The sequence below is a fragment of the Ceratotherium simum genome, chromosome 8 (assembly GCF_057802395.1).
Source record: "Ceratotherium simum simum isolate JZ-2026a chromosome 8, ASM5780239v1, whole genome shotgun sequence".
NCBI classification, from domain to species: Eukaryota; Metazoa; Chordata; class Mammalia; order Perissodactyla; family Rhinocerotidae; genus Ceratotherium; species Ceratotherium simum.
The window spans coordinates 60,740,069-60,884,247 of record NC_141907.1 but is presented as its reverse complement, the minus strand read 5'-3'; the positions used below and the strand labels follow the sequence as shown (position 1 = coordinate 60,884,247).

The window sequence follows — 144,179 nt, the reverse complement described above, 5'->3', positions numbered from 1 at the left end:
TGCTTTCTTCTTGGATTTCGTGTCACCACGGTCCTGTTTTTCATCGCTCTCTCAGACCACCACTCTTCAGTGTCTTTTGCTCGCTCTCTCTTGACTCTGCCTCCAAATGTAGTTCTTAGGATTCAGCCCTGGGCTTTCCTTTTGGTTCACTTTACATTTATTTTGCTAGGAAATATTATCCTCTAACAAGGTTAGATAATAACCTTATAATAATTTATATTCCAATGATTTTAACTTGTTTTCTTTCTCTAGCTGGGATCTTTCTTATAACTTTAAATCCATATATACAACGGCCAACTTGATCGCCCCACCCAGGTATCTCATAGGTTTCTCAGACCCAACATGTTTGAAACTTGTTTGTCCCTGTTAATCGGCCCCCTTTGGTCTGTGCTGTCTTAATAAATGCTAACTCCATCCACCTGGTTGCATGTGCCAGAAATCCAGGCATCATTCTTTTTCTTTACTCTCTCTTTTAAAACAGTAATTTAAAGTTTATTCCAGCTATAATACAGGTTTCTCTGGCATGCTTCAGAGCCCATTACCAAGACATTCTGTTGTGCTTGTCTGTCTGATTTATGGATCTGTGTAATTTCTGGCACTAGGGCATCATCTGAGTTTGGACCAGATAGTGGTGATAAAATGGGTGGAATAACTTCAGAAACAGTAAAAGCAAGAGATTACTGTGATTCTAAGAAAAATATTTTCATTATTATTTAGTGTAGGGTGATAAATTAGAATCATCAGCATTTAAATTTTAAATATTATTTAAAATTTAATATTATGTTAATATTTGGATGATGAATTCTTGTTGTAAATGCAATTGTCAAAAAGAATATGCATTGATAAGGACTGTCATTAGGGCCTGTAACTGTGGCTTGGCAATCTGTCACAGGCCAAATGGTAAAGTTCCTCACTAGTGGTTTTAATGCCATGGTCTGTGCTGTTTTCTTTGGTTTTCTACTGTCTCGGCATGGATGTCTGGCCAAACTCCAGGGCAGTGGGGAGAGTATGTCCTTTTGTCTCATGCCATTTTTGCTGAATGCAAGTGCTACATGGATGGCAGGTTGGAGGGGAGGATGGGTTGAGCAGTGGAGCAGGGCTGAGGGCAGTGAAGGGGAAATGAAAACCTTTGTACACTGGGGGTCATCCTCATCATCTCCTTCTCTTGGCCCACTCTCCACATCCAGCCCATCCCTCGGCCTGGCAAAATAGAACTCGAACCCACCAGTCTTCTCCTCCCCACCAGCCACCATTATCTCTCCCTGGACCATTGTAATAACCATCTAGGGTGTCTTCCCTCTTTTATTCTTACCTTCCCTCTTTCATTCTCACCCACCCATCCATTCCTTACACTGCAGCCAAAGTGAGCATTTTACAAACATAAATCAAACTGTCTTTTCCCTTCTTAAAACTCTGATGGTTTCCCACTGAACTTATGATACAAAGAATCCAAAATTCTTAATGTGTCCTACAAAGCCCTACATACTCTGCCTCCCCAGACTCCTTTACCCGCACTGTCCCTTTCTTTCTTTACACTCCAGCCATGTTTTCATCAACACACTCAGGCTTTCCCACCTCCTGGGGGAGGGCACCCTCTTCTCTCTGCCAGGATGCTCTTTTCCTAGTCTCTGCAGAGCTAATTAACTCCTCCTTCTCCCCCAGGTCTAGGCTTAAATGTCACTTCCTCAGAGGGACGGTTCCTAAACGTATTGATCTAAATTGCCATCCTCTGTTATGTTCTCACAGAATACTTTTCCATATAAGACTTATCAAAATTTGTAATTTCTTATTTGTTATTGTAATAATGTCTCCTCTACCAGCCAGTGGCTCCATGGGGCAGGAGCAGTACCCACTTTGTTATCATTAGCACACATCTAGCATGTGGTGGGTTGGCAATAAATATTTGTTGAAATAAAGGTAATATAATTTTTATTATAAATTAAAATATATATTTTTTATGGACAATCTAACTTTTAGGGGGACTAAATTATTCTTTGAAGAAGAATTAAGTCCTCATATAGAAGACATTATTAGGCAGTACAACAGACAATGTATTCAATTAAGATTTATAAGAGAGATGAAAATATTCATTAAATTGATATTAAAAATTTAATATTGGCTGGTCTTTAATTCATGAAAAGAAATACTTGTGTGACTGGCACCTTGAACAGGCAGGACTCTTGGAATATACTCAAAAAGCGTATTTATTTTTTATTTCCCACTGTCTGTTTAAAATATATTCAATGGAGGAAGTGTTTCCCTGCCCTGGTTTACTTTTACATAATAACAATAAAAAATAATTGTACAGTTGTAACCATGGGCCCTCTTTGACTAGTCCAAACTGACACCATCTTATCAACAGAGTAAATAAGAGTGGTTTTTCAGGAACTGACAGTCGACCCCTTGTCCAATTCAGGCCAATTGAGACCACCCATCAATGAAGCCAGTGCCAAGGCCTGATGAGTGACCCTTTTGACGTCAAGGAGCTGAGAACTCTACCCTCAGATCATGTTAACGTGATTTGTGAACATGGGTCTTATGAAGAGGCATGAAGCTTGACCATGCTTGTGCAGATCATCAGTTACATCACTTCTCCTTACCTCCAGTCATCTATCTCCACACTTCAGACCACCCTGCCCCTCATCCCATAAATTTTGCCCCAAGCCCTGAACTGGGGAGACAGATCTGAGAGCTTTTGCCTCCTGTCTCCTTGAAGGTCAATCTTGAAATAAAGCCTTTTCTTTTCTCAAAAGCTGATGCCATAATAATTGGCCTTTTTAAAATGCATGTTGGGCAGAGAACCCCCACTAGTGCAGTAACACAATCACAACCTGAGTTTCAATTCGGAAATTAAGATATCCAGTCCCAAGTAATGACCCAAACGCTGAACTTGATTTAAAGTGAAAGTGTTTACACCCCTTTGGATGGTAGTTTTCTTCAGGCAGGAAGGCAGGGAAAGGGAGGTGGCTGCCTTCTTTCTTTTTGCCCAAGTTGGGCTTCTATCCCTCCTTTTTTATCTTGCTAATCATCGTTTTCTACCTTACCTGGATTGATGTGGCTGGGAAAGGGGTGATAGAGGGAGGGGAAATGAGAGGGACAGAGACGTTCTTCCCGGGTGGATATTATTGTCACATGGCTGTGCATTCTTTGTGCTTGGTAGGTGTTTAATATTCTCTCTCTCTCTCTTCCCCTTTGGAGGCCCCTTCTGAGAATTCTTGAATGCATGTCCTGTGAAGTGGGCAATGCATACATCTACATGGATGAGGGAGAGAGAGGAAGAGGAAGAGGGAGAGGGTGAGGGAGAGAAAGACAGAGAGAGAGAGAAAGAGAAAGTTATTTTGAGGAATTGGCTCATGATGTGATTGGGAGGTCTTGCAAATCTAAAATCTGGAGAACGGGCTTGTAGGATGGAAATTCAAGGAAGAGTTGATGCTGCAGTCTTGAGTCTAAAATCTGCAGGCTAGAAACTCAGGCAGCGTTTCTATGTTGCAGTCTTGAGGAGAAGTCCTTCTTCTTTGTGAAATCTCAGTCTTTGCTCTTAAGGCCTTCACCTGATTGGATAAGGCTCACTCATATTGTGGGAGTAATCTGCTTCTACTGACTTAAATGTTAATCACATCTAAAAAATGCCTTCACAGCAACATCTAGACTAGTGCCCAATAAAATAACTGGGCACCATAGACTAGCCAACTTGATACATACAATTAATCATAACAGACTATTTCTGGTAAGTTTCATGGTATCTACAGGACACTCTCTTGGGCAAGGTTTAAAAGGGCTTCAGCCTGGCTTTCTCTAAAGTGCCATATCAAATCTAAAAAAACCAGTCATATATCCTTTTCCCAACAAATTTTATTTTCTTTTTTTTTGCCATTTTAGTAGTTTGCTTTCTTTTTTCCCCAGCTTTATTAAGGCATAATTGACAGATAAAATTGTAAGATATTTAAAGTATGCATCATGATGATCTGATATCCATACACATTGTGAAAAGATTCTCCTGATTTAGTTAATTAGCACATCCATCACCTCACATATTTATCCCTCCTTTTTTTTTTGTTAGAATACTTAAGCTCCGCTTTCCCAGCAAATCTCAATTATGTAATATGGTATTATCAACTATAGTCAACATGTTATACATTGGATCCTAAGACCTTATCAATCTTATAGCTGAAAGTTTGCACCCTTTTACCAATCTCTCCCTATTTCACCCCCCCCCCAAGTCGGGCAACCACTTTTCTACTCTCTGTTTCCGTGAGTTTGACCTTTTTTTTAGATTTCACATACAAGCAATACCATGCTGTATTTGTCTTTCTCTGACTGGCTTATTTCACTTAGCATAATGCCCTCAAGTTCCATCCATGTTGTTGCAAATGGCAGGATTTCCTTCTTTCTTGTGGTTGAATAATATTTCATTATATATATATATATATATATACACACCACATCTCTTTATCCATTCATTCATTGACAGACACTTAGGACACTTAGGTTGTTTCTATATCTTGGCTACTGTGAATAATTCTGCAATGAACATGGGAGTGCAGATATCTCTTCAATACCCTGTTTTTATTTCCTTTGGATATATACCCAGAAGTGGAATTGCTGGATCATATGGTAGTTCTATTTTTAATTTTTTGAGGAACCTCCATACTATTTTTCATAGTGGCTGCACCAATTTGTGTTCTCACCAACAGGGCACAAGGGTTCCCTTTTCTCCACATCCTCACCAACACTTATCTCTTGTTTTTTTAATAGTCATTCTAACAAATGTGAGGTGATATCTCATTGTGGTGTTGATTTGCATTTCCCTGATGATTAGTGACATTGAGTACCTTTTCATGTACCTATTGACTATTTGTATATCTTTGGGAAAATGTCTATTCAGTTTCTCTGCCAATCTTTTTAATTGGATTGTTTGTTTTTTGCTATTGAGTTGTATGAGTTCTTTATATATTTTGGATTTTAACCCCTTATCAGATATGTAATTTGCAAGTATTTTCTCCCATTCCGTATGTTGCCTTTTCATTTCATTGATGGATTCCTTTACTGTGCAGAAGCTTTTGAGTTTGATGTAGTCCCACTTGTTTACTTTTGTTTTTATTGCTTCTGCTTTTTGTGTCAAATCCAAAAAATCATTTGAAAAGACCAATGTCAAGGAGCTGATTCCGTATTTTTTTTCTAGGAGTTTTATGGTTTCAGGTCTTAAATTTAAGTCTTTATTACATTTTGAGTTGATTTCTGTGTATGGTGTAAGATAGTGGTCCAGTTTCATTCTTTTGCATGTGGCTATCCAGTTTTCCCAGCATAATTTATTGAAGAGACTATCATTTCCTCACTGTATATTCTAGGGTCCTTTGTTGTAAATTAATTGACCATATATGCATGGGTTTATTTCTGGGCTGTTTTTTCCGTACCATTGATCTGTGTGTCTGTTTTTATTCCAATACCATACTGTTTGGTTACTATAGCTTTGTAATATAGTTTGAATCAGGAAGTGTGATGCCTCCACCTTTGTTCTTCTTTCTCAAGATTGCTTTGGCTACTGGGAGTCTTTTGTGGCTCCATATGAATTTTAGGATTGTTCTATTTCTGTGAAAAATGCCTTTGGAATTTTGATAGGGATTGCAATGAATCTGTAGATTGTTTTGGGTAGTATGGACATTTTAACAATGTTAATTCTTTCAATCAATGAGCATGGAATATCTTTCTATTTATTTGTGTCATCTTCAATTTCTTTCATCAATGTCTTATAGCTTTCAGAGTCCAGCTCTTTCACCTCCTTGGTTAAATTTATTCCTACGTATTTTATTCTTTTTGGTGCAATTGTAAATAGGATTGTTTTCTTAATTTCTCCTTCGAATAGTTCATTATTATTTACATATCTCCAAATCCAGTCAAAGTTTGAAGTCATCTGGATGGGGGTTATAGACTCTAAGCTAACTTGAAGATTAATAATAATATGAGCAAATCTAGGGGATGTAGGTTATGTGGCCTTCTCTTTTAAATTTTGGCACCATTGATACAGTGACTATAAATAGGACTTTTCCTATCAGTATAACAGATAAGGATCTAGTCTATCCAAGACCAATGTCCTCTGGTCATTAGGAAACTTCAGCAACTAAGAAGACAATGACCTTTCCTTCAATTATTTGGAATGGCACATTTGCTTCTTTTCTGGGTATGCTGGATATTCTCTTATTCCGTTTACTCCTTAAGGCTCACTCTTCTCCTCTCTCCCTGCTCCTCTGTGCCACAGGAGGTTGACATGTATCAATTGGATCAACCAGGCTCCCTTTCTTCCAGAAGTTCAGAGAGTACCAGAGGAGATAGAGGCAAAGTATTTATTTCCATGTCTCCCTCCCTGCCAGGCTTCAGGTTGGCAGTGGCTGACTTCCTACCAAGGCCACAGCTCCTGTTGGGTAACTGTCTTACAACTAGAGGTCTGACTGCATTCTGATAACCACTCCATCTCTTCAGACCTAGGTATGGTATTCAACCTCTTGTTGCTAGCCCTGTGGTTCTTCACCATTCTTATTGGTTCCACATTTTTGTCAACAATCCCTTAACTAAACTGTTCTCCATTACCCTGTTTGAATGTGCCATCTGTATCCTGCTAGCACCCTAATGGATTACATAATTGGTACCAGAAAGGGACCCAGAAATGAGCTTTTAAAATGGGTTTCTGGGATTGAGATTATGACTTAATTGGTGAATGTAAGAATAATCTTTTTTGTTGCTGGGGGAAAGGGGACATTGGTAATCCATGATATATGGTACCATCATGGGATTACTCAAAGTATCACCAGTAGTAGCATATGACGGAGTACAGATGGAGGGCAAGGTAATGGGAGACCAAGTTAGCCAATTCTCTCAACACCATTTATCGAATAACTCAATCTTTCTTTACTGATTGAAATAGTTTCCTACCATAAACTAAATTCTTTTATATACTGAGGTCTGTTCCTGGGCTATTTTGTTCCATTTATTTGAATACGTCTTACGTGATCACTTTATTTTGTTGACCATCTGTGTGAGTCAAGGACATAACACTGATTCATAATAATAATAGCCTCCACTTTTATGGTGCTTACACTGTACCAGGCACCGTGCTAAGTGCTTTATATATATTTACTCATTTCATCCTCACAACAACTCTATGAATAGAAGCTGTTATTATCTATGTTTTGCAGATGGAAAATGGGACACAAAGAAGTTACATAACTGGCACCAGTTCCCATAGCCAGAAAGCAGAGGATCTGAGATTTGAACTGAGGAAGGCTAGTTTTAGTCTGCACACCTAACCACTATGCTATACTACCTCCAACCATGAAGCAGTGAGAGCATTTCTGTTGGGGACTAAAAAGATACAGTCCAGGTGCACTGCTCCTGATGTTCTAAATTAATCAGATAGAACTTAGATAACCTAGAAAAATTGATAGTTACTACATCTCCTAGACCGTCTCTTTCGATTATCTGTTTCTCAAGCAACCTTCTAGTTACTGTCGGACTTTATCTGTATCAGACTATCAAATCAAGTCCAAAACATTTTATACCTGCCCATCTTTCCTGCTGTTCATATTATTGAGTTAGCCAAATAAATTCAATTTCTTTCTACTGCTGATTTCTCACAAATTGCGACTGGCATCTGTATATTCACGAAGGTTTTATTGCATTGCTAGATTCTAACTGTATTATTATAATAGATTACAGATTGTATTGGTGAATGCCATGATGAGACATGATAAACATAGTCTATTTTTTTTTTAAATTAAACATGGCTCCACTTTTTTTTGCTGGGAAAGATTCACCCTGAGCTAACATCTGTTGTCAAACTTCCCCTCTCTTTTCTTTTTTCCCTCCCCAAAGCCCCAGTACATAGTTGTATATTCTAGTTGTAAGTCCTCTAGTTCTTCTATGCGAGCCATGGCCACTGACAGAGGAGTGGTGTGGTTCTGCCCTCGGGAACTGAACCTGGGTCATTGAAGAGAGGCATGCCAAACTTTAACCACTAGGCCATCAAGGCTGGCTCAAACGTGGTCTATTTTGACTGGATAAAATTCTCTTCAATTTCCTGGTCTATAAAACAAGGATAAGAACAACTGACTCATAGTGTTGGGCATAGTGTTGAGGTGAATATTATAATAAGATCATGCATGTGAGAGCAATTAATAGTGCGTGGCATGTGGTAAGTATTCAAGTAATGTCTGTAGAATCTGAATCGTTACAGGCTATGGTTATTATATGGCTAAAACAAAGGGCGGAGGGGAGATGGGGAGTGATATATATATATTTATTGAGCATTTTCCATAATCCAGGCACTATGCTTGGTGGTTTTCATAAATATAGCTTGATACTGTGGAATTAGTATTTTTGTAAGATAACTTCCCTGTGTGGTAGTGTTAGTGCTGGCGAGTTGATTCTGACTCCTAAAGACCCTGTGTACAGCACAGCGGAGTCCTGCCCAGTCTTTTTGTGCCATCCTCTCACCTTCAGGTGCTGTATCATACAGTGCTCCACTGCTATTCATATGGGTTTCATGGCCAATGTTTCTGGAAGTGGGTGGCCAGGTCCTTATTCTTCATCTGTCTGGAACCTGTCCACCATGAGTCACCTTTCTGGTATCTGAAATACCGGTGGCATAGTTTTCAGCATCACAGCAACGTGCAGCCGCCACAGTATGACAACCGACAGATGGGTGGTGTGGTTCCCTGGCCAGGAAGGAACTCGGGCTCTGGCTGTGAAAGTATGGAATCTTATACCACCTTATACCACTAGACCACCAGGGCTGGCCTCCCTGTGTGGTATAAAGCCTAAAATTAAGGTCCAGTATTATATGTTGCCTGGACATCTGGTGAAATGGTGGAGGGTAGCCTTCGAATGTCTTAACCACAAGCTTCTCTCCCACTCTACTCCTGTGGGTAAGGTCCCCAAGCCAAACAACCCTCTTTATCATCAAATGGACCAGGTACAGTTACCACTTATCCCTGAGTAGCCGGTTTCAGTGCCCCGCCAGCCCACAGAATTTTTCAAGCGAGCCAATCGCATCCTCCCGTGGGAAACGGGGTACCTCACCCTCTTGATAATACAAAGCTTACCTCCCACAGGCCCTGGTTATTCATTCTGTTCCTGAGCACACCTGTGTGGCCTGTGGTGTCCTCCGTGCCTCTGGGCTGTGAGTCAATGTGACTGATAAACTGCTGTGAACTCATCTGTCTGGTGCTGGGTGTTGGGTGTTGGCCACCTGCACAGCCCTAGGGTCGGAATTCCTCTTTTGCCAACAGGGTGAATAGGAGGTGGTCAGATACCCTAGAGGACACTGAACTGAATGGGTCCCCACTGAGTGCCCTAGATCGTTGCTTGCATCAACCTAAATAAGGAGGTAAACTGAGGCAAGCTCAAATTACCAGCAGTTTGAATTTATTCAGGAATAACAGAGGAACTGCAGTTCGGGAAATGCATGCTGTAGCAAGCTACCAGGGAGTCCCTTGAGGGTTTGGCATGGGCTTTGTTTATTGGCACGGAATTCAAAGAAGGGCAAGTCTAGCCAGAGTCCAAGCAGTAAGTTCATTGGCTTGAGGATGGGGAGAGAGTCTAGGCAGATGTTCATTGATGAGACGATAAATCTTGGTCTTCTCTTGTAAATCAGGCATTTAATGGAAGTCAGTCTTTCACTTCTTAAGTTCCATTCTTCTGAGGGTGCATGTGTGAGATTCTGCATCTCATATCTCCAGTTCTATTTTAGATTGAAATCCTTTCACACTTCTCAAACTTTAACGTGGAAACCAGTTACCTGGAGATCTTCTTAAAATGTCCATTCTGACTTTGTAGGTCTGGAGTAGGTTTTGAGTGGGGCCTGAGATTTTGCATTTCTAGCAAGCTCCCAGGTGATGCAGCTGCTCCTCGGACCATACACTCAATAAGTAGGCCCTAAGGGACACAGAATCCAGGCCAGGAAGACCTGGAATAGTCACCGTGTCACTCATCAATGACCTTCCAATCATGCAGGAATCTGGCACATCCAGGAATGACTGATGGCACCTTCCAGGAACTGGGACATTCAGCCTGTGGAATTGGAAACTGACCAGGATCTGTTTAAGATGCTAAGATGGGACAATTCAATGGTGTCAGAAGGAAGAAAATGCTTAGAGGTCACATGACCAGGAGATCCACATGTACTTGCCAATCTCTGCCTTGCTCTAGCCAAGATCAAAGAATACTGTTACGTTAGAGAAGAAAATATCGGTCCCCATAAAGCTTATTGCTGGACTTCTTACCATTAAAGAACTTTGCTTATTTCTATTAGTTTTTTAGTAAGGTTCACTGGGAAAATGTCTGACTCAGGGGAAGCGGGAAAAGAGACACAGGATTTGCTGCAAAGTGCTCTAATAACAAGCAAGCCAGATACTTCCCATTGAGAAGGATGGGGGAAAAGGAGAGAAGCAGAAGGCTAGGATGAAATCAAGTGATGTTTTCTCCAGGAAGCCTGACCTCAGTGAAAATCCAAAAGCAGAGGCCCCCAAGGAGTTCTTCTGCTCCCAGGAGATGGTGCATATTAGATTGGCCTTATGCTTAGCAGGCAGGCCTTGATGCTAATGTCTCTTGACCTTCTCATGTGATTCTTGTCAGCCTGGCCCTCATTTGTTAAGCTTGCTTTAATTATGTGCATAATGGCTCATTATTTTTTATAAAGGAAGCAGCAAAGGAAACAATTATGCAAATGATGAGGTTTGTTGTTCACTGAGGGATTGTGGGCTAATTAGGCACTGGTGCAAAAACACCATTGCCAAACACAATGCCAAAAAGAATCCTGCTAATCTCTATCTCTGAGACCTCAGAGTACCAGTAAGATAAACTCAATGCCCAAGAACAAAGATAAAATGTCAGAAGATCTCACCTAAGGCCAGGGGCTTTGATCAGAACGACTATGTAATCTTCCTTGCTAAGGTTGAAGGCTTATCTAATTTGTCCAAGACCAAGCTTCTCCAAGCAGTGTCTCCTTTTTAGATTGGTCTTCAGTTGTCAAATGGAAAGGATTTGTGTTTGGACCTAGTATTCTTTCCTCTGGTCTCTTCTTTGGAATGTCTCATTCATTCATTCAACTGGTTTTAATTCCATCTAGTTAAAATCTTTACTTATTAGACCCTGTGTAATTTGGCTCTTTCTTGCCTTAACCAATGACACAGCTTCCTGACACAGTTTACTCATCACAGGTAGCCTTCTTTCAGCCTTAAATATTCCAAGCTACTTTAATCTTTGATCTTTTACCAACAATGTATTAATCCCCCTCCCACCATGTGACCCCTAATTCTGATTTATTAGATTAGATCAGGAATATATGTCATATGCTTTTTTTCCGTGCTACCCTGTATTTCTCTCTTGGGCATTTGTAATTTTTGAAATTAATTGTTCTTGTAAAATGACCTAAGCTAGCTTGGTTATTTATGAGCATTACATCTTTTCCAGAACTCACAACCAGCAGAGATATTACATTGAAGGCAAGCCTCAAAATGGATTCAGCACAGCAAATATCATCAAGCAGGCACAAAAACTATCACACAGACTGTTCTGTAAGCTCAATGAAATCCTAGTTCTCTGTCTTTTTATGCACCCAGACAAGCTCTTAATTAAAAGGTTCACTGGAGGCAAATGTGAAAATACTCTAACAGCAAGATTCAGCTAAATTTCTAATCAGTATCAAATACTGTTTAAATGGTAGGATATAGGACCAGAAGAAATACCAAGGCCTCGAGCATCATTTCAAAAGATATAAGACCATTAGGTTTGCTAGATTCTTGTATTTGTTTATGTAAGGGTGGTAGTGCCTATCCAATACTTTTAGTTATTCCATACAATTGGAAGATCATTTATTTCACCAAAGAAAAATTATTTCCAACATCCATTATACTAAGTAACATATTTTCTGCTGTTGATCAAATAATAAGGTAACTGTACCCTTATGGTAATTGTCTCTGGAGTGTGGATTTTGATTGGGGTCCTTCAAATGCTAACTAACCACCCCTGGAGTGTGTATTTCTGATTAGGGAGTTCAGATATTAACCAACCACACCTAGGATATAAATTAAAATGACCACCTATGTAACACACAGCCTGTCAAGTAATTTAAAGTAAATTGCAGACAATATAGCAATTGTTAAATTTGCAGGTTAATGTCTGGTTTACTTACTGGAATGTAAGCTCCACGGAGGGGGAGATGACTTATTCATATCATATACCCAGAGTCTGCACAGTTCCAGACCCAGAGCAGGTGGCCAAGAAATGTTGTTGGAATAAATGGAGATCATCTGCCAACCTCTCCTCCTTCCTTCCCAATTCTGCCTTTTTACTTCCATTTTCTTCTGTCACTCTCCTTTCTTTTTTTTTCTTTCTTTTACTTCCTTCCTTCCTTTCTCTCTCTCTCTCTTTTCTTTCTTTCTCTCTCTTGTCACCTTTCCCTGCTCCCTTTCTCTTCTTATTTATGTGGGAAACTCATGTGGCTTTTTCAGAATTCTGGCTGAATATTCTGCCATTGAAGAACTGGAGTGTTTGAAGATTTGCTGTATCTTGATTTAGTTGCCTTGAGGCTTTATACGTTCTTTGTTTCCTAATCTGTAAGAGGAGGAGGGCAGTAATGCCTACCTGAGAGGGTTGTTATGAGAATTTATGGAGTGTTCCTAGCATGCTTAATTACCACCCCCACCTGCTTCTAATTTAGCCCTAGCCCCTATTTCACTAATTATTTGATTTCTTTAATTTCATTAGCCAGGATGCCATTCATTTATTTCTCCTACTGCTCTTGAGAACATGAAACTGTAGCATCTTCTTTGCTGTGTGTGTGTGAGAGGGGTGGGGCAGGGGATGGCAGGCCAAGGAGAAATGCTTTGCTTCGCTCATCTTTCTCTTCTAGCTGGATCCTCTTAGACAAGCCAATTAATCCTCTTCAGCTTCTGTTTTCCTATCCGCAGGAGGAGGTTGTGATGCCATCCTCACATAGATGTCATGAGGATAAAATGAGATTAGTATATATGAAGACAGTTGGCCCAGATAGATGCTCAACCAATGTTAATGAAATTGAATGATCCTTTCTAACCAATTGTAACATCAAGGTTCAATGAGAAAGCTGACCTCTCTGAGCTATGGGTAAGGGATTTATTACAGGAATTAGACTCTATACAATTACGGGAGGCTGGGGAAGTGAAGCTCTGAAGGGTGAGTTGGAGGATCACAGAAGACACCAACCAGTCAATCTGAAAGCCAGGCCCATCCAGCTGCCTGAGTGAGACTGAAAGGGAAGCTGATGGAGAGGTCTATGAGGAGCTGTTGCCTGTCTAGGTCCACAGCCACACATCTGTTGACGAACCTGGGATCTCTGTTAAACAACAGGATGAGTAATCGGAAAGAAGAGTTTGACTATAAGTTGAGAAGAGTGACAAAAATGCAGAGCCCACTGGCACCTGCATCTGTCTGTCACCCACATCTAAGCTTGATGACCTTAGAGAAAAATGGCTGCTGCTTCATTTTGACCTTCCAAACTTCATACAAATTCCAATTTTGACCAACTTTAACTCTGTATAATATACAGGCATAAGAATTCTGGGAAATGTAGTGTCAGCTTTACCAAGTTGACCCGGAAAAACCACCATACCAATATTTTCCATTTTACAGCTAACTCCTTCTGGCTTTGATTTAAGTTACATTTTTTTTCAAGAAATGCCAAAGATTGTCCTTTAATTATGATTTTAACTTTGTGGAGTTATATAAAGTAATGTTCTAAAGGGGTCAGAACTTCTATTTTGTACTTGAAATGAGATGTCACATAAGAAAAGGGTTTTAATGTAATCATATATTAATTTTCTTACAGAGGGAGATTTTATTGATTATAATTTGGGTTTAAATTTCAAATATACACTATCAATTACAATATCCAGGGTCTTATAGTTTGTTCATTTGTTTTTTATTTATCTCCTCCCACTAGATTTTAAGTTTCGTTGTCTATCTTGCCAACTCTTCTTTGAGCCTCTTGGAACTCTGGCATGGAAATCCTGAACTCTTTCAAACCTGTGCTTCTATATCTCCAGTGGGCCCAGAACACTTGTAGGTAAAGACTAAAATAGTAGGTACCATCTCCGATTTGTTAAGGAGATATAAGTGTTAAGATTCTTGAGTTCATAAGGGTAGGTCCTTAAAGTTTCTTTTTTTGGTGAGGAAGATCAGCCCTGAGCTAACGTCTGTGCCCATCTTCCACCATTTTGTATATGGGATGCCACCACAGCATGGCTTGATGAGTGGTGTGTAGGTCTCCACCCAGGATCCGATCCTGCAAACCCCAGGCCACCAAAGCAGAGTGCACAAACTCAACCACTAAGCCACTGGGCTGGCCCCCCTAAAATTTCTTGACAAAATTTGTCTCCGTTACTTGAGGCTAATAGCACAACTGTGAGCCCACTTACTTCAGGAGCTCAGTGTAGTTCAAAGCATTAATCATCTTCCTTGTTAAGCAATGGGGACTGGCAAGATGAATAAGATGATGGCATTGTCTCAAGGGACTTGATAAGATAACTTTATGAGTGAGGTACTCTGGAGGAAAACACGGCCAGTTCTTGGGGAGGAGAGGGCAGAAATCGAGGAAAGCAAACTAGAAATGGTGCCTTCAGTTGCCGGCCATTGTAAGATTTCATTAAGCAAAATAAGTGGGCAGGGTGTTTATTCCCAGTAGAGGAAATTCAAGATCTGAACATTTAATTAACCTTTTAACATCCCTGGTTGAGTGAACTGAGAAGTTTCATTCTTATTTCAACAAATTGAAATCTGACAAGAATGGATATAGGAGAAGATAGAGAGCCAGCAAGATAGAATGAGTTTGTGATTGTAAAAGGTAAATTGTTAAGGAGATGAAGTTTATTTTTAGCATCTCCATTTATCCTCTGGGGCTCCTCTAACCCCCTTTGCACTCGGGACTCAGTGACCGTATGCTATCTATGGCCGCTCCCCCTACTTTAAAGCCATGCCTTGGCTCCCCGGGACTCTCATTCTTCTATTAAACCTTACATGTCTTCATCTTATTCTTTTGAGGCTCTGTTTATTAGACTACTTCTTTACCTAGACACTTACTGTCATCATTCAAATACCTTACATTTGCAGAGTTCCTTAAAGTTTGCTAAGTGCTTTTAAGTATATCACATCGTTTGATCAATCTATCAGAATGGATTACTATATTAATACATTAGCCCCTCTAGAAAACATATTGACATTTTGACTACTGGAAATAGTACCATACTCCCCCAAATACCTTAGTTTTGCAGTTTTTATACTTTGTAAAGTGTTTTCACATCTGTTATTGAAAAGGCTTGAAAGGAATGGAATTGGGCACTGGGGTAGACCGGAAGAGGATTTTTTTTTTTTTTTTTTTTTTTTGTGAGGAAGATCAACCCTGAGCTAATATCCACGCAAATCCTCCTCTTTTTGCTGAGGAAGACCAGCCCTGAGCTAACATCTATTGCCAATCCTCCTCCTTTTTTTTCCCCCTTTTTCTCCCCAAAGCCCCAGTAGATAGTTGTATTTCATAGTTGCACATCCTTCTAGCTGCTGTATGTGGGGCGCTGCCTCAGCATGGCCAGACAAATGGTGCGTCGGTGCGTGCCTGGGGTCCGAACCCTGTGCCACCAGTGGTGGAGTGCACGCACTTAACCACTATGCCATGGGGCCGGCCCCAAGAGGATATCTTAAAGTAGGGGTGCCTTTTGGGTCAGGGCCACTACATTGCACAACCCCAAAGGGCACCACTGACACTGTTCATCCTGGGAATGGCACCTCTGCAGCTGTGCAGGGTGCTACCTGTGAGCAGCTAGATGCAGCAGCTCTGTTTGTGGTCTTCAATTCATTCCCCTCGTTCCTCTGCCCGTGCCCAAGAAGATGGCTTATAGCTGCTAGCCAGTAATGAGTAGGAGGGGGCTGGGTAGAAGGAATCCTAACCCTACACTTCCCAGGATGGAATAACTAAAGCCCCCACGTTACTCCCTTCTTCCCCAAGCCCAGGGGCAGTCATAAAACTATATTGGCAGGGAAATTTTTCTTTCAATGCTCAGAGTAAATCTTCTCAGAGTTACAGTTAGAGCAAAGGCCAGAGATTATAAAACCATATAAAGCACAACAGGATTTTTTTCCTTTTGATATACCTCCTCTAGGCAGCTGTCGTTTACAGCTCAGTTACTATGCTCATGTTGCCAGGGACCTGCAGGCAGGCTACTGCGATTTTCAGTTCTGATGAATTCAGAAGGTACCCCAGTTTCAGTAATAGTTTGTTTGAGTCTGTGCACTGGCTGTGAGAGCCCCTTCTTATCAGTCTTTTACACCAAAGTGGTATTTTCAGGGTTCTTTCAGCTTCTTTCAGGGTTCTCTTTCAGCTTCTTGGTTCTTCTGCTATGAACTCACTCTCTCACTGTGACATTTGTGCTTCCGGGATCCAGGAGGTCTGAGTGGGGCCCCGAGACCACTTGTTGTCTCAGCAGTTTATCAAGACGTCCTCAGCAAGTGTGGCAATTTTACAGGAAAAATAATGAACATTTCGTCCACATATACTTCACATATTTTCAGTGTAAGATTAATTATAGACTTCAGAGAAATTCTGTTACATTCCTAACAAACCAAAATATTCTAAAAGCATTGCTTGTGTCAAAAGGCCCTGTGAGGCAGCTGTCCCTGCTAACATTCGGTTCATCTGCATCACTGTGTTTGTGTTGGGTGTGAATTTCAAAAAAAGTCACCATCACTTCTCCATACACAGACAGATTTTGCTCCAAACTACATAGAGACCAAAAATAAATGGCAGAAGCAATATTTCTTTAAACATTTAGGCATTTTCTCCTTCCCACACCTCTCTTTGCTCAGGTAGGGGATGTAGAGCCCTGTGACCTTTTCTTATTCTTGGTTGGAAGCATGGAGGCCCACAGAGAGAACGCGATACATTTGAGCAGCTATGAGGGCTTATAACAAATGAATGTACAAGTAGCTCCTCACAAGTACTTAAGTGCAAACTGTCTCTAAAGCTGCTTTATTTGAGGGTGGTTTTGAAAGTTTGAAGGGAGTAGGGTCTGTGGGTTGTAGGAGCCTAATCTGCAGTCCCAGTGGCCAAACCCTTGGCCAGAATGGAGAGTCCGTCCTCCTCAATCTGTCCACAACTATTTCCCTTGAACTGTACTCTCACAGTCAATTCCTGCCAAAACTTAACAAATAGTTTTTACTTAATATTACAGATTAAAGAACACGTAGATGTTGTCTCAGCCACCGATTTATGGTCATCATTTTGATCAATGGCACTCTTTGTCATCATCTGAAGTAGTTTACAGAGGTGAGCTTATATTACATCCATGTGCGTACCTTTGTGCTCTCTCACCAGTAACTTTTTACTTTATGGCTGTCACACTCTTTGTGCACCTCACACCTGAACTGGACACGAGGCCATTACAAACTCGATGCGTAGAAAATCTGGAAGTCGAGTATTTTCTCCCAACCCCTCTCTATTATTGCATTTTATTTGGTGTTATCGTTTATGTCCGTTATTTTTGATTTGGGCTGTTGCATGATATCTTGATTTTACCAAAATGATTGAAAGGCTTAAAAGGATTTATCAAAGTATAAATATAATGATAACAATAGTCACATCAATACTATAACTCAGAATTTATGAACAGAACTTCTCAATATAGAATGTGAATATAATTAACATATACTGTGAATTTCCATCTACTACAGAAAATCCATGGGAACAATGATTTTGCACAAGGAAAAAAAAGGTATTATTAGAAAGCATAACAATAAAATATCTGAAATTTGAGTGTTACTGGACTGACAGCTTAATTTTCCTTAATACTTGGTATATTATCCATTGAAAAACGTTGTCAAATAGAGCCATGAAGACATTGTAGCTTTTGCATCTTTTTCAAAGAAAGTATAATAATATATCCACTAGGAATAATTTCAGCTGCATTTAAGAAATTAACCCCAAAATAACAGTGGCTTGAACATAGAGAGATTAATTTCTCCTTCTCAAAGAAGCCTGGGGGCAGGCAGTCCAGGGTTGGAATAATGGGCCCATGGTGTCATCAGAGCCCCAGGCTCTTTTCTCTTTAGTCTATCATCTCAATGTGTGGCTTTTGTTCTCACAATTACTTCATGGTCAAAGATGGCTGCTGGAGTTCCAGACATCACAATCCTACTCCAGCCAGCAAGAAGAGGTAAGGATAGGCATACCCATTCCCTTTCAAGGAAACTTCCCAGAAGTCCTACAAAAACACATCTATGTATCTCACTGACCAGAACTTAGTCACCTGAGCATCCAAGCTGCAAGGGAGGTAGGCAGATAGCCCTCTGCCTGCACAGCATAGTGTCCATCTAAAATTTGAGGTTCTAACACGAGGAAGGAGAGAATGGACATTGTGTAGCAGTTTCTTCCACAAATAACCTCCAAAGTAAACTAATAGTTTTCCAAGAATAAGCACAAAATGATGCTTTCTAGTATAATACCAATAAATTTTGTTGCTAAAGGCAAAGATGAGACCAAAATGGAAGAAATTTAAAGTAGTACTACTTATGACAAAAATGAGTATTTATCACACAAATCACAAGAATCTTGTGAAATTAGCCACAAAGTTAATGATAAATATCATGTTTGAGGGTTATTGGTAAAATTCTTTTATGAAATGGTTCTGTTGTGTATTGCTCAATATCAATGGAATATAATGTGAAGGAGCAATTACTATCTCAAGTGCATAATAATAGTAAATATTTTGCTTTGCAGTTCTATAAAACCGCTGATTTCAGAGTTTTAAATAGCTCCTAACATTTGTCATATTATGTATGAGGGAAAATTGCTTGACAATTTTTTGTTCTATTTATTCCTGAAAACCCATGATCTAGGAGATTTTTGTTCATTTAATTAACAATAACTTTGTAAGTCATGATGTAGATAGGAAAACATACGTTGAGATTAGTTCTGAAGGAGGACCAGCCGTGTTTATAGCAAATAAAGAGATTCCATTGAAATCTGAAATCATTCACTGTTTTATTTACTTGGAATCGTTGGCAGTGACGTAGGCTACAAATTTTAATTTTAGAGGGAAGAGTGAAAGTTGTAAATACAAGTAGTGGCTACTTAGTGCATTATGTTCAATGTATTATGCAAAAAATTGGGCACTAAGTAAAACCTTACTGATGGTAGGTAGAATTCAGATACCTGTGGCATGTGGTGGTGGTGCAATTGTTAAATATTTTAGCAGTGGTGAACTGGAATGGGATGTAGCTGACACCTTGACTTTGGCCTTGTGAGACCTTAAGCAGACAATCCAGTTGAGTCTGTCTGGTCTTCTGACCTACAGAACCCTGAGGTGATGTATGGGTGTTTTTTGTTTTTTGTTTTGTGAGGAAGATTAGCCCTGAGCTAATATCTGTTGCCAATCCTCCTCTTTTTGCTGAGGCAGGTTGGCCCTGGGCTACCATCCGTGCCCATCTTCCTCTAATTTATATGTGGGATGCCGCCACAGCACGGCTTGATAAGCAGTGTGTAGGTCCACACCCTGGATCTGAACCTGTGAACCCCAGGCCGCCGAAGCAGAGCATGCGAACTTAACCACTACATCACCAGGCCAGACACTATGGGTGTTGTTTTAAGCTGTTGTTTGTGGTAATTTTTTATGGAACAACAGAAAATAAATACAAATTAATACAATGTGTTCTAGAGGGTGGCAGATAAACCCTAAGAAGATTCAGAGGCCTACAGCATCAATGCAATTTTTAGCTAATGGTCTGAGGCACGCTGGAACATTCTCTTCAAAGTTAGGGGCAGATTATTGCATCTTGTACTTCCCATCACCAGGAAGGAACACAATGCCTGATAGATGTCTTATATTTCTGGAGGCAGTATATTTATTGCACACTTGGGAATATTGTTTCAACTCACTTACAGGGTGACACATAAAATTGCCAGCTTTGTGTGGATCTCAGAACAGAAAAGGGATCTACAATAGGTCCAGGCTGATGGACACTTCCACGCTGGATTTGACTCCTATTCCAAATATCGGTTTGCCTTTTGTGCCTGCAGGGCCTCAGCCTGCACTGCTAACCAAGGAGGTAGAAAGAGTTTGATCCATAGGCATGGGATCCCACATAAAATTGCACTAGACCAAGACACCCATTGTATAGCAAAGGAGGTGAGCAGTGGGCACATGATCATGGTTCCACAGTCCTATCATATACCCTGCAGGCTGCTGGACTGACAGAGCACTGTCAGTTGAAGGTCCAGCTGAAGTGCCGTCTTGGAGAGGATGCCCTGGGTAGATGGACTGTTATCCTCTAAGATGTAGTATACACCTCAAATCATTAAATATTAGATGGTGCTGTGTTTTCAAGATGTAGAAGACATGGACCCAGGAAGCAAGAGGTGAAGTAGCCATGACCTTGCTTATCATCAGCCCAGTGGCTCCTTTCGGGAGTTTGTGCTTCCCTTCTCCATAACTCTGGATTCTGATATTTTATAGTCTTGATTCTTACAGGATGAATGGGACCACCAAGGAACACAGCAAGGTCCTGTTAATGTAATTAATAGGATTAAGCTCCTGCTCAGTTACTTCAAAGATCTTGTCCCAAGAGGCCAGCAGGCAAGGAAAGTAGTCACCATCCCAGCAGGAATAATTGACCTTGACCATCAGGCAGAGGTAGAGCTGCTGTTACACACTAGGGGCAGGGAAGAATATATTTGGCACTCAGGTGATCCACTTGCGTTGCTCTTGGTAATTGTTTGCTCAGTTTTGATGGTAAATGTGGCAGCAACGACCACCTGGAAATGTCATGGTGACCAACGGCCCATGGCCACTCTTATTCAGAGATAAAACATCTGTGTCACCTCAGCAGGCTAGCCATTTAGACCAGCAGAGGTGCTAGCTGAGGGTGAAGAGACTCTAGAATAGATGGTGGAAGACAAGCAGGATGAGCATCTGTTACTTCCTCAAGGTCAGGTGCGATGGCAGAGATGGTAGTTTTTCTCACTAACCTTCTTGTTGTAAGATTCCCCCAGGAAAAGAAACCAAACAGAATACTGGAGGAGCTTCTCCTAGAATTTATTACATGAAGCAAGTGGATCCAAGTGGAGCAAGGAGTTGTCTACAGAGGATGCAATGGTGTGCCACCCAGATAGATCCCCCTCCAGGTTGGTTCATTCATTCCCCCAGCTGGCGTGAGTGTTGGTGGCAGATAGCTGTCAGCTGAGTTCCATAGGCTGGAGAGAGCTGCCTTGCCCAATATTACGCAGAGGAGAGCCTGCAATTAACACCCCAATTTGAGACAACTCTGAAGGATCACCTCAGCCCCAGAGCTCACTGTAGGATTGACCAAGATCTTTGTTGCAATGTTATTGCGGTTCCAACTCACCCTCTGCCCAATCCTGCTTCTTCCTTCTCTCTCAGGTATTGACCTCCAAATCATTCCCCAATAAACCTCCTGCACACAGATCTCTATCTTGGAGTATGATTCTTGAGTTTCTGACCTGTGATGGAAGGTTCGTGCCAAATTATATCCTACTACAAATATATGACACAATAGTTTCATCACAGAATTTCTGATATTGGATACCTTGGTTTTTTAAATGTGAGGATTTATTTTTATTGTCTAAATTTATTATACAAAATGATGCACTAGTTTTATTTAGAATTTTAAAAATTACTAGCAAGGTCGCAAATATTCTTACACGTTCATTTGTAAAATGTTTGTAGGCGTGAATATTGTTGGACCTGGTCTTTATATGTCATCCAGACCATCGGCCATTTCTTTTTCACCTTTCCTACTTCTTTCACATGGTGCACAGAGAAGATTTTGAAGTATGCTGGTCTTGTTTACTATCAAATAAGACACTATTTTGTCCTCCAATCTCCCAAATTCCTAGAAGGGCCAATTAATGAAATTGGGCTGGAAAAATGCTAAATATAAACAGGGTTTTGATTAAAGGACTGTAAACATATTTCATGACTTCCCTTTGTTTGTTTAAGCTTTTCAAGCTTGTGACTTCAACTTTTCCAAGGCTGGGCTATTTTCTCTGGATGCCGGGCTACATATTTCAGGACAAAATGTGCAGACGTAGCACTCAGCATCCATGGCCCTGCATTGGGCTCTCCTTCAGACTAACAAAAACTTTAGCTTTTATCTGACTTCATTAGAAAAGATTAAACAAACTTAAGGATATTTGGAAGCCTTTTCAAAAGTCAGAAATACTTTAATAACCCTCCAAACTGCTACTGACATTTTAAAACTTGATTATGCAAAGAACTTCATCTCTGGGACATGGAATTACCTACTGCCAAAAATAACTCAGTTGAGACCTGGAATCTTTTTCTAGCTCTGAGAGAAGCCATGTTAGCAGGATTAGTTAACAGACCAGAATCCCCATTTTGAGCAAAGACAGCATATGTAATTAATGGAACATTTGGAAACAGACACCACCTGACTTAGGATGGCTTAATTTGAGAAGTTCAATCTTTATAGGCTTATCGTAAGTAGCACTTTCATCATAATGAACAAACTCAGTATTTATGAGTACTTAACAGCTGAAGCTGATGTGCTTTTAGAACAGACTTAAGTCAATGCAAATAATTAGTGCTAAGACAACATGCTGTGCTGATTTGAAAAGTGAAAAAAACTTAGGATGATATGAATTCATGATTGGCTAAAGAGCATGCTCCTGAACTAAGCTATCAATTCTTAGCTTATCAATAAGGCACTGATTGTCACTTTTTAAAACTCTTATTATGAACAGAGCCTGGGAAACCACTAAGAAAAGGTGGTAAGTGGAGTAAAGGATGGTTTAATCGTTCAGAAAGATAATTGACTGGCAAATTTCAGATTTCAGGGGAAGCTGGAAGGGCTGACGTAAAGACATGGAAGGCTTCTCCGGAGAAGTTAGCTGAAGTCTTCTAAGACAAAGGCTACTGTTCAAGACAGGTGTTTCATTTTTTGAAAAGGGAGCAGGAGATCACTGTAAGAGAAGTCACCTTTGAAATCCTCCTTTAGAATTGACCATTCATGCTCATTAACTCATTTTGGCCCAAGTGAACAAAATATTGAACATTTTCAAGGCCCTTAGAGCAATGAAAATGGCTGATTCTGATGACTAAGAAACCTACCAGGAAAAGAAGGCATTTTCAGTTCATGTTTCACTGGACTGACATTTTCAGGAACCAAACCATTAGCCTATGCCGGCCCCCACCCCCCCCAGATATTTTCAAATATAGATTTATATTATGTGTTTGGTTTTACATATTAAATATATGTTTGTCAACGTGTGTATCCAAAGCAAGGGGTTTTTCATGATTATTTGCATTTTAATTATGTGAAATGGATTTTCAGGAATAAAACTCCAATTCAAGAGTCAACTATGGAACTCTTTTGGCTGTCCTCCAGAAACTTTATTGTAAATCAGGTGTCAACAACCTGCATTTCTAATTCCAGTTTGTCATTTATTCTGAGGCACAGAGAAAGGAAAAGAAGAGGTGGGGGTTAATGGTTATTGAGTGCTATGAATAAAGGATCTTGTTTAGTTTTTATAAACACCATTGCCAAGTCGGTCTTATCATCTGTGTTGTTAAGATGAGGAATCTGATGCTCAGGGAGATTGAGTAATGGGCCCAGGGTCATTAAAGTTAGTAACTGGCAGAACTGAGACTTAACTGCAAGTTTATTTTCATATGCTGCTTTTGCCAATAATCTATCCTACAAGAAGATAAAGATATGGCATTAAATTATTAATTTAAAAGTAACCATTATGACATTTACTTCTTTTTATCCTAAAATGTGCCTTGCTCAGTGCTGGGCACACCATAGCATCTAACAGGGATAGGCAAAAAGATGGATAAGGCGTGAAATTTGGAACTGGAGCACCCAGGCTGCAGAGCCAACCCCTGGCTCAATTCCTGGATTCACCATTAACCAAATATGTACCCTCAGCCAAGTCAGTTTCCTCCTATTGTAAAATGGGGATAATAATACCTGTCTTTCTTTTTTTTTAGTGAGGAGGATTGGCCCTGAGCTAACATCTGTTGCCAGTCTTCCTCCATTTTGTATGTGGGATGCTGCCACAGCATGGCTTGATGAGTGGTGTGTAGGTCCACGCCTGGGATAAGGACTTGCAAACTCCTGGCCACCAAAGTGGAGCACACAAACTTAACCACTACGCCACCAGGCCAGCCCCAATAATACCCATCTTTTAGGGTGGATGTGAGGATTAAATGGGTTGATGCTAGTAAATCACTTAGAGTAGTGTCTGGTACATAATAAGTTCTCACTGAATATTAGTTTTTATTATGATTGATCAGACAGATTCTACCTCATTGTAGCTGTGTGAACTTGGGTAAGCCTCAGTTTCCTCATCTGTAAAATATGGAAAAATAATTTATCTTGCATGGCTATTTTATTCAGCAAGCATATACTTTTATAGTCTTTGCTCTATACTCTATGCTGTGCAGGTATTAATTCATTTAACTTTCACAGCAGCCTAATGAGGCAGGTACCATTCTGATCCCCATTTTACAGATGAAGAAACTGAGGAACTAGGAGGTTAAATATTTTTTTCAAGGTAATACAACTGGTAATTAGCTGAGTTGAGATTCAAACGCAGACACTCTAGCTCTGGAGTCTGAGTCTGTAGTGACTACTCCATGCTACAGACGCAGTGAAATAATATTTGTAAAGCATCTGTAAAACATAGCAGAAGCTTAGTAGATGTCAACTCCTCTCCCATCTTCTCAATAAATACCTTTTGAAATTCTCGTGGAATGGAAAGTGATATGAATTTATCAGCTGGCTTACATGCTTTCCTAAAATGTCCAAGTTTGTGTAATAGCAGCATCCCTGTGCTCTTTGGAGGTGCCCAGAAATATGTGAACATACCTCTCTCTGATTAGGCCCATCTTGGATCATCTTTTCTGTTGACACGTTGTAGTTCCAGGAAGCCAGACATCAGCATGCACTCCAGCATGTGCAGTGATACCCTGTAGAGTAGCTGTCAGGGATGACGGTTTGGAGCAGAACAGCTGGAGGGCAGGGCTGATATTTCTAATGACTGAGAACAAGCAATGGAGATAAGGCAGCCAGAGGGATGGTGTCTGACAGCAGTGTGTGCCCCCCCACTCTGCCGTTCAGGGTTCCTTGATGCGGATGCTGTAAGAATTCTAGGTGGGACAATTCTGTGTTGTGTGGGACTGTCCCGAGAAAATCAACCTGAATTATGTCATACATTGTAGGATTTGTAGCATCCTTGACTCCCAGACACTAAATGCCAGTAACTCCACCAGTCATAGCGACAACTAAAAATCAAAACCAAAATATGCTGCCACACATTGCTGCCTTGGGGTAAGAGGTGGTGTTATCACCTCTATTAAGAACCGCTCCCTGTCTGGTCTTTGGGGTTTATGTGGGTTTATGAGTGGAAGGCTTTGCTTTATACTGCCTTGCTGCTTAAAATCAGGGGGCAGCCGGGAATCCCTAGCATCAGCACCATCTTGGAGCTTATTACAAATGCAGAATCTTAGGCCCCATCCCCAACCTATGGATCAGAATCTGCATTTTAACACATCCCCAGTGATTTGCACATGTTACAATTTGAGAAACATTGTCTTACTAGATAGAACATGGGCTTTGGAGTAAGATTTCCAGGGTTGAAATCGAGACTGTGCCTCTTACTAGCTGGGTGACCATGGGAAGGTCACTTAACCTCTCTGATCCTCAGTTTCCTGGTCTCTAAACAGATCTTAATACCTTCCTTATGGTGTAAGCACTCAACAAATGTCATTTCCCTTCTCCCCTTCTCCTTTCCACTGGAGAACACAGTCAGGAAAACCAGTTAGTTGTTTGGTGATCATTAGGGAGTTATTATCACAGGAAATTGTGGCAAGATGAAGAGAGGATGATATATGTTCTCTCTCCTGTCTCTTCTGTCCTGTCTCCTCACTCTGCTGCATTCTTTCCACAGTTAGAGACACAATACTTATCAATTTCCAGCTGGGGCATCGCTGGGCCATGACAAACACTGGAAGAGAAGGGCTGATCTGGGTGTGACCAGGACCGGGAGAGGCCAGTTCCCTTGGTTCAAACAGGTCGGATTGGAAGAAAAAATTAAATTTCCAAGATAAAACCTGGTACTGATGGCAAAGGCTGGAACATAAGGGAAGAGCCCAGAGATCAAGTTCAGGTCCAGGAAGTTGATTCGGCAGACAGTGGGGGAATGAGGCTCCGAGAGACATCTGGGACTAAGGAAGATGGAAATAAACTTGTCAGGGCACTTTGAGATCCTTTCACTACACTCTCTTCTGTGCTCCCAGGGTACCCTGCACATTACTCTACCAAGGTACTCATTACTCTGTCCAGAATCACAGATTTGACTTCTTTAGTATTAGATTGAAAGCATTTTGACGATGAAGATTATCTTAGGGATTATGTCTTGTTTCACTTGTTTATACGTCTAGAATGTATAAATAGATACTGTTTGTTGAATGACGAAAGAGTGAATGAAAATTTTGCTTCCAGTGCTACAATTCCATCACAGCCCATTCCTTAGGGGAATCCATGGGCCTTTAACAGAACGAACAGTGAGGCACTCCCTGAACAAACACATCCCCATTGGCCTCCAATCCCACATGCCTCTGTCAGGTAGCAGCCTGGGTGTCCCACTGCCCCCTCTCTTCTTACAGCTAGTGTCCTGAGCCCAGAGAAGGAACTCAGGGGAAAGGAGAGAGAGTGGGCAGAATCTCTACCTACCAGGTCTCCTTAGCTCATGGTTTTGACTGTGGTTGGATTGAGAGCCTGTTACTTTGCAGAGAACCGGCTAACTCCGTTTCCAGGAGCTCAGGGAGGCTAGGAAAGAATGATGCTGCCTGTCTTTACTGAAGAGCCACCTGTAGGCTCCCTAGGATGACTCAGGAGGTCAGTGCCCAGGAAGCTAGCTCAGGGATTTACCTGAACTCTGATGGGAGCCCTGAAACTGGCCTACGGGAGACAGACACAAAATGCACCCTCTCCACTCTGGAGAAGAGGCCGTGCCCCCTCTAGCAGGGCTGCTTGGTGAGCTTGGCAGCTTTCCAGAAACAAATGTTCAGAAGGAGAGGGCGCAACCCCTCAAACAGCCCCTGGGCCTCAGGACCTGAGATCAGTCACCACCGAGGATTACTCATCCTGTAACAGTTAAATGTGTTTGATTTCATTGCAGATCAGCTCCAGAGCTTGTTATCGTGCTCAGCAAAACCGTCTGCAGCCCAGAGTCTCCTCATGGGAGGGGAGAGGGCGGGGGCTTGGTGGGTGTGGAGGGAGGAACGGCCTGTGGAACGTCAATGTTGAAAGCGAATAAATCAAAGGAAATCCTGCTCTTACTCTCTCCCCCTCTTCCTAGCAGGTCTTTTGTCAAATTCTGGCTTTCTGAAGAACGCATCGTTCTCCTCAGAAGACCCCAAGCAGAGATGGGCAGAGATGGGAGGCACTGGTGGGTAGATGAGGGTGTGGAGTGACCCACGGCTCTGTGTGCAGCACGCTAAGTGCGAGAATGGTTTTGAACCCCTTCTCTCTTCCCCTCCCCCCAACCTTTTTTATTTCTATTTGGTGGGGGTGGATGAGGTGGGCTGGAGGGACAGCGAGGAGAGAGGAAAGAGCAATGAAAGTAGGGAGTGTTCGCCACGTTCTTTACAACGTGAGCTGTTTTCTCTCTCTCTTTTTCTTTTGTCCATTTGTTTGCTCGTTTTAAATTTTTTAAATGGTAGAAACAGTATCCAGTTCAGTAGCTCCCTTTCTCTTTTCCGGTCCCCACTCACATTTTGATGGAAAGTTTGAGTCACGCTGCTCTGTAAAGAACACGGCCAGGTGAGATGTTGACTGAGGACAAAAAGAACATGCAAACGCCAGTGGGAGAAGAAAGTCACAGATGCCAATATGGTCACGTGACTAACTGCAGAAAGGAAGTCTTTGTAACTATGCATCTCGGCTTTGCTTTGATATATATATATATATAGGTATATGTATTAATCAGCTCTTTTTCTCTTCTTTCTCATCCCCCCTCTATCCAATATAAAGTGATAACCCTATAATTTGGCATTTAGGTCATAGGATATCAAAGGAAGATTGCATCTGAACTAGGAAAGGAGTGAATATTCCCAGAGATAAAGCGACAGATGGGACACTGTGTCTTTCTTTTTAGAAGGCAGGGGAGTGCATCCTCAGTCGTGTAAGGGACAGGTGCATCATGTCAGGAATAACATGACATTGTTACTGTCATTTCTCGGAAGTTCTAATCTGTGCTCATTTGTTTATTTTCAGCTCAGCATTGTTACCACCTTTTTCTAAGGTCCCCTTTGCAACACAGAGGAGAAGCCAGAAACCACGTTTCTTGCAGTTCCCTTTCCTGTATGGTTCTGGCTAGAGCTTGTCCACAAGAGGTTCTCAGGCGAGATATGGACAACGGAGAAAAGGCAAAGCCATTCTCCAGAAACCGTTGCTGTCAGGGGTGGAGGCAGCTATGGCTTCCCAGTGAGCTCATGAGGACCACCCGCCTCATGGCTGCAGCCCGAGATGGTGGCAGCTTCCCAGAGACCCAAGAATTTCAGAGGTTACCTACTAGCGGCTCCTCTAACCTCTCCTCTTCCCGTTCTTACAAAGTTTGTAAGACAGTAATTCCTATATACATATATCTCCCAGGAATATATGGAGAAGGGTTTTTTGCTTTCCCTGTTTGGGGAAACAAATGTCCTGGCACCTGGGCTGGGGGTAGGCATTTGTCTCTTACACCACCTGACAATACCTGGCTTCTGACTGACTCGAACTTTTCAACATGCTGCCCAGCAGTGTGTGTTGTGAATTCTGTTCAAGTGCCAAGGGGAGACATGGCTGGTGGGAGAACGAGACAGCGGTCTGGACTGTCTCACCACAGCTGCTGTGTGGATCTGGTGACAAGGGGAGGGTCAGCCAGGAGTGCTCTGCTGTTGAGTTGTGGTTGTCAGGTGGGTGACCTTGCCTGGAAATGCCAGAATCTAGATAGAGGCAGCTCAGAGCCTGACAGGCCGGGAGCCCAACAGTGGGCCCCTTTGGCCACTCCAGAAATCTTCCTTCAGGGAGGGACCTTGCTTCTGTGGTGGGCACCCAGCCTTGGCCCCGGGTTGTCCCACACTGAGTTCAGTCGTGGATGGGCCTGTGTGCCGGCTGGCTGAGGGCACACGTCAGGAACCTTTGGTGTAGAGTGAGGGCTCTGCGGAAGTGGTCAAGAGCGTGGACTCTGCAGGCCAACTGTTGGCATCCGAATGGTGCCTCACCACCTACTAGCTGCGTGACCTTGGGCAAATTTCTACACCTTTTTGGCCCTTAGTTTTCTCATCAGTACAATGAGGATATTAATAATATCTGCGTCATAGGCATGATAATCTTTATGTAAAGTGCTTATAACAGTATCTGGCTCATAGTAAGTGCCATGTGCGAGTAAGCTATCATTATTATTACAACACCAAGAAAAGGCAAGTTGGCACGATGATGGAGCTTTAGGGTAAGAGGGGGAGGGATTCTGAGGGCAGCGTCCCTAGTCCAGGCTGCTGTGGACTCACACTGGACTCCTGAGGAGAGCAGGGGCGCTGCAAGTGGAAACTGAGAGGAGGTCACTAAAATCCTTGGGGACAGAGGGCCCCTGTGTTGGTGCCCTAACAGAATTGGGGAGGCAGTCTCCCCCCTTGGCAGAGAACACAGCCCAGCAGGGCAGCAGGAGTCTGCAGAAAGGTGACAACCTGGCAGGGAGCATGTGCTCTGGAGCTGACTAGGCTTGCTCTGGGCTGCATGCCAGACACCCTCAAGACCGCCTAAAATAGCTAAGGGGGACTTTAGAAGGGTGGAAGGTCCCATTTTAGCAGGAGGTGTGAGAGTCTTAAGAGCTGGGTTATACTTACATTAGATACCCTTGGATGGAAAATAACCAAGGGCTCTGGTAACAGACGGACCTGGTTTGAATCCCACCTTTGACACTTTCTAGTGTAAATACTTGGAGAGCAGGAGCCATCTTATTCATTATGGAGTACACAGGATTCAGTACATGCATGAATGAATTTAATGTCCTGGAACCTCAGTTTTCCCATGCGTAAGATGGAGAGAGTGTAACGACCACTAAAGCTGATGCAAGGATTACATTAGACAATGCCCAGAGGCACCTCAAGTCCTTAATGAATATTACATTCCCTCTTTTTTACAGTAAATATTCAGTGTCTTGCTTAAAATAGAAACGCATTTGTTGACTCAAACTGATTAATGTTCCTTTAGTGAGGTAAATGTAGTCCATTCTACATCTGCCGAAGCCGAGATCCTTTACGAGAAGAGATCATCTCTCTTATAGGTTTTTCCCAATTTGATCAGTGCTCTGCAGGTGTCATTTACGACTCAGTACCTTCTGATAAAAATCAAAATATAGCTAGTTATTGGTTAGCATGTTGAATTTTAGGAGAGTAAAAGGTTGCAGCTAGGTTACTAAACAATCAAAACAGATTATGATCTAACTTGAAAAATTCATAATACAGGAAAAACTATTGATTTGGACCCAAAATCCATAATATGTAGACACTACACATTATTATTAGGCCTTTTCCTTCTATGCACATTTAAAGTGCTCTCTGACCAAACTGTTCAGGCAAGCTTGGAATAATGGAGTCTTTACTGGCTTTTGCGCCCATGACAAAGCCTCAAGAAATGACTGAATAATCAGTGGGGAAGGGACTGTTTCATGTTTGGTCCTCTTTCTCCATCTTGACTCTTCCTCCACACTCTGCCCCTGGAAGCTGGGTACCTAAACTTACTAAATCTGACCTGAAGTTTGCATCCACCAAGTCAATAAGCTCTAGTTTGCAAGTGGTTCCATTTCTCTCCTATCTTGCAAGATGCATGGGCTTTGTTGTTGCTCTTTTCTTCAGAATAAGAATAATCTTTGGTTAGCTTCTCGGGGTTGAAATTCTATTCTGGATGATTGAAATTGCTTGCTATTTAACAATCAGATAAGCATGGGTATGCTGAACTTAATTTTTGAAGGAGAACAAAGTAAGTATCAAATGTTTTGTTAATGCCAGTGTACCTTAATATGACTTGATTATGTACTGCTATCTATTTATTGAATCAAAGTGTTTATTTTTACATCTATTTTACAAGGCATGATGTATAGTTAAAATCATGCTTGGAGAGTTTATTTCTGACATCCTTCAATTCTGTTTCAAGATCAGAGGGACCTTCCTGCTCTGCAGAAAATATTATTTATTGACATGGGATAAATTTTCTTTAGGAACAAGCCAGGGCTAATTAATATGAGAAGTACTGAGCATATCAACTGAATGGCTTGAATAACAAAACATATCAAAATGTGAATTACCACTGTCAGATGCAAGCTTTTAACAACTTTAATTGATATAATTATAATTAGTATGCAATGTCTTACAACAAATGTAGATACAGTGACATCAAATATCAAAGAAGTTGCACGTCTTTCCATCTTTAAATGATGTAGGCTAACTCACCCCAAGAAAGCAATCTGGCACTGGTCTCTTGGTTAGCACTATTACCACTATCAACTAGCACTTTCAAATCAAAGTTGAAATGGTACATTCATTTGCCAAAAAGAGGTTAAAGGCAAAGAAGGTGAAACCGTGCAAATTAGCATCTGGCCCAGTTGCAAAATTTATTTCCCAGATGCAAGGGATTGAACCATGCACCCTTGCAAGCAGGATGAAGGGCAAATAGATGATATCAAATCAAAATTAACTCCACAAAGAACCTAGAAGACTTCAGGATGGTAAAGGCCAGAGGTCTACTGCTGTTAGTGCTCAGGTATCAATACTGTGTCACCCTAACCTCCTGGGTCCTAACTCAATAGTCTGTGAGACCTACGTCCTGGGCCATCCTTTCATTTGGGGATGGAAACCATCCTTTGTGGTCCCAGGCTCATTAACCCTGCAGTCAGTCAGCTGCACTGGGGGGCAGCTGTAACAGCTGTCTCATGTGGCTACAGTACAGCTGTTGTTTTACGGATTTAAGCAAAAACAACACACAGTATAACAACAAACAAGAAACTAGGATCACTTATATATCTATGTAATACTTAAAACGTCTATAAATATTTTTCTGCAGAAACTGAAAACACTGTAGACGTGATTTCATTAGTCCTCACAACACATTTGTGAGGTAGCATGGGGTGAGGTCAATAGGAAAGCATCACCCCCACTTAAGAAATGAAGACACAGACATCCAGGGAGGGCAGGAGACTTCATCAGGGCCACGGGACAAGAAAACAAAGTTGAATCCCACTCTCTCATCATTTGCAATCCATGGTCGAGAAGAGGCTCTTTGCCTCCCTCCTGCTCTGACATTCTCTCTAATGCTCTATGACTATTCCTATCCCTGGATGGTGTGTGGTTGTTTTAGGTCCACTGGAGCCATTTCCCTTGAGGAGACCTGAACAGACTTCTCCCTGAGGTAAAGGACGTCAACTATCGGCATATATTTCAGGGTGTGTGTGTGTGTGTGTGTGTGTGTGTGTTAAGCAACATTTGTTGACCACAGTTTTTAAAACCCTTTGGCCAATTCAATAAAACAGAAAAAATGCACTTGGCAAAATAAGGTTCAACCCACAGGTATTTTATACTAACATAACAAAGAGTGTTAGAGTTTTTATGGGAAGCTGTTACCTTGCTCAATATATCTGCTTTAGGTCCAGATTCTTCTCTTTGCCATAAGGATTTGGAAGTTAATAAGAGCAACAAATCCATAAAGTGCTCTTGCACAACAGCAGCCTTCAGTAAGGAAAGATGCTGAATCTGTGGTTTATAATTGGCCAGGATTCCCTAGGAAGAGGCCAGTCCCTCTACCCAGTATTTATGACTGAAGCAACATCCAGAAGAGCCCTCTCCAAAGGTGTTTCATGGACATTTTGTCAAAATGCTTGTGGCTGAGGGAGAAAAAAATATAGGGAATGTCCTCTTTTTATTGAATTGTCCTTTGTCAAACTGAAAGCCTCTAAAGGAGGTGAGGGTAGTGAGGAGGGACAATTATTCAGGCCAAGCACGGCCAGAGGGGGCACCCTTGATCACTCCTGGCCATTTTTCTGAGAATGTCCACTTTTTTTGTCTTTTAATAATCAGAGACATCAGAATTCCTAGAAGTCTCCTTCTCATTACCCACTTCTGTTGTAAAACACCTCTGCGGGTTGCTCATTCTCCTTTGATACCTAAGGGATTTAGGAATAATTTCTTCTCAAAGTGTGGGATGGCAGGTTGTGGGAAGTGGCACAGATCCTAGTGTCTCTGACACCAGAGAGGTTTAGAACAGCATGGCAATGGTGGTTTTCATGTCAGGTCTTTGCTGGGCTACAGTGATGGACAGGCTGAGCTGAAGGTTAAGTTTCCAGAAACCAAACAGAGTCATGGCAGCAGGTCCAAGTTTAGAAATAAAAATTGATCCAGTTTCAAGTTCTTTATGACATTGTAGGACAATATAACACATTTTGTAACAGGACCCAATATATGTTTTCTACTCCATGAAATCAGGACAGAAGATGCCAGTTGCTAATATCGGGTGTTACAGGAGGACAGAATTATAGCCATGAAATAAAGCTACCTAAAAAACACATAAAAATAAAAAGGCAATCATGCATGCCAAAAACAACCCATCAGCCAACAAACTAAATACTTTTTTAGATAAAAATTTAAGAAATCATTTCGGTTAGTTAAAATAAAAAATATTACTAATGAGGAGTGTCTTGTTTTTTCACAATGGGCGTTGCAATAAATCAGAGTTTCTTAAACTCAGCACTATTGACATTTGGGTCAGTTAATTCTTTGTTGTGGTGGGCTACCCTGTGCATTGCAGGACATTTAGCGCATCCATAGCCTCTAGCAGCACCCCCAAGTTGTGACACTCAAAAATGTCACCAGACATTTTCAAATGTCCCCTGAGGGGAGCAAAATCACCTGCTGGTTGAGAACCACTGCAATAAATGGGTGCCTGCAAAGATAATCAGTTCTTTCTCAAAATTTGTGATGCAGAATTTTAAGACTGTATACCCAGGGGTGTTCATTTATTAAAGGACAGAATTAGTAAGGTAAGTGTATGGGAAGAATAAATGGATTAATCAAGGTGTCTGTTTCCCATGGAAATGCCTCACTGAGCAATTGCAGATAGGCTAGTGCCTTTAAAAAAATTTTTTTAAAACAGTTTACAGCCATTATCCAACGGACAGTAAGGCAGTGAACCAGTTGCTTTGTGGGTATAAAGCAAGAATTCTATGGGCTCCTCCAATCCAGGAGTGGATGTCTCTGAGTTATTGAGGGCTGATTCCCACTTCTCTAATGAAGTAATCGATGCATGTCAGCTTCCTCTCTTCCCTCCCACCCTACCCCCACCCCCCACTGTGCCCTCACTCCGCATGCCTCTCCCTTCTCTTCTATAACTAAACTCATCTCATAGCCTTCTCCTGTGGAAACGCAACTCTGTTGAAATCTTGTGGGCTGGGGTCCCAGCTGCAGGTGACTAGAAGGGGCATCCTTAGAAGCTGTCGTGGCCTGGAGGGGAGAAGAGGTAGAGGGCAGGCTGAGATCTGACAGCAACCCGCTACTCTGCCCTCGGCCTGCTGGCCTCCTCCAGGACACATCTAGTTTCCTCTTTCATTAATTAGGCAGCTACGAAGCTGGCATCCAGCTTGTAGAGCCAAGCAGGGGTCCTGTCAGACACAACCAGATAAACAGAGGTTAAAAAGGAATCTGAGAAACCCCTGCTTCCTTACCCATAGGGGAAATCCACCCAGTATTCATTTCCTTTCCCCTCATTGAGAGTTAATGTAATTTCCTAAATAAAAGCTTAAGAAATACCACAAACAAAAAGTTCCCCTTAAAGTAACCCCGACAAAACAACTCGATCCCTCTTCCTCAGTCCTCTCGTGGTAGGTCCTGTGGTGGGTACAGAAGCCTCCCCCATGGGGGTCTGGCCTGGCCAGCTCATGGTTGGCTCATTTCAGCTGCAAATCAGCCTCCACTCACCTTTAAAGAATGGTTCTTTTTGTACCAGAAAGGGGAAGTTGTAGCAGCCAGAGGAGAGGGAGGAAAACAAAACAACCATACCAACAAAACAGGGCTTAAGATTGTCGCTCAGTGTGCATCAGGTACTTGTTATTAATCTACTGGATAAGCACTTATAAATAAAGAACAGTTCTTCCTCATCGCAGGCCATGTTCCTTTGTTAGGAGTCGTCGTACAGAGGATTGTTGTAGTTCCCCCAGGACCCGTAGTCATGGTCATCCAAAAGCCTTCCGTAGGAGGAATGCCTGTTGGGAATGAGAACAGGGTTGTGGTTATTTGGAGAAGTTGCCCATCTGAGGTCAGCCTGCAGGCTGAACCTGGGGAGGCTCACAGGGCCCACAAGAGGGAAGACAACCCTTGGCAACAGACCCACCCACCGTGGAGGCCCCAGTCTACAAACACTCTGTACGTTACGACTGATCAGCTGGGAGCCCGACTGGCACCTTCCATTGAGATCAGCTTGGTCCTTGTCTCTCTCCTTGACCTCCAGTGCTGGAGAAGGAGGAGGCCCCATTTCCATGGCTATTTAATAAGAAGTAAAGGGATTGCATTGAATCTATAGATGGCTTTAGGAAGTATGGACATCTTAACTATGTTAATTCTTCCAATCCAAGAGCACGGAATATCTTTCCATTTCTTTGTGTCTTCTTCAATTTCTTTCAGCAATGTTTTATAGTTTTCGGTGTACAGATCTTTCACCTCTTTGGTTAAGTTTATTCCTAGGTATTTTATTCTTCACAGAAATAGAACAAAGAAGCACAAACGTCACCTTCTCAGTGAGGCCTTCCTTAAGAACTCTATTTAAATTTGCAACTCCCACTCCCCCAGCACTCTCTGCTTAATTTTTCTCATAGTATCATCACCTTCTAACATGCTATATAATATACTTATTTATTTTGTTATTGCCTCTCTCCCCTAACTAGACCATATGTATGGAATATTTGCCTGTTTTGTTTATTCTTAGCTCTATTTCCAGCATCTGGAAGAATATCCTCAATAAATGCTTGTGGAAGGAAAAGTGATTGGAAAAAAATACATCCTGAAAAGCCAATCTGTTCACAAGATGGCAGCTTCCTGGAGAAGATTATGGTCATTTTATGACTAAAACTAATGACAGGATTGGGAGAACACCACAAAAATGAGCATCTGGTGCCTTGGAGGTTCACGCTAGCATGTGAGTTGTTACACCTTGCCACTGGAAGTCAGGTATGCTATATATAGTACAGAGAAACATGCCCATCCTCCTCCTTTCTTTCTCAGCTAGATATGAAAATCAAACAAAATGAAAATACAATCTGAGAGGCACAAAAAGCATTTGCTATACTTATATCTGTTGCTAAAATAATGGCTGTCACTCTTCGGAAGCTTATTTACATCTGCCAGGCACTTGAAAAGAGATGATCTGTTGAAAAGAACCAGACCCTTGATGTGCTGGTTTCAAACGCTTAGCCTTCAAAATTCTGATTTCTGTCCTGAAGGCTGGCTCAGCTGACCCAGTCCATAGGCCTGGAAACTTGAGGATGTTCCACAATATACTTTGTTTTCTCTAAAGGCCCACATTCATTTCTGCGGGTGTGAGAAGGAAAGAGATCACAAATAGCACACCGCTGATCTCTGGATCGACGGGAATAGGGGAGGCCAGTTTTGGTGAACGAGGTCACTGGTGGCCATCCATCGCCAACACTCTCCTCACATTTAAAACCTCCAATTCCAATCAAATCCTTTAACAGGATGATTGAGAAATGGAAGCTATAGAATAAACAAGTAAAAACCTGGGGATTAGGAGACTGGAGCTGGGCCTAAATGCCAGTGTGACTTACTGTGGCAAGCCGGGCCAACATCTACCTAATAACCACGTTGCTTTGCTGACAGGGCACGTCTGCCTCGCTTTTGTACAGTAACGTAACTTCTCCCAGCACTTCTATATCTAGCACGTAATTTTATTTCCATAAAGTGTCAGTTGGGCCAATAGACGTATGTCCTTGAATATGTTTTTAATCCCCGCTTCTTCATCTATAAAACAGAGAAACCTAAAAAAAAATTGTGTTAGGGTTGTTGGCAGGATTAAATGAGATAATGCATATGAAATGCCTGGCACATAGTAGATGCACAATAAATGTTGGCCAGTATTGCTTTTTAATTTTTATTATAATGAAACTTACACAAGCACATGGCAAATCTGCAAACAGTATAAAAGGGAATTGAGTGAAAAGTGAGTCTCCCTCCTACCAGGAACACCTGAGCCTACGCCCCAGGCATGGTTAAAAAACCAGCTCCTTATATTATTGTGATTTGAGTTTTTAAAAATTACTATCATGCTTGAGCGGGGTTAGAGGATTAAAAATCTTCTGGTCATCAGGTTTTACTGCTTATGGTAATTTGAGGCGAGACTATTTGATCAGAGCTGTCTGAATCTGCTGTATTAGCAGAGCCGTCTATGACACAAACACTAGTAAAATAAAGGAAAAAGACAGACCTTTCACTTTTCTTGGCCTACTCGTTTGAACAAACAGTGAGTTGAGCAAAATGCTGATAAATGGGGAAAGCAAAGCAAGAGATATAGATAAACCACATTTGGGAATGTACTGAACCTGTAGGGCTTGTTTTAATATATTAACGAGCCTAAACAAGAAGATATCGGGTGTGCTGGGATTCAAGTCAGGTTTGGATAAATTCTATAATACCATAGAAGGAGTAAGACAAACACATTTTTGTGTGTGTGTGATAAGGGGGAATAATTAGCGATCATTTTAAACTATTTCTCTAGGTCAGAACTTCTTAAATCAGGGCATGTTTCAGTTGGAAGCGGGGGAGGTTTTCAGATTGCCATTTGTGGAGTCTAAGAGGTGAAAAGATTAGGAAAGTGGGGCTCAAGGAATCTAGGTGACTTTGTCCATGTGACTTAATGGTAGAGCTGGTACCAATACCTAGGTCTCCTGGCTCTATGATGGGACACTTCTTCATCTAATTGCACTCTGCACAGCAATCTGTACGCATGACTTCATCATTGGGTCAAAGCAGTTGTGTTTACTCAGTTTTGTTGTAAAGACTGGCACCCATCCAACACAGCTCTGTTTTCTACTTGCTGGACCCTGGCTCCCCTCTGATGGCAACCCTCTTGGGGGCAGACCATGTCTTACTTTTCTTCTAATTTTCTGAACACCTCATATGTTGCTCTTGATGCAGTGGTTCTTTTATAAATATTTGATGATAACTGCTCACATCTATTAGCATATAAACAGTATATATGGAGTTTGCTGGGTCAATACCAGCAGTGATTAGTATGGCCTGTGGTAATTCATTGAGCCATATAATTGCGGCAAAGTGAAAATATCTTATTAAAGAACTCAAAGGGTCAAAGCCGCCATTTTGACCTTAAAGATATGAAGAGGAAAGAGAATTACAGCTGAATTTCTCCCATGCGATGATGTGGCTTTAAAGCCCTCAGCACAGTGCTCAAAGTCCCTGTTAGTCAATGGCACTGTGCTTGTTGTCAAAGTTGTTCTACTGTATTGTACTGTTTAGTTCGCTGAAAGCAGAACCTGCCGGGACAAAATAGGGAATGACTTATGTTAAGCCCCTGCCTCTATGCTTCCTTCACAAGGGGCTTTGCTCTAATAGGAAGCAGCCCTCTCCACTCCTCCTGCCCGCCACTCCAATTGGTGATGCCTTGTTGGTGACAACTGGCAGATGTGGTGGTGATATTTGTGGTTTGAGGCCTTCTCCACAACCATGGAATGGTACCTATTTTAAGATAACTGTAACATTAATACTTAATGGAACTCAATTGTCTTTGAAAATGAATGATGCCTTGTGTTGAAACAAACATATTTTAGAAAACACCTTCTCCTTTATAAGGATCAAGCCCAGTTCGCCATCAAGTCTCCAACCTAGTTTATTGCTATTCCTCACAAAGTCCTCTCCTCTATAGTCATGCGGGTCTTGCCATTCAATCATTAGTGCTTATTATGTGCTAAGAAGGAGGGATATAAAGATGAATAAGATATGACTTAGTGCTGGGAAAACACAGCTGAACTTGCAGCTCATTAGTCATTAGTAATTAAGCCTTAGACTCTTATCATCCATTAGCAAAGCTACTTGGTGCAGCTGTCACTGTCTCCTTTATTTCCGCTGGTGGCTTGCTTTCTCTGATTGTGATTTCCCTGCCTGACTCCTTTTCATTTAACTATTCATTGAAAACTTACCATCTATCAGGCTCTATTCTGGGGCCTGGGGGATACTTCTGTGAACGAAAAGACCAAATCCCTGTCCTAAGGGATCTCACATTCTAGTGGGGGTAGACACAATAAATACGACATGAAAAATAATATGGCAGATGGTAATCAGTGTCATGGAGGAAAATGAAGAGGGAAGGGGAAGTGAGGAATTCCCCATGGGAGGTGAGGATTGTAATTTTGAATAGGTGATCAGGGAAAGTCTCACTAAGACGACATTTGAGCAGACACAGAAAGGGGGTGCAGATGAACCATATGGATGCCTGGGCTATACCACAGAGACAGAGAGAACAGCAAGTGCAAAGGCTCTGGGGCAGGAGCAAACAGCACATCTGTGTGGTAGCTACTGGACTATAATTTTTTAAAAATAAACTTTATATTGGAATGATTTTAGATTTATAGAAGAACTGCAAAGATAAATTCCCATATGGCCTTCCCCCAGCTTCCCTTGATGTGAACATCTTACAAAACCATGGCACATTTGTCAAAACTAAGAAATTGACATTGTAAGCTATGATTTTGAAGCTAAGAAAACTGTGACCTTAGGGATGATTTCATTTGCCCACAGTTACCATAGCAAGTTAGTGGCAGAATGAGTATCATAATTCAGGAATCCTGTCAGTTCTGTCTTCTTTCTACCAAAATCCCAATGAGAAACATTTCCAAACATTCATTTTCAAAGTGTTCTTTCCATAGTCTGGGTTTCTTTTAAAAAGATGTCACTTTCAAACTTATCTTTAAATAATCACCTTTATTTTGAAGTGGCAGATAAAATTTATTTTATTTTTTAAAATTATCTGCCAGATATCATATTGGCAGACACTCAACACAGAGGCGGCCTGCACACTGGAACACTTGTCTATCTGTAAGCAAGTTCAGAGTCACATGGTAACTAGAGCAAGTCTATGGTTTAACAGATTCCAATGGCTTCCCCTTCTCTATACCTAGTTTCTCTGGATTTGGAATAAACAAATACTGCTGCCACACCCCAAACGTCCCTACCCAGAATCCTTCACTCAGCCAGCAAATGTTTATAAAGCAACTATTATGTCAGGTACTGCTGGGGGCTTTATATCATTCTAGTGGAGAAGAATGGCAGAGAACGCAGTGATTCCAGGACAGAGAAGTGAGTGGTACAAAGGAACCCACCATGGAGAGGGTGGGAGGAGGCTTCCCAGAGGGGGTGTCTTTTGAGCTAGCCTTGGAATTAGCCAGATTAAAAAGAGGTGAACCAAACACCTCCAACAGAGGGATCAGCATGTTCAAAGTAACAGAGGCATGAACAGCTGGGCAACTCTAGAGCAAAGTGTGTGTTTGGAGTGTTAGGGAATGAGGGTAGAGCAGGGTTACTCAAAGTATGGTCCTCAGACCAGCAGCATTGGCATCACCTGTGAGCTGGTAAGAAATGCCAATGCATGGGCCCCACTCCAACCTACTAAATGAGAACCTATGGGGATGAATGAGATCCAGGAAACTGTTTTTAATAAGCTTTCCCATTGATTCGTATGCACATTAAAGCTGGAGAACCACTGAGGTAGAGAATCAAGTCAACTAGACCTACAGAAAGCCAAAAGCTGATTTGAAAAAGGCAACTTGTAGGTAACAAATTCTGGAAGCTAGCCTTTATGGCTGGCTGAGCCTACTCTTTAAGCCTGACCACCACCAGAAGGAATCCAGTTGTATAAAATGTAATCATAATAGAAGACTTAAAGCAAAACAGGTGACTTCTAACAAAATGCCTTAAGATCCAGGCCCTGTCGTGTCTATAAATCAAGATCACATTTATTTTTGTGCAGGGAACAGCCCCTGCTGTCTGTCTGAGTTACCAGCACACCTAATTATAGCAGCATCCACACTGCTGGCGATAGCAGATACGGACTCTCGAGTAGGGGATTATCTCGTGGCTGAACAGTTTTGAGCCAATTTAAACAAAACCAAACCGACTTACTTCATTCTTCAATCATCACTAATTAAAGACAGCCTTCTGCAAGAGGCAGGCAGGGCCTTTGCTTTCCTTTTTTTTTTTTTGTGAGGAAGATCAGCCCTGAGCTAACATCCATGCTAATCCTCCTTTTTTTGCTGAGGAAGACCGGCTCTGAGCTAACATCTATTGCCAATCCTCCTCCTTTTCTTCCCCCAAAGCCCCGGTAGATAGTTGTATGTGATAGCTGCACATCCTGCTAGTTGCTGTATGTGGGATGCGGCCTCAGCATGGCGGGAGAAGCAGTGCGTCGGTGCACGCCGGACCTGAACCCTGTGCTGCCAGTGGCAGAGCGCACGCACTTAACCTCTAAGCCACCGGGCCGGCCCTGCTTTCCTTTAAAGTTGCAAACAAGCCCTGTAATAACATCTCTGTATAACATGGATGCAAGTCCACAGGCCTTTAGAAATAGCACAGTTGAAATTGTCAAAATGGAACATGGAAGCCCGCACATCAATACATAATAGAAAACTGAGCTGCTGCACCATCTTCCTCCTCCTCCTCTCTCTTCTCCTTTGAATTCCTGATGCCTACTGAATGGGACTCTTGGCAGCTACCATTTTGCTGAGCTCCTAAGTAGTAAGCCGTGTTTTAACAACAACAATTACAATAGCAACAGTAGGTAGCCCTTCCATCACCCTCACCTAGTACCCAGCACTGAATGTTTATTTGTTCATGATTTAATCCTCATAACCATCCAGACTTAGGTCTTAGTATTACAGTCGCATTTTACGAATGAAGAAACTGAGCACAGAGTGATTACTAAACTTGCCCTCAAGTACATGTTTTTAACCTCCATGCTCTGTGGTCCCTCCAGGTACTCTATGTTGATTTCTTCCTTTCATCTTCAAAACAAGCTTGAAAGATAGGTGTTGTCAGCACTATTTTTGCAGCTGAATAAATTAAAGATCAGGGAGATTATAAGTGGCCCAAGGCCGCTTAAATAGTACGCAGAAGGGTCAGTGTTGAGCCTGACTGCAAAGCCCACGTTCCTCCCCCCACGCCATACTGCTGCTGGTTAAAATGGAAGGCCAATAATTGAGAGGAGCCCTGGAAGGTTCAGGGCAGTTCATTTTTATAAGCCTCATCCAAAAGGGGCTTAGTTTACTGAAAGATGTGGCTCTCCGGGCAGTGGACACTGTGACAAACTAGGGGTCATGGGTCCCTGAAGAATAGGAGTGTGAAAACAGATGGCTAATGAGTTTACCAGTGCCTTCAGAGGGAATTAGAATTTGAGAAAAAGGTGAAACTACTGAGCCATGGTTAGCAGAGCTTGCAAGGCATGCCCTTTTTCTGGTTGTGAGGCTGCCCTTTCAAGCGGACTCTTCTTTTGCATTTGCAGGGACATTGGCTGGCCCAGGCGATAGCCATGGTTGCAGGCCAGAAGCTAATGGCTCCCTCATGGGCTGCAATTTCAGTCACTTGCTGCTGCAGCCAAGTGAGCTAAAAGGCCACAGACAACGGACCTCTTGTCACGTTATTGTTCTCAGAAATCTGGGATGATAGGAGCATAATAAATTTCCAACCAAGGCAAAACCCAACTTTAGGTACACACACACACACACACACACACACACGCACACACACCCACATCTGTCAATTGAACCAAATGTATTTTTAATTAATGATTAGTGGGGCTTTCCAAGAATCTGGCAAAATAACACTTGAAAGGGTTTTAGCACAGCCCTAAGATTCATGAGAGCGATTAACCTCCTTATGTTATCATTTTGCCGAAATAATTAATAGAGTAGCAGATAGGGGTTTTCCTTAGGGGGTTTCTAAGCAGGAGTCTGATCGCTTTATCCACACTTAAGTTTGTAATGCCAAAGATAAATAGCAACCTTATACTTATACCACTGGGGCCTTTTTACATTTAAAAGGGAGGACCTACATGGGGGAGAGAAACAGTGACTAACTCAACTTAATCATTCACCGAATTGATCTGGTGTTGAGAATGCCTGGAGAAAATATACTTTAAATTTTTAAAATAAAATGTTACACAATTTTAATCAGCACTCATTAGAACCAATTTTAATGGCCTACTAGCAAAATCTTCCAAACACAGTAAGTTCTGTGATGGCAGGACTGTGTGTCATCATGATGTGACCCCACTGCTGAGAAGAGTGCCTGGTCCATGGCTAATGCTCGGTAACTACCTATCAAGCAACTATCGTGCTGGGGTCCCTTCCAGTTGACGACTTTGATGATGGCAATGATGATGGTAGTGCTATGTACTTGGGAAGCAGTGTCCATTAATCCTCCCAAAAATGCTACCAAGTACTTAAAATTACTGCCCTTATTTTATAAGGGAGGGAAGTGAAGGTTAGTGAAGCTCTGTAACGTGCTCAGGTCACACTAGAACCTGCTAGAAAGTGGTAGAGCTAGGATTTCAACTGAAGTCTCCCTGTTTCTAGAGTCTGAATTCTATTTTTTTTTGTGAGGAAGATCAGCCCTGAGCTAACATCCACGCCAATTGTCCTCTTTTTTCTGAGGAAGACTGGCCCTGGGTTAACATCTGTGCCTATTTTCCTCCATTTTATATGGGATGCCACCACAGCATGGCTTGACAAGCAGTGCGTCAGTACACGCCTGGGATCCGAACCCACGCCGCCAGCAGCGGAGCGCGCGAAGTTAACCACTACGCCATGGGGATGGCCCCTAGAGTATGAATTCTTAATCACTGTCCTAGACTGCCTGTCTATAGTCAGCGGAAAGTTTGAGGTGGTAAAGCTCAATTCTTGCCTGGAGTCAAGAGGAAGAGTCCTTAGGTTATTTCAACATCATTTTTGGCAAGTATGTGACAAGAGGGAAGTGTTTCTATTTCGCTCCACACTCCAGTGGAGGTTGCATTTTTGGTGACCTTAGCCCTTCAGAAACTCACCACTGGTGGTTCCAAAATAACTCTAAAGTTTATCCATAAGTTTCTTTTTTTTTAGCCTCCTCCTCCCCCAGACACAAAGAGAAACTCTGATACCAACCGGGAATGAGGTTCCCAACTAGTTTGTAAAAGCCAATTTAACTCATAATTAAAATACAGTGTGTCTACAGTGATAAACTAGCAATTAAGCCAGATGGAAAAGGGCATCATTCAGTAAGATACAATTTCATAAAATTAAAAATTAAGTTTGCTGCTCAAGGAAATATAGACTTAATGAAGAGAAAGTTTTTTTGTTTTTTTTTTAATTTGAAGAAGACCTCTGGATTCTTTTATAAAGGCTTTTAGACACAGGTAATGCTGGCCCTTTAATTTCAATTTCTCTTCGAAAACTTGGCTTTCCTGTTCTTTGTACGTTACCTAAAGGTGATATTACAAGGCACTCTCATGCTTGACACCATCATCAGATTCATTTGGTGCACATTTAAAACAAAAGATGGAGGGAGAGAAAAGGGAAGGCGGAGGGGAGAGTTCCCTAGTGGGTGTTGGTCTGGACTGGGGTGACTAGAGGAAACGAGAAAGGGCAGTAAAGAGGATGTGTGCACAGAGAAGAGAAGTTAAATACATGAACTCCCGTGGGGAACCAGGGCAGGAGGGAAGCACAGGGCGGGCACAGCCTCTTGAGGAAGAAGCATGGCTTCGGGGAAGAGAAGTCAGTCAGGAGTGTGTGTGTGTGCACGACAGTGCCTGGGGATGGAGTGTGCTTACGTGTACTTGTTCATTTATTCAACTTAGTGAGCATCTCCTGTGTGCCAGCACTGTGCTCACAGATAAAGTCGACGTCCTCATGGAGCTTACTTTGTGGTGGGGAAAAGAGACAATAAACAAGCAAACAAATAAATAAAAAACAAACAAAATAATAGGGATAACAGCCAGGATGAAAGTAATTGAGGCACTAAGAGAATAAATAACAGGGGCACCAAACTGGAGGGGACGTCTCCTGGAGGATGTGACGTGAAAGCCACGCATGAGGAAGAGCTACAAGAAAAGCATTTCAGGGACAGGGACCAACAAGAGCCAAGGGCCTGGAGAGAAAAAGAACCTGGTGTGTTCTAAGAATTGAACAGGAAGCCAGTGTGACTGCAGCTAAGCGGTTAAGAGGGAGAGAAAGACGGTGATGAGTGAGAAGAGGTAGGCAGGGGCGGCTCCATGAATGAACTTGAGGGCCAAGCTGAGGGGTTAATTCTAAGTGCAGGGGGAAGCCACTGGGGGCTTCTGAGGGAGGAGTGACAGCGTCAGAGGAGCTTCCATAAGATGGCTCCAGCTGGTGGGAGGAGAACGTGTTGAGGTCAGGGAGTGGCTGTGCTCATCATGGCGGCACCTGTCCTTCTGTCCCTTGTTACAGGCAGTGCCCAGACTGGCAAATCAGACTGCTACTTGCCATTTGGCATTTTACAGCTGGAAGGACACTCAGGGTGAGTAATGTCCTGGGATTTCACAGAGCAGTAGACAAGAAAAGCGAGGGATTCACAGACTACTGCAACTTTCTATTCGGCTAAGGAAAATAAAAACTCAGCTACCATCTGTGATCATCTTCATTTCATAAAATAAAACATATTTTAAAACCAAAGATATAAGGACATAATCTCAGGGGAAAAAACCAGTTTTACAGAAAATGCTACGCTTGCCTTATATTTTCGAGATTTTGCTTTATAGACTGGGTACACATCCACACATCAGTGTTCAGAACATATCAGTGTTCAGGAAGCACTAAGCCACCCCTCTCTCCCATTTCACAGATGAGACACCTTGAGGTTCAGGAGGCGAGTGGCTTTCTCAGGGTGATGAGGTGAGTGAGCCAAGGGCAGAGGGCCAAGGCCTCAATCTCCTGACTCCGGCTTCCTTCTCGTTTCATTACATCATCATGCTCTATATTCCAGGTTGTTTCTTCTGCTTTGCCAGTTTTCAGATACTGTACCATCTATCCCTGCCCAGTGTGGAGTACGCTGGCCATTTTCACTTCCCTGCCAATATTTCTGAGACCTCAGATAATTATCAAGAAACAAGCACTCAGCAAAACAGCTCTCAGCCTGGAGCCCGACAACATGGAATCCTGTTCTTCACAAAGAAGAGGAAGGTGCGCTCACCTGATCTTCAGATACGCCGCGACTCCAAACACCAACAACACAACGGCAATGACTGTCACCGTGATGGCGGCGATGCTGCCTGTGAAGGAGGAAAGGCACGGGAAAGAAGATGAAGGAAGGGCATTCATTTGAGACCATTCTGCGCAGAAGTCAGAGCTGGAACGCAACCCAGGATCTTAATTCTGTTACCAAAATGCTTCTCATGCTAGGTGAGGTTCAGTAAATGACCAACGTTTATTAAGACCTTTTGACTGGCCTGGAGTTCAGAGAACAGTCCACCATAATATTTGATTATCTTTTTAAGAATGACACCATTCTGTTGCTGCTGTTGCTACTGTTTGCAGGGGTCATGGATTTAAAATTTCCTGATGTCCTCTTTTCTTCTTTTATAGGCTCTCACTTGTCTTTCTGCCACTTGCAAAATACCGGAAGACTTAGAACGTTTTACCTAAGGCTCATGACAAAGTAATGTGGTTGGTTTTTTAATAATCCAGAACCGCACGGGTGTATCAGTAACGTCCACCTCAAAAGGGTCATCTTGGTAGGAGATGCACTAATTTTAATGACGCCGTCAAATCAAAACATTTTTTAAAACTCCTCTTGGGGAAATGTGTCCAGTTTTTATCCTTGAAAGGTGAATTCGATTTTGCAGAGAATAATGTCAAGTTTGGTATAAAAATAAGGTCACGTCTGGTAGATAAGCCTATGTTTTGTTTGTAGAAATAACCAGGTGCAATTATAAAGTAACAAGAATGTTTTACTGTGTAATTTGAAGCCTGCTTCCAAAGGCAACTATTAATGGGCAGTTAAAAAAAAAAACAACTCTTTGAGGACGTAGCCTGGTAAGAATAACCATACTGCTTCCAAAGATTACTGTTTTGAAGCACAACACTCTTTTTGTGTGAGCTTTGGACTAATAATGTATATACTTCAGTGTTATTTCACCTTAGAAATACCCAGAATCAATTGGGCTCTTGTCCCCTAACAGTTAAAGCTTGGGCAGTACAGCTGGTGTTAGGGACTCCATTTACTCTCTCAGGCCACGGGGAAATTATTTACCACTTCAACAAATGAACGGTACTCTGAAACACATTGGAAAGAGCATCAGAGATCTGGAGTCTGAATATGTGGATTCAGGTGTGGTTCCGCCATAATTAGCTGTGTGACCACGGGCTATTTACTTAAATCTGTCCACTCGTATACCACTCACCTGTAGCCACTCTGCCCTTTCACACGATTTTAGGAGGATTAAATGAGATGCCATGTGCACCAAGCTAAAGTCCTATCCAAAATGTACCATCCTGGATCAGTGCCCATCTCTTGTGTACCAGATCTCAAAGGTGATGGATCTGCCCCACATTTTTTGAGACTAATCATTTGTAGATTATCTTGCCATTTCTCCTTTTATTTTTTTCCCACTCTTATGAATGGCTTTTGTATATTGTTCTTCTCATTAACCCTTCCACCAAAGGAATTAGAGCAGAGCTCAGAAGCAAATCAGTCTACTTATTAACTCTTTAGTAACTCCCCAAAAGTTCTGGGTGAAAGAAAGCTACATCAGACATCCATACCCCCAGTGGTTATAATTTCCAAAAGAGAGGCAAGGAGGTTCATTGCCACCATTGCGATTAAGACCAGAGCTTGATGTGTCTACACAGACTGGCCATATAGCACCATTTCACAGCTTCCACACTTCTGGACACACACATGCCCATCTCCTTGCTCCTAGAATCCTTTAGAGCCAGGTTAGTATAATTATCAGTGCATCCCTCTTCCCCTTTTTACTATTGTAAAGGTAGAATTATGGCACTAAACGCTCAAATGTGCAGACTGGATCAAGTAGAAGTTCAAGGTCAGATCCTCTTGTGGAAAACCTCCACTCCGACTTTGACAGGCTGCGCTTGGCTTCTCGGCCTCCAAACTGTGCTGAAATCAGAACAATTCAAAGTTCACTGAAGCCTCTTAACAGCTCTTTTAAGAGCTTGTGAAATGAGGATTATTACTGCAAGATGAGGTGATGGGGGTATTTCAAGCTTCAAAAAGATACAGTGATTGCAATTAGGAGCAGCTTTAAAAACAGACCTTTTAATTTAACTTTCCCCTTTAAAAAGATGGGAGAAGAGGAGGAATATAGTTGATTTCCCTAGGAGACTCTTCTTTCTTGCCCCAGGGATGGTTTAATATAGGAAATCGTAGGGGTGACATTTTTCAAAGTTTCTTCCCTAACTCGAAGCATTGGATCTCCTCTAACTCTGCAATTTATTTAACTTATTTATATACCACCTCTTTCTAAAGATAAATCAGGCAGTTCCCCAACTCAAGTGCTGTTCTTTTTTTCTAAAACAGCAAGTGATAGAGTGACCTGCTTCCCCTCTGTGTGACTGGTGACTGTCTAGCTCTGGGTGTAACCCCAGTGTTCAGATGGGGCTCTTCTTTCTTGTTCACAGAGAAGAGCCCAGGAGACCAGAGCTGGAATGAGCAGGCGGTTTTCCACCTGATGGGCCCCTCAGTGCAGCTGAGCAAAGGGGCACTTCTGAGGGTTGGTACTGCCCAATATGAGGCCAAAACATGTGAGGTAAATAGATTGTACTTAAATATTTGGACCACCTTACTAATGATTCTGCCACCCACTGGCTCTTCTCAGAGGGTGGCAGCCATGGGAGCCAGAGACTTCTGGAACAAGAAGATCTCTATCAGGCTCCCAGCCTAGGAGGTCTTGTGTCCTGAGCTGGCTTTCAGGCTGCAGCAGCTGCTACCTTCAGAAGCAGCCGGGAACCTCACCCTGGGAAGTTCCACACCTCAGGGCATCACAGTTTGAGCATATGAGGGGGTTGCTGAGCCAGCATCAGCACAACCTCATATGGTAACTGAAAAGGCTTGATTTCCTCCTTGTGAAAACAAATGTCATTTCCCCCTGAGTTCTGTGTAAGCCAAACTGGAATTCCCCTTCTCCTCTGACTCTTTCTTTTTTCAAAGTGGGGCAGGGAGAAGGAAAATGAGAAAGGTGTGGCTGGGGCAGGGGAGGCTCTGCCCTGTGAGGAAGGTGTGGACACTAGGTGGCAGTGCTCTGGGAGTGGGGGATGGGAAGGTGGCTGGCATTTCAGTTCCTCCTCACTGAGATTTGCGCTGTTACAGACTGGGTGTGACTCACGCTGTAAAGCCCTGGAGCCAGAAGAAATTAAGAGAGAATTGGAAGAAACTTATCTGTATATTTTATAAGCCGAGATGCCAGAATATTCCACTGTGCTAGCACATTCCACCGTGTTCTGCCTGACCAGAGGGCTGTTGAAGATCCATGAGCCAAAGCTTCCTCGAATTTTGGGCCTCTCTGAAGGCTGGGATTTCTCGGGGGTGTCATTTCACCACTTTCATAACAACCCCCAACAAAAAACTGGGAACAGGCTGAAGAATAAATAGCATAGTCTACACTTGTAGGGGGTTACTTTGGGCTGGCACTGTGCCAAGAACTTTACAGTGATCATCCTGTTTAATTCTATTTGTGAGATGAGTAGAATCATTCCCATTTTATGGAAGAGAAAGTTAACGTTCAGAGAGATTAAGCACTTGATTCAAGTTTTTCAGTCTGGTAAATGATTAAGCTAACAGTTGAACCCAGGACTGTTTCATTCCAGAGTTTGCATTTTTAATCATTAATACACTGGTTACCTCCCCTGGCCCTTTTCTCAACTTGGCCAGCTCCTGCTCTTTCTTCCTGACAACTAAATATCAACCTCTCTGAGAAGCCTTTCTGACACCCCCAAGCAAATTACAGTGGTGTTGTGTGTTCTCAGCTCTGCGTCTGCTCTTTCAAACATTCTGTGCTGTGTTTATGAGCTTCCCCAGGCAGATTCTAATCATATTCATCTTGCATCTCTTCCCTCTTCTGCCCACACTCTTAGCACCAGGCACAGTCTCTAGCGCATAGTGGGTACTTAACTCATTTAATTAATGTTGAAAGAATGGGTGTAATATTGGCACACACATACACACACATAAAGGTAACCGGCAGTTTGGCAGTTTTTGAGCCCAATTACTGTGCTAAGAAAGTCCCCAGCAGCAGACTCTCCACCTATCCATCTTGGAACCTCCTGCTCCAGGTCTTAGATCTGAGTATTCACTCCTCTGACTCTACAGCCGTGGTCCAACCACCCCAGCTTGCAAGTCCCTATGGATGACCGAGCTGCAGGAGAATTATTTTAGGAATAACTGTCTGAATGGAGTCAGATAATCCCCTTGAAGCCAGAGCAAACTCCCAGAGGCCATGCTCCTGGTCAGACCTGGCCAGACCCTGGAGGTCACCACCCGCCCTGCTTTGACTCTGCTCCGTGTCCTGCACAGCACTGGAATAAACTGTGGCCTCATTTTAAGGGCTCTCTCCCCCACTGCCTGCCTCCCACGCCACAGACATGCCCCCCTCCCCCCATCACACTCCTACTAGCCCTTCACAGACTCAGGACATCTTGCATACTCAGAAGGAGCTCTGCTCTTGTCCAAACTATCTCCCCCTCACTTGACCTAAAGATGCCCTCCTGTCTTCCTGGGCTTAGCAAGATTCCCAAACCTTAAATGTTCCTCTGGGGACTCTTCTCACTGAAGGATTTTCTTTTTTTCCCACTTTAAACATGAAAGAAATGTTTCATCTGACCTCTTCGGCAGGATACTGGCCAGTTGTATGCAAAATGAGAATATTAGGATGTGATGGCGTGAACCCGAACAGCCTCTGAAAGAGAGAGCTTTACTAGGCTCTTTAAGAAAGCTGTTATTGCTCTGAGAGAGCCGGGGCTGGCGGTGGGGTGGGGCGGAGGGGGGCGCAGAGGAGATGATGGTGGGAAGTTCTCAAGGGTGACGAAAAGAAGGTGAGTGTCTTGCTCCTCTCTGTAGATGAATCCTGAACTACATTCTCCTTGGAAATTCAACAGTCAGCTTATTTAGAATTACTGTGTAAGCACTTTGACCAAGTTCCTGGGTATGTGTGTGCATGTCTGGTCTATTCTGAGAAGTCTTTAACAAACCTCTTGACTGTTTTTCAATATTCTTGCTCTTTTCTTTCCTTCCCTTGGTCCAGAGAGCAGGTGAAAAATGGAGAAGAGAAGTAGATGGCCACTTCAGAGTGTGTGGTGGCTCCTTCAGTCAAGGTCACAAGAGGAAAAGAACATTTTGTCTCAAAGGAATTCTTTCCCTTTAAAAGCACGTGTCTGCGCATGTGCTGGAGGAGAGAAGTGGGTGACTGGGGAGGAAAGGGGCTTGAAAGTGAGACCTCTGTGTGTGCCTGAATCTCTCTTTATTACACCAGGAAAAAGGTCTTTCATCTTTACAGCTAGAGTCTCATATCACAACTCCTTCCTCTAAAGAACAATGATAAGAGTAGTAATAAATGACAACAATAAAATAATAAAAACTGACACTTTCTTGTTACTGACTCTGTGCCAGAGACTGTTCTATGAGCTTCACTTATTTTAATTCATGTAATCCTCACAAAAACTCTATAAGGTAGGTCTCTTATTATCTCCATTTTACAGACGAGGAAACGGAGGCAGAGAGAAACTAAGGGCCCAGAGCCACATGGTTGGTAATTAGAGGAACTGGGACACAGGTGCAGGCTCCAGAGTTCATGTTATTACCCACCAGGCTCTCCTGCCACCCTGGGTCTAGTGTTAGATCCGAGTCTGCTTGCGGGTAAAACCTGCTGCTCTGGCACATGCTCTGTCTGCTTCTGCTGGCTGTCCAGGAATCAGGGCCTAGCTTGGGGCTGGGTGGTGGTTTGGGTCCTCTTGTAGGTACCGGTCACGGTGGGTTGAAGCTTAATCATTCAGATTAATTGGGAGGAGGATTAGTTAGAAGCAGACGACAGTCACAGAACGATGACCCAAGAAGGTCCATGTCGTTGGTTTCCAGCATGTGTTGTGGTCCAAAATAACTGCAGAGAGCGCTGCCAAATGCTGCACATTGCAGTACGTTAAATAACCCAGGGTGCATGGCAGCTGCAATTTGCTTTGGGGCGTGTGTCTGTGTGTGTGTGCACGAACGTGTGTGTAGGTTGTGATACGGGAAAGAAAAAGTGAACAAGATCTCAGTTTTGGGATCCAATCACCTAGGTGGACCCTAATTTTACCATTATTGAAGGTCACTTTGACTTCTGGCCTTGAATTCTGCTTGAATTTCACTCCGAGTTTTCCTCCTACTCTACCCCACACCAGGAAAGCTAAGCTTATCTTCCTCTGACCCCAAATCAATGCCACAAGCTTCTCCTGAATGAGCTCCACAGGCTCCTCTCGAGCTAGGACAGCGCAAGGTGTAGAGAAGCAACAGCAGCACTCTGAGGATTCACTGCCCAGGCCGGGAACCATGTGAGGGAGTGTAGGATTAGATGGACAGATAGGCAGGTAGGTAAGGTGAGAGGTGGGTGGTACCAAACTCTGTATTTCTGCCTCTAATTCGGGGTGGGGGGGAGGGTTGTCTATAAAAGCTGGCGCAGTCCTGGGAAGAGGTGGGAATGAAGCTGTTCCTGAAGGATGGGCAGGACTTGAACAGGCAGCAATGAAGGTTTGAGGCAGGAACCAGCTAGATGGAGAACAGACACCTAACATTTCCAGGCTTGAAGGATTAGCACTAAGTCTAGAGACAGAAACACCTCAACTAGTGTCCTTATCTAAAAAATGGGATAATCCCTGTCCTCTCCACTTCATAGGCTGCTGGGAGGATCAAATGAGATGAAGTGCTTTGTAAATTAGCACAATGAAGGGGACTGCTGAGATCCTTGCATAGCCCAGCCCCTTCACTTTATGGATTAGGAGATGGCCATACTGGGGGATTCAATGAGTGACTTACCCAAGGTCACATCATTTATAGAGGTGACAAAACTAAGGCCACAGTCTACATAAGAGACTGTGTGGAAATCAATAGGGACCACGAAATGGTTGGGTACTCAGGACCAAATCATGGAGAATTCTGACAGCCAGACATGGTGTTTGGGCTTGACATTGTGGGGAACGGGGACCATGGAAGTGTTTTGGGCAGAGGGAAGATTTGCAAGAACCTTCTCAAGTCCAATCTTCTCTTGGAAATCATGCCCAATGACATCTGCTCATATTGAGCACTGTTTTTCTAGATGTTTGCCCTTCTACTTTGTATGGCACAATTTAGTAAACTTATTCTAGTATATAATTAATACTGACATACATACATAGCTGTGGATAGTTATACACATACATACAAGATATACATGTATGAAATACAGTGTTACACGAATGGTTTTATGTGAGCACGTTCTGCCTGCTCTCTAGGCTGAAAGTCTCTCAGAGCCAGGGATACCAAGATACTTCTTCATTTGTCTAGGTACAAAGTAGGTAACTCATAAAATAACTCATTTCTTCTGAAAGTATAACTTTTTAAAAAAAATTGAACTTTATAAGTAGTTATGATGCAAAAATAAAACTCGTTTATAAGGCGTAAAGCTTGCACACAAATATGCTACAGAATTTTTTTTTTTTTTGAGGAAGATTAGCCCTGAGTTAACATCTATTGCCATTCTCCTCTTTTTTGCTGAGGAAGATTGGCCCTGGGCTAACATCCGTGCCCATCTTCCTCTACTTTATACGGGACACCCACAGTGTGGCTTGACAAGTGGTGTGTAGGTCTGTGCCCAGGATCTGAACCGGCAAACCCTAGGCCGCTGAAGTGGAGTGTGCGAACTTGACTGCTATGCCACCAGGCTGGCCCCTACAGAAGTCTTTTTAATTAACACAACCTAAGTTTGTCTTAGTAAATTAGTCCTTCTCCCCGCTGCCCCATGCCCCCAAATCTTTAAATCACTAAAGTACTGCTTAGTCCTTTCTTTACAGAGTGGGAGAGGTAAACATTACCAAAATTAGTCAAATAGTACCACAATCAGAACCTTTTATGTCATGTTTTATACTCTTATCTAAAAGCCTGTAGGTGGGCAGAACTGGTCAGTGGGCAGAACTGGGATTCAAACTTTGGGACAGGATCCCCAATATCTATACTTTTCCACTTCCTGTAATCAGAAGAGCTGGTTTGGGGACTGGCTTTGCTTATCTAAAAGCATTTTACCCACTTAGGTAGCATGTAGTTAAAAATGTATACCAGAAATGTTAACCTCTGTTGAGATAATAGAAGATTTACACTTGCCTGAGCCAAATGCTGTTTCCTCTTCCTGCATTTCTCTCTTGCGGGCCCATCAGCTGTACTTTAAGGATGCAGGGAGCACAGGTTTGCAATTAACTCAACCCAGGGCACACAAGTCGGCACAGTCCCTGGTTACCATGGTCTTAAAGGTTCTTCACTTCTCTTACAATTACAATCTTTCCCCACACAAATGAGGCCTCTTTCCCGCCGGGAATTTGTTATAACTACCTGTTTAGGTCGCCCCATCCCAGCTCTCCTTTGACACCTGTAATGTGACTGGGTTTCTAAGAATAGCAAACAGTGTTCCTTATCCCCTTTCCCACAGCATTAGGACAAGACGATTACCACACAGCAGCTTCCGGTCAATGTCCAATGTCCGGGAGCATTCCTCCCATTCAGTGGACCTAAGGGTGCTCCCTAGACCAAAAGGAGCCTGCAGGGACTGGGAATTCCTCCTGAAACATGGGTGACCCCTCCATCAAATGCTATTAACAGAACCTCCTTAAAGACTGCTCTGAATTCAGTCTTGGCTTAACGACAGTTCTCAGGGGATATCTGTAGTATTGTGCCAGAACAGTAATAAAAGCATTAAGAAAAACACTCCTGGCCATAAAAGTCATAGCAGCCATCAGTTACCGTGGCTACCTGTGCCAGGCACTGAGCCAGGCAGAGCTGGGCATGTATTTCCATTTTGGAGTTTAGGAAATGTAGGCTCTAAGCAGTTAACAAAAACCTGCTCAACTGGTTAGTGGGTAGAAAAGGGATTTAACCTTCAATGCTGGGTTCCCCAACCTATGCTTTTCTACTTTCTGTATTCAGAAGACCTGGCATGGAGACTCACTTTATAAATGCACTAGCTGAATAGCCTTGGGCAAGCGAATTTGTGCCTCCCCAGCCCCCCCACCTCCACGGCTTCAATTGTGTCCCTATCTCTCCTTGTAAAATGGCGATTAATTCAATCATTCACACAGCTGATGTTTATTGCTGACAATGTGCTGAACTTTGATGAAACACTCCTTTCCTCTCAAAGTGCTTTTACAGATTAAATAGCGTACTTACAATGCTTTGTAAGTGTAAGTAAGTAAGTGTAAGTGTAAGTGGAGTGTAATACAAAGGTCTCACTCAGGCTCCAGGCACCTCTTACCCATAAAAACTCTAAAGCCAAGAAGGAACTGTGAATTCAGAGGAGACTTGAGCCAACCTGGGTTTTAGAAATGACTTCCAATCTCAAGTTCAAGTTTTGCTTACAGTGAGGTCATGACCAATGGACTAATGTAATTTTATCATTGAAAGGAAATTCTAAGACGGCTCATTGAATCTAACCCCTTCATTTTACAGATGATAAAATGGAAGCTTATAGAAATTAAGAGATTTGGTTGAGATCAGACTCCATCAATGGCAGAGCTGGGACTAGATACCTTTTGATTCCTGGTTTATATTTTTTTAAATTCTCTATCCCTTGGTCTCATCCCAAGTAAAGGCCTTAAAGCACTGATAGGTGAGGCAATAAACAAGAACAAGTCCCCAGCCTCTACTTTAGGGCAATGTTTCCAAAATTCAGACATCTCCATTTACTCTCACATTTTCTGCCATGTCCACACCACCTGCACCATTAGTTTCATAATCTGTGTCTTTAAATCAAGTCATTATTTTCATTAGATACTTACTACATACAGCCTCACTCGAAACAATGATAGCTATGGCATCATGAATTCAATATGCTATTTAATTCTTTTTTCAAATTCATTAAAACAAAAATACAGTTTTTATTAGAATAAAAAAGTTTCATTATCTTGCATACTACCCATGTAGGGACCATACTTTTGGGGACACTGCTCCCAGGACACCAGATTCACAAAGGGGCTGGAAGATGAGATGCTGGGCTAGGGGTAAATCAGCTGCCCTCAGAGCCCCTGGAAGACGCCAGGAAGAACAGAGGGCAGAGAATCGGGGTCAGCAGTACCAGTGTAAACATCTGCCACTGCTCTAGGGAATGTGGCAGCTTCATGAATACTACTTATTGTTAGCACTCAAAGGCCAAAACTGGAGGAAATGTGGCACAGGAGGAACAACCGTCCTGACTCCCCCACTCCCAGGAGTAGCAGTGCAGACATGAACGAAGACTTCACTTCTAGGTCCAGGAGGCTAAGCCCTGACGTCTGTCCTTTCATATGCTCCATGTCGGTTTCTGCCCTTCTCATAGGTCTCCTGTAGGACTGATTCACAGTGCCTGGCATTATAAGCCATCATAACTATTTAACAATTACTTTATATAATGAATATAATTCAGCCTGGGTTGCATTATAGCTTCTACTGGGCTAAAAGAACCACACCTTGACATGGGTAGGAATCTTAGCTCTGAATCAGCCTTATCCCAGATCACCTGGGGGATGGGGGGAGGGAGGGCGCAGGGTTCAAGAGATTTCTGAAGAATAATTGAAAAAAAGAGAAAAAAAGAACAGAGAATCCCTTCTATTATTTATCCCGGGTAAGGGAAAATCTTCTTTTCCTCTTCTGAACATTCTGATTTATAAGTGTGAGTGGGTCAGCTGTGCCATGTTAGGTCATCTAATTCCTTCACTGGAGGACATTGATATTTCTATTCTGGAGTTAAGTCAGAAAGAGGAAAATAAACTCCTAAATCTCTCTACCATCTGAGTATTTTTAATGCAATTAGCATTGAAATTATCAAAAAGAATTCCCTGATTTTTCCCCCAGTTTGGGACAACTAGCTGCATGGCAGCAGCAGGAGGAGGTATGTGTAGGCTGACGAGTCAGCCTTTTGTAGCCTCTGACTTTCAGCATGAAAGCCAGGTTGGGCATCTCAACTCCAAAGTCATCACTTTGTGACTGACACACAGAGGGGCGTATAACATATCGCAGGAAGCATGCCATTGTCTTCCTCAAGAGCCACCATTTGTCTCCATGAAGACTGAAAGAGGTTTTTGGTTGTTGTTACTTCTTCCTTTATCTCTTCAGTATTTCAATGATGAAAATGAGGCATGACTATGGATAAAACAATACGGAGGGGAAAAATAAACCAGAAAAGTTGGCATATGCTCTTTTTGAGATTCGTCCAGTTTGCAGGTGAAGTCTCAGCTTTCTTTGGGGTTCTCCAGCCTTAGCAAGTAAGACCTTCTACAGTGGTATTTTCTCAATTCAGAGGATCTAAGCAAGAAGGAAGGGAGGAACTTCTCAGAGCTCAAGACAGAGTCCTAACCTTGTTTGCCATGCAGTGTGCAAGTTCATCATTTGTATCATGGAATATGGGTGGGAGCAGAGAGTCACAGTTTCAGGTCACGTGTCCCAACACCTTGGCCAAGGACAGTGACATCAGTATAATCACTGTAGCCCAAGGACTCAGGGATCTCCTCAGAACCATTAATGTACCTCTCCTCGTGTAATTAATCACCAAGGCCAGGTAGAAACCTGCTTTTGGATAGTATACTTTACCAAGTTTTAATTTCTCCCAGATACCCGCCTCCAAGGTTTTAGAGTTAAAAACTCTGGAAAGAAAATAATTTCCAAACTTTGATGCCAGTTAAGGGAAGAGGGTAACCTCTAGCTCCTCATTGTCCACCCTTAGGGGCAAGTGGGGCCGAGGCAAAATCCCATAGCTCAGCTTTTGTAACCTGCCTGCCCCAAGTTTTCTTTTCTCCCAGCTAGAAATCTCTAGATGCTTGCACTCTTTAACCCTTTCTTTCGGATTTCCCAAGTTTCATGAAAGTGTTACTATTCAAATGTGAACACAGTTTTTCTCTTTCGCACTTTTTGGATGATCATTTTCTGCACTGTGTTATAGGAGGGTGCTTAAATGGACTTTTATTACCTAATATTTATAGCAGTAATCCTTTTGGGAGTCAAAGTGTTTTACAAAACATTCTATTTTTACAAGTTAAGAACATCAAAGTCAAAAAAAAAAGAAAAGAAAAAAAGAAAATCAAAGTCTAGAAGAGTCAAACTCTTGTTGGCATCTACGCTGAGAATTAGGGACCCAACTGTAAAAATAATAACAGCTAACATTTATTTAGTGCTAACTCTGTGAGAGACACTTTATATACTTGTCTCATTCAATCCTAATAAGAATCCTATGAGGCAAGTACAGTATTATTGTATCCTCATTTTATAGATGAGGAAAATGTGACACCCAGTGATGAATAACTTTGCCCAAGTCTCCCATCTAGCAAATGGCATTGGTGAGATTTGAACCAAGAAGTCTGATGCCAAAGTTTGGACTATTAGTAACATTCTTGCCTTCCTGGAGCCTGGCTTTGAAATGACCCCATAATTTCTCCAAACAGAAATATGGCAAAGTGTTTTTTATGGCCCACTTCCACGAACTTATTGAGATTTTATGATTTTAACCTAAATTCACCTTCATTTTTGAGCCTGTGGTCCACCCCTGAAGGCTGTTAGTTTGATGATAAAAACAAGATAAAGTGCTGTCTCTTATGGGCCAATATTTTTCTTTCCTAGGACCTGAGAAACAAGGCATGCCGAGGACAATATCAATTTAGTATCCCCATGTGTTCTGCTAATACAGTACTCCTGACTCAACATTCTGGGGTGGGATTTTTTAGATCCTTCTCTGATAAAGATAATGGATTGGCACTGATCCATTCTCACTTTCCTGTGATTACTTTGTAACTAAGAATACATACTTTTCTGAGTCAGAAGATTATGTTATATTAAGGGTTCAGTCTGGATATGGACTCAGGCATATTCCAATCGGTTTTCCCAATGAGCCAACAAGCCATAGACTCATTAATGATATCAGCTGTGCTTATAAGCTAGCTCCCACTTTCTCAGTAAGCATTTCCAAAATCACTTTAGTCATATGTGACTGGTGAAAGTATATGAAACAGAAAAAAGAAATTATTCCATGGAGACAGAAACTCTCCAAATGTAATGAAAGGTGACATTGAGACAATTAAAATATGTTGTATTTATGTTGTAAATATGTTGCATAGAGTTATATTCTACTAGATTACAACATAAATGGTAACTAGCTGATTTTATTACCTTGATACATATTTTTCAAAGGATATTTTGGAAATATTTCAAAACTAGATTAAGATTTAGGTAGTAAAAATAAACCAAAGGAGAAATAAAAGTAGTAGAGACAAGAATTCAGAATAATTTTTACCCAAAATAAAATCTGACAGTTGGAGTTCCTTATGGGAGTTTGCTTGGCGTTAGCAAACTTTGAGGTTTAGCCTAAGTTTAAAGAATTGGACACACACACACACACACAAATGTGAGTGAGGGTTTAAAACAACCCAAAACCTTGTCAGCCCTGAAGTCCATGGGAACCAAAGATAGGAGTAAGCATGGTGGGAAAAGACAGGTGTGGCAGCAATGGGGGTGGGCAGAAACTAATGGTGACAGCAGAGAGGCCTTTAGATGGGTTTTAGCCCATTATTATTAATACATAATAATGATGTATTAGAGAGGTATCTTTGTGTGCACAGGTGTTATTGACTGAATGTTTGTACCCTCCCAAATTCACATGTTGAAATCCTAACCCTGCAATGTGATAGTATTAAGAGGTGGGGCCTTAGGGAGGTGATTAGTTCATGAGGGTGGAGCCCTCATGAATGGAAATTGTGCCCTTATAAAAGAGATTCCAGCGAGCTCCCTCACCCCTTCTGCCAGGTGAGGACACAGTGAGAAGACAACTGTCTAGGAACCAGGAAGCGGGTTCTCATCAGACACAGAATCTGCCTGCGCCAGAACGTCCCAGCTTCTAGAACTGTGAGAAATAAATGTTTGTTGTTTAAGCCACCCAGTCTATGGTATTTTTGTTACAGCAGCCTGAACAGATGATGACAATAGGTGAAGGTGTTTAATTTTTCATTCTCAAATCAAAGGTCAGGATTTATGAAGCTAAGAAAATATGTGAATTTGTGGTCTAAAGCTTGATATTTAGTCATTAAAAGCCATTCATTTACTCATTCATCAAACATTTATTGAGTACCTATGCTGAGCCAGACACTTATTAGGTGGTGCCTGGAATTTATTTGTGAGCCCAAAGAGACAAGGCCCCACCCTCATGTACCTGGAAAAGCAGTGTAAGCAATAAACAAAGAGCCACACAAGTACGTGTATAATCACACGCTGTGAAGAAGAGATACAACTGAATTGTGATAGTTTGTAACTGAGAGACGGGAGCTGGACTGGGGGTTCCGGGAGAGACTTCCTGAACAGGTGATATTTGAGCTGAGACTGGAGGAATGAGCTGGAATTAACCGGATGAAGTGATGTGTTGTGGGTTCCAGGTGGAAGCATCCGAATGAGGAAAGGCCCTGTGTCAAGAGGGAGACCAGCAGGTTCATGGAACTGAGAGCTGTATGGGAGATGCAGAGAGTGAGGGGTAGTGGGGGAGATGAGGCAGGGGTGGCAGGCAGAGGCCAGATCCTGCACGGCTCTGTGGGCTTGTGGATTTCATCACAAGAGCAGTACGATGCCCCAGAGGGGCTGGGACGCTGGTGGTAGTGAGGCTATGTGTGACCTGATCAGATTTGTGTTTAATCACCACTCTAGCTGCTGTGTAGAGAACCCCCAGATGGGGAGATGGGCAGGGGAAGACATGAAGGGACCAATCAGGAGGCTATCACAGTGGGATTAGGGCAGCTTGGACGTGAAAGTGAAGAGAAGTAGATGAATTGGGAGCTACTAAGAGTTCAAAATCAACCATCCTCAGTGATGGAGAGGACACTCGGAGTGAAGGAGAGTGAACTGAAAAGACGGAGGTACCATTCACTGCCAGAGGCCAGGCCTGGGCACCTACAATGATCTAATATTCATAAAACTGAGCTCAAGATACCGTACTTTTAGGATTATTGCTTCCTGATATATTCTGGGCATTCCAAAAGAATCTGATCGGTAAATCTTTAACATTCTTTTACCTGGTCTTCTTACCTATGTTTTCTTAATTAAAATTTTCCCCTTTAACATATTTCTAATATGTCATCTAAATAAGATGGTTATTAAATTACTACAATACACAGTTTTTTACTCCTAAAATTTTTCTATGTATACTTTTCAAGTCTGTCGGTTGTCATACTGTGGCGGCTGCATGTTGCTATGATGCTGAAAGCTGTGCCACTGGGATCTCAAATACCACAGGGTCACCCACGGTGGACAGGTTTTAGCTGCGCTTCCAGACTAAGACAGACTAGGAAGAAGGACTTGGCCACTCACTTCTGAAAAAATTGGCCATGAAAACCCTATGAACAGCAGCAGAGCATTGCCTGATGTAGCGCCCAAAGGTGAGAGGATGGCGCAAAAAGACCGGGCAGGGTTCCCCTCTGCTGTACACAGGGTCGGTAGGAGTTGGAATCGACTCAATGGCACTAACAACAACAAAATACTTTTAAAATTATCCTTCCACCTTTTCTAGAAGTTAATTCTTTTTTCATTCATCCTAAGAGTTAATCAGGAATAAGGAGATGTGTGCAGCTGAAGGTCCCTTGCAGGAATGGACACAGAGATGTCTAGATGTCTGTGCCTGCTTAGTGTCCTTTATTTAAAGGAATTTATTAGCACAGTTCGTACTGAATAAATACTGGGGTTCACACTAGCAATTTAAAGTTCAAAGGTCTTCACCAATTTTCATAATTATGTGTCCTTCTCTCTGTAATGGAAAGTATAGGCTAGCATAAGACCAGTGGACACTCGGATTTTACAGATTTTACAGAGAATATCCATTTTGCAGCAAGCAGAGTGACTATGATTTTGAGGTTTGCATATGCATGAATTGATGACGTTTTCAGTACCACTTGGTGTGCAACGTCGGTTAACCCCTGAAGCATTTGTGAGCACTGAATTGTGCTCAGCACTGTTCAGTTTAATTCAGGGAGTCAAAAACTTTCTGCAGTCAGAGTTTCCACCCTTGACGAGCTCTGATTTAATAACACAAGATGGCTCAAATTTAACACATCTCCTCTCTCTTTCTTTCTTTAAAAGCAAAACAAAAACTGAAAAATGAAAATCAAAACTCGTTTCTTCTGCATAGCTGCTTGGATGGCTGCTACTGCCCCCTGCCTCTCCTGCCATGGGGCAGCTGCACCCCTGAGACCCCCTGCTCACACTCGGCATTTGACAACACCCTATGTAGCTCATTTCCACAGTAGTTCTGGGGCCATCAGTCCTCTGGCAACTTTTCATTTCTACTGTAGGATGGATGTAGTGGAAGAACACTTGACTTCGGGTTAGTTAGGAGAACTGAATTTGAAACCTGGCCCGTTCCCTCAAGTGAGAACTCGAGTAAGTCACTTAATCTCTTGGGGCCCTATGTTACCTGTAGAACAGATACCATTGAGCTCACCTCACTGGACTGTTCTGAGGACTAGATGAAGGGCCACTTGTGTCAGTGGCTAGCCCAATTCCTGGAATATTTATATTCTCAGTAAGTCCCATATGAGTATGAATCTCATTTCTTCTGCATAGGAGAATTATAACAAACAATTTTCATGGTATGATAAGCCAAAAGGCCCTGAAAGATTGTCTCTCTTATATTCAGTTTACAGGAAAGAGTCCTTAAAGTCAGAGTAATGACAGAGTCTATCAGTGACAAAGGCAAACCAGACACCAGGTGTAAACTGGCCTACATGTCTCCAGTCCTGAACTCCCTGCAATTTACTATACATATTCCTGCCAGTTGAGTATTCTTAAAATATAATTCTCGGCATTTTCTTCCCCTGATCAAAAACCTTTGGTGACTATCAATGTCCTGTCAAGTCAAGCAGACTGTCTCATCCTGCTACTCAGGTTCCTCTAACACTTGTCCTGAAATCTTCCTTCCTGCTTCTTCTGCAATGCCCTCCTCCATGCATCCTGGGATCCACAAAACCAAGCCACTTGCCATGCTGTGTACATGCTACAGTGTACACTCCAGGAGAGAGAGGACTGTCTTATTCACAGCTAAATCCCAAGTGCACAGCCAGATTCCTGACTCATAGTGAAAGCTCAATAAGAGTTTGTTGAAGATGGTGAGCATTCTTCATTATGATAAATATAATAACAATAATAATGGTAATCACAATAGCAAAATAGTAATAATAATAATGCTGATGATAGCAGTAAACAATAGTAAAATAACAATCATAGGCATTGACTGAGCCATTGCTCAACAGCACTATGATGTAAATTTATTAGGTCAACTAAACCCTACAATAACCCCTTCATGTGGACACTCTCCTTATCCCATCTTACTGATGAGAAGACCAAGGCTCAGAGAGATTAAACAGCTTCCCTGGTATTAGGTGATAGATGCTTTCATTCATTTATTCAACAATTGTTATCGAGGGTCTACCAGATGTTAGGCTCTATTCTAGGGGATGGGGATGTAACCTACATCTTCCTCTTTGTGAACAAGGTCCTTGCTTTCATGGAGTTGATGGTCTAGTGGCAGAAAACAGACACCCACTCACCAAATAAATGAATTCAAGTCAGAAAGTGGTAAATGATCCAAAGGAAAATAAAGCAGCATAAAGGAATCAATGGCGATGGGCTTACTATTTCAGATGGGGTATGAGGAAAGGCTCCTGAGGAGAGGACAGCTAAATGAAGTCTTGACTGATGAAAAGGAGTGAGCCATTAAAGACCTGGCGAGAAAATATTTCAGGCAGATGGAACAGTAAGAGCAAAGGCCCTGAGGCAAGAATGTCCTCGGTACGTTCAAGAAACAGTAAGATGCTAGTGTATTTGCAGGTGAAGGGGAGAAAGGTGAGAGCAGAGAGGCTGTGTTAGTTCAGATTGTGCTGAGCACTGTGGGCATGATACAGACCTCGGCTTTTGCTCTGATTCAGAAGGAAAACAACTGGAGTGTTAGAGCTGAGGAGTGACAGGATCTGTCCTAGGTTTTAAAAGGATCTCTCTGGCAAGGCTGTAGTGAGACCAGTTACAGGAATATTAAAGTCATACATGTGAGAGATGACAGGGGTGAGGGGCAACTGGGTTCTGACGGACTGGATGTGGAGTAAGTGAGAAAAAAAGAAGTCTAGGACTAGTCCAAGATTTGCGGGCTGCAGAGTCAAAAGAAGGTAGGGACAGACTGAGGGAGGAGCAGACTGAGGGTTGAGGAAATCAGGAATTCATCTCATACACGTTAAGTATGAGGTGCCGAGGAGCCACCCACGTGGAGATTATGAGTTAGTTGACAGCTGGATATACGTGTCTTTAGTTCAATGAAATAAAACAGAGATAGAATTTTATATTTCAGAGTTATCAGTATATGGATGGCATTTTAAGTCCTGAGATGGGATGGGATGATCTCAAGAGCGAGTGTGGAGAGAAGAGGAGAGCGTGAGTGTAGAGAGGTTGGGGAGAGAGGAGGGCAGTATTGGCCGGGTGTGCTCCAGTGTAGGAAGGCGAGGGCTGAAGGAAGGCAGCTGACACTCAGAAGGAGCGGTCAGCCAGGTAGGTGAAGAGCAAGAGAGATGTGTTCTGGTGGTCAAGTGGAGACAGCGCTTTAAGATGAAGGCAGTGACCATCCATGTCAAACGCTGCTGATAGGTTGGGTCAAGCCAGGCCTAACAATTAACCCCTAGACTCGGCACTGTGGAGGGCACTGGATACCACGACAAGAGCAAGTTCTGTGCTTGCCACTGCCGGATGGAGTCTGAACCCAGGCATGTGCAGCATGAACTACTTTGTCACTGGCTCCCTGCCTTTGCACACAACTGCCTGAATCTCTCTTGCCCTGTCTCTCCTTAGGCCCAAATTTCACTTCTTCTCCTACAACTCAGCTCAGGTTCTCCCTCCATCATGGAACCTTCCCTAATCCCTGTAGTCAAACTTAACTGCCATGACATTCTTCAATGAAGAATGAAGCCAATTCTTCATTGGTGACCATGTCTAGATTTGTTGAATGGATGAATCCTTGGATCAATAGAAATATGCTGTGTGAACTCACACAGAAGAAGACAAAATGCTAAACAAAAGTGTGGTATTATTACCGCCACTGTTAAGGCAGCACAAGAATTTCTCAACAAGAACATTCCCAAATAGTAATCTGTGAGCATAGTCTCCCAGGGTGCTGCTTGGTCTGAGAAAGGAGCAGTACAGCACGGCTGGTGCCCAAGGAAGACTTCACTGTAGTTTCAAGGATCTGGGCTCTGGGCCCAGCTCTGCCACTGGGCGGTGTGACCTTGGGTGAGGCACTCCAAACTTCTGGGATGTAATTTCTTCACCTTTGAAATGAACAGATTGTATCACATCTGCTCAAAGATCCTTCCACCCACCTTGGTTCATTCTCAAATTAGAAACTAGCAAGTGGTACTGAGAGTTACTTGTGCTGGTTCTCTCTACCTAAACTATAAAATCTCAAAGAACAGGTTATTACTTCTTTGCATCAAGCACAGGGTCCTCGTAGATGCACAATAAATATTTTTTGATTTAAGAGATCATAAGGGATAAATCCTCTCTGGTCTATGAAATGTACACTGGCCTGTGCTTAGTGACCTCCTTCTAACCTGCCACACCCATCCCTTCCCCAATCATTCATCCATTCACTTACTCTGAAGTTGCTACTGGGTGTGATATTCCCTAGAAGTATAAAGGTTCATGACCCAGCTTTGTCACTAATTTTGTGTCTCTTGACACATAGTCTAAAACACAAGCCAGCACATTGGAACAGGACTGTCTTGGATAATCTAACCCAGGAAACTAGGGTACTTGTGGAAGGTAGTGCTAGATTATGGAGATTTTTGCATGCCAAGCTCAGACTTTGTGCTCAGGAAAATTAATCTACCATATCTAGGGCACCTTGGAGGGGGCAGAGAGTGGAGAAAGGGAGATCAGTTAGAAAACTGAAGGAGCAGTGCCATGTAGGTGGTGGTGAGGACCTGAACTAGCAGAGAGAGAGAGACGGGCGCCACTGCCTGCAAGCCTGTACTTTGATGGCACCTTTTTTGGGACAGTCCTTAAGATACTGAGTTAAGTCAACACTCGCTCTGCTCCAGGTACCTAGTCTATGCTAGAGATGTTCCCTGCATGCTGGGAGCATGGAAAGTACCAGGCAAAAAGTGGGGACATGGGGCTTGGGGTAGAGATAAACAGAAAGTACACATCTAAGTGCAAAGCGATAAATGCTGGCTGGTGGTATAACCAGGGTGCTATTGGGGATGGGGGCTGCAGAGAGGAATGAGCATTTGAACTAGGTGTGCCACATTTCTCCCTTTTGCCTCTCCAGATCCACTCCCCACCCTTCTCCACTTTGCTCTCTGACCTGCCCTCCAGGAGGCTGACCTGTACGGATCACATTAATGGGTTTCCTTGTTCTTAGTTTCTGGCTGCATATCTGAGGGAAGGGGGCAAGCTGAGGCAGAGTACGGCTTCCCCTCATGCCCAGGAGGTTAGCCTTAGGTTAGCTGTGTCCTTCAACCAAGAGTCACTACTCCTCTCAAGGTGGTCTAGTCTACAGCACTCTCTCCTTCTGGGTTCTGATTACTAGTCTCCCCCTAGGCCTGACTCATAACAGCTCTGCTGTTGTGATCCCTTGTGGTTTCCCTCTACCCCAGCCATACCTTTGTAATTAGTTCCTTTATCCCAGTTTGATTGTATCTGTCTTTCTTGTTGGGGCTTTCACGGATACCCTGGGCCTTTGCAATAAAAATTTGCAATTCTTTGGGACTTTATCCCCTAGTAAACTGTGAGGTCTTCCATGAGGAATCATGGCTTGTGATCTTGGCTCTATCTCTCTCCACCTCCACTGTCTAACAGTTTCCATTCGTGGTGGTTGCTTATTGTTTGTTAAAAGATGTTAATTTCTCCCCAGTCACAGCCATTCCTTTGACCCCAGCTGGTCATGCATGGATGGCTCTGTCCTGAATTTTCCCCTCTCAGTCCACGCCCCTGGCAGACTACCCAGGGGGCCACAGCTCCATTTTCCCCTTTCACCTTCTGGCTGTTCCTACCTCACTGTTTCTCAGTCAACAGGCCAAATGCTCCCACTAAAGCCTTTTCCTGCCCAATACACTCAAGTTTACAGTCTTCACGTCAATGTTAGATGCATGCGACCTCAGAAAAGATCCTAAATCTCTCTCCACCATAATGTCCAAGATTGCAAAACCAAGATAAAAATAATACTAACTTCAGAGGGTTGCTGGGAGAATAAAAACAAACGTGACGTCCTGTAAAATTTATTGTCTTTCCCATGAAATGTATCAGTGACTATAAAGAATAAGCAAGTTCTCTACAAACTCCCCCTACATCCTTTGACTGGTTTCCATGAGGTAAACACTTTATTTAAACACTGAGCAGAATAATAATAACTGACCTTTCCCAAGTACTTACTCCCTGCCAGGGACTGTTCTAAGTGTGCTCTATATGTCATCTCATTTAATCTCCATAAGAACCGTGTACGACAGAGCCTCTTTTATCCCTGTTTTGCAGATGGGGAAAAATCATCTCTCATCACAAAGAGATGAAGTAACTCGCCCAAGGCCAGGAGCCAGAATTGAAACCTAGGAAGCTTGACCCAAAGCCACGCTGTTCATCTCTTTGCTTATACAGTCTCATTCGTTTACATTCTCTGTGACATATGCGAAGACAAAACATAAAGATTGGCAGCAATTAATGAGATATCATGTGGAAATTATTAAGTAACTAAAAATAAAGTTTGCATTCTTGTGGAAATTCTTGTGAATTATAACTCAGCTCAGGCGTTACACTCCAAAATTCAAACAATCAATTGTGTTTGGTTACCTGAACTGCATTCTTAACATCTCAGTGTAGTCGAGGACACTAGACGTTCTAGATGGAGACTCACCTGAACTTAGTGCATGCTCCACTTCCTGCATGAGGGGGGAGGCGGTGGTCTTGATATCTATCAGCATACAAGTCACTATGGCCGGCACAGTTGTTTGGGGTGTTGCCTCCGTGGGCACCAGCTCGCCTGTGGCATGTGAAGTGGGCGTGTGGCCAGAGCTGTGCTCCTCTGTTGTGGACTCGGGCACGGTTGGGCCTCCTGTGGGCTTGGTGCTGGTCTCCGTGGAGCTGTGCTTGGTGCTGATGGAGGCAGAAGGAATCTCTGGTAGTGGTGAGGTTGTTAGGGGTGAAGGTGATGAGGCTGGAGCCTGAGGGGAGGTGAGCGCGGGAGTCTCAGCAGGGTACTGAGACCCCGTAGCTGGCACGCTTGCCTCAGGGGTGCCCGAGTTGTCTTCCGTGGGTGTGGGTGTTAAGTGGACCCCACCGCTTGTTGGTGAGGGGTCTGGGTTTGTGCCTTCCCAATTCGAGGTTGGGCTGGTGGTCTCCTCTTCTCTGGGCTCTATGGAAACGTTCTTGGGGAGTGGAGATGTCTGGGCCGATGCTGTAACTGGGAGCACTGAGTTGCTGGAAGTGCCACTTGTAGGGGACGCAGGAGGGCTTTCTGGAGAGCCTGTCCAGACGGCTGTCCCTGGGGTAATCTCTGTCGGCAGAGAAACAGGCAGGCGGAGTGATGTAGGCATGCTCTGGACCCTCAGTCCTGTGGAAGAGCCGGTATGAAAGTGGTTAATGTATGGAAACCTCAGTCCGTTTCACAGCACTTTCATTTTCACTTTCTTATTTTGCACTGTGCCTCCCCAATTTTAAATATCTTCTTCCAGCTAATTGCTCTCTCCTTCCTTTGTAACTATCAGTAGGAACCAGTCTGAAGGCTCAGCAGGAGCAAATAGCGGGTCAGTCAACACAAGTCCAGCCAATACATGGAATGAACTAATCTTGTCACCCTTTTGCTTAAAACCGTGCCCTTAAAAAGTGAGACCCTCTGGGGAACTGACTTTACAGGTAATTTGCCTGGACTGCTGAGGGGCCTGCTCTACAATGCCTGAGGAGATGCCCAGGGTGTGTGCTGGGGGCGGGGAAAGAATGGTTAGAGAGTGTGCGGTGACTGGCAGGAGGGGAGGAAGCCCCTGCAGAGTGCCCTCAGTCCCGCCTCCCCCCACTGAAAAGCTGGAGAAACTCACTGATTGACTGTTCCCTGCCACAGGAGCTCATTGATTGGCTGTTGCCTGACACAGGAGCTCACTGATTGGTTGTTTTCTGCCCCAGAGTTGTGAGCTCTGCAGTTAAGCACAGGGATGCAAGGGCTATGGCCGTGCCTGCTGGGATGAATAAAGGTGTGAGCACATTTCCTATGGAGGAGGAAAGGGGGAAGGTCCCAGAATAAAAGCCGGGAGGAGGAAGAAATATGAGGTTTGAAAATATTTTCTGAGACTAGAATCTAGTGCTCCCAAATTCTAGCCTGGGGCCTTTACAGTCATATCATTTTGCCAAATGTTCTCTTTTATATTTTGTAAAATTTAGTTAATTTCCTTTCTCCCTCCCTCCCTCCCTCCCTCCATTTACCCACTCAGTTTAATTAATTAATTAATTCGTTCAAGTATTTAATAAATGTCTTCTATATGCTAGCACTCTGCTAGACACTGAGTTTATGATTTCACTTTTTATGTAACACATCTCTTGATCGCCTCCTCCTGCCCGTGACCACTCCCCAGCTAGCATTTCCTCTAGTCAACTCCGTCTCAGAGGATGGCACCCCCCCTCACTCAGTTGCTCAGTTAAAAGCAGACTTCATCCTTGATCCATCTCTTTCCCTCACCCCCACACCAAATACATCAGCGAATCATGATGACACTACCTTGACAGTATAACCCAATCCAATCACTTTTCGCCACCTCCCCTATTATCTCAGCATCACTTGGGCCAGCGAGCACTCACCTAGACAACTGCCATAGCCTCGTAACTGGTCTTGCAGTTTCCAGGTTTTCCCACTTTCAGTCTACTTTTCACAGAGCAGCCAGTATAATCTTTCAAAGTGGTAAATCAGATCATATTCTTTAACTGATCAAAACCCTCCAAAGGTGTTCTGTGATACTTAGAACAAAATCCAAAACTACTCCCCTATGTCATCCCATGTTCTCCTCATTATTCCAGTTGGTCTCTCCTCAACTGTCACCTCCTTATCAGAGGAGCCTTCCCAGACAATCCTAACCAAAATCATTCCTATTCCAGCCCCTCGCTTATTTTTTAAAAGATTTTTTTGAACTTTTTATTGTTAAAATATACATAACATAACATTTACCATTCTAACCATTTTTAAGTGTTCAGTGGCATTAAGTATATTCTCATTATTGTTCAACCATCACCATCATCCATCTCCAGAACATTTTCATTTTCCCAAACTCAAAGTCTGTACCCATTAAGCAACAACTTTCCATTCTTCCCTTTCCCTATCCCCTGGAAACCACTATTCTACTTTCTGTCTCTATGAATTTGACTGTTCTAGGTACGTCATATAAGTAGAATCATATAATATTTATCCTTTTGTGACTGGCTTATTTCACTTAGCATAACATCTTCAATGGTCATCCATGTTATAGCACGTGTCAGAATTTCCTTCCTTTTTAGGCTGAAAAATAGTCTATTGTACGTATATACCACATTTTGTTTATCCATTCATCCACTGATGGACACTTGGGTTGCTTCCACCTTCTGGCTATTGTGAATAATGCTGCTCTGAATAGGAGTGTACAAATATCTGTTTGAGACCCTGCTTTAAATTCTTTTGGATATATACCCAGAAGTGGAATTGGTGGATTGTATGGTAATTCTATGTTTCATTTTTTGATGAACTGTCATACATTTTGCTCATTTTTGTTTTTCATAACAAAACCTGGTCTTATTCACGGCTGTTTCCCCCAAGCCTAGGACAGTGCCTAGGTCATAGTAAGCACTCAATAAGTGTTTGTGGAAGGAAAGAGAGGAGAGGAGAGAGGTAGAGAGGGGAGGAGAGTGAAAAAATGAATTAACTTAAGAACTTTATTCAAAAATGCTCCCGCATCTCTCTACTCTCTTCTGCATATCACTTAGTATGAACACATCCGTCATAGCTGCCTCAGGGATGGCTGCCTACTGGTGTTATCTGAGGAAGAAACCTTGCTTAAAAAGTCAGCCTCACTTTGTCATTCTACCATGACATATACCCATGCCTGATGTCTTGTTAGGTTTTCAAATTTTTAACCCTCCATACTCTGAGGAGATTTCCTTGGGGGTAACATATAGGTAACAGGCAACCATGATCAAGATTCATAAGGAATAAAACATGGGCTATATTCTAGCACAGAGGAAGGGAGAAAGAGGAATGGGGAGGCATTCAGGCACATGGGATAAACTGCTTACTTCATTCTGTCGCACAACAGATTCAATAGCTTATGGAAAGTCTTGCTACAGAATCTATCCTGAAAACAGTTTTCTCATTACTTAACTGAATTTAACATTTGGATTGTTACCAAAATAACTGGTTTTATTTTATTTAAAAGGAGTTGGTCAGGTCCATAAACTACAAGAGAGTTACTCTTCTAGTAAACAGGAGGACGGACCTCCCAAATTAGGCCACATAATAGGCCATGTTGCTCTGGTGGACTTTTGGCAGCTGTAAAGTATCAATAATTTCAGGATGAATACAGATCAAGACATCCTTGAAATATGGACAAAACAATAGTTGGGACAAATATCATTAAAACACTGGATCTTCATATGTGACCCTTGGAGCTTACTGGCTTTGCATCCTGGTAGCTCCCGTGGCTCATTAAGGATTCTGAGGCCAGAAAAAAAAAAAAAGAAATGACAATGTTTAACTGCTATTCATAGTATCATATAATAGATGGGCAGATGGAGGCAGAGAGAGCCTTAGTCTGGTAGCTGAGTCAGAGTCTTTGGAAGCCTGGGATGAATGAAGAATGAGTCATATAAAAAGAAGCACTAATTCATTCATTCAAGCTTTTATTGAGTAGCTTCTATGACCATGGGTTTGCCCTCAGAGAGTTCACTATCTAGCAGGACATAAAGGACACCCAACGTTCTGTCATATGATGTGATAAGTGCCTTATGGAAGTAAAAGCAAGTCGCATTGGGAGCCGTGAGGAAAGACAAATAAATTCTGTATGGGGACCACGAAATGTAAAAAGTATACAAAAGTCATTTTCAAATGACATTTAGAAAAGTCACAGAAGAGATGGTATTTGAATTGGGTCTGAAAAGATGAGAACACACAAGATGCCATTAAGGTATATGATGCTCAGGGTGACAATTACATTGTCATTTCCAGTGGAGCTAAAAGCTGTACCATAGAAATCATTATAGTGCTGAAAATGACATGCTCCAGGAATTGGCTTTGATGCTGGAGACATTCATTTTCTCGTCTAACTCTACTACACTTTTATAACCTACCTTCCTGTTTCCAAGAAGGACTGCAGGTGGTCATTCATTTTTCTTGGCTGCTTACTGGGTGCTTAAAGTACTTTACAGTCTCGTTCAGGCAACTCCTACTTCTAACAAAACAATAATGCATGAAATTGTGTGGCGACTGGTTATCTTCACTTGAACAAGGCATTAAATGCCTCTTCTTTGCCTTAGTTGATGGTACATTCCATATTGCTCTGACTGCATGAGGATGGGTCTTTCAGCATGAAGTTATCCAAGGCTCAGGCGCCATGACTATCCTAGAGAATGCCTGCTGTCTTGGTTGGCTTGGGCTGCCAGAACACAATACCACAGACTGGGTGGCTTTAACAACAGAAATTGACTTGTCACAGTTTGCAGGCTGGGAAGTCTGATCAAGGTGTGGGCCAATTCAGTTTCTGGTGAGAACTCCCTTCTTGGCTTGTAGGCAGCCACCTTCTCGCTGTGTCCTTACCATGTGTGCTCGTGGAGAAAGAGAGAGAACAAGCTCTCTGGTGTCTTTTCTTACAAGGGCACTTGTCCCACCGTGAGGGCGCACCCTCATAATCTCATCTAACCCTATTTACTTCCCCAAAGCCTCATCTCCTAACATCATCACACTGGGAATTAGGGCTTCAACATTCAGAATCACTGAGTAATAGTCTCAGGAAATATCATTTCTGCTTTCTCATACATAGAACCTGTGTTTCCACAGGAATACCAACTGAATGAGTCAAACAGGCAAGGATATATATTTCTTCAGGATTTCAAAAAAATTTTTAGAGCTAGAGAGGGCCTAACTGATCGGTGAGTACAACTCCTCATTTGATAAATGAGAGAACAGACCTAGAGAGAAGTGATGTAATTGAATTTACATATCTAAGAGGAGGAATTAGGCTGTGTTGCCTAGAAAGAATTGTGTAGGGACAGAGTTAGAACTCCCACCCTCTGACCCCACCACCACACTGGGCCCCAGCCTTGAAAATGCTCGTGGAATGTACTGTAGGAACCACCCTTACAGAGAAAGCAAGGAGAAGCCCACAGGAGACTGGACAGCTGAAGAAGTTAAGATAACGTAGTGCCCCATACACCTTCCCATCCAGAGGAGAGCCACTTTCCTTTGACGAAAGGAATTAGTTCTAATATTTCCTTGAGAAAATGGCAGAGTAAATAGAATGAAGAAGTTGAACCCATTATTCTCTAAATTAGAGGTGAATGAGCATTGCTCCAAAACAGAGTGACAGTGCCTGATATGGTATGCCCTGCCTGGGCAGTTACAGGCCCACATGCCTGAAATGGATTGACTCAAGGAAGGAAATCTCTTAGACTTGGCCCAAATGAGAGGTCTAGGGTATGATGGCCAACTTAATCTGAAATTCCTCTTTGTAAGTTCACAAATGGCAGCCTTTCCTGAAGTTTGGTCAGGTTAAAGCTTTTCTGTCGCAAGAATAGCTGACAGATTACCACTCAGAAGAAAAGCAGATTCTTAGCTGGATAGAAAATTATTCGTGTCCATGTATCTTGTCCTCTATGGGAGAGACCAACATAGTTTATGTCTCTTTGATGTATGAAAGAACTGTGTCTGGCTTGACCCCTGGTTTCTTGCCTTGTTAGGAGGAGGGATTTGGGGGCCGATGGCTGCGACAGGTGGGCAAGTTCTCTCAATGCTGAGAGGACTTACAGGATATTCCAGGGTAGAGACTCTGCATTCCTCCTGGTCCAACTTGGTGTCACGAATACAGGTCTGCAATGTTGGCAGCTTGTGGACAATGAGTGCCCTGAACTGTCACCTCTTCCTGGGTTTCCTGAGCAGCAACCTGGGGCCAGCACCAGAGTCCCAGGCAGCCTGATTACCTGTGCTGCTCATCTATGCTCTCCCCCTCAAACATGTCCTTTCCTGCCCTTGGCTTGTCAAGTACCTGAGAAAACATGTGACAAAGCTTTGGCAAGTTCAGTGAAACTCAATCAAAACACAGTCAAGCCTTCTCCTCTTGCTGCCAAGTCGGCTGAGTGTTGCCTTTGCCTGTGGTCTTCGTGGATCATGCCAGGCCTGCCTGGCAGAGGCCCCACAGTGCTGAAGGTCTGCAGGCTAAGTAATTGCTAACGGTTACTCCACACAGCCACCCCCTCGAGCTTCTTAAAAGACCAACTGGACCACATCACTCCCCTTCGAGAGCTGAGGGGAGGAAAGGAAGCCTGAACTGGCTTCTCTCTATACTGAGGATAAAACTTCAAATCCCCCCCAAGGCCTAGAAGGCTCTCCATGATCCAGCCCCAGTCTGTCCAGCCTCCCTCCCCACCAGGTCCTCAAACGCACCGGGCTTTTCCTTTAGTGTACTCCTTCTGCCTAAACAGCTCTCCCTCTTTTCTCTGCCTGAGTTATTCCTATTCATCCTTCCAGTGACAGCTTCCGGGCCTTTGCTGATTCTGCTAAATCCATCCTCCCACCCTCAATCCCTCGTGTGCTCAGAGCACCTTGTATCTTAACTTCATAGCACTGAAATTGGCATGCAACTGTGTAACTGCTTATGGGAAGCTTTGTTTAATGCATTCCTCCCCCTTCAGACTCTAAGATTCACGTGGAAGACGGGACCATAGTGGATTTGCTCACCATGTATCCTCACTGCCCATAGTAGGAATTCAAAATATTTATCTATATACTGAATGAGCGAGTGAGCTGAGTACTTTGTGAAGGGCACTGTGCTGAGCACTTTACATGCATCATTTCATTTAATTGTAATAACCATTGTTATTTTGGTTTCACAGATGATGAAACAGAGGATCAGAAAAGTTAAGTAACTTCTCTAAGGTCACACAGCTAGTCCATGGCACAGCTGAAGCTTGAACCTGAAACTGTCTGGCTCCAGGCTACCCTCTAACCCATCTACTGTATTGTACTGGGAAATGCAAGGGTGTTTTTGAAATCCGGGCCCCAAGTTTATAAGGCAATCAATCACCAGTTTTCCTCTATCTCCCCTAATAAATTCTCTAGTGTGGGCTACTAGAGTGATCTTTAAAAAAATTAGCTGACCATATGAACTCTTTTCCCTCCCTTTACTTCCATTACAGGCTCTTTAATGTCCTCAGGATAAATCCTGAACTCCTCAGCGTGGCACATTAACACCTTTTCTGATCTCCTGACCCCACTCCTCAGGAGCCCTGCGATTTTAGCAATCTGAAGCACCTGTGTTCCCTGACTGTGTGCCTCCCAGCCATTGCTTTTGCTGCTCTTCCCACCCAGACTCCCCTCTGCGCACCCCAATTCTGAGAATTCTAGAGCCTCCCCTCTTCTATGAAGTATTCTCCGACTTGACAGAGCCCTTCCCTCTGTGGCCACAGCACATCATACAGACTCTAACTGCAGCCCACGTTATACTGAGTCATAATGTCTCTCCATGCTTGTCCCCCGTCAGGCTGGGAGCCCTCATAATACGGACCACAGCTTGTTTTGTGTGTCTTAGTGCCTGGCACAGAGAAGGTGCTCAATAAATATTCATTGAGTAAAAACATGGATTTTCTACCCTTTGAAAAACAGAAGTGTTCTCTGGCTTATATGCTGGGCCACGATAGCAGAAATGCATCTTCCCTTTGATTTTTCTGTAAGTTCCACAAACACCACCAGCTAATATGAACTTTTGGATGTATTTCTAAACAGACTTTTGCTATTGCTGCTTGCTTGTTTCCTCTTTGGAGACTGCGGGGTTTTCCCTCTCTCTGTGTGATACAGACCAGAGTCATCAGCTCTTGAAATTCTAGCCATCAATCAATTGGCCCAAACACAGGCTGGCCTTTACCATCCCTGGATTAAACTTCAGCAAGTGTTTAAGAGAGAGAAAAAGAGACAGAGATTAAAAAAAAAATCTTAAAATGATATATATATATATTTTGTGTGTGTGCGAGGAAGATCAGCCCTGAGCTAACATCCAATACCAATCCTCCTCTTTTTTGTTGAGGAAGACTGGCCCTGGGCTAACATCCATGCCCATCTTCCTCTACTTTATGTGGGACGCTGCCACAGCATGGCTTGACAAGCAGTGCGTCGGTGTGCGCCCAGGATCCGAACCTGCGAAGCCCGGGCCGCCGCAGCGGAGCACGCGCACTTAACCACGGCACCACCGGGCCAGCCCCTATATATATTTTTTTAAATATCAAAGCTAGATCTTAGAGTTCTTTAGGTTGAGTGAAGCCGCTGTTTGGGACCCTCACACTTACAAAAATTCCCCACGTTGCTTTTGGTTGGGGCTGCTAAGGGCATCCAGCACTCCAGAAGTTTCATTTCACATCTGCAAAACCATTACTAATCAGAGCCTGGTCCAACCATATGGTATTTGAAAGCTGTCATATGTCTAGACAGAATGTGTAAGCCCCAAAGCTATCAAACTGTGTTTAAGAAGACACTTGTTTGAAGTAGAAAAGCCATATTCTCCTGAGCATTTTGTTTATGGAAATGAAATACAATTTTAGTCCAAAAAGAGGAAAAGCACTTCTGTTTTCCAGCCACCGAATCAGAACCTACAGACCTGATGTATAAGTCAATTTCTCCATCCACAAAATCAGGGCTAATGATCTCACCAGCCTCCCTGTGGGTGCTGTGAATGCTGATGAGAGAATAACATTTGTGAAGAATGTTGTACTTCCTAGAAAAAAAAGATACCATCTTCTTTCTTTTCCCCAGAAGCAACATTGGTCTCTGTCAGTCAAATGCCCCCCAAAACTCATTATCTTTAGGTTGGGAAGGACTGTGCTGGTCGCCTTAGGAGGAAGCCTGTCTAAGCAAGGATGCCAACAGATGCCTGAAATTCTGAAGGTACCGTATTGGGGTCTCTCAGGGTAGGGCAGTGGAGAGAAACAGACAGTGGAGGGAGGGCAAGTACCTTCTCTTCAGCTGCTTCGTGGTTGATGGTGGATATGGGCACATGCAGTGGGTAGCAGGATGGGAGAAGACGACAACCTAGCGTCTCCTTCAGATAGCAAGGGATTTTCTGAACAACAATGTCAAGTTGTCTGGTACTTCCCTTCTATGAGCCCAGTCCCAACATCTGTGGGGATGAAATGTTTAGACATTTTAGACAGAAAATGTCTAAACACGCAACTGTTATAAATTAAGATGTGTCTGTGGCCCAGCCTTTGCTCCATGCAGGACCCTGCAGCCCATTCCCAGGGGATCCTTCTAGTGACCTCGAGACTAATGGAACCAGGGCGGTGCAGGCCAAAGCTGGGCCTGGGCCCACCTGAAACCAGGATGGAGACTGACCTGGGCATGTTTCCCAGGCAGCTTTGGTGGGCAGGCTCCCCTTCTGAGGCCTCACATTTTCAGGCATTCCTAAGCAGAAGGATGGGGCAGAGCGCAGGGAGCACTTTGGGTGATTCACAAGGTGACCAACTTTATTTATTTATGTATTTATTTTTATAATTTTATTTATTTATTTACTTTTTCTCCTCAAAGCCCCAGTAGATAGTTGTATGTCATAGCTGCACATCCTTCTAGTTGCTGTATGTGGGACACGGCCTCAGCATGGCCGGAGAAGCGGTGCGTTGGTGCGCGCCCGGGATCCGAACCCGGGCCAATGGAAGCCCAGCGCGCGCACTTAACCGCTAAGCCACGGGGCAACTTCAAACAAAGGCAGCCACTCCGCTGGTGACCCTGAGCTGGGCTGTGATTCTCTCCTCCCTACACTCACTCAGGTGCTCGCAGGCCACGCCCTCTGGCCTGGGGGCCCAATTCGCTCCTGTGTCCCTGCCTGTTGGCTCAATCTGTTACTGAAATTTCAAAATAATTTCTCATGGGACTGAAAAGAAACAAAAGTCTTCGTGCTTGAGTGTTTGTAAAATCTCTTCCCTGGTCGACAGGGAGCTTACCCTTCCTTCTACTCCACCTCCTACAGCCTACATCACAATCACATCTCTCATACCCTGCAGCCCCTGGAAACTACTAGAACTTAAGAACGCCCGGAACATCAGCCGGCTTTGACTCTGAACCTCTTCCTTCAGAGGATCGTCTTTAGACTCAGAATTGCCCAAATGGCTGAGGCCGCCCTGGTGCAGTTGCGCCACTGCCTTCTCAGCCTCAACGTACTTGCCTACTTCTTCCCCCGCTTTGTCTCCAGCTCAGCCGAGCGCACCATCCATGACTCTTTGTTCACAGAGAGGTGGAGCTCTTCAGGTGGTCAGCTCCGTCGCAATGCGCCTTTGGAAGGACGGTTCACAGGGGCATCCCAGGCTGACGAATCCTGGCCTTCCTATTGGTGAATTAATCAACAATTTGCCTAGTCACAGGATAACGCCCACGAAACGCAATCAGATAAATGAAGCTGCTTGCTTCATAGCTTCTTAGTTAACACTTCTCTAACGCTTATCACAAGCCAAATTCTGGGGACTTTACAAGCATCAAGTCCCTAAATCTTCACAATAAGCCTAAGTCTTATTATTATGCCCATTTTACAAATGAGCAAACTGAGGCAGAAAGAGGTTAAATAATTTACCAAGACATGTAACTAGAAACTAGTACAGCTTGGATTCAAACTCTAGAAGGCAGTCTATCTCAATGACTAGCGTTCTTAACCCAAGAAGAAGGCAAGTTGCTATTTATAGATGTATAGCTGAGATTGATGGGACATATGCTAAGGGACTTCTGGGAAAATTTTGCTTCCTTATAAAAGGAATATACAAGAAACAGAAATTCTCTTGGTGCCTACTCTTCCCTCCTCCTTCCTGTCTTTAATGTAGATGTGATGTCTGGCACAGTGGCAGCCATCATGTGAAGCCAAGGATGAAATTCAACCCACTAAGGACGATGACAGTAAAAGAGAGAAAGAGCCTTTCTCCTTGATAGTACTGTTGATCTTGCCAAGCCAGGCCCGGAATGTCTGTCTCCAGACTTTCTGTTAAATAAACAATAACTGCCTTTGGGGATTAAGGCACTGTTGGCCAGGTTTTTTATCACTTGCAATATGGACGATCAAGCATGTAAAAAGCTTTTCACAATGCCTGGCACAAAGTAAGAGCTCAATAAATATTAGGCTATTACATTGACCTCTGTCTGTTTGGAACCTGGGCCCAAATGCCTTCCCCTCCTTTAATCTGCTAACGATTTACAAAAGGCACTTTTTAGGCACCATCAGAGGGAGACTGTGGCATTGGCTGTGAGCCTCGGGGATGGAGAGCTCCTCACATCCTTCAATGAAGAACAGGCAGCTGGACCTGTCAGTGTCCCCAGAGGTATTCTCTAAACTGATGCCAGGACAGCTGAGCAGCCTCGCACGCCCATAGAACGCACCAGAAAGGACACACACACACACCCCCCACCCAGCTAAATGTGACTTGTATTTTTCCACCTTATTAAAAAAAAGTTCAGAAACTTCTGGGGCAGTTTTCACCATGAGTCTTGATACGACATGCCTGAGGCAGGGTGGCTGCAGTAGGCTGAGGAAGCACGAGAAACAGCACTCAACACAATCAGGGACCTTGTTATTTTTAGACAAGCTGGCCTGCCTTTATCAGTGCTATGGGGTACAAGCAAGAATACACTCACAAGAATGGCATGCTACTATTATTTTTAAATTTTAAGCATCACTTAGCAGTTTACTTTTAAAAAATTCAACTAGACCTTTGTTTGTTTAGGTCCAATTCAAGCAATACACATTGAGTGCCTGCTGTGACCAACGTATCTAAGCAATATGGAAGAAGGCATCCCGGAAGAGATATAAGTGTATTCTATATCTCATATAGCCTTGTCATTGACCACTGCAATTCGACTCTGTTTTTCTCTCTGTATATTGATACTCATTGCCTTTTGCATGCAACCTTTCTGAATGAAGATCTCTGATATTGGTGCAGATATGTTTCCTCCTTTACCCTCTTTTCTCCACACAGATTGTCTGTTTTGTTAAGTATGTTGAAAGGCCGGTGCTATGGACTGAATATTCGTGTCCCCCCACTTTCACGTGTTGAAATCCTAACCCCCAATGTGGTGGCATTAGGAGGTGGGGCCTTTGGGAGGTGCTTAGGTCATGAGAGTGGAGCCCTCGTGAGTGGCATTAGTGCTCTTATAAAAGAGACCCCACTGAGCTCCTCGCCCCTTCCACCATGTGAGGGCACAGAGAGAAGGCGCCGGCTACGAGCCAGGAAGAGGGCCTTCACCAGAACGCAACCACGCTTGGTGCCTGGATCTTGGACTTCCCAGCCTCCAGAACTGTGACAAATAAATTTCTGTTGTTTATAAGCCACCCAACCTGTGGAATTTTATTATTGCAGCCCAAACAGACTAAGACAGAAGGGGAAAAACAAGTAGGTGAAAGGAATTGGTAGGCTATTCAGTAACACATGAAAGTAAGGTATTAATTAACTATAATTTCTGCCCTTTAGCTCTCTTTCTGCCTTTTAAACTGTCTCCTAAACTACAGATTTAAAAACTTACGGTGTCAGGATATAGTTCCTAGAATCTGAAGTTCTCTGTCCTCTACAGACAGCTAAATGAGAATGAGGTTTGTTACTCCCTTGAGTGTTGAAGGCTGGAAGCGCTGAGGCAGGATTTGGAACCCTGAAGTCTCTATCTGGCTTTGTAGGTGTTGAGGCCATAGTTCCTTGGACAAGCTGCTTCTCTTCTTCAAGACTCAGTTTCCCTGATTATTAACTCTTTTCTCCATTAGGGACCTTCCATGCTGTGCTTGGCCTCTCTGCTGAGACGTCATGTTCAGATCTAGGACTGGGTGGAGCAGGAAAGCTGTGGATGGAACCACACTGTGCAGCAAGACCCAACTCATCACCGGGGGCTCCAGGAGAGGACTTTGTTTTATTTTCCCCTGGAATGTGCTCCAAGTCCTGAGATGTTGTCAAAGACAGGCAGTAGGGAACCATGCACCCATTCTTTCCCTGAATAAGGAGAAAGAGCCTAGAGAACGGGAGCTCGGTCATTAGGAAGTTCCAGCTACATGTGCGTGCTTGTAGCTCACACGAAGGTATGAGGAGCATTCAGCTAAGGTGGGACAACACTTATTTCCAGTTTGTGTGTTATTAGGATAACCTATTAATTGTGTAGGAGTGAATCTTCTCTAAAGAAATGTACCTCATCATGAACTAAATCAGTTGAAATCAGTACCAGGAACCATGCCTTATGTAAGAGATGTTGTGGGTAACGAATTTTAATCAAATACTTTAAGTGACGAGGGGAACTGGCTGTTGGGAAGAAATTCCATGGTGAATCCTCATTTAATGTGATTAATTACTTCCTAGTTTGTCGCCTGTGTAAAGAAGCTGTTTGATTTTTAATTTACCTAAAAATCCCGACTCTCTTCTGCTCATGTTCCCCAACACATTACTACTCCGGAAAGAAGCAGCTTGCTTTCCTTACGGAATTTGCATCTCCGCTTAAAATAACACAAATCACCACTTGGGTCTACACAGCCACATAAACATCATCTTCAGAGTTTCATTTGTGAACCGACCTCCAACTGCTGCTACCCTTGGTATCTCTTATACGCCGCAGCACAGCCACCTCATGAAGCAAAGTGCCAGCAACACGAACTGGGGAGGCGCCCCCGGCGCTGTTATTGAGGACAGCATATTCTGATGAAAATCTTTCGGCTCCATTAAAATGCTACTCCACAGCCACTGCTGACAGATGCTATTAAACACATCAATCTGGAAGGACAGTCTGGTGACGTGAGCTAACTCGGGTGAATTGCGGCAGCTGCATCAAAATTGGCTCCCTCCGCTGGTAGCTTAACTCGAAGAATAATTTTGCTCTTGGCGTACTTATTCGGAATAAATTTATAAGTGTTGCTGCTTAGAAAGAAATTATTCACAAAGTAACTCTGCCTATTCTATATCTTATGAACCACTTCTTTAATACATTCCTATGCTCCCTCTGGCAATGTTGAGGTTATATTGTGACAACCCAAATGCACACATGCTCAGTTTGAGGCATAGGCAGCTCTACCTTGTGACTTTATTTTAAAAGTGCTTCTCAGGTCTAGACATCCAGCCTGGCATTCTCTCTTGTGTCCCAGCCCCTATCTCCAAATGCCTTTTGGGCTGTGCCCTCAAAGTCAGTAAGTCTAACAACAGGTATATCTTTCCCCATCAAAACAGCTCCTCTGGGCTTATTTCTGTCATCACTCTTCCCCTTATCCAAGTTCTTTTCAGTTTATTTTTTTAAAATAAAATTGTATATATTTAAGGTGCACAACATGATAATTTGATATATATATATATATATCAAATATATAGTGATACACAGTGAAATTACAGTGATTACTACAGTCAAGCTAATTAACATATCATCCCCTCCAATAGTTACCATTATTTTGTGTGATGAGAGCACCTGAAACCCACAGTTTTAGCAAATTCCCATATTCAATACAGTATCATTAACTGTAGTCACCATGCTGTACATCAGGTCTCTAGACTTATCCATCCTAGGTAACTGCAACCTTGTACCTTTTGACCAAGATCTCCCCATTTCCCCACCTCCCGCCCTTGGTAACCACTGTTCTACTCTCTGCTTCCATGTATCGACTTTTTTAGATTCCACATATAAATGAGATCATGTAGTTTTTTTCTTTCTGTGTCTGGCTCATTTCACTCAGCACAATATCCTCCAGGTTCATCCATGTTGTTGCAAGCGGCAGGATCTCTTTCTTTTTTTAAAGGCTGAATAATATTCATATAAATATATTGACACTAGAGATTTTGATATCTATCTCTCTCACAATTTCTTTATCCATTCATCCAAAGTCACACAGCTCACATGAGGCAAAGCTGGGGTTTGGGCCCAGATATGTCCAACCATTCCCAGAATCCTTCAGGCCTTTTTGTAAGGAGGATCTTATTCCTGCAGCTGTAGAGGCTACTAAGGGAAACACTTTGCACTGTGGTGAAATGTTAAGCTACACATGAACACATACAGATATACAGACACAGACAGACACACACACACACCCTTCTAAATGATCTATCAGAAAGGAAACACTTTTTTCTACCTAGCCAAACATACAAATTCCTCATAGCTGTAACCAGAAGGAAATAGGTGGGTCACTCTTCAGGCCGGAGGACAGATGCCCCCATGTCCTTCCGCAGGGGCTCTCTTCCAGCCAGATTATCAACACACCTTCTCTTTAGTTCAGAGGCTGCTTTTACCATCACGGATTCACATCTCCCCCTAAAAGCACTTATCAGCTGTTTGTCAGGTCTCTGCAGACTGAAACAGAAGCACTTCAGCTTGGTACGGCTATGGGGCTGTAATTGCATTCACAAGTCTTCATCCAGAAAAATCTACGTTTTACGAAGCCCTTATCAAATAATGATATATAGAAAAGCCAAAATTATTCTTTGCAAGATCAGAAATAGCATTTCTATTTGCTATGTAATTGAATCAAGAGCATTTCAGCTTTGGCTTCTCTCTTTGAAATCCACCCTTTCATTCACGACCTAAGCAAGTAACAGAATAAAAAGGATACAAGAAAACTTTCTGATCCATACAGAGAAATTAATTCCCCTTTCTATGTGTGATCATACACACAACCTAGAAAGGAATATGCCTGGTAATAATTTTGATTTCTGCTTCACTGTTATAAAGCCACAATCAGTTTATGTAAACACTACTGAGAAAAAAGAAGGAAAGCAAAATTCTCTTTGAAAAAAAAAAGTGGTAAACTCTCCAGGAATTCGCAAGTCTAAATCCCCAGCCTCACAAATGAGCCCCGACTCCATCATTCTGGCTGCACATAGAGCATTTCTCCTTGGGTGACATTTTGTCACCATATTCAACAGGTCACAGTCTAAACTGAGCAATTCCAAAACAAATTCTGCCAAATGCTCCCTTGATGCTGCCAATGGCACTAGTTAGCTTTAATGTATTAGAAGAAAGTTTGATTTCCTTCTCATTTTTGTTTTCTATATCCTGTCAAACTCAATCTTCGTTTATCCTTCAATTAAAAAAGTTATTTAGAGCCCACTAGGTACCATGCTAAGTGTCAGGGATCAAATAATGAACAAGGTCATTGCCCTCACAGAGTTTAATATTCAGTAGAGTCAGCCAATTATTAAGTCTGAGGTGAGAGTGCTGTGTAATTAGTGATGGTACGGGATACTGTTCAAGCACGTCAGAGGGGGCCTGAGGCACACGTGGGTCAGGGTGTTAGAGCAGATTTTCTGAGGGAAGTGACCTCTCAGATTGGATGTGAGGGATAAGTAGAAGTTAGTCTGTGAAGAATGGGGGCGAGGGGTGAAAAGAAGGAAGAACAGCATTTTAAACCGAAAGAACATCGTGTACAAAATCCCAGAAATGAGAGAACATGAAGTCTTGCTTCTAGAACCTGGAATGCAAAGTGAGCAAGGGCGAGAGGCAAGGCTGAGGAAACCCTCAGGAGCAGATTATGCAGGGCCTTCTAAGACATGTATGAGCTTTGGACTTCATTCCAGAGATTTTGAACAGAGGAGTGATGTGATTGGCTTCAGGCTTTTGGAAGATGACTCTGGTGAGGGTAGAGGACTGTTTGGAGGCTGGCAAGTCTGCAGCCGGGGAAAGCAGTTGGAGGCTGTTTCAGAGAAGAGAAGACGCTGTCCTGGACTAAGGCAGTGGCCTGGAGATGGAGAGAGGTGAATGCACTCAGGACCTCTCTTGGCCTGGGCTCCTTTAATGTCACTCTCAGTACCTATCACGGGGTCCAAACACAGTGAATACTTGGGGGTCTGCAGAGTAGACACGGAACTCTGGAGCCGGACTGCACTGTTAAACCCTAACTGCTCCTAGTAGCTCTGTGAGCATGGGTAAGTTATTCAATCTCTTGGTGCCTTGGTTTTCTCAAATGTAAAATAGGGATAATAACAGTATAAATCCCATAGTAAATACACAGTGAATGCATAAACATGTAAGCACTTAGCACAGTGCCAGGCACGTAAGAAGCACTCAATAAATATTAATTCTAAGTATTCAATGCATTTGGTATTGTATTGCTATTTCCTTTATTCACAATCTCATCAGACCCTCTTCAGTCTACCCCATGATGGCATCTTACACAGCCTTCCCACCGTATTCCTCCCTCATCTAACTCTGCTCTGCGCATAGCTTCTAGATTAATCTTCAAGACATCTTTCCTCACGTCACTCTCCTTTTCCAGATCTCATAAACCTCCCAGTAAGTCCAAAATCCTTAATCTAACAATGAAACCCTTCCTTAGCCTGGTCTTATTGACTCTTCTCTAAGCTCATTTCCCATTATAGTTATACTCCACGGTTGCCCTTTTGGTTTACAAGAATTTACATTTGCAAGGAGTTTCATGTACTATCTGTTTTGGCTGATGATGATGCATTTTCACATTTATGAGAACTGTTTTGGATGGTGTGGACCTCCCAAGTAGCTGAGCACCAGGAAACAAGAGGCCCTATGAGGTTATCTTCCAGTATTTTTGGTTTGCAAGTCTATCATAGTGACAATCTTATGCACCATTTGCAATACTTTTATTGATTTATTTTGTCTTTTGTGGACTAAAAAAGGACAGTGAAGGTTTAAATGTATAGCACGCCATAGCCATAAATGAGCTGAACAAAGGCATTCAGCCTTACACAGAGTAATTAAGGGAGGGAAATTGCCTTGGAAGGCCATGCCATGACAACTAGTGTCATCTACTGAAGTGACAGTGTCCATTTTAAGGGGATTTGGTGTTGTTTTAGTAAAGTGGCTTAATTTCGGGGCTCAGGAAGCATCAACATCCCCTGAAGTTAATAGTGACTGTGTTTTAGACTATAAGAATTTGCCTTTATGGAAGTTTTCAGGAAGAAATTACCCTTGAAAGGTTGAGGAACTCTGTTTTCTTCAAAAGGCACACTACGCTCAGTGTTGGGCATCGGCTCACCTTCCCCTCCACACCGTACCAGTGCCTGCTTCCTGGCCTTGCTGGTACCCCACCCTCTGCCACAGGTCCCTCCCCACCTTTCTTTCATGAATTTACCAAAGCCTGACTCGATTGCCAGGTCTTCTGTCCTTTGTGAAGTCTTTTGTAATAATTACAACCCACATTGACTTTTCCCTTTTCTAAACGTCTATGGTCTAGTCCTTCTTCATTTACATCTTTTTTGAGTATATGTATAATTAATGTACAATAAACAGCACATATTTCAAGTGTACAAAGCTGAAGAGATTTGACATATGTATACTCCTATGAAACTATCACCACAGTCGCGGGGATGAACATACCATCACCCCAAAAGTTTTGTTGTGCCCCTTGGTAATCCCACCCTTCTTCAAACCCAGTCCTGTTCCCAGACAACCACTGATCCACTTCCTGTCACCAAAAATAAAAAATTGTCATACATTTCACTTCTTCATTTGTTGCAAGATTATTTTTGCCTTAAACACTCAATTATCTTGTAAAGATGTATAAAAAATAAGGGGAAAAGTATTTTAAATTTATCCCCATATATATTCCATTTCCCTTCTCCTGGTGTATCAGTTCTATATTGCTGCATAACAAATTACCCCAAAACTGAGTAGCTTAAAACAACATGTATTATTTCACAGTTTCTGTGGGTCAGGAATTAGGGGGCTGCTTAGCTGGGTCCTCTGTCTCCAGATTTCTCACAAAACTGCAATTAAGGTGTCTAGAGCTTCAGTCAGCTCAAGGTTCAATTGAGGAAGGATCTGTTCCTACATTTGTTCATATGGTGGTTGGCAGGATTCAGGTCCTGGGGAGCTTTTGGACTGAAGACTTCAATTTCTTCATGGCTGTTGGTAGAGGCCACCCTCAGTTCTTTGCCACATGGGCTTCTCTATAGTGCAGCACACAACATGGCTGATTGCTTCATCCGAGTGGGCAAGCAAGAAGAAGCAGAGTGAGTGTGAGCAAGATGGCTGTCACAGACTTTTATAACCTAATCTTGGAAGTGACATCCCAGCACTCTTGCCATATTCTATTCATTAGAAGCAAGTCTCTCCATCTAGCTCACACACAGGGAAGGGCATTACACCAGGAAGTGGGGATGATTGGAAGCCATTTTAGAAGTTGACTACTACTATGTTTTTTTGGGGGGAATGCATATGTTACAAAGCACACAACACACTGTTATCATTTTTGTTTTAAAAAGACAATTTCTGAAGTTCTTCATTCCCTTGTTTAAATCCAGATTTCCATCTGGTATAATTTTCCTTCTGCTTGAAGGATTTCCTTTAACGTTTCTTACATTGTTTGTCTGCTGACAGCACATTCTTTCAGCTTTTGTACGTCTGAAGATATCTTTGCTTTGCCTTTGTTTTTTGAAAGTTATTTTGTAACTTTGGGAACAGAAAGTTACAAAATAACAATTTTGTAACTCTGGGGACAGAATTCTAGATTGCCAGTATTTTTTTCTTTCAGTTCTTTAATGCTGTTGCTTCACTTTCTTCTGACTTGCATTGTTTTCAATGAGAAGTCTGCTGTAATTTTTATTCTTGTTCTTTATTAATTGTGTCTTTTTTTTTCTGGCTGCTTTAAAGATTTTCTTTTTTCATTGGTCTTAATTTGATTAAGATGGGGCTTCATGTAGTTGTCTTCATGTTTCTGTTGTTTGGCATTTGTTGAACTTCTTGGATTTCTAAGTTTATAGTTTCATTAAATTTAGAAAAATTTCAGCTATAAGGTCTTCAAATATTTTTATTCTACTCCCCATTTCCTTTGAGAACATGTATATTAGGCCACTTGAAGTTGTCCCACAACTCATTGCTGCTTTTTTCATTTTAAGTCTTTTTTCTTACTGTCTTATTTTGGAAAATTTCTATTGTTTTGTCTTCAAATTTACTAATTTATCTTATGCCATGTCTAGGTTCTGTTAGTCCCATTTAATGTACTTTTCATATTAGACATTGTAATTTTCTTCTCTATAGGTTTGATTTGGCTCTTTTAAAAATCTTCCACATCTCTCCTTAAAATGGTCATTTTTTCCTCTATCTTCTTGAACATATGAGGTATATTTATTATAACTATTTTAATGTTATTTTCTATTAATACTATAATCTGTATCTTTTCTAGGTCTGGATCTATTGATTAATTTTTCTCCACATTGTGAGTTGTATTTTATTGCTTTGTTATGTGCCTGGTAATTTTTGATTAGGTGATAGACAGTGTGCCCTTTTATGTTGTTGGGTGTTATTTTATTTTTTTGCATTATTTTAACTGTTTTTGAATTTTGTTCTGGGACATAGTTAAGTTATTTGGAATCATTTTGATCCTTTCATAGCTTGCATTTAATCTTTGTTATGTGGGACCACAGCACCTAACCTTTAGATTAGGGTTAATTTGGCCCTTCTACTTAGGCAATACCCTTCTGAGTACTAAACCTGATGCCCCACGTATTATGAGGTTTCTCTCCTCTGGCTTCTGGGAACACAAATTATTTCCAGTCTTGAATGTGTCAGGAATTTTTCTGTCAAACCTTTCTGGCAATTATTTCCTCAACTTCAGGAAGTTTCCACACAAACATGCACTAATCAGTACTCAGATTAGGACTTGAAAGGAACCCTCTTCAGCTTCTGGATCTCTCTCTCTGGGTAGTTCTGGTACTCTGTCTTGGGAATTCTAGTTGCCTTGTCTGCCCCTAAAATTCTCAACTCTGTCTCTTCAATGCAGGGAGACTGCCTGACTCTGTCTAAGTCCCTCTTCTCTGCACCCCAGCTTGGAAACTCTGTCTAGTATCAAGCTGAGGCCATTGTAGGGTTCATCTTTTTTGTTTCCCTTCTCTTAGAGATTACTGCCTGTTGTCCACTATTGGAAAACAATTGATTCACATATTTTTTCTTTTTTTTTTTTCTTTTTTTAGTTGTTTGGGGTAGAAAGTCAAATCTGGTCTCTGTTATTCTATCATGATCAGAAGTAGAAATCTGTTCCATATGCTTTAATAACTTATAGCACAATTTACTCCCCCAAATTTTCATATACCCCTTATGCCCATGAAAAAGTGCTCCCAAAGGGCAGAACCCATATCATCTGACTTCTTTTGCACCTAGCACAGTGCTGTGCACATGTTGGAAAATATATATTTCTCTTTACATGGTCTCTTGGAAGGGCTGGATGTAAAGTGTCTTCCCTTTGCTTCCATAATAGTGCATCTTTGTGGTCTTTCTCTTATCTCTGTCTTCTCCATATTTATTTCCTCTTATCACTCCATAAATATAGGCGCTCCCCTTCACAATGTCACCCAATCTGATGGCTTCAGCTATTATCTTTGTCAAGTACTAAGTGGCAACTTTACAACACCAGAGGGCCTCAAAGTGGAATTTATGTGCTAAATATTGTAAAGGTGAACAGAGGCAAAAATAAGTGCCATTTGGCAAAACTAGTCTGATTATCCTAATTACTATGCTTGGTTGACATCCATTATTTTGGCTCTCTCCCCACCTTCTGATCCTAAGCTCCCACTCTCTACTATGATTTTCAATGTCTTCCCAACTCAGCTGGTAGCAACTTGTGACTTTCCAAGACTTTCCCTGGATGGTCCTAAGTCCCTGTTTCTTGGATCACAGACAGAGCCTGAAATCCATTTGCTATTTTTGGTGCTGTTCCTGCATATCTAAGTTTCATCTCTGGCTAGATCTGTGTTGTGCTGAGGCCAACAGTATTCTGGAGGAGCTCACTGATACCTATTTATACTGCAGTTGCAAAATTCTTCCTCCTCCCAGCTGGGAAAGCTGGATTTGTAGATGAAGGTATCAATGAAATTACTATGTCATAGGTGAAAGTAACTCCTTTCAGGACGAATGGCAGTGGCTCCCAGGCCTTGCTTGCTTGAATTAAAAACCTTGTCAATGGGTGTGCTACACATTTCCATGTGGTTACTCTGCTCTCAGCTCAAGCCCAGTATACCCAATATTCAACTTCTCATCTTCCCTGCCAATCTGGTCCTTCCTCTGTGGTCCTTATTTTCATCAGTGGTGCCTTCAATCTCTTCATCAGTAAGTCTGAAGCTCAGGAGTCATATTTGACACCTGGTCTCCTACTATTTTCACCTGATCTATTTTCTGCTTCCAATAATTTTACATTTATGATGTCTCCTGTATGTTATGCATTCCAACCCTCCAATGTTTCTCCTATTCATTTTTTCTCTACACTCCCATTATCACTCCCTTGCTGCAAGGCCTCATTCCTAATGCCCCTACCTCTAGCATCACCAATCCACCCCACACAGTATTTCTAGGAAAATCCCCCTCAAGGATGGCCTGCTTATGTGACTCCTCTCTTCAAACATTTCAACAGCTCCCCACTGTCTAAAAAACTAAGTCCAAGCTAATCCTCCAACACTGAAGGCCCTTTCCTCATGATTTTGGCTTATACTACCTTTGTAATCTTAGCCATCGTGCCTCACCCCACACCTGTCATCTCCAGCCAAACTGAACTTCTAGCTTCTCTTGGAATTCTCTCAGGCCCATTTACATCTGTTTAAACCCGTGAATCAGAACTTTAAGGCTCAGCACACACACCAACTCCTTCATGTCGTCTTCTCAAAGTTTCTAGGCAGAAGTAATAGCCATGTGCTTATGCTTATAACAGTGCTTGGCACATAGTAGGCACACAAGAAGTATTACTTTGGTGAATGAATGATTCTTTCTCTTTTATATTTTCATACATTTGGTACTTGTCCAATAGCACTTTTATCCTCCTGCCCTGATACACCAATGAGTTCATTCATTCAACAAGAACTGACTGACCATCCATGATGTGCAAGGTTCTATGTTACAGAGTTAACTGAATAATGGTCATCTCTCCCACAGCTGTGTCAATGTGTCCACTGTATACACAGCAGTGTGAATGTGTCCATTGCATACGTGGTCATTTCTTCCACAGTGAGGTTCCCAAGGGAACCTTACCCCTCCTGGCTTCACTCACGGAGCCTAGCATAGGGCCTTGTGTGACACACAGTAAATGCTGAATTGAACAGAAATGGATTCTTTCTGAATTAATGAAATAAACATAACTCAAACAAGAGTCAGGATACTGATGATCTGTTTATGTCTCAAATAGTAGAAAGGAGGACAAAGGTCATTTAATATCCCTGGAGGAAGTAGGTGCTGACTAACTTCTTTGTATTTGACTTTAATCTCTTTCAAACAGAACAGAATTCTGACCTTATTGGTTAACAATAAGAGAATACCACAAATAACACAAAATCTATCAAGTTTAGTTTCTTTAAAGGTGATCAAGCTAATTGAGTGGCAAACTTCAAAACTTCACAATTTCATCTGCTGACTTTGACAAAACCTGGCTTAAATAACACCTCCAATATTTTAACTTTTAATATACAAAATGGATATTCAGTGTAGCTATTATTTCAAATTTAAAAGGAGTCTTTACAGATAATTTTACTCATGATCCTCTCATATACTATTTAAAATAGAGTTTGATTTATACACACTTTCCCTTAATGTAATTACTGTTTATAGATAGGACTACTAGAATATTCACTCTCTCTCATTTATAACCATGAATATTTAAAGTAGATGCAAAAGTGTCATGTAAATGCTCTTTCTCTTCTCTTCTAAGAACTAAAATGGAATGGACCCTTGTGCTCACACCCAAAGACTGTGGTCCTGTCCTACAACCACAGCTGACTGGACCAGGGTTGAACCAAGCTGGAACAATCAAATCCCTTCCTCCAGGAAATTAATTGTATTTGGGACTGAGACATTAGGTAGTCTGTCAGAATTAATGTTTAAATTGGGAGGGCATCTTCCCATGTGCATAAAGAAGAAGGGGAAGCCAATTTGTAGATGAGAAAGAATGAAGGAAGCATGAAAGAGGAGCACTAACAATATTAAGGATTTGGTATGGGTCGCGTACTATCTCATTTAATTCTCATTGAACGCAACTAAACTCAAGTGTTTACAGTCAAGAAAACTGAGGCAAAAAGAGATTAAAGGAAGTGGCAGAGCAGGGATGTGAGTCCAGCAGTCTGACTCTGGAGCCCAGCTTGTCGGCCTGACACGACGCTGCCCTGGAGCAGCAGGGCGGGTGCAGGACTTGTGGCTCCGGAGAGCAGAGCAGGCCGGCTTCCTTATCAGGAGACACTTCCTGGTCTTGCCTGAGACTTGTCTGAACTTTCTGCCTTTGGATATTATGAGAAAGACCAATTTCTTTCATTAAATTCTCCCCTTTTGCTTAAACCATTTCAGAGGTCTCAGTGACCTGCCACCCAAGAGTCACATACAACAGCCCTGCTCCCTTCACTGACACCCAGCGTCAGACCCAGCATTGTCATTGGAGTTCATGTGCAGATGCTCCTATTCCCATTTCCAACAACCTCCTCTGCTGCTCGTGTTAGTTTCTACACCTAGGCACGCTCGCACAGTAGGTCTTGCACCTGCGTCTACGCTATACATGCAAATTAGTTACTTGTTTGTGGAAATGTAGAGAGAATAATGCAAAGGGTTTGGAAGAAGGTGTCTGGGACTTTGTTTAATTGATGAGCCTGGTTAAATTATGAGGAAATATTTTACTGTGAGCTGCTGCTCTTAATATCTGCAATTAATGCTTTTAGCGTAATTAGGCAGTTCGAACATTAGCTAGAGAAGGGTAATTAAATCTGTGTTTTGCCTTTCATGCTGCAAAGGAAACCTTTCAAAACAACTGGGAAAGGTAAAGCCTAGCCAAATCCATTTTTCACCAGGAAGGTTTTTGGCAAACTTTTGCTGGCATCTAAACGTATGTAGATCTTCAAATGGGTTATGCATGGCAGGTCCTATGAATTGTAAAAAAGCCATCTCTCAGCATTATTGTTATTAAAGGAAGAGGCAAAGCAATGCATTATTTTATCCAATATATAATGTAAGTCTAGCCCTTGTGGCTCTTGGCTTCCTGCTGCATGAGATGAGGGAATCATATGCTGTTTGGGCTCTTCATTCAGACAAATCGGAGTTAAACCACTGCTTACCACCTACAGCTATGCAACCTTGGGCAGGTTATTTTTGACTTAGGGCAAGTTACTCTGTTACTTTCCTTCCTCTGAGCCTCAGTTCCTCCATCTGTAAAATGGGCTAATTGTAGTAACTACATGACAGGATTGTGGTAAGGATGAAACAGACCCTCCATTGCTGGGAAGGGCAGTCTGCCATGGGCCTGAGCATCTGGACACTTCCTTGCTGAGTGTGCAAAACTGCAAGGGCTAACTGACCTCTGACACTGAGCCATTTCTGTAGCTAGTCACACTGCCAATTAAGTAGGTCAGAGTGACACAGAGTGACTCCCATCTGACTATTAGCTCCCCAGGGGGAGCCTGGTAGTTCACTACTTGCTATAAAAGGTGCTGAGCTCATGCTCCTGGACACCTCAGCTGTAGCACAACTGCCTGCTTGGGCACCATCTGGGCGCATTGTGTTGTGTGGGATTTAGTGGCAGAGGAACTGGCATCACCATGTGATGCTCCTGCTGTTCGCTGTGCTGTAAATAAAAATTGTCTTGCTCCTATCTACTGAGTCTCACTGTTGACTTCCAGCAACTGCAGAGTTTTGGCAAACTAGTCTTCCTGCCTGCTTACTCATGTCCTCTGGGTCTGTCTTGGAGTCTTGCTTCCCTTGCCATCCTCTATGATAAGGAGTTGGCAAACATTTTCTGTAGGGGCCAGACAGTAAATATTTTAGGCTTTGAGGTAATATATGATCTCTACTGCATATTCTTCTCTGTGTATTTTTTTCTTTAAAAACCTTTCAAAATGTAAAAACCATTTTTAATTCACAGGTTCAACAAAAATAGGCTGAGGGCTGCAATATGACCCCACTCTTCTGAGGTATTCTGGGTTTCTTCCCTGATATCCAGGCAAAGCACTTAAAACAGTATATACTAGATTAGTAAAAATTCAAAACACATCTGCTGTTCTTATACTTTGTGCTTTTTGTTTTGTTAATCTCTAAACGTAAGGAAACCTTGTTAGTACTCAAAATAATGTCCCCAAATTATGGAGAACTTTCTGGTACACATATAACACACAGTGACTAGTTCTTTCCACTCCTATAAGTGAGCTCTGCTTCTTTTTTTTTTTTTTTTTTTTTTAGATTTTATTTATTTATTTTTCCCCCAAAGCCCCAGTACATAGTTGTCTGTCATAGCTGCACATCCTTCTAGTTGCTGTATGTGGGACGCGGCCTCAGCATGGCTGGAGGAGTGGTGCCTCGGTGCGCACCCGGGATCCGAACCCGGGCCGCCGGCAGCGGAGCGCACGCACTTAACCGCTAAGCCACGGGGCCGGCCCGAGCTCTGCTTCTTTAGTAACAGGACAATTCTTTATGTCAGGCTTCCTAACAGGGTGTTGAGAATGGGCTACTGGTGTGTGTGCAGACACTGAGCCCCTCAGCCTTCAGGGCAGCGAGCAACTGGTCCCCGGCACTCTCCTCTGTTTACCCCAGTGTGCTGTGCAAGTGTTACCATTCCCTATGTGTGCCAAGGCATGACGAAGTTTGTTAACCCCTGCTTCGAGTCATTAAGTTACTGTTTCATAAAATACTGCTTTGGTGTATAATTGGGAGGTTTTACATTTTCAGACCACTATTTTCAACTAGAGTGTGGGAGGTGTGGAACTCAGCTGTGCTCACAGGTCCCTTTACTGATCCCAGGTGACTGCGGAATGGATTCTCCAACAGGACAGGAGATGCTAATAGGTCACACTAACTGGTTAACTCTTAACGATCCAGACAGCCTCTGAGGAGAAAGATGAACTAAAGCAACCAGGAAGACATCACTGACATAAAAAATAAAAACAAGATAGATCTTGGAAGATTGCTGAACTGGAAGGTGAAGGATTAACAGGGAAAAGAAAGCCAGAGGAACTAATAATCTGGCATCCACGAATTTCCAGGCATTAGTTCTAGTTAAAAAGGTGAACTCCCCAGGGCCAAACCTAAAAAAAAGAAGAGAGGAAAAGGAGCAGAAGAAAGAAGTAAATGGGAGGAGAGGGGGCGAGGAAATGGAAGGTAAAGAGCTATGGGATGCAGAAGCTGCAGAGGGGAGTAGAAACATTGGCAGGGGTGATATAGGTCAGGTCCAGTGTGGTGACCAGCAGAGCCAGTTTTCAGAACTGAAGGATAGACTCCTACTTGTGTCTAATGGCTGGACCACATCAGCATCCCACAGCATCATAGCATCACCAAAGTTCTGTAACAATGACCTTGAGTCACTCAGAGATGCAACTGGTCCCCGGCACTCTCCTCTGTTTACCCCAGTGTGCTGTGCAAATGTTACCATTCCCTATGTGTGCCAAGGCATGACGAAGTTTGTTAACCCCTGCTTCGAGTCATTAAGTTACTGTTTCATAAAATACTGCTTTGGTGTATAATTGGGAGGTTTTACATTTTCAGACCACTATTTTCAACTAGAGTGTGGGAGGTGTGGAACTCAGCTGTGCTCACAGGTCTGTTTTGTTTTCTGAGTCAGGAAAATATACATTTCAGAAAGACGTCCCTTAAGAAATAGTTATGAGTTAAGACTTCAAAAATTCCCTGCATAAAAGGATAGAGATTTTAGTTTTCTGAAAAACCTCATTCCCAAACCATATTCAATGACCAAAGCCATACTTGACTACGAATCTCACAGTATGTGAGGTGTGGGGCAGATCAATATTCCAGATTAACCTGTCCTGGTCCTGAACTGTAGTCAGTTCCTCTAGTTTTCCCCCTGGCTGAGTATAAGATTCTGAGTTGTCATTGTAGATACAGGACAGTGACTGGTCCCTGGAACAATTTTTTTATCATGTTGGGGGTAAGGTTGGGCAGTGAGGATCTGATTTTCTTCCTGTTAGAGTGTTAATGGAAAAGTAGGGAAAGATGTATGAGACTAACAAGCGTACTTTATGGGGTCAGAGATCAGAATCCTCTGAATAGTGAGCTGATTGACTCAAGGGGTGATAATGATTTTCTGTATAAAAAGAATTAGAACTAAACTGTACGTGTCTTGGAATAACGGCAACTTAATTCAGGCATATCATTGGGGAAACTGTCTGGTATTTTTTCTTTTAAAGCTTGACTGAACTTCTCAGAAAATGTTCCCGAAGGAAGGGTTTCTGAACGTTACCCTGGAAATGGAGGGCCACTGCCTCTGGAGTAAGTTCACATTCACCAATGGTGGCCGGATTTCAAACCTTCATCTCAGGCATCGGCGACTTTATTTGAAAAATATACTCAAGCACTAAGATTGAACAGTGGTGATCTTTGGATGGTTGGAAGACGAGGTTGTAATTTTAAAAAAAGTATGCTTGTCTGAATTTTCTAATTTTCTACAATGCACATATATTGCAACTGTAATAATGTGACGCTCATTTTAAAAAAGAAAACTATACCTAAGCCATTTGGGGAGGGTTCATTATATAGAAGTTGAGGAACCACCAATTCACTTGTCTCTCCTCACCATATTAATCTCACTAATACAATGATTGGAGTCAAAGGTAACTCAACACCCCTGTTTTATAAACTTCCCTGGCATGTAGATGCCTTCAAAATGTCTGGGAAATGTCAAAACCGAATAAAGAATATTCTTTCCCATGTAATCACGAGCATGCTAATGTCTTTCAACTACTCCAGCACTCACAAAGTGGATCAAGGAAACTGAGATCACTGAACCACTGCTGGTTGGAGCTTCACATCCTATGTTTCTGTTTTGTTTTGTTTTGCCTTCCAGAAATAAAAACAAAATCATAATCTAGCAGGACTGGGAAATGCAAAACTCTCATTAACTCCATTGTCTGGTTATGTCTAATTAGAGCTCATTTAACTCTAAAGCTAGACTGAAGATTTTTCTTTTAAAATGATACATCAGAATTTAATGCATCTAATAGAGGCTGCAATCTTTCAAAAATCAGATGCCATAGTCTACTTGTCCTAGGTTTTCAGAGACTGCATCGACATTCAAAGGCTGGGGGAAGGGGAAATGCGCAAATTGTCTCTTGAGGGACAGGCAATGGCAGCGTCAGCTTTCAGGGTGGAGCAGGGCTGGGCAGAATCTCACTGACAATGAGGAGTGGGGTGGCAGAGCAGTTGAATATCCAACGCTGTCCTTCACAGTCCTCTCCTCAGCTGGCCAAATCTTGAGAGGTCACAGTAGAGTTTGCCTCTGCATTTACTTTTCTCTACTGTGATTGCAACCATCTCCATATTCTTGCTAATAAACCAGACGGGGTATGCAAAATTTCTGACAGGCTGGCATGGCCAATAAAAGCCTTAGATGTCTCCATGTCTCCTGAGCTTGAATGAGAGAATCACATTGGCATAAAGACGGAAGTCTGAACAAATCCTCACTTGGATGTTATTCAACAATTCCCAACGGCCCATCCTCCCAATGTATCTTTGCTACATCAGAAGGGAGCTGGGGGTCCCAGTGTCCTGAACCTGAGGGAGGTGGCCTGGGTTCCCCTGGCCAACTCCTTAAGAACTTGTGTCAGGAGAGAGGAGACAGCCAGGCTCTGTACTGTGTGAGTAGTATGAGTTTTCTACACCTGAAAAACGGATGTTCAACTCAATAGACAGCTTGAAGCTTATGCCACTGCAAGAGGATCCAGGGGGAGGAGCTGAGGTTATTCAGACCCTCAGGTCAGAACTTTGTCTTCAATTGGTAGTCCCTTCCAGCACTCAGATGCAGATGAGGAGATCTGACACTCCAGTGGCCTCCAGAAGAGACCATGCCCCCAGCTCTACCCTTGGATGGTGACTTAACACTGGGGAAGTGCCTTGGCTGTCTTCAGGATGCTGAGATCTTTAAGAGGGAAATAGAAATATTTTATACATGGAGATCATTTACTCTTTTATACTCTCTAAAACTCTGTTCATATTTATTAGAAAAAATGTTACTCTCTTCCACATATATTTTCCAGCATCGCCTAAATGGTAGGTTTTGGTAATTGTTATATTTCAAGTCTATCCGCATACAACATGTACCACTGTGCAAACATCCAGATTTTAAACTTTACTGATTGAAAAACAAAAAAAATCAAGTTTCAAAACAACAAAATTATTAAACAAGGCTAGTAAAAGCAGTGTGGAAATGGGGAAGAAAGGGTAAATTTAAACACCTACTGGGTGATGGGGATTGTAGTAGGTCCATTCATATATTATTTTGTTTAATCTTCAGAATAACATGAGGTATTACTGTCTCCTTATACAAATGAGGAAAATGAGGCTCAGAGAAATAAAGATCTCTGAGCAGGTAAGGGACAGAGCCAATGTTTTCAACTGTCACCTGCTTGAAAGCAAAGCCCGTGCCTTCTCCACCACACTGTCCCTCAATCTTCCTCTGCCAAATTGTACATTTGCATTTCATCTCACTACCTGGAAACATGGGAGCATCATCAAGATTTTATCATCAAAGATTTAACATTTAAAATAAAATAATCCAGAGAACACAGTTACCTGTTAACAGGCTCAGATTGAGTCTGCGTTACTTTTTCAGGGTCTCTGCCGATCAGAATAAGAAATCATGGAGTATGACTTTGTGTGTTTACCAGGAGAGTTTTCACCAGAGTGTTAAAGAAGAAAAGTCCCCCAAATATAACTTTTGATTCCAAGAAGCTATTTACAGCAGAATGTCAGAGCTCGCATAATGCCGCTGAGGAGCGGCACTAAAAGAATTTTGAGAACATTCAGATTCAGCTTTTAAACAGGCAAAGATTTCAGAAGGGTTTTAACTGAGATTTGTGCTCTTTCTGAAGTTATCTTATTGTTATGAAACATACCAACACAGAACTCACTGCTAAATGGGGGGGACGGGATTCTGAAAAAAACACAGAGAGGTTTCAAAATGAAGTAAACAAATGTGGTTGAAAGGGAAGTGTTGTCACAGGCATTTTTTTGTTGTTTTTTTTTTTTACATTGTAAAAAACAAAACAAAACACATCCAATGTGTAGTGCCAAAGGCAGGGTTCCCTAACAGTAGAACAAGATCTTGTGGATGATCGGGAGATTCCAGAGCCACGTGGCACTGCTTTAGCTTATTTTCCCTCAGTCTCTACAGTGTCCCCAGGAAGGTGGTGCAGGCAGCTTGCTCCGCTGGGCATGGCTCAGGAATTTCAGTGTTTCTACCCCCTGCCCTGCTCAGAGACAGGGACACACATGTTGTCAACACCCCGGCTTACCCTTGCACAACCTCAGCCAGGCCCTGCTACCTGTGACCTCAAGGAGCTACATGTGAATAAAGAAGCATCTGTGACGTAAAATCATTATGCTTGTGGCTCTGCTCTGGTGCTGGTAGGGACTGGCGTCATCCAGCTAATCAGCGCTCCAGGAAGAATGTGTTCCAATACCTCAGACTTCTCAGAAAGCTTAAGGACTTTCTCCTGGAAAGAAGAGTCTAGACCAGGCTGGGAGAAAATTAGGATCAGGGGCAGGGTCATTAAAAGGGAAAGCCAGCTCCTCATGAACCCCACCAGTGGAGGAAGGCGATGGAATGGACCATTCAGGAAAGCAGAACTCAGAACCTCAGAGCCTGCCTAGCTCAACTGCTTCTTTTTCAGATAAGCAAACCCTGCCCAGAAACATGACCTAAAAAGTAGTGATTATCAGATGCACCATTATTTCGTGTACCATTAAGAGAGAAGCAACGTGCTGCCGACAAACTACCACAGGCCACTGATTGTGAGATGCATTCAGTTTCAGAGGTGATAAATGTAGAGGAACAAATGGTAGTGTCTTAGAATTGATGAGATGCAGTAAACAACTTGCCCCTGAATGCTCAGTACTTAGTCCTTAGGTCTCTTTTTCTTTTCCACTGTATTGTGTACCTAAAGTCCAGAGGTTGGGTGACTTATTCAAAGTCACTTAGCTTATAAGGAGCTGAGGCAGGGCTCCAACTAGACCCATGACTCCTACAAGTTGGCTGCCATGACTCTATGTGGCCGCTCACTTCAAGGCATTGATCTTTGGCTCTGGAAAACAGAACTAAATTCATCTGCAGAACGTTTGCTCCTGATTAAGTTTTGCTTACGATAATCTAAAAACTAAATTGCTGCCTTGAACACATGCGGACAGGTTGGGGGCAACCTGGGTAGGCGTTTGCCGGTGGGGAGGACAGTGCCTCTGGATTTAAAATGTGCTCAGCAAAATCTATAAAGTAGGTAATCCACAGGCCCAGCAATTAAAGAGCTACTTAGGGCAGTTAGAGTTGATGTCTTACTTTATCTAGACTTTCCGGAATGTGGGAGAGGAGTGAAAATGATTTTATTTTCCATAGGCCTAGCCCTTCCCTCCACCCCAAAGCTGGCGTGCTAAGATTCTTCCACAACTCCTGTGTCACCATGTAAATGGTGGAAGTGTGCCATGCCTGTCACTAAATATCCAGCCCAGGTGGCCCAGAACCCCCTCAGACTTGAGAAGAGGGGCAAGGTCACACAAGAGGACAGCTCCTTGCTGCAGTACCAGGATAGCATCACAGCACAAATTAGGCTTTGAAGAGAATGATCTGGAATGTCTCATCTGGCTGGTGCCCCAGGAACCACAGATACTGTGTACCTCCTGTCCTCACACTAAATTAAGCTGGGGAAGCATGGACTTTAATTCCTTATGTGGGGACAAGTTTCCTTTAACTCAGAGCATTCCAACCCCGGGATTACAGGTGAGTGGACATAATGACTGTCCCACCCCTTACTCCCCCCCGACAATCCCTGGGCTAGTCGTCTGGCTGTGAGCTGCTTTGGTTTTCTGAGTATGCCAATGACTTGGACAATAAAAAAGGTTGCGTCCAGACTCACTTGGCCCCTGTTAGGAGCCCTGGGAGCTCAGCCCATAGATCGTCTCGATGAGAGTGCGGTGCACTATGATCTCGAAAACAGTGGGAAACAAAACCCCAAGGCTCCCTGGCCACTCTCTTGGTGCCCGAGACCTGACAGCAAGCCGCTGAGGAGCGTCCAAAAGAGAAGGGGCGGCCTCGCTGCCAGCGCTGGGAGGGGAACGAAGGCGTGGCCTTCTCCTAGGGTATTCGGTTCCATCACACCACTGCTGGTCTTTTGGCCTTTATTTTCTTCGCTTTCTCCACCTCATGAAGAAAGGAAACACTCTCCATGCTGTGCCTTCAGACCAGTTGCTTGAGAAAATGCATCACTCCTCTGGAGACACTGTTTTCACAGGCAAGACAGGCACATTAGCTCTTGTGATGAAATGTGAGGCCGTCTGCCCTCTCTGTCCTCCTCTGGCTTTGCAGGACCACCATGTGAGTCTGGAAGGCTGGATGAAACGGGGTGGCAACTGCATTCACATTTGATGTTTGCTTGTCAGCCACCTGGATAATACAACCCTCTGGATGCTGTGATACACTCCCTGCGTTTCAGTCCCTTCTTGCACGTGAAGCAGGAGTTTAGGTTTGTGCTTTCCCTCTGAACGCCTGCAAACCCCCTTTAAGCTACCTACCACACCAGGAAGGGGCCCTGGACCCCCCGACACAGCCACAGGCCTGTGAGCTTGGCTCCTGTTGGGCACTCTGGAAAGTGAGACAGAGCAGCAGGAGGGTGTCAGCTGCTCTTCCTTGCCCTCTCCCTGGTTATCAGGAGAAGCCCTGTGTACACACACCCTGGCTACCTTGACACTACCTACCTGTCACGAGAGACTGGCAGCCAAAGCGTGGTGTACTGCGTGCCTATATTCAGTCTAGTCTGGATCTCTGTCTGGAAGGTTATTTCTATTTTTGAACATGAACAGCTTGGGCAAACCAGTTCATAACCTACTATTGTCTTTCACAGCATTTCTTTTTTTTAACAAAGAAATATTTTTACAACTGTAGTTTTCACTCCTGAGTTGTACATTTATGTGGCATTGTTACAAAATTACCAATTTCCAAGCTCTATCCCCAGAGTTTCGGGTTAGATGGGGCACTGACATTGGAATGACATGACACAAAATGTCAAACCTCAAGATGTTAATCATGTAATTGGAGACCTTTTCAATTCATCACAGCGTTTCTTAAATATGGGAATGCACCACTACTCTCAGAATGAGCAGAAACCAAAAATCCTACAGATCTGCCTGTATTTCTCGAATACGATTTTGACACCCTACCAAAACTTAAGCTTGGTTTAATTCAGTCCAATGAAATGACATCATGTATTTTGCTACCTTTGAGTAATGGGGAGATAGAAGTAAATGATCAAAAGGATAAGTTCCTTCTTTTGTTCTGAAAAAAAAAAAAATTGGATACAAAATTGGTAAAACAGACAACTGATCCTAGACTGCCTTTTCTCTCTACGGTCAGCAAGACTATGTCAGGGGAATGGAGGCTGGTTTCACAATTAATTACTGTTTCAGTTAATTTAAGTGCAAGTATTATTTTCCCCTCCTTTTCCTTCTTCTATGCACACTGACAAATAATCAGGGTATGACGTGAAAATTCTAAATCTCATTTGAAGTTGAGATGGTATAAAATTCAGGAAGCACGAAAGTCTTATTACAGAGTACAGCCCACACATAAAGGGTGAGGCATAAAACCAGAATAAATCGACTTTCTTATTTCCTGACCTGCACAAACTTAATTATCTAGACCTGATGTTTTAGTAATCTGATTTCCAAATGATGCAATGTTCTTTGCCTTAATTTTTCTTGAGACAAATGCTCTAATTTTATTTGTAGCATTTGGGGGAAAGTAAAGTTCAATGTCTAATTTTTCTGATACATTTAGAGCTATTTTCTTCCGCTTTCTAGGAGACAAAATAGAGAAACAGAAATAGGATCAAATTCTATAAATAAATTATGGTTGGCTTGTCCTTAAATATCATAAACTGCTGAAAAGAAATGAAGTCATAGACATATATTAATTTTATTTTGAAAACTGGCTAAGAGATGGCATTAAAATTAAAGAGTTTTGCAAGAAGGAAAATGAAAGGAGGAAAAAAAAAACCTGTGAGGACTTCAGAAATAATGAAACACTTATATTTCCTCACCAGTCTCTTCCAAGACATCAAGATCCTTTTGTTTGCTGCTTTATCCACTGTGCTGGTGGGATACTTAAGTATCCACCAAAGCGTTGGGGTATTAGCTGACAATCTGTCAGTGTGTTGCTTAATAATGGCTACATTTTGCCCAATACTCTAGCCACTGTCTCACCTTCTTAGTATATTAAAATATTCCCCAAGGAAAAACCACAAGTTAAATAACAGCAGAACAAGAGGACCTTACAGGTAGACATAGATTTGGCTGGATTTTATGACCTTCTTTCATGTCCTTTCAGAATTTATTTAAGGAGTTGGGAGAGTCAGAATGTGTTAGCTTATGAAATTTTTTTGGAACCGAAATAAAAAAAAAACACAACTTTGAACTTAAATTTTCACCGGCTCAGCCCATGTGCCAATGTCAACCTCTGTTGTCCCTCCCCTTAAAGCTCTCTCCTCTAGTGCTCCCCGTGACACAGTCTGTCTCCCTGTAGACAGAGCTCTAAGGAGTCCCCACAGCCAAATCCAGGCGGAGAAATGGGGCTATTGTGACGATAATTTCAGGTCAGAAGACAGGCCAAAAACCAAAAGTGGTTCTGCTCGAAATTGCCTGGCTGTCTGCATTTCATCACTTGGTTTTACGTGAAAAGACACTGTTCCAGGACTTACCCAGATGACAAACAACCATGATATTCTACACCAAGAGAAATGCAAAGTAGAGACTGAGCTTATCAATTTTTGCAAAGCCCTGCACACCTGGATTTGTTAAGGTGAATGAATGTGATGGGCTGGCACAGAGGGAAATAAAGCCCTTCTGTAGTTCATCTTCTTGACCTAAACTGACAGATTTATGGGATTTGAGTTTGCATTATATGTAAAGTTCCTACATCTGCATAAGGATCTTTTGACTGGAAAAAAGGACTTCTGCTCTGGGAAAGAACTGCCTGGTGGATTCTAGGTACCAAATCATCTGCAAAATTACAAGCCAAATCCTCAAAGCTTGCTGTCTCCAGACCCACAAGCCAATCAATTTGGGAGGAAATTGGCTCATATAACATCAATTCAGTAACGCCAGAGGCCAAGATTCAGATGCTGGATGTGAAATCACAGGTGAAATCTGCTCTCAGGCTGCAACATGCCAAGACTATGGATGCAACCCAATTATCCAGATAGGAGTCAAGCAAGGCAAATGTTGGTAGTATTGGCGCCACTCAAATTGGAATTACATGGTATTAGCATGACTAATGATGATAAACTTTCCTTGACCAAACTTCAGTCAGGCTTCTCTGAGCCCTCTTCTCGACTAGGTCTCAACCTTGGGGCCCCTCATCCTCTACCCCCATCTAGTCTCTGGACTGCCTAGCCCAGTCTTAGCAAGAATCCTACTAAGTCAGTTTAACGAGAATCCCCCCACCCTTGACATCTGATCATCTTCGATACCTGACCAAATTCCTCATCCACCATCTTTGATGTGTAAGTCCTTGACTGCCTTCAGCAAGCCTGTTACGTAGGCTTATCAAGAATCCCCCACCCTTGATGTCTCCTCTTAGCGATTTTCCATCCACTGACCCCTCACCCTGCTCTTTGGCTATAAATCCCCACTTGTCTTGTCGTAGTTGAGTTGAGCCCCCTCTCTCTCCCCTATTGCCATAGTCTTGACATCTATTTCAAAAAGTCTTCCTTCCATTGTAACAGGTGTCAGAATAATGTTTTCTTTAACAGTGGTGATTGTGTTGCAATAGGAGCCTAAAGCCAAGGCATTGTGGTGACAATTACAAATGTCACTGTCTGCTTAGCAGGGAGCTTAAAGGTTTCCTTTTTGAAATTTCTTTGTTTAAATAAACTTTTTTTTTTTAAACTTTAATCATTTATTTTCCTTGCTTCCCCTTCTAGTTTAACAAAGAGCTAACACTGACTATTTTAGTTTTGAGGCTTTACCTTTTTATTTTATTTTATTTTTTTATTTTTTATTTTTTTGTGAGGAAGATCAGCCCTGAGCTAACATCTGTGCTAATCCTCCTCTTTTTGTTGAGGAAGACCGGCTCTGAGCTAACATCTATTGCCAATCTTCCTCCTTTTTTTTTTTTTCTCCCCAAAGCCCCAGTAGATAGTTGTATGTCATAGTTGCACATCCTTCTAGTTGCTGTATGTGGACGCTGCCTCAGCATGGCCCAACAAGCGGTGCGTCGGTGCGCGCCCGGGATCCGAACCCGCACTTAACCGCCAAGCCATGGGGCCAGCCCCTGAGGCTTTATCTTTAAATAAACTTTATTTTGGAATAATTTTAGATTTACAGAAAACATTGGCTATTTTGGTTATGAGGCATTACCTTTAAATTAACTGTTTATTTTGGAATAATTTTAGATTTACAGAAAAATTGCAGAAGTAGTACAGAGATTTGCCATATACCCCTTACCCAGTTTCCCCCATTATGAATATCTTACTTTTGTCAAAACTAAGAAATCGTCATTGGTACATTACTATTAATTAAATTTTAAATTTAATTAAAATTATTATTAACTATATTTCATTCAGATTTCTTTAGTTTTTTTTATTAATCTTCTCCTTCTATTTCGGAATCCAATCCAGGTAGCACACTGCATTCAATTTTCATGTCTCCTCAGTCTCCTTCAGTTTGTGACAGTTTCTCAGTCTTTCCTTGTTTTTATCTGGTCTGGAGGAATATTGGTCAGGTGTCTAGGAGAATGTTCCCCAGTCTGAGTTGGTCTGATGTGTTTTTCATTAGACCAGGGTTATGGGGTTTTGGAAAGAATATCACAGAAGTGAAATGTCTTTTTCATCACATGATCATATTTTTGTGATTATTTTGATTGTTCTGAGTATTGCAAAGATGGCAGCTTTTGCTTGTTAACTTTGGAGCAAGGCTCTTCACATTCCATAGCCATCCAAAGGGAAACCCACTACCCAAGGCGTTAATGAGCAATTTTAATGAAGATTTCATGGTGGAAGGTGGGAGAGGTGAGGAGGAGAAAGTTACATGGCATACAGCAGAGCACAAGGTAATGAAAATCCCCACTAATATCAGTGTTCCCCCTTCTTATATAGGAAGGTCAGCCCATGTGGCCTCCACTTGCCCAGGCAGCCTCTGGAACCCACCAACTCCAATCCATCTGTACCCTACATCCCTCAACTCTTTTCTTATGTATCTGTACACTCATAATTTGGTTCAGCAAAAGCCCTTCTGAAGATCCATCTGCACAAAAGTCACCTAGGGATGATAAATATATGGAAAACATTATGGACGTTCCTCAAAAAATTAAAAATAAAACTACCATATGATCCAGCAATTCCACTTCTGGCTATTTATCCTAAGAAAACAAAAACACTAATTCAAAAAGATATACTATGCACCCCTACATTCATTGTAGCATTATTTACAATAGCCAAGATATGGAGGCAACCTAAGTGTCCACTGATAGATGAATAGATAAAGAAGATGTGGTATATATATAAATAAAATAAAATATAAAATAAAAATATATATATATATAATAAAATATTACTCGGTCATAAAGAAGAATGAAATCTTGCCATTTGCAACAACATGGATTGACCTAGAGAGTATTAAGTTAAGTGGAATAAGTCAGATAAAGACATATACCATAGGATTTCACCTATGTGTGAAATCTAAAAAAACAAAACAAATGAACAAACATAACAAAACAAACAGACTCATAGATACAAGAAACAAACTACTGGTCGCCAGAGAGGAGAGGGCTGAAGGGATGGGTGAAACAGTTGAAAGATATTAAGAGGTACAAACTTCCAGTTATAAAAGAAATAAGTCATGGGGATGTAATGTACAGCATAGGGAATATAGTCAGTAATATTGTAACAACGTTGTATGGTAACAAATGGTAACTAGCCTTAGTGTGGTGATCATTTTGTAATACGTGAAAATATCAAATCACTATGTTGTACATCTAAAACCAATATAATATTGTATGATAATTATACTTCAATAAAAATAATAATTTTCTCAATCACCAATAATTATTTTTACATAAAAGAAGGATTATTAAAATAATTTTTACCCACAATCTATCAGGTGAGAAATGACTTCAATGCAATGTCCACCCATGCAAGATGAACTGGAGAGTTGTGGCAAGTTATTTTGGCCCTGGTATCTGGGAGGCAGGATGGGTGGCTGGGGGCTTATTTTGCCTAAATGTTCAATATTGGCTTTCTTTCTTTTTTTGCAGGGAAGGATTTGCCCTGAGCTAATGTCTGTTGCCAATGTTCATCTTTTTTTTCCCAAAGCCCCATTGCATGGTTGTATATCCTAGTTGTAAGTCGTTCTAGCTCTTCTATATGAGCTGCTGCCACAGCATGGCAACTGACAGCTGGGTGGTGTGGTTCTGAGCCTGGGAAACAAACCCAGGCTGCCGAAGTGCTGAGAGTGCCATCAGGGCTGGCTCGGTATTGGCTTTCTTCACGTTTACAAGGCAATCACAGATTCACTCATTACTTTGCTTTAGTTGTTTGCGATTCACTGCCCCCTCTCTATGTCCCAAATGGTCTTTAGACAAGACTACCCCTAAATCTCCCAGAGAATTAGAAACTAATCTAGAAATTTCAGGAGGACAGGTCATTCATTCATTTATTCACACAACAAAAAATTATTCTTTGTGTTTAGTTGCTAAATCAGCTAGCCCCTACCTAAAGTTTTTCTTTTATTTGTTTATGTTTTAATTCAATAGATATTTTCTAAGCTCCTACAAAGTGTCTGGGACTGGACTAGATCCTGGAATAGGGTAGTAAATAAAACAGACACAATCCCTGCCCTCATAGAATCTATAGTCTAAGGAGCTAGATATTAAACAAACAATCATGAAAATAAAGTATCATTTCAAGCTGTGACAAGAATCATAAAGAAAATATCAAGGAAGGATGTAATGAAACCTACTTTGTGTGTTTGTGTGTGTGTGTGCACATGTGTGTAATTTGCAGGGTGTGGGGAGGAGCTGATTTGCTTTTTTTTCTTTTTTTGGTGAGGAAGATTGTCCCTGAGCTAACATCTGTGCCAATTTTGTATGTGGGATGCCACCACAGCATGGCTTGATGAATGGTGTAGGTCTGCGCCCAGGATCCAAACCAGCAAACCCCCGGGCCAATGAAGTGGAGCACGTGAAACAAACAACTACACCACTGGGGCAGCCCCTGATTTGCTTTTTGAGAGTAGAGGTCAAGGGATATTTATCTGAGGGAGTAACTTTTGCAGGAGATCTGAAGGATGAGTAAGAGTTAGCTAAGCTGACTATGAAAAGCGCAATCCAGGCTGAAAGAAGGGCCTGCTGGAATATTCTAGGAACTGCAGAAGCCAGTGTGTCTGGAGCATAGAGACCCATATGACCTCAGCAATCATGCAGGGCCAGGTTAAGACCATGTTCGAGACTGTGAATGCTGTCCTCCCTGCAGGGAATGATGGGAAGTGCTCAGGAGGGCAAGAGTTAAGTACCTCCTTCATTTCATAGAAGAGCACTGCATGAACTGTGACTCAATGCTGGCTGACCTGTCCTCACCTCCCTTTGCTAGCCAGCCTGCTCCTTCCACACCCACACGCACACCCACGTCTCAGGAAGGAGGAGAACGAGGCAGCAAACCCACAGGTCAGCTCCCTGATACCACATGCCATTCCTAAGCAGGGTCTGCTACACATAAATGCTGAAGCTTCTCTCTACAGAAGAAGGAAAGAGCTACATTTGTAGATCAGGAACCACAGTAGTCATGTCAGCATATTTGCCTCTGGTTCAAGGGTCACTAACTACACTTGTTGTTGCAAAGACTCCTGTCTGCACCTGATCACCCCTCCTTGACCAACGGCTCTGAGAAGTGCTTCCATCACCTCAGTTTTCCAATGATAAAGAATTTCGGCTCATGTTTTGTAAATAGTATAAGAAGGTCTGTATTTTTGTTAATACTTTGGTTTAATAACCAGGCAAGGTAACAAAAAACAATAACAGTATAACAACAACAAAAAAGTGTTAGTTATCAAAACAGTGGTGCTGGGCATTTTGTACTAAATGAGCTGCTGCCGATACGTGATGTTCCCATTAGCATTTGTCAAAACCAGGAACTAAAATATCTGTCAGTGAGTTATGGATTATCAGGGATCTACTGGGTGTAGCATGTGTATTAGAAACAAAAAGAGCAGAAATGTGCACGGTGGGGGAAGGAGAGTTGGCTGAAAGGGATATCAGAGCCCATGATGCTTGGGCAACGGCAACTTTCTAAAGTGGAAAGGATAACCCAACCAAACTTCAGGATAATAAAAGCCTTAGCCAGGGAGCCAGAAGACCCGCTGGGTTCTAGCGCCAAGTCTGTCATTAACTATCTGTGTGACCCTGGGCAAGTCAATTTCCCTCTCTGAGCCTCCCTTTCCACATTTGTAAAATGGTGGTAGTGGGGGAGGATGAGGAAAGTTTATATCAATCTTTAAGTTTTCTTATAAGTTAAACATTTTATGATTCCATGACTTTAGACCTCCACTGTCTAATATAGTAGCCTCTAGGCATGTGTGGTCATTTAAACTAAATAAAATGAAAATTGTAGTTTCTCAGTTGCACTGGTCACATTTCAAATGCTCAACAACCAGATGCAGCTAATGGCTAGTGAATTGGATGGGGCAGGAAGAGAAAATTTCTTTTATCACAGAAAGTTTTATTGGACAGCCCTGTTCTAGACCTTTGTCTTTAAAAGAGACCCTGCAGAAGTCTAATGTGAACACTATTCATGTTCTTAGTTATTGATTTTATTGTAAAATTAACTACTGATGCCATGAATACTACTGAGAGTTGACAGTTATTGAGTACTACTATGCTAGCTTTGTGCTAAGGGCTATTTTGATTTCATCCTCAAAACAACCCTCTGAGATAGGCACTACTATTTTCCCCATTTTATAAATGAGGAGAACAAGATTCAGAGTGGCTATGTAAGTTGTTCAGAGCCAAAATCTAGAAGTGGCAGAGCTAGGACTTGAGTCCATTGACTGTTGTAATCTAGAGACCCTGATATTTCATCCTGGCCCCAAGCTTGGTCTCTGGTCCCGTTTGTCTTATGGCCAGGTCGTATGGATTCCTCACAATCCTCCTGTCGTGGATGCTGGGCCTTTGCACATGCTTTGTCTAGGATGCCTTCCCTCTCCTGCTTTCCTTTGCTTGGCAACTTCCTATTTATCATTTAAAAACTAACTCAAATGTCACTTCTCCATCAGGCAAAACAGTTACCCTGTCTGCTTTGGGTTTCCACTACCCTCCATTCATACCTGAAACACAGAGCCCACTAGGCTGCGTTATACTATCTGTTTGCAAGTCTGGTCTCCCACCAGATTGTTAGTGCATGCAATATGAAGTCTGTGCTTCAATCATTTTTGTATGTCCCCAGTTCAAAAAAGGTGCTGAGTCAATGTCTGCTGAATGAAAATATCAAAATATCTTCCTAAGATTAAGAGTCATCACCTTTTCCAACCACTCCAGCTTATCTAGATGCTTTCTATTTTCCCTGGACCTTGCAGTTTAGATGTATCCATTATCTGCAAGCAGAGGGCTCCAGGGCCTTCAGGCAGGGAGCAAAGTTAAATACATACATGTATAGGTACATAGATAAATAGATACATAGATACATACATACATAATCATTATTTCAGAGACAAGTAATTCTTCCCAAGTCTCTTTGCAAGCTGGCTGTCATTTACAGGCAAGGAAATACTGCCTCTTCCTACAATTCTGGTGAAGTTCTGTCTGCATTTTCCACCATGCACCAGGCCTGGGCAGGGCTCCGGGCTATCTGCCTATAGCGACAGAGGCCACTCAGAAGTATTGCAGGCCTATCAGGGTGCAGCTTGGCTGCTGTCTTGCTTCAACCCCTCCCCAAAGCAACAGGACTGCAGCTGCTTTATGAAGGATGTCCAAGTTACTCACGAGGCCTTGGTGCACAGTTAAAAAGACACCTGGTGACCCCACACATTCTCCCCGGGAGCAGAACAGCACCACCCCACTCACTGCCCTGCAGCTCTTCACCTCAGACAGAAAACAGAAGAACAAAACGTTATTTCTGGCATCTCTGTCCTCTAAAGCTATACAAACACTTCTATTTAGAGTCATCTTTTTGCTTCTGCATTTTAAAAAGAGCTGAGATAGGTCCAAATCTAAAAAAAAACAAACAAACAAAAGAAACTAATCAGTCAACCTAACAAACAAACAAGTCAACAAACAAACAAAATCAGAACTATTACCAGAACAAAACGTAAGAAGAGAAATACTATTTATTTTATACCTCTCGTGTATCAGGATTGTTCTGGATAAATTAATCTCTTATATTCCAACAATCCTAAAAGTCTCATGATCACATTTTACAGACGGAGACACTGAAGCCCAGAAACGAACTGTGGAATGACTGAAAGAGCATGGGTTTAATGGCAGAGAGATCCGGGTTCAAATTTGGGAGCCACTGGCTCTGTGGTTTTGGATGAATTATTGGACCTCCTTAAGCCTCTGTTTTCTCATTCAGAAATAGAGACCAGTAGTACAACCTTCCAGGGCTGCTGCAGAGTCAGATAAGAAAATGTCTGTAATGTGCCTAACATGATGGCTGGTATCTCATCAGATTTAATGCTGGTTCCCCCTTCGCTTGTCTGCTAAATGGCAGAGTTGGAATTCGAAAGCAGGGTCACGGGCTCCAGACCCAAGTTCTTTGCAGATCTGTAATGAGAACTTGTCTGAGCTGCTCGTCTGCCACTGGAGTGACAGAATCAAACTAGCTGAACTGAGTGGCTCTTTCCTTTGTACTGGCAAAACACTCTCTATCTATTATTTTATGTATCTATGCCCAGATGTAAATCTTCTAGAAGTCAAAATCAAAACACATAAATCATGCATCCCCTAGTGCATTATAATGTGCCTTCAGTCCAGCCTGATCATAAAAATATCTCTGTAAGCCACTTAATGTCATAGAACTACTTAGGAGAAAGGTTTAACGTTGGCAAAAGATAATAGAATTAATTATTGGGTTTCAGTTCCTAGGGAATTTGCAAAAAGCCAGTAAGACATAGGGAACAACAATAGTCTTTCTTGTCCTAAATCTCTCTCATAGTCCCCCTGATTTGAAGTAGGCTATGTATTCTTTTGGAAAGAAAAAAAATGCAAGTCCACAAAAAAATGTCTTGTCAAAAGTTGTAGGCTGCATTTAGAACCGGGGAGGATTTCAGTCTCGGTAGTTTTCTGCTGGTCAGAGATATATTTGTCCTTTGACTGGTATGGGGAAAGATTCTGAAGTTTTAGAAAAATTTTTCAAATCTAGACTCCAGGGAATGCACTGTTTATCTTGCCATGGAATTTCTTTTGCAGACAGCTCCCTCTCCAATGCATGAGTCTATGAAAATAGTCTCACCTGACAACACATTTCCCAGTGTACCCCTTTCCTACCCTCAATGTCCTAAGAACTTTGTAGAGACAGTTGTGGTACAATGAACAGGTGCAAAGATGGCATCATGACATTGGCACTGAGTTCTGGCTCTGCCCTTTTCTCTGTGGCTTTGGATGTGTCACCTCATTTCTCTGAGTCTCGATTTTTCTCATCTATATACTGGGGGTACTAACTGATTGCCAAGAGCTTGTGAGGATTGAGTGTCATTTTGCACCTGAAAGCTCTGTGGAAACCACAAGGTGCTATTCAAATGTTTTTATTAGAATTTAGGGAGGAGGATCCTGAAGAACTATATGCTCAGGGTAATATTTTCCATTTTTAAATTGAAATTCATACTTGCCATTAGTCTGATTAAATTTAGATCGGTTTTTTGGGGGGACTAGAGTTTGGAGACCTTAACTAAATAAGTGGCTTCCAAAGTACTGAGAGCTACATGCATTAAAATGTAGTTTTTATGGCATTCTACATATCAGAGGGTAATGGAAAGAACACCAGACCAGAAAGTCAAAACACCCATGATGGACTCCCAGGGCTTTCACTGACCACCTCAGTGACATATCTCTGAGCCATTCTCCACACCCCCCCCCACGCCCCCCATTTCCTTATCATAATTTGAAAGGACAATCTCTGCCTTGGTGGGTGATCCGAGGGTGAGACGGATACATGCGAGAGTAATCTGTGTGTTGGAAGCCAAAGCCCAAATAAACTTGAGCCAGCACTTACTTCCTTTAGTATAAGGGCACCCTCAAGTACCACACCATTCCCAGGAGCCTTATGACTTTTCAGAGAAAGAGTAAATCACTTAAGGGTCAAATGAATCGCAGAATGAATGTTAGATGTTCTTAACCTTATTGGGCACCCAGAGTTCAAGTATTGGATACAATCTATGGATCTTCTCCCAAGGCAAAAAAGACACATAAGTGCATACAGGCAACGCTGGATACAATTTCAGGTGTTTCGTGGACTTCCTGGTGCTCATTTATGTGTCATCTAAGTTTTAGTAGACCTCAGGGTAAGAATCTGTTTTAGATCATAGAAAGCAGACACTAAAGCTCATCTCATTTAATACTCCTGTTTAACAGATGACAAATGGAGGCAGGAGCTCATTAGTGACCTTATCACAAATGGTAAATATAGTTTTAAATGTGTTTTTTTTTTGCCATCGAAAAAAACTGACAACCCACATTATATAAATAAAGCTCAGTTATTTGGAATATTTCATTTACCCGAACATTTAATTTGTCATCCGTGTTAAATCAAGACAAGCTTATGCATGTCTTATCCATTTTCCATACCATAAATTGAATTTATACCTTGAAACGATGCTGTGTAGCAAGGTAGCACAGATTGAATTAATCCAATGTCCCATTTAAAGCCAAACTGCTAATGCTTTTAGAAGGATACTTTATCCACCAGGGTTTACACCTAAATTCTTAGATGAGTTTTGATCTGTTAATCAGGTTTCCTGAATTTACACAGTTCCTAGCTAATTGCCGATATTCTGCCAGATTCTTCATCAAAAAGAAAAATCAAGTGTTGCTTAAGTCTGATGCTAGGAAAAGGGCATTTTTATAAAAATAAAATCAAGAAAATGCTTAAACAGTATAATTTGCACATTTAGGAGTCCAGGTGACGAGGGCCAACATTCCCACTGCAGATGAGGATTTGTGCCTGTTACTTATTTGCTGTCATCACAGCCAGCAGAAATTGCTCTCTTGCAGGTGCAGTGTGGTTGGTTGTGTTTTCTGAACACGATGCTAGGAAAGGCCATAAGTGTCACAAGTGAAAAGAAAATGAGCAGGTAGAACCATTGAGTTTACAGCAAGGTCCAATCTACACATTGCTTGCCATGTAATTTCAAAATAGCAGCATTTTTTTGCCGGGCATTATGAGTCAAACACAGGTCACATTTGGGTTGTTAAAAACCTTACAGTAAGTGCTCAGCAAAGAACACAGGTGCTGCTCCTGTCGGTAAAGTGTGACCAGAATAGGCACAGCTTAAGAAAGAGGATACATGATTGTTACTTTGGCTGAAAAAGACTTGGTGAGATATCAGCTGGCACAGGTCAATGGACGTTGTCTCTCTAGTTCAAGCTTTCTGTGCCTTCCTAGAAACCCAACCCTGGTTAAGTCAAAGAGAAATTGGGTCTTTTCCCTAGAACTCCTGTCCCTTCACACACCATCTCAGAAGACTTTTGTTTTTTCCTGGGTACTTCTTGCTTAAATAGTGAATGATCTCTTCCCACTAATTTCGAGAAGAATTTATTGCGGGCATTAAGCCTCAGAGCTTCAGAGGATACATTCCAGATCTACTCCTAGTTTCTGCCTCAAGTGCCACGTAGTCTCAAGCAGCAGCCATGCCACCTTTGGAAAGGAGGCAGCAAGGTGGCCAGGCCAGCCCCCTAGAGTTGGTAGCCTCCAACCGGCCAGCTTGACTTGCCAAGGAAGACAAGCTGTTTCACCAGACATGACCCACTTTCCTTCCTCTTCCTTTCAGGCCCTTGGGGGTTTGAGCCCCAGCTCATCTGCTTTCCTAGTTCAGATGTCTCTGGAGAGGCCAGGATGTTCTCAGATGTCGGTGACCTGGGGGTGGGGTAGGGGTAGGGGAGTGGATCACTTTTCAAACTTTAATGTTTCTTGTCACTTCTTTCATTCTGGAAGAATTATCATAAAGTACGATCTTCCATGGAAAAGTTCGGTCATCTCAGGCATGTGCCCCAAACCAGATATATGAGCTGGTTGACCTGCTCACCCCTTATATAACCTCAGATTTCCTGATTAACTCCTTTAATCTTAATTGTTTTAGAAAAAAATTCAAAGCTGCTACAGCTCTTTACTCCAGTCTCCTGGGCACCGATGCTGGGTCCCAGGCTGTCTCACCACATTGCTCTGGCAAAACAATGCCTCTCCCTGGGATTTTAAAAATATAATGAGGCTGTTCTCCTGCTTTGTAACTTTTTATCTCAGCATGAACTCAGTTCTCATCAAGGAGCTTTGTTTCTAGTGTCAGAGCTTTAAATTTTTTTATTCGTTTGAGAACAACCCAAATCAAGGCAGGCTTTAGACAGGAGACCTCTCCCTTAGAATATTTCTCTTGCCTATATAAGCAAAACTATATAAGTAATTAACTCTCCTATTAATGAAATTATATTTTTTCCAGGGAAAAGAATTTCAAACGTTGATTTTCACTCTGACTCATAAGGAAAACTATGATTTAAAAAACACATTGAATAGGTAGCTACAGAGCCAAAAAATGGTATATGTTCTACTTAATAATACCCTATTTACTAATCAGAAGACATGGATGTATATGATCATGACTGTTACATGTGCAGAAGATCTTGTTTTTTAATGGGGAGGAAGAGTTGAATTTTAGATATTACAGAAAATGTATGAATTTATTGAATATTAATTTTCCCTGAAAAAGACATTCTGTCTAGTACTACTTGGTATCCCCATTTTTAAATTCTTCTAATTATTTTAGTAAGGAAGAAAGCAGGCAAGAAAAGATGGAAACACACATCCTACCCATAAATATACACATATATACATTACACGTACATATTTTCACACTGGCAGGCTGAAATCCACTGTTCTAGAGTGTCACACTTTCTACACTTTTCCATGACAGATTCCTGTGACCTCCTCTGTTCCACATCCAGTAATACATTACACAGAACTGAGGAAAACATCCTTTTTAGGGTGTGGATCATGCCCTCCCTGCAGAGAGGAAAGGCATCATATCTACAAGCAATGAGCTACGCCAAAAAGAGCAGAAGCTATTTCATCTCCTGAAACTTTCTGCTCTTTCTACTCCCTTCCTGACTCTACCTCAGGCACAATGTCAAAAACAATATAGTACCAAACCTGGCAGAGAAGTGAAACAGTGCCCTCCAAATGTGCCTCATGCCTCCCATCTAGTACACAGGCTACTAGCCATGTCCACGTCAGAATGTTCCTGAAGCATCTAGAGGCGTCTCACAGCTGGCAGCTGGCTGAGCGAGCAGAACTGCTGTTGCTTAGTACAACCCATTCTGTGTGGAGCTCTAAGGAGGGCCATTAAAAACTTCATCAATTTAGACCGTTGGTTTTCAGTGAGTCTGATAAGTTTAGAAATCTGTGAAGGCATTTTCTCCCTCCTTCCTTCCCTCCCTTCTTTTTTTATTCCCCTCTATTTTTCTTTTATCTTGCTTGTTACAACTCCTGTAGGGTACCATTGTCATCTAGTGGTCAGGGACCAGGGATGCTGTCTCCACGTGTTATGTCCCCTCCAAATGCACACAGCACTCTGGTTGAGAAACACCTGATTTAAACAGTCTCAACCAGCCTTCTACCATCAAGGGAAATAAATAAATAAGTAAACAAAAAATACTTCAGGTGATAGCAGCCGCTACCTTGCATAAAAGTAACTTAAAATTGATTAAGTTATTAACGGCTTGTCTTATCAGTGGGGGAGGGTCTTTCATGAACATGGCTTAGATGTGAAAATAGTATAGCTGGAATGGGTTGAATTGTGTCTTTGCAGAAAGATCTGTTGAAGTCCTAACGCTGAGTACCTGTGAATGTGACCATATTTGGAAATCTGGTCTTGGCAGATGTAATCAAGTTAAGATGAGGTCATACTGAATTAGAGTGGGCCCTAATCCAATATGACTGGATGACTGGTGTTCTTATAAGAATGGAGTCTGGACACAGACAGACTCAGAGGGAAGAAGACCATGTGAAGACAGACGCAGAGATTGGAGAGAATGCTTCCACAAGCCCGGGAACGCCTGGGGCTACCAGAAACTAGAAGAAGCAAGGAAGGATACGCCCCTGGAGGCTTGGAGGGAGCCTGGCCCTGCTGAAACCTTGATTTCAAACTTCTACCTTCCAGAATATATTTCTGTTGTTTTAAGCCATCCAAGTTTATGTTAATTTGTTATGGCAGCCCTAGAAAAGTAAGACAATAGCTAATCTATATTTATTTCAAGCTTGGCAGGTTGGCATAGTTCAAGGGAGCAAGCAGTTCACAGCAGTTTGGGGGGAGTAATATTTGGGGACAGGACGTTTACTTACTGGCAACTTCTGAGAAGGCAGAAGAAGGTCTTCCCTTTCTACCCAGGAGGGCATATGTCCTTTTAAATTCCTCTACCTATGGCTCCATTAAAAGACAATCTTTACTGGATTCACTTATCTAGAGTGAAATTTTATTTCATAAAGATGTGCAGGTAAGGGTGGTTGCCCAAAGATAGCAAGCTTGTCTGGAAAGTGATTACAACTCCTTTCCAAATTTCACATGTTGATGTGTGATCGCGTGAAGCAGGCTGACTGGATCTCCTCTCCTTTCTGTGCTTCCCCTGGGACGTTCTGGTGTCCAGTGCATTCATGGTGCCTCTCACTGTGCAAATCCTTGTCCAGGTCGTACCCCAGCTCTCAGGCCACTTTCCACCATCAACACACCATCCACCTGTCCCACAGGCCACTCCCTCCAGGCCCTGTGCTCTTCTATGTGCCAGTGCATGGCAATAGATAACTTTCAGCTACGCTAAGTTGTGTTACTTCTCTCAGAGGCCACGAAGCCTTTAAGTCATAACTCTCAAGGGGAGGAGTGCTGGTGAACAGTATTGAAGGGGCTTTGGAGCCTGAAGTCAGGGGACTTATGTTCTTATATACATGAGATTTTTAGTCTAAGTTCAGCCACTAACAAGCTGTGAGACCTTGGAGTCCACATCTTTGACCCTCAGTTTCCTCAGTTCAATTCAACAAGTACTGAGCACCCACCGTGTATGCACTCATACATGGGAAGGAGGGATATGAAACAAAGACAGGAGCCCTGCTCTCCAAAGGCCGGAAGTCTGCTGGGGCTAACAGGTGCAAACAACTTACAGGGAAATTTGAGCTTGCAGGATGAAGAGAATTTTGGTTGGCAGAGAAGGGAGGAGTATGGCTTTCTAGAATGAGGAACTGGCATGGACAAAGGCCTGAAGCTACGTGGCAGGTGTGTCCATCTTGGAGAAGACTTCCCAGACAAGAATGACCCATTTGCTTCTCCAGCCTCTCACACTATGATTACTTGTACCTTGTTTCTTTTGTTTTTCCTCTAATTCAGATCTCAAGCCTCTTGCTAAGGAGTTTGGACTTGTTTTGGTAAGAAATGGCAAGTTCTGGAAGATTGTTTTTAAAAACTTTTTATAATGGAAAAATTTAATCATTTACCATACTGGAGAGAAGAGTATAATGAACCCCTATCTTCCCTTTGCTCAGTTTGCAGAATTATTAACTCACAATCATTTTTTTCTATAATACCGCCACTTTTTTTCTCATTTCCATAGAGTTTTGAAGCAAATCCTAGGCATCGCTGCATTTCTTACGTAGATGTAACAGTATGTATCTCTAAAAGACAAGGACTTTTGTTGAAAACATAACGGCTATATCATTATCATGCTGAAAATAACAACACCTTAACATCATCAAACATCTAGTCAATAATTAAATTCACAATTGTCTCATAAATGTCCTCATTTATTTTTAAAGTTTTGGTTTGATTCAGGATCCAGATAAGGTCCACAGTTGTCATTGGTTGCTATATCTCTTAAGTCTCTTTTAGTCTATAAATTCTGCCCTTACATCTATCTCTCAATCTATCTTTTTTTTCCCCTTGCAATTTATTTATTGAAGAAACCACGTTGTTTGTCCTATAGAGTTTCCCATAGTTTGGAGTTTGCTGATTTCATTCCTGCGGTGTTATTTAAATCTTCCTTGGTCCTCATATTTCCTGTGACTTGATTGTTGGATGTGGAGGCTTGATCAGATGTAGGTTCCTTTCAATGTGGCAAGACTATTTCACAAGGGATGGTGTGTTCTCCCATCAGGAGATATAGTGTCTGGTTGTGTCATGTTTCATGATGTTGGCAGCCACCATGGTCAGTGCCAAGATCCACTGACTCATTAGATCATGCAACATGGTGATATTCTATTTCTACTGTGCCATCTTCACTTATTAGTTGCAATACTTGTACAGAGACATCATCTAATATTTAGTCACTCAGAGGTACACCTCATAAAATAAAGGCAAAATAAAATCAATCAATCAATCAATAAAAAATACTTAATGCTTTCTATTTATCTATTATTTTTCAAAATAATGTGTTGGTTTATTAGCATCCTCCAATGGAGATCAATGAAGTTTTGTGTTATCATTGTTTTGTTTTTGGTATCATCATGAACTCATGAAATTCATTGCAATTAGGCTTACTGATGCTTAAATTGCTCCATCTTTGGCCCGTGGGAGCCTCATTAAGTAGTTCTGAGTCCTTTTGACAGGAACCTGGTAGTCTTTGATAGCATCCTTGCTATATATTCCGGAGATATTCCAGATATTCCTTCCAAATGTCTAAGGCTCATCTTAGACATTTCCTAACCCAGACCTGGAATTAGTTACTTCTCCAAGGAACTTGCACTCCTTTTAGTGGAAATGGAATTTAACAACCACAATCTGAGCACCTGGAAGACTCTTAAGCAGATATAGGTCTGCTTCCCCTCCTTTGGATGGGAGCAGGCAATTTGGCCTGGCCAAAATGAGTCCTAAAAGAGTGGCCAAAGACTGTGAGAGGGGAAAGGGTGACCAGTGACCATTTAGGAGTTACTGTAACAGTCTAGGAAGAAATGATAAGGTTCTCAACCAGGGCTGTAGCAGTGGAGATGGGGAAGAGGATCAGCACTCGGAGAAATCTAGAGACTAAATTTACACAAGAGGATTTATCAACTGACTTGGCAGTTCAAGGCAGTAGGGGCTGAGGTGGGTAAAAGACAACAGAGCTGGATTCAAAGCCCAGCTCAGTCACTTACCAACTGTGTGATCTACATCTCATCACTTAACTTCTGAGACTCAGTGACCTGAACCACAAAATGGGAAGAGTACAGCCTATCCCACAGAGTTGTTGGGAGGATTAGATGAAGTTGCAGATGAAATGAACCTACTATAATGTGTGATACGTAATACAACTAAGAATTAAAAATATGAATGCCCCCCAACTTGTATAGTTTTATCTATATAATGAAAGAGTTGGCCAGATCACACCAAAGCCTCTTCCAGTCCTATCTGCTCCAGCCTTCCCTACTCCCACTTGCATTGTTCTCTGATAATGCCATGGAGTATTAATAATGGATCCTCTAGCATTTGCCTCAACCACATTTTATTGATTATTTTATTGAAAAGACAATATAACAAATTTAACGTTGCCAAAAGAAAAACAAATCGTATATTCTTCTGAGGGCTATTTTTATTATTTGATATTTAAGTTGGCAAATTCCATCTTAGAAAAACTTAGAATAATCTTTTAATTTAAAATTGCTCCCCTAAGTAACAAACACTGTTTGTTTTTAAGATATTAAAAACTAACAAAGTACCTTAACTACTGGTCAGTTAACTCAGAGCCTCTTAAAATACTGTCCAAGATGGTTGCTCCTGATCAATGATTTATGCAGCACTCTGGTTTTAGAAAATATTAAGTCAATCCCTTCCCAGAACTTTCCCTGCGCATTACGTCAGTGATGGCCTGTAAACCTTTCTGAGATTATTTGCTTTTCTAAGATCTTATTTTTGAGGACTCTGTCAGAAGAATTTGCAAATCAAGATTTTAAGGATAGAAATAGCCATCTAGCAGTTACTACAGCCACATTAACTGTTGATAAAGAAAGATTAAAATGTTGATAACATCTTTACTTTTTCCATTGCGAAGGCAATATAAATTATTTAAAAAAATGTCAGGCAAGACAAAAAAAAGCATAAAAACTGAAACTGATCCAAAGCTCACTTGCCAGAGATAACCAGGGCATTCTTCTAAACTCTCTTCTCCACAGGCACATACATTAACACAATGTTTTCAGTATTTCCTCATAATATACATTTTATTCCATAGCTGGCTTTTTCAATTCACTGTGAAATATAAAGTTACAATATATTAGTTCAATATATTGTAACCATTTTTATCTGTCAGTACACAAATGAACATCCTCATTCTTTGAAGCAGTTGCTTAGTATTGCCCAGCTGAATAAATGTCTAGTGTATGCTAGTTTACCTGACTAGCACTTTATTGTTGGATATTTACATTGTTTCCAATGTATTAATATTTTAAAAGTTCTTAACCAAAACAAACAAACAAACAAACAAGACTGAATCAGATCTGGAAAGGTTATAGATACATTCTTGTCAATTTTGGTGTATGTTTATGGTTTCCATAATAAAAAAAACTCAGTGCTTGAGTGCCACTTTTAAAAACTGTTATAAAACAAGAGACAACTGTCACTTACTGATATTTAATTCTTTTTAACAAAAACTTGGCTGTAAATCTCTGAATCTCAAAAGCCACATCTCCCCTCTTTCTGATAACCCTCCAAACTGAAACTCTATTTTCAGTGATGCAGCAATTTTTGCTCCTTCAGCAGCCGCACCTGCCTTTGAGATTTTGGGTACCACATTGAGATTTTGGGTACCACAAGCCTTCTCTTGTCAATGTGTGTTCCTTTGCCTTCCACTGAGAACTCAGGCCCTGCTTTTCATTTCCATCAGGAAACATGGTACCTCCTATTGAGAAGAGGTGGGGGAACCGTGACCTGTCCTCCAGTGTCACACCCACAGCACCGGACACAGTTCCCTGTCGGTCAGTCTTCCAGCACAACGTGAGGGTGACTCTCCTTTGCCACTCCTCTATTTACAGTCAACGCTGCTGCACTTCAAGAGGGTTGGGTGCCTTCCCATCTCAAGAATGAACAAATGGACCTCACCGAATCAGCAAGGCACGTGTTTGTAATATAACGTGTCATCTTTTCCCATCTTTGGTTTGTTTATAGGTTGCTCTTCAGATCGATATAATCTTAAATTTTACTATTATCCCTAAGGCTTCAAGACAAGCCCGCTGTTATTTTTCAAGCTCATGTTCTTTCTGGTGACTGCTAAATAACTAAATGTTCCTATTTAAGCCAGAAAGTACCATGAGTATTTGCTGAATGATGAAGCTGGGTATGTGCCACCCTGGGTGATTTTTTTACCACCAGCCATGTCAAGGGGTGTTAGCCCCACAGGGTTGATAACAAGTGCTCACAGGATCCAGGTTTGATTTTAGTCAGGACTTCACGTCACTTCTGTCTATTGATTGGACTAAAACACAGTTCATATTTCAGAATCACCAAGGAAGGCAGAAGGCAGAATCTGTAAGGCCAAGAAAACTCCCATTCTGTTTTTCAGTTTGTTAGTGACTAACTTACACCCTCAACGTTCAGAGTGTTTACTTAACTTTCTCAAACATTACTGGGAAATTACAAGTGTGCTTCCCTTAGATTCAAATCAATTTTTATCATCAGGCTATTTTTAGTTATTCAGAGAATTCTCAAAAATGTTCAAATAGTGGAGATAACTTTATCTTCTCTAGCTGAGCTCAAAGGTGACATTTTCTTAATTGGCCAGACAGTTTAAGAAGTTTCAGCTATTTCGAAGTGATGTACCTGGGAAAAAAAAAATGCCTACATTTTAAAAAGAAGTGTTTTGTATGTGCATAGCTCAATGAAAAAGCTGAGTTTAAAGTTTAGCTTTTGTAACCCTCAATGAAAACTAAAAGCCTGGCAAATTTTTTTTTTTCTTGTGAGGAAGATTAGCCCTGAGCTAACATCCGTTGCCAATCCTCCTCTTTCTGCTGAGGAAGATTGGCCCTGGGCTAACATCTGTGCCCATCTTCCTCTACTTTACATGGGATGCTGCCACAGCATGGCTTGACAAGTGGTGCGCAGGTCCACACCGGGATCCGAACCTGTGAACCCCAGGCCGCAGAAGCGGAGTGCATGAACTTAACCGCTATGCCACCGGACCAGCCCCGACTCATTTTTTTAAAAAACTATTTAGAAACACTAGACATAAGCACCTGATAGTAAGCAAGTTTGCCAATGTCTCATTTTGGGGTGATCCAAGGCAAAATTTGAATTAAGTCTTCATTTTTCCAGCCCTTGAAAATGTATTTTAAACAGTCAGTTCAACAAATATATTTTGAAGAACCCTAAGTGCCACACAGTATTTTGCACTAGGGATATCACAGCAAAAGAGAGGGACAAAATTCCTGGGCGGCTGAGGGGTAAGGGATGGAGGCAGATAGACATTAAAGAGAAGTGGAGGCAAGAAGCAGATAAGGGGCACTGGGAATATGGTGTTGGCAGGTGGAACAGATTGCAGTTTTAAAATGTTGGTCAGGGTAAGTCTCCTTGAGAAGGTGACATCTGAGCAAAGGTTTTAGGGAGGTGAGGGAATTAGCCATGTGGATATCTAAAGTATGATCCAGACAGGAGAACCAGCCACTGCATGCTGTAAGGAAGCCAGTGCGGCTGGTATAGGGTAAGCAAAGGAGATGAAGAAGCCTAGGGTCAAGAATGGATGAGGTAGCATCTCACGCAGGTCTCGATGGTCACTTTAAGAAGAAGCCACTGCAGAGCTGTGAAAGGAGCAACGACATCATCTGATACATTTCCACTGGATCAACTCTTGCTATGTAAAGAACAGACCTTAGGAGGGAAAGGGTAAAAGCTGGTGGACCTGAGAGGAGGCCACTGCAGTATCCCAAGAGAAAGATGATGGTGGCCCACACCAGAGTGAGAGCAATGGAGGTGGAAGCCGTGTTTAAATTCTGGGTACACTTTAAAGGTAGGGCAAACCAATTTTCTTGAAGGGTTGGATGAGGGGTGTTGAGAGAAAAAGAGACTCAAAGTTGACTCATGATTTTCATCGTGAGCAACTAGAAAGTTGGAGTTGCAGTAAATTGAGATGAAGAAGGCTTCAGGTGGAGACTCTTGGGGGAGGGAAGTCCACGAGTTCAGGTCAGATGTGTTGAGTGTGAGATGACTATTAGATAGTCAACTACTGATTTTCTTCTGACCAAGTCAAAATTCATCATCCTCAAAGAATGTAAGTTCCCTGAGGGTAGAGTTTTGTCTATTTTGTTCACTGCTGTATCTCCAGAGCCTCGGACAGTGTTGAGCACATGTAGGTTCTCAATTAAATATTAATTTAACAAATATTTGCTAAGCACCCATTATGTGTCTTGCTCTGTTCTGGGGATACAGCAGGGACAAAATGGCTAAAATTTCTGCTCTTATGTACCTTACAATCTAGTAGTGAAAGTCAGACAAGCAAGTAAGTAAAAATAAATCTTCTACCTGTTGGTGTACCTGCTTAATACCCATTTGTTGAATGTTTACTCATATGGCACTCGATGTGCATTATCATAACCTTACAAGGGAAGAAACTGAGATCCCAGAGATGGCGTTCCATGCCAGTCTGTCTTACTCCAAAGCCCCCTTCTACCATGCTGCTTCTCATATGAAGTAACACAAATCCCATCCTCACCTGAAAAATACGCAAAATTTTCATTCCTAGCAGCAACATCAAGGGGGTGCTTTGGTCTTTAGTAGCCCCAAATAATTTTAATTATCCCCTCCATTCAGTCATCTGATATTCTGCCAGTTTCATGCAACATACCACCCTCAATCTCTCCCATAGATCTCATGCAGAAATTTTGAAATAGCTTCGGCATCTTCTGACTGTCCATTTCTTACCCAGTTTCACACGTAATTTGATATCGCATTTCCTTCCCCACCAACATTTCCTAGAATGTACATGATGAATGATCATTTATCCTCAAAAACTGATAATTCTTTCTCCTTCACAGACCTGTCTGAACAGCTCTTCAAAAAGGAGAAGTCCAGAGAGAAGAGTCCTCCCTCTTCTTGAATGCTGTCTCCATCACCATTGTAATTTTTAAGACAAAACATCTAGGGTTCCCATTGGTTGGGTGATGGCTGTTTTCATCTTGATGTTGCCTCTCATGCAGCAGATCCATCAACAGCAAGAATCCCCATGACTGGCAGAGGGTGTGATCCACCAATAACTTGCCTGTTTTCCCAGGGCAAGAAAGAGACATTTGGTCCTTTAGATTTCTTTAGGACCCTCTGATGAACAACTGGGCATGGAGACCCTGTCATGTTGTAATTCTGAGATGTACTGAAATCCTCTCATAATATGACACCTTACATTAACTCAGTAGCATGATTGAAGTCTTAAACATTTCCCTAAACACATATAGACAGCGCATTGTAGATTTTGCATAGTGAATAAAGAGAGCATCCTTTTATCCTTACAATAATTGCTATTGTTCTTCCTAAAGAATCCAAATTACAGTACAAAGCAAGAATCATATACATAGTGTGAAGTTTTTAACAATCAAATAAATGTTCAATGCCAGTAAAACGGAATCTGTCTGCCATCCATCTATGGGATCACAAAAGCTTTTCCAATGGAAACTGAAAAGATTTCATAAGGGGCAGACAGCACCAATAACAATCCATCATGGACACAATAGTGGGTGAATAAACTCTGTCAGTAATGCAGTTATGCCTCTGGACTACACAAAGCTGGCAAGAATATCATAATTCAAAAGGTAAAATATATCTTAATAACCCCATATACGGAAATACAATGTGTTCTAACCAGTGGGAAGTCTGAATGATAGATTTACGTTTACAATCATGGCCAAAAAAAGCAAAAATATCAAACAAAACCTTCTCTCCTCCAATTCTTTTCCTGTTCAACAGCTGCACTCAAGTTCTCCTGTCCTTGTTTCCGCCTGGAAAAGAAAATCAGGTGGCAGAATTTGGACTGTAAGTAGAAGATACTATCATCAAAGTTGTATTCCACCATGCATCTCATTTTGTATTGAATAGACATGTTCTCTAAATATCACACCAGGCAACTTCTCCCCAATTTTTTTCCACTTAACATTACCTATTCAAAGATTTTGCCTTAGGTATAAAAGGCACAAATTTCCACCACAGTTCAATTGCTTAAAGGATTTTTTTTCTGATTTGCCTTGAAATTCTGTCTAATATGCTGCTTCAGGCTCTATATAGCCACAGCTTTCAAGTGATACCAACAGCCCTATCCTGCAGGAATTATGTAAACCTTACATAATTAATATTTGTGAGATGTATTAAGATCCTGGAACATTGAAATCCAAAGCTATTCTATAACTTTCTTTTTTAATCGGCTTCCAGCTGAGTTCTAGAAGGTTTCTAGTTGCAGCTCCTATGCAAGAACATTGCTACCATTTAAAATATACTGTTTTTTATAAAGAAAAGGTCACAAGGGGGTCAGGTAACGTAGCCTCGGGGAGGCTACAGAAATCCCACCAATTGTTCAGAAACACACAACAGTGCACAGTTAATGGATAAGCAATCAGATTCAAAATGTTTCATTGGAGAGCTGCCTCTGAATCCTAATCCTTGTAGTTGCTATCCACAAGAGAGATGCTCTGAAATCTCCTTGTCTTCCCATGAACAGATTGTTACTATCGAAATGGTGCAGGGCAACTAAAGCCGGGTGAGGCAGGGTTCAAACTAAAGTTAATCCTATATCAAACCCATTGCATAGATGAACCACAGATGAAAGGTAGGATTTCTAAATAAAATACAGGATGCCCAGTTAAATTTCAATTCAAGATAAACAACAAAGAATCATTCAGTTTAAGTATGTCCCAAGTATTGTGTGCGACGTACTTAGAATTCACTGTTTGCTTAAAATCCAAATTGGACTGGGCAATGTGCACTTTTATTTGCCAAATCTGGCCACACTAGACAAAGGAAAATTAAAATAGCTTATTCTCAATTGACATTAGACCATCCTGCACCAATGAAAAACACAAATGAAAAGAATTATATAATTGTCTATTTTGTTTTAATAATTTATATTACTTATAAAATGGCAAAGGTCTCAAGGTTTCTAGACAACATTAAAAAAGGTAAAAGAAATGGGCTATGCTGGTGTAAAGGATTATGATGAACACTGACAGATCCCCTCATTGGAAAATCTGATGTTACATCAGTCCCTGACATTTAAATAATTTAAGCTGTGGCTTAAAAAAGTAATGCTATGAACTACATACACAAATCAGTCTTATCTTACAGTCACCCTGCTTGCGCATTAACTGGATAACCTATTAGCCCTGCATTTCCAAGTAAAAATCAGTCATTGCATAAGGCACACATTCACTACTTGCCCATCTCCTTTTAGAACTGCCGCTGTCTTCTAAATGAAACATTAATTTTTCCAAGCAACTTTTTCATTCAATATCTTATCAAAAAATTAAATATTTGATTCCTAAACTAATATGTCCAATTTCAGTGACAGATACTTCCAAAAGGAAGTAAACTATTGTAAATGCTATGGCAAGATTCCTTTCATTGGGGTGTTAAGACAGCCAATTCCTTTTGAATATATTTTTCAAATGTCCTTTTCCATTGTTTTCAGTGGATAGCTAACCCCCACCCCCACAAGGAAAATTATTGCTTAAGAAAGTCTGCTCAAACAGTATATATACTTGGCCAATATTTTCCTTATAAAAACACAAGCTCAATTAGACCAGGTCCAAATGCTCAAGTTAGAGATCTGGCCATTATTGATGGTTTTGGGTTCTGGAGAGAGCCATTCTGGATCATTCAGATACCATAGGCTGCCTTTTCCTAAGTTGTTTGATCTGAGTTATCCAAAATTTGTGGCTCTGGGAACCTGACCTTAAGGTTGAGCTGAGTCGGGCCCTTGAAATACACCAGTTTGCAAAAGACTTTGTGGAAGAAATAAAGTCCTTGGTGAGACTTTATTTCTATTTGTTACTGAGCATTTTTTAGACTGTTGTGCTAAATCTGAGCTGGCACATTATTGACCTTTTCAAATTAGGCATTTTGTAGGCTCAGCTGAATATTTTCTTAATTTGCACATCAGGGTTTGCCAGAACAGCTGGCACTGTGCTGGAATAGTAGCTGAGATCTTTGATTTACATGGTCCAAGCGCAAACATATAAACTCTGCTTTTGGAGAGAGGACCTGACCAGTGCTGAATATAGTAAACTATTAATAAGAATAAAAGCGACAACAATGGGTGACACATACTGTTTACTATGTCCCAGGCACTATACGTATATGCAGTGGTTTAACACTTATGGGGTTTTGTTCTCCCAATTTTGTAGGTAGGAAAACTCTGAGCGGTTAAGTTACTTGCCCTAAATTACACAATCAGTAAGTAGTAAAACTTGGCTTTGTGCGTAGGCAATCTAGCTACAGAATCGACGTGCCACGCTGCAACACTACCTCAGATAAATGTATCAGAAGGGCAGGTTTCATGTGAAGGATGTGTCACTTCTTTCACTATGACACAGACTTCAGGGCAACCTTGCTGTTCCTGCAAATGTGTGTGCATTTTTGGTTTAATTTTAATACGTTATGATAAGATTTATGATAAGGCTTTACAATGCTTACAATAAGGCCCTGACACATATCAGGACCTGTAGTAAGAACAGAGCCATAATGTGTAGGGAGGGGTCATCCTAGACGTTAGTCATTCTAGATGTTAGTCACCTGGAGAAGAGCTATATGACAGGCCCAGAACACAGATAGCATCTCTAGCTGGGTGGCAGACTGTAATCTAGCTCTCCCTAACTTCATCACCAAGGGGCTAAGAGGTCAGCCTGGGTAATGGGACGGAGTGTATTACTCTAGCTGGGAGGAGACCAGGAAATGCTATGTATACATTGAGTGAATTTATTAAGCTAAAAAAACTCCCCTGCCAAACCCCATTCCTGGCTCAAGAAAGTATCACCTTAAGAGATTTACAGAAATTTTCCTGAAGCCTCTAAAGCTGGAGGGGTAAAAAAAACAAAAAAACAAAAAAAAAGAAGAAAAGACATAACTGCCTGGTGAAACTAACTAGAGCTTTGCCAAGGGAGCTCCAGGATGAGCCACTGAAACATGCATGCCACTTTCATTTCAAGAACCCTCACCTCTCTCTCCTTTACCAACACATCTATTTCTATTTTAGAAAAATGACATTTTAGTTTCTGAAAATACCCTTCTTTGGGAAGCAAAAAAATCTCATGAGGTATTTATGCCAATTTTTATATTATTTTCCTAACAACTTATTGCAAGGAGCTCTGACAACACACTGACCCCCAAAGAGATTCCTTCAGAGGCACAAACGTCAGAGGGAAGGAGGAAGCTTCACGATTTGGGAGATGTACATAGAAACCTAACTATGTCTTCCAGGGTCAGAGGAGCCCCAGAACCGAGAGGCTGTAATCTTCTTGGCTCTGGCCCCGACACACGTGTACATGGATGGGGATGAGGCTCCCCGACCGGTCCCTGAGCCAGCAGCCCCCTCACTGCGGTGGGCGAGGGCAATATTCCCGCCCCTGGAATAGCGGGGCTAAACTCGAAGACTGACCAAGAAAAAAAAAATCTTGAGCTTCTTAGAAAAAAATGGTACAATACACTGCCCGGTAGGATTAATCCGGGTATTGCCTACTGCGAGAGCTGTTAAAAAAATAAAAATAAAAAAGACAAGCCACGAAATAAAATTAGCACAAATCCCCCTACTGGCTCACTCAGGGTTTTCTGAGCCCTGAGTCTTATGAAAAGATTCCTAGAGAGGAGACAGTAAAGGCACCTTTCATGGCATTTCCTAAACATTTCTTGCTTCGAGGATTACGGGAATGGCCACACATGGCAATCCCGGGGCTTGGGACGCGGCTGTTCCACCTGCTGGGATCCAGGCGCTCCCAGCCCGGCCGAGGATGCGCAGCCCAAACCGCCCGAGAGTGTTCGGGAACGGTCTGCCGACGCGCCTCCAAATCGTGCGGATACCATAGCGAAAACGGAGTTTTCTCAGACGTTCAGCAAGTAGCCTCAAGTTGGGAAACTTTCCCTCAAAACTGCATTATCCTTTGTGAGCGGCGAGGAAACCCTTAGCTTCTTTTCAAGAGATTGTAACGACTTGCGTCCACAATTACGGGAACCAAAGCAATTCAGGAGGAAAAAAATACACGGACTGCAAGCATGAATCAAATCGGCTGTGTGGCTTTGGAACATTCTTATCTACACATGAGTGTCTGCGCACTCGGACTACTTTTTCTACCGGCGCCGTATCCAGTCAGTTGTCCCTTGTTGGGCTGCATTTTCTGGAAAAACTGGATATCCCAACTCCAGCCTCAAAGCATTGCTCTGAATTTCTCTCCAGCCCCCACCAAGCCGACCTCAATCCTCTTGCTCCTTTCTCCCCAGCCCCCTGCCAGAGGCGGCCGTCGCCGTCGGTTCCCGAGACCCGCTAGGTGCGCATGGGAAAGCCGTCCCTGGGCAGTTTCGTATGTCTGTGGGAGGGGGGCACAAGGGGATGCTAGTTTTAGCCAAGTTAACAATTTCTGCCGTGGCACGCATTTTTGGAGGGCTCTGAGCCACAGGATAGAACTGCAAACTCCCAGCGGTGATCGAGAGCTTGAGCTGGGTCGGGGCAGCTGCCCTTGTGACTGTTAGGGTCCCATGGTCCCCAAGCGTAACTAGGAAAGGGGGCAGGAGACCAGAGACCGCCAAGTCTCGGGGAACGCAAACCACCCCCGCCGGGCGCCCAGCCACTGCTTAAAGCCTTCCCAGATGCGGTTCTCCCGCTTCTCCCGCGTTTTCATCCCTCCCCGGGGCCAACCGCGACAGGAAGTCTGGTGTTCGACTCCGGCAGGGTGTGTTCGGAGACCTCAGAAGCCTGGAGTCGCAGTCAGTGTCGCCCACCCAGGGTTCGAACGCATCGCGCGCAGCCACCTGTTCCAGAAAGCCCAGAGTTTGTGCAGGGCGCGGGCTGCGGCAGGAAGGACCCTGCCATCCCCCTGGTCCGGCACGGCCCAGTATCTCCAACGGCGCACGTCACCCCAAATCCAAGTGCGCACATACCTTCGCGCACGCGAAGAGGCAAGCACCACTCTGGCCACCCGCTCGCAGCGACTTACTTCCCGGTCTCCCCACTTTAGCCCCGGCACCAGCGCTGGCCGCCGGGGCCCAGACCGTGCCCGACCCCTCTGGGAGGATGGCGTCCCAAAATACCTGCTGTGAAGATGCAGAGAGCGAAGAGAGTCTTGCAGACCATGGTACCCTGGTGCTCGATGCCGAGCCGGACGCGGGCAGCGCGGGAGTTTGCCGGGACTGGCGGAGCGCACTGGGCGCGGACGGCTACTCCTCTGCCCGGCTGGCTGCGCTGGGAACCGGGAGGCACGGACGGCTCGGGCGGCGCGCGGGGAAGCGAGGCGAACGCGGCGCGGCTCCGTCAGCTGCGTGTCCTCCGGCGCCTGGTGCGCTTCTGCTCCATCCCAGCCGCCCGAACCCGGGCCGCCTCCGCCACCGCGCCTGCAGCCGACAAACCCCTCCCACCCGGGCCCCGCGGCGATGACAAGGCCACCCCCTGGCCTACCCTCTCCCGGCTCTCAGGTCCCGGGAGCCCCGGCCCAGGGCGGCCTCTGCTGGACAGTCAGGGCGCGAGACCCGAGTTTTGACTGGGTCCAGCAAATGTTTGGAGCGTCGAACATGATGCTGGAACTAAGGGGATGCAAAAAGCGTGAGCAGATCTTCCTTATCACAGCTTTTCTTACATGAGCTTACAACCTTTAAACAGGTGACCATATGCCATCTTAGGCGTCACCACGAAGAGCCAAGACCCCACCATTGTAAGGGAGCGTACACATTTCTTTCCAAGTACAAAAAACTTTTCCTTCATTTCTCCAAATGTTCCTGCATGTGATTAAACCCTCACACACGTTCAACCCCACTGCACTCCCTGATGCCTGAGCCAGAATGTGTGCTATCCTATTCAGCTTCTTACTAGGAGAAAGAGTACTGATGTCAGGTACAGTGATTGGTGGATAACTATGAGCCAGGCACCCTACGAGGTGTTGTATCGTGACTCCTTCTAACAACCCTATGACATAATTATTATTATTTCATTTTACAGATGGGAAAACTAAGGCACGGAGATAAGTGATGTGCTCAAGGTCACAGGGCTGGTTAGGGCTGCACCAGGGCGGTAAGAACAAAGGCTGAAGAAATATTGTAACTAAATAAAAGAATAAAAAAAAAAAAAGAACAAAGGCTGACGTTTCCTGAGTGATGGCTGCATGCTGGTCAATTGTGCTGTACAGGTGTTAACCACATCAAGTTCTCACAACAATCCTTTGAGGTGGGCACTATTATATCTTCATTTTCAGAGGATGAGATGGAAGCGCAGAGAGGTTTAAGTACTTGCCCAAGGTCTCACAACTAGCTCATGGTACAGGTAAGGTGCCTGCCCAGACATCCTGGATCAGCCCCTGTACTATACTCCTTCTTCAAAGCCCAAAGTTTCTGTGTGTTCACACAGACGGGAGCTGACCTTTCACCTAATCTTCCCCACCATCTTAGACTGGCTTCTTTCTCACATCTCTATCAGAGCAGATGCCAGATCATCTCCCAATATCTATGTTATTATGAGCCTGGTGGTCCCCTAGTCACCAGAGCTGAGAAACAGCAGGAATTTATGAGCCTTCCTAAAGAATTGATTTGCTCAGGACCATTAGTAGTGCTGGAGAACAGCTTTCTTTTTCTGTGACTTCTTTCTCGTATACCAGAGCTTCAGGTTTTATTTTCTCGCTCTTTCGGGTCTCATTGCTTTATCTGTGATGATGTCAATCCTTCTTACTGACCCCGCCATTACCACTTGTAGAGCTTGTCATGCTTCCACAACCAGATTAGACTGGGCTCATAGTTTTTCTTTTGTCTTCGTAAATTTATTGATTCTTGTTGGAATAAGAAGTAAAAGATGTTACTACCAAGTGCCCATCCCCCTTTCCTCCTCCCTGGCCAGAGAAACTACAAATTCAATTTGTTAAACAGGTTCAAAGAATGAGCTTTTGACCTTGAGTTTCTTCTGGTTTCTAGTGTAATCTACATGATTACGAAGAATTTCTGCATCTGGGCTGTGGTCATCATGGGGGCAGGGACCACACACAGATGGAATTTTGCAGGGATGTTCTACAAGGCACTGGTGCCTTTAAATAGTGCCATTTAAGTAAGTGACTCTATGACAGAAATAAAGATTTTTCAAAACCACTTCAGAGAAAAAATTATTCAATTGAAATTCAACAAAACTTTAATGGAAGTCTCTCTGGAATGCAAAGCATGTGTGACTCTGACTTTGATATCCAAGATGATGGTTTAATACCCAAAGGATGGTGATTCCCCACATGCGAATCAGTTATAGTTTCCAAAGCTTTTCGTTGTACACAGAGTAGAGTTGAAAATAATTTCTTTAACTAAAATCATTCATTTTTATTAATGATTAAAACTTTTAATTTGTTAATTTAGTGAAAACATATTTGATTACTTACCAGGTACCAGACCTTATGCTGTGGGAATGTAATAGGTTGTAATAGTCAGGGTAGGCTAGGTTATGCTGCTGTATGTAATAAACCACCCCAGTCTCAGAGGCTTAAGCAGTAATGGTTTATTTCTCGCTCATCAACCTCTGCTGTAGATCCAGATTCCTCCCTAGAGTAGCTGTCCTCTACATCAGGACTCAGTGTTGTTCCTCCATATCAAAACCTGCTTCCCTGAGACAGGGAAAGAGAGAAGTGGAGAGTTAAGTGCAGCATTTAAGTCTTCCACAAGGAAGTGATGTTTCTGCTCACATTTCATTGGTTAAAGCAAGTCACTGGCTGGCCGGCCAGTGGTTGGGTTCGCGTGCTCCACTTTGGTGGCCCAGAGTCCGTGGGGTCGGATCCTGGGCATGGACCTATGCACTGCTTATCAAGCCATGCTGTGTTGGGTGTCCTACATATAAAATAGAGGAAGATGGGCAGATGTTAGCTCAGGGCTAATCTTCCTCAGCAAAAAGAGGAGGGTTGGCAACAGATGTTAGCTCAGGACTAATCTTCCTCACCAGAAAATAAATAAATAAATAAAGCAAGTCAGTGGCCATGCTCAACTTCAAGAAAGCACAGTCTTCTCGTGTGCTTAGATGGAGAGGAGAACTGGAGAGCAGGGAACAGTTATGATGTGTGCCACAGTGGTTAATTGTTCCTGCCATCAGGAAGCTTATATTCTAGTAGTGGGGTGTCAAACATCGAATGAATGATCATGAAAATATATGCAATAACTTATTATGTTAAATAGTATGAGTAATAACACCCACTAACATTTATTGAGCTTCTGCTCTGTGTTAGGAATTGTTCTAAGCATTTTAGGTAATCTGTTTAAACTTTATACTCTATAAGTTTATCCCAATTTTACAAATAAAGAAACTGAGAGATGCTTAAAGAGAGTTTAAGTATGATGGAAATCAAAAGATGCTATGAGATATTATAGCAGGGGGACATGCTCTCCTCAGTGGGGTCAGGGATGGAATTTGCATGTAGCAGCAGGGTCAAGTCTTATTGCAAAAGCCAGTTTCTTCATAGAGCTCTCTTGGTTCTTTTATAATGCTCCACTGGGATAAAATCTAAGATAAATCTGCCTTTTATTGATTTCCACTCTTTTTTGATCACTGTTAAGATGAATTTCTAGGGTTATAGACTTTCAACATCTTAAAAAAATTGCCCTTGGTTGACTCAGTTTTCAACATCCTGAATTTATTATAATTTATAGATAATGTCAGATAACATATGTCATATAATATAGAAGTGTTAGCTCTGGACTCTGGAATTCATCGTGGCCTAGGAGAGACAGAATAACTTGGTTGAGAGAGCTGGGTGAGGGAGCGTGTACAGTGGTTACAGGCTGAGTTCTGATTCTAGCCCACAGCCCCTGAAGGCTGGATTCTAATCTGCTGCCCCCCTAACTGAGTGATGCTAATTACATAGCATCTTTATGCTTCAGTTTCCTCCTGGCATTATTGGTAAGATTGAATGGATTATATATGTGAAAGGCTTGACATGTTCCAAGTGCCAATAAATATTATTAGAGGAGAAACTTTTTTTTTTTTTGAGGAAGATTGGCCCTGCCCTAACATCTGTTGCTAATCTTCCTCTTTTTTTTTTTTTCTCCCCAAAGCCCCAGTACATAGTTGTGTATCGTAGTTGTAGAGTTGTAGCTCTTCTATACAGGACTCTGCCTCAGCATAGCTTGATGAGCGGTGAGTGAGTCCTCGACCAGGATCCGAACCAGCGAACCCTGGGCTGCTGAACGTGCGAACTTAACTGCTACGTCACCAGGCCAGCCGCTAGAGGAGAAACTTTGAGGTACATTAAAAAAAACATTTTTGGATCTAAAGTATAAGGAGAAAACATTAATGTCTGCTGCAGCTATTTCTTCATACACAGATATATGACTTGGACTCTGCCCTCTGTAATTCCACTCCTGCTACAAGTGAGCTGCAGGGGAGGGCTCTAAACTGTCTCTGCCAGCTCCTTCCCCAACTCCCTCTTCCCCAAAGGCAGGAAGGCAGCAGCCTCCAGTCCCTGATATATTTTGCGTTGGTTTCATTTCTCTTCCCAAGTTACACTGCAAAAATGTCTCCGTGGGCTCTGCTACACGTCTTCACATCACTTTGCTTTTCTCTTAACTCTGATTCCCTCTTTTTAATATTAATGGCAAAGAATGATTAAAGGCAGTTATGCAATATGTGCAAAAGAGTAAATTTGGAATGTTGCCAAAAAATATTTGCTTGGACAAAGGCAGTTTTAAAAGGGCGTGAGGAAACACGGTTGTTTCCCTGATTTAAATAAACTTGTTTGAAGCTGTGTTGAGCTCTTTGAGGACCCTAAACCATGTCACTAATTTTTATTTTAATTAAGGAGGAAGCCCTTAAAATATTTCAGGAAGAAAGAAACTGGCTTCATGGAGGTGATACACATAATGAAACCTGTTATTTAAACAAGTCTAAAACTTGACTGAGTTGATACTGTAGATTTGCATTGTTTAATAGAAGTAAAATACAGATCACATACGTAATTTTAAAATTTCTAGAAGTCATATTTTAAAAAAGGAGAAAGAAAGGTGAAATTAATTTTAATAATATGCTTTATTGAACCCAATATATCTAAAATATTAGTTATTTAAACACGTAATGAATACAAACAATATTAATGAGATAATTTACTTTCTTTTTCTTATTCTAAGTCTTCAAAATCCAGTGTATATTTTACACTTATACAACATCTTAGTTCAGACTAGGCACATTTTGAATACTCAATAGCCAAATGTGGCTAGTAGCTATCGTAATGGGCAGTTCGGCTAAAGAATACCGGCCCAGTCTCTTGCTTTGCCTCATGGATACGTTCTGTAAAAGTACAGAGCAGGCGGGTGGGACTTTCTGAACTGACAGTGGAGTAGCCTAAGACTTGCTGATTGCGTAGCCCCTAGCCCTCATTAACGTTTCTAACTCTCAGTTTCCCCTTCTATGAATCAATGATGATAATAATGATACCTTACTTCAAAGGATTATTGTAAGGCTTAAATACATGGAAAGCATTTAGAATAGACCCTAGACAGAGCAGAGCCTCAATAAATGTTTGCTCTTATATTTGGTAGGAGTGATTATGATGATGATGAAAAACGATTATTAATAGTAAAATCCTCCCAACTGTCATTGTAGGATTAGAGATTCCTTACTACTCAGAGGCATTGACAATATTGCTTGGCCTTAGAAGTCTACGTATGCATAGTTTAGAGAAGCATTTCTCAAACATTTTGGTCTCAGGACTCCTTTACACTTCTAAAATTGATTAGGAACTCCAAAAACCATTTGTTTATGTTGGAGGTGCATTTTAAGGGCCCTTTCGGATAATTGTGGTTTTTGTTCTTCTATATTGCACCAAAACTCAACAAGCAGTAGTTTCTTAAGTTAGCAGCAATGTGGAATCTAAAAGTATCTCAATGAAATTTTCATATTCTGTTAGATTAAAATCCATTGGTCTATCTTGCACTTTGAATGTATCTTTTACTCATGTATGATTCTGTAACATCATGCATTGGTCATATAGAAAATATTGGTTCACCGAATTATGTAGATCTTCCAAATTTTAACACATCTCAATGTACATTATCAAAAAATTATGTTTGTTAATATATCCACCTATATCATCAGAAAAGTCCTTAAATATTGGGAAGCTATCAAGTTAATGGTGGAGGATACAAGTTTGGCAAAATTCTAGTTTTCACTTCTAAGCTTAAATCTTATCATTGGCACCAAATACTATTGTTTTCCTTGAAGTGACAAGCTAACTTCATGGAGAAAATGTCTTAACAAATATCCAAGTCTGAATAACTACAATTTGTCTGTTAGTTGTTCTTTCAAGTAAAAATTGTATTCTGTAAAAAAATTGGTTAGTTTAGCTTGTGACTCTGGTCATCACACAAGTACATTTCCTTGAGACAATCGTTGCACTTTGGCATGAAGCAAACCTGCTTTATGAATACTTCCCATTTATTTACATAGAATATGAAAAAGGTGTGTATTCAAGACCAAGATTTAATAAAATTAATGATTTTTACTACTTCTTTAAGGACATTCTTAAGTGAAACGTGCTTTTTTCCCCTTTAAACTGGACATGCTTGGTGGTTAGGAAGACAATGACTACTGGTATGGTTTGGTACCGCCGCCGTCATTTATGCTAAGACTCCAGAAATTTTACCCACAATTGCTTTTGTATCATCAAAGAAAAAGAAAAAATTTTAAAATATGCCAAAAAAGTAAAAAGCCTCTTAGTATTATTATGAAAATAGTTTTGACTTTGCAGAACTGAAAGAATCTTAGAGACCCCTGGGAGTCTGCGGACCACACTTTGAGAACCGCTGGTTTAGTGAAGCATCTTAGAAGATTGCTAGGAACATCCACAGCTTTATCTGTCCAGAGCAGCCCTTTCTTCAGAGAAATGCTCTTTTCTCTTCTCTAAGCAAGTGATTCCAGTGGCAGTGGCATCTTCCTATGGAGGCTGCCTCTTTTGCCCCAGTGATTGGTGTAGGGTGAACATCAGGCTCTGTTTGCCCTACTCAGGGCACTTTCCCAGGGTTTTTAAACTTGAAAACAGAAAATGCCATGATAGTTGCTCTCTGAAGATGAAGCTATGGGGTTCTGTACTTTGGTGGACCACTCCAGCATGTCGAAGGAACTGGTCTGAATTAGGATACAGAAACCTGATTCTTGCAGAGAAGCAGAAATGGGAGAAAAGAGGCCTGCTGGCATTCTAGTCTCTAGTCATACTTGTCCCTGAAGTGCACCCACACCTTTGCTGTGAGCATTTGGATAAATTTCTTCTTTTGATCAAGCTAGCTCAAATTGTGTTTCTATCACATGCAACCAAAAGCAATTGACTAATGCAAAGGGCAGCAAAAGCTAATTTCCAAAGTCATTCAGCGTTTAATAATAGTGATTGAAGACATGTCTTCCCATTCAGGAAAATTTCATTCTCAGCTATGAGCTAAAAAAAAAAAAATAATAAAACCATACCACTGCTAAGTTATTGAACTGATGTGTGGTAGAGCAGGTCAGGATATTCAGCTTCTATTTCTGAAAAAATTCACTTAACTGAAAACGGTTAAATCTGTGAAAGCAAGTGAAGATCGCCCTTGACGCTACTTTAATAATACGTAATAAATTTCAATAATTTCCGCAAACAGTTGTAATGGAAAATATAATAAATAACCTGGGCTTTAAACACCTTACGTTTTCACAATATTTGTAAATTTATCCAACTTGACCCTTTTTCTGCTCTGTACATTTTTTTACTACCATCAGTTGTCTAAGACATTTTAGTAGATTCCACTTCAGGTTTTACTGAATTCACGTTTTCTTAGGTCCCTTGAAAATATTCTTGAGTCTAGTTTTACTCAGACCATTCATAGAGACTAATTTTCAAACTTGGTATTGCATCCTCAAATAACTAGAACTAAACAGTATTGGTAACATCTGTTGACTCATCAAGAGCCAAGGAAAACCAGTAGAAATCATTTTTCTTGTTTTTAAGTTGACTATTGATACTGCTCCTAATGTCCATTCTTTGAGCAGCTGTTCTCACAGAAAAACTACTAGCCCAAACAAGTTCATTTTCTCTGGACATCATACAATTTAAGTAATTCACAAATAGTAAACAGTTTTTCTTGCTTGGCTAACAAATCTACTACTTGGAAAGTTACTTTGGTTGAAGCTTCATTTTCATTTCTAATTTTCATGGAAAAATTCTGATCTAATGTGACATTTGTTTTAAGTTTTCTAATTTTGCTGACTGTTTTGGGAATGCCATACATTGGCCATTATATGGGCAAAATAATCCGCTTTCCATTGTGCCTAAAAAGTGTCATACTTGGCATCTACTTTTCATTTTCTTTTTTGTTCCTTTTGACATAATTGGTATACTATAATAAAAAATAATAAGAATAAAATGTTGTGGTGTGGTGATATGTGTGACACTGAAAATGGTGCCGGGCTATGACTTCATCATTGTGAGTCGCATTGCACTGAGCAGCAGCGTGAAGCCATGAGAGTGCCACACACAGTCTCGGTCACGACTACTCACACTAACACTGCTATTGTAGTGTGAAAGCAGCTACAGGCAACACGAAAGCAAAGAAGTGTGGCGTGTAGCTGAGTTCCAAAAAAACTTTAGTTATAGACACTGAAGTCTGAATCCCATGTAATTTCCACGTGTCAGGAAATATTCTTCTTTTTTTTTTTTTTTTTTTTTTTTTTAAAGATTTTATTTATTTATTTTTTCCCCCCAAAGCCCCAGTAGATAGTTGCGTGTCATGGCTGCACATCCTTCTAGCTGCTGTATGTGGGACGCGGCCTCAGCATGGCCGGAGAAGCAGTGCGCCGGTGGGAGCCCGGGATCCGAACTCGGGTCGCCAGCAGTGGAGCGCACTCACCCAACCACCAAGCCACGGGGCCGGCCCAGGAAATATTCTTCTTTTGATTCTTTCCAAACATTCTGAGGTCACAGGCAATACAGAGACAGATTTGACCTGCTGGCCATAGTTTGCCAACCCAACCCCTGATTTAGAGAAGATTTGCATTTGATTCTGCTAGAGCTCCTGGATTGGTCCAAACTTCTATCAGCTTCAAATTATTAGCCTGGGGTTTCCTGAACTAAGGAATGTATATTCAAACTCCAAATCCATGTGAGGTTAGGGCTATAGTTCTGCCTTAAGAGGGAGACTACTTCCCTTATTGTTCTTTTTTATTTTCTTTTTTCATGTGGAGCTGAGCTGAGGCCCTGACAGAAAAATTACCTTTTGTGTCTCCCTTTATCATTAGGCATATTTTTTTTTCTGGTTTACCTTTTTATTTAAGTTGTAGCCACTCTTCAAGGGCCCTGGCTTTACCCAGGGAATCTAATCCCATTACTCCAGTTTATGCAAATCAAGCCCTTGTCTCTTGTTCCCCATGTGGTCATTAAACCTGGGGCCTCTACAGCTTTAAGAACTGCTGACCACTCGCATTACAGCTTTATTCTCCTTTTTTGGGGGAGCCGGGGGGGGGGTTTGCTGGGGATTTTCTTTACTTTCTGGAGTCTAGATATATATTTATAAAAAGTTTATAGTAGTTTATCCAGGATTTTAAAGATATCTTGCATCAGGAGGCGTTTTCTTTCTTTCTTTTTTAGAATAACTAGACCTATGTGTTTACAAATGTGACAGTCCCTTGTATTTTCTTAGTCTTTTTTCACCCCTTTTATTTTTTTCTTACTTTTATTCTCTGTAACTCATTTTCTATTTTAAGCCTTCCGTCTCATTAGGCTGGTAGAAACTTGAACCTTAGTCATTGTGGTTTACCCCCAACTTTCTGGATTTTTTTGCCATGGTTCCAGAATCTTTCTCAATACTAAAGTTTGGAGTAGAGTAAGAGCATCTGGTTACTGAGTCATCTGTCTATTGTGAAACCCACGTTACCATTGAGAATCAATCATTCTCTTCAACATGGCTCTTCAAATCCAGGGGGTCTCTGCCAGGGCGGGGGTGTAGGAATTTTTGCAAGGTTGCCTTGGTTCTCACAAAAGTAGTCATTTCATTACCGGTCTTTCCACTCCTCTAGTGGCTTTGCCTAGGAAGTCCCTTCTGCATTTAGACTGTCAGGCCTCTCTGTTCTCTTTATCCAACTATCCCCTAAAGTCCTAGAAATTTTCTTGTTTTAGAGAAATCATTTTCCTTTCATGATTCTGGCCACTAGACACTTTGTCCATATGCTAGTCTTCTCCCAGCTTTAGGCATTAGGTCTTTGGAAACAAAGGCCTGGGTGATTACTAAGCTACTTCTGATTTTCGCTCTGCATAGTCCTTCCCTCTCTGTCTCCTCCCTACTAAGCCGGCAATGAAAACTGGAATGATTATTTGTTTGGGGGCAGGGGAAGAAGGAAATATGGCAATAATTATAATAAAAAGATTAATAGTTAAAAATATTTTCCTGCCACATGTTTGAAAGGTACTGGTAATAGTTCTGATAAAAGCTGATAGTGGTTGGAATAGAGTAGTGACAGTCAAGGTGCAGAGATGAAAATGGATTTGAGATGCATTTTGGAGGTAAAAGTAACAGGACTACTCACTGATAACATGATGTGGAGCTGAGGGAGATGCTGGAATCAAGTGTGACTTCCAGATTTCTGTTGGACCAACCTGTTTACTGAGCTGGAAATCTGAAGAATTAAAGGATTTTGAGAACCTTCTCATATCCACTTTTCTACTTGAATATAGAATCATACCTTAGTTCTCTAAGACAATGAATAGAATGCCTAACAGTTAAAGACGTAAAGAACTAACCTTTACTGCTATCATCTACCATCTCTAGTCCTCCACAAAGTTGTCTTAACTCAGTTTATGTTTGAACTGAGGAATATTTTGAAATGGATAAAAGAGATTACTGAATATCCTTTAATTGAAGGAGGCCCAGGATGGGGCTCTTCTGTTTGTCTTGACTATTTTACAAGCATGTAGAACTGTAAAAATCTGTAGAAAACGCAAATAATGTAAATAATTTTAGTCCATATAAACATACATTTTGTTCATTGAAATGCAATTGACTACCACTATGTGGATATTGAGCATTTTTGCCAATTTTGCATCCATTTGTAAATTCAGTTCAGCATTCCTCATCTGCCTATAAATGTATGGTATTTTGAATCCTTGGAGTCAGTTGTAACATCTGACTGGTTCCCTCATTTATGAAGGAGTTAAATAAAATCTTTGATATGTGTTGCTTTTATGAGTCATGATTTTTCCTTTTAAAATGATTTTTTAACAGATGAATCACAATTTATGATATTTAATATCATTAGTCTAAATTCTTTTTAGAATAATAGAATAATTATAAATATAATTAATATAATAATTATATAGAAGTTGGGTACAAATCTTAGAGATTTTATTGTCTACTCTCTTCATTTCACAGATGAGGAAATTATAGCACAGAGAAGCTAAGTGATATGTCCAAAATTGTAGTTAATCAGGTTCAGAGAGAAACTTACACCCAGTTCAAACAACTTCTGGTTCACTACTCTTTTCATTCTACTCTTTAATTGAATGTAATTTCTTCTTCTTCATATCTTTGTGAATGTGGGCAATCCATGAGGAAGTTGTAGGTCGGTTGCTTCGGAAGAATAAATTTAAGCTCTAATCACTTCATGTGTGTCTTCAGGAAAAATCATGTATTTGGAAAGCACAAGAGAAGTCTAACTTTAGGCTGAGAAAAAAAAAGACTTGATGGAATAATACATTTTTATTGTATGTAGCGCTTACTGTTAACATGGCTAACACAACTGGCTTGGAAACTTATGTCCTTCCCCCTACCATCCATCCTTCTGGATTCTGTCAGTGTGATTATTTTTGGTTGTTTTGAGCATGAAAATATTATTCTATTTATTGAAGTTACAAATACTGAAAGTTTTATATTCAGCTTACAAATTTTATTCTATTTATTGATTAGTCAAATTGTATATACCATTTTTAAAGTTTTGGATAATAGCCTCTTATACTATGCAAGTTAAACATCTTAAGACATTTTAAACTACAATTATAAATTTAATATTTTAATTTCCCTTTTAGGTGTTTCTGTTGTCAGCCTTAATGAATGAAAACTCTCTGAATTCTTGAGTAATTCTTTTAAATCTAATAAATTAAATTTGCAAACAGTGACTCTTAAGTTCTTTTAAATATTCTGATAATATATAAACAAAGAAATTTTCTACTTAAAATCACTAATCTAAATTACATATTTACATATTTTAAAATAGAATTATAAAATGACTATACTAATAGACCAAATTCTCTGACATAGTACAAGTACATAAAATACAAAATGTGTAGACATTTCTAAACCACAATTATTATGCTTATTATGGGTTTATTATAGACACA

At 42.0% G+C, this 144,179-nt stretch overlaps 1 protein-coding gene across 1 annotated transcript; it reads right to left on the bottom strand.

Moving 5' to 3' along the window:
- Positions 1–34,437: 34,437 nt before the first annotated feature.
- Positions 34,438–132,149, bottom strand: PARM1 (prostate androgen-regulated mucin-like protein 1). Its single transcript, XM_014788071.2, has 4 exons — positions 131,917–132,149; positions 68,260–68,955; positions 46,341–46,419; positions 34,438–35,347 (listed from the first exon to the last, which is right to left on the bottom strand). Exons 1-4 carry the CDS (start codon positions 131,957–131,959, stop codon positions 35,263–35,265), a joined length of 903 nt encoding a protein of 300 aa, XP_014643557.1. The 5' UTR covers positions 131,960–132,149; the 3' UTR covers positions 34,438–35,262.
- Positions 132,150–144,179: the final 12,030 nt, after the last annotated feature.

What these genes read in the sequence shown, in the direction of transcription:
- PARM1 (XM_014788071.2), bottom strand. Translation starts at nt 131,959, where the DNA reads ATGGTCTGCAAGACTCTCTTCGCTCTCTGCATCTTCACAGCAG. An exon ending in GGAGCATGCACTAAGTTCAG is followed by an intron (nt 46,420 to 68,259) that starts GTGAGTCTCCAT and finishes CCTCCTTCACAG; the next exon opens with GCAGCATCGCCGCCATCACG. An exon ending in GCGGCGTATCTGAAGATCAG is followed by an intron (nt 35,348 to 46,340) that starts GTGAGCGCACCT and finishes CATTCCCAACAG; the next exon opens with GCATTCCTCCTACGGAAGGC.